The sequence below is a fragment of the Pipra filicauda genome, unplaced genomic scaffold (assembly GCF_003945595.2).
Source record: "Pipra filicauda isolate LSUMZ 115617 unplaced genomic scaffold, ASM394559v2 scaffold338_size783178_pilon, whole genome shotgun sequence".
NCBI lineage: Eukaryota > Metazoa > Chordata > Aves > Passeriformes > Pipridae > Pipra > Pipra filicauda.
Genome location: NW_024104463.1, coordinates 1093 through 145271, shown reverse-complemented (window position 1 = coordinate 145271; position 144179 = coordinate 1093). Strand labels below are relative to the sequence as shown.

At 42.7% G+C, this 144179-nt stretch overlaps 1 protein-coding gene across 1 annotated transcript; it reads right to left on the bottom strand.

Annotated features, from left to right (window-relative positions):
• Positions 1 to 45225: 45225 nt before the first annotated feature.
• Positions 45226 to 142446, bottom strand: TLN2 (talin 2). The gene is made up of 56 exons (XM_039384071.1): positions 142275 to 142446; positions 139557 to 139654; positions 138790 to 138919; positions 137235 to 137387; positions 136108 to 136250; positions 134591 to 134718; positions 130280 to 130343; positions 127951 to 128055; positions 127567 to 127722; positions 126581 to 126682; positions 124028 to 124104; positions 122126 to 122306; positions 120171 to 120284; positions 119420 to 119528; positions 118561 to 118769; positions 117648 to 117746; positions 116191 to 116358; positions 115778 to 116072; positions 113042 to 113208; positions 111884 to 112012; positions 110270 to 110383; positions 108712 to 108825; positions 107451 to 107585; positions 105643 to 105771; positions 104899 to 105001; positions 103069 to 103277; positions 102158 to 102277; positions 100913 to 101110; positions 98696 to 98835; positions 96238 to 96331; positions 93406 to 93495; positions 92170 to 92292; positions 90947 to 91090; positions 90622 to 90783; positions 89389 to 89529; positions 88093 to 88274; positions 86252 to 86384; positions 84742 to 84843; positions 82967 to 83137; positions 82202 to 82348; positions 81244 to 81345; positions 79446 to 79565; positions 77241 to 77387; positions 76349 to 76515; positions 74695 to 74878; positions 72937 to 73062; positions 71389 to 71505; positions 68969 to 69154; positions 63948 to 64055; positions 60687 to 60792; positions 58243 to 58367; positions 51428 to 51553; positions 49525 to 49587; positions 49254 to 49436; positions 47283 to 47408; positions 45226 to 46295 (listed from the first exon to the last, which is right to left on the bottom strand). The coding sequence occupies exons 1-56, from the start codon at positions 142408 to 142410 to the stop codon at positions 46167 to 46169; spliced, it is 7629 nt and encodes a 2542-aa protein (XP_039240005.1). The 5' UTR covers positions 142411 to 142446; the 3' UTR covers positions 45226 to 46166.
• Between the last annotated feature and the right edge of the window lie 1733 nt (positions 142447 to 144179).

The window sequence follows — 144179 nt, the reverse complement described above, 5'->3', positions numbered from 1 at the left end:
GTTCTTGCACTGGCAACTGTGCTTTCTTTTTATATTTCCTGTAGCTGAAAAAAGAAAGCAGACTTCTGTGGCCCAGGGCACTTCTACTCCCAATTGCCACACACTATTGTGTTAGGGCAACGTTTCTTGCAAAACGTTGATTTTATTTTGTTCAAGTTATTAAACATTTTCATGGTTCTTTTTTTAAAAAAACCAACCAACCAAAAAACCAAACCACCCCAAAACTACCCCAAACCCATCACTATGTATAATCTACTATCCCTTTAACTCCTCCCCAGCCCCTTTTACAAAGGGCTACTTCCTGGGCCATTTACTCGTAGTTCCCTTCATAAGCCAAGGAAAAAGAATCACGTTGAGCTAATGATCAACTAAGACTGATCCTTGTCCCCCAGACTGCCTAGCACTGGATTAATGATCAATACAAATTGTTGTATGGTTGCCCAGTTGGTAATAATAGTAATTAGTAATAACCCTACACTTATTTTATTAGTAATAACACTACAGTGTTTGGCTGTACATCCATCTGGTCACTGTCAGATGGTCACTGCAAAGGGCAAGGGGAATGACAGGAGTTGGTCAATTTATTTTGCATCAATACATTTTAGAATCTGTGGACACAGCAGCAGTAGAGGTGCTGATGGTGAAAGGTTTTTCCTACCACTTCCTAAGAATTCCGAGCCCTTACTGCAGATCTAAAGTCCAATGCCTACACAGAGAAAAGATCCCTTACATGGAATGACATTCTGCCTCTTCCACTCCTCTGACTGGATATAATACTATCATCTTTCCAGCCTTTGCAAAACTGTAAGCAATTACCTGCAAAGAAATCTTTTGTGTAAAAAAACCCTGCTCAATTCATCATATTGATCATTCCAGAAAGTGGATTCAATTCCTTAGGGACACGCCAGCACAGGAAGGACATGGACTTCTTGGAGCCAGTCCAGAGGAGGTCACAAAAACGACCAGAGGACTGAAACACCTCTCCTGTGAGGAAGGGCTGTGAGAGTGGAGGCTGCTCAGCCTGGAGAAGAGAAGGCTCCAGGAAGGCCTTATTGATGCTTTTCAATACTTAAAGGGGCTGATTTTTAGCAGGGTCTGTTAGGACAGGACAAGGGGGAATGGTTTTAAATTAAAAGATTTAGACAGACATAAGGAAGAAGGTTTTTACAATGAGGGTGATGAAACACTGGAACAGGTTGCCCAGAGAGGTGGTAGATGCTCCATCCCTGGGAACATTCAAGGTCAGGTTGGACAGGGCTCTGAGCAAACTGGACCTGATTGAAGATGTCCCTGCTCATTGCAGGAGGGTTGGACTAGATGACCTTTAAAGGTCCCTTCCAACTCAAGCCATTCAATGATTCTACACTGAAATATGGAGCTTAAAATGTTGATATATAATGTATTATTTTATAATATAATATAAATATAAAGAATTAAAGGAAGTGCCTGACAGGTGCTTTGCTGAGGTGGTATCCAAATTATCTTGATAAAAGCTGGAGGGAAGACACAATGGGTAAAAGACAGGTACTTAAGTCTGTTGTGTCCTTCTTTCCCTGGACACACCCACCCTTCCTTCAGAGGTAGGGGTGACCCTGGACCGGCCTTTTGTTTCTGACAGAACTGTCATATTGGCTGGCACTCTGCATATGGAACTTGGAGTCTCCCAAGCTGAGCACAGGAGCTGCCACAAACCAAACTCAGGAGCTAACACTTTCTGGCTGGGGCAACAGCTGACTGAGAACATTTTGTGGGTTGGGCACAGAGGGAGACACACCACAGTCCCACTGACAAGTTTCATTTGGGCCACTTTTGAGTTTACTGTTGGTAAATATACATGAAAAGAATGTGCTGTGGAAGATTTCTGCCAAGTTGCTGCCCACTTGGGTAAAACCAGAGGCCTTGCAATAAAACCTGGAGCTGGAGCAGGCAATGCATGTTCCAGTTTGAAAGCCCAGTGAATCTTCTCTTCCATCCTTCCAGCCCAGTCATACCACAGGCATTTACTTTAACAAGCAGTTTGAGATATGTATTTAAACCACTGATTTGCTTCAATCAAAAATTTGGGGATCGAGGCTTCTCATTTAATATTGAGAATGACTCATTGTACCTTAAATGTTTGACCTGTCGAGGCATTATTTACTATAGATTTGTAACTAGTAAAACTACATAAGTACATATAGCAATTATAAAAAGGTGTTTGCTCTGTAAATGCAGGGAGGGGTCTCAGATTTCCAGTAATTCCCCTTTACCCCGTTTTTCATGTTCGCCAGGTCTTTATTATTACAGCTCCAGGGATTCCACACATCCAGGCCCTGATAGCAAGAGGATGGGTTAGAGACAAGACCAAAGGGAAGTGGAGGCCAGTGTTCCAACATGCTTCTCTGCTTGGGGCTAATTTAATTCTAAAGACTTGGTATCAGTTCAATCATGTTTTTAAACAGCATGGCTTTCAGCTAACTAACACAGTGCACCAGCATGCTCATGATTCCTCTCCAGAAAGCTCTTCTACAATGTGCCTGCTGGTCACAAAGGCATTTTGATCTCCTCTGGTGCTCCTTTCCTATGCTACTGGAGAACTCTAGGTCTAGATGTAGGAATGGTGCACTGTGTGTGCATCAGTTGGAAGCTGCTCTCTTCTAATGGTTTGCTACATCTTCAGCTTAGTTGTAAATACCATCATTTTCAAGGGTTGAATCCACTGCTCAGGATTTGCCATGGGCTCTGTCAAAGCAGCATGGCAGGGATCCTGCTCTGGAAGCAGTCATGCCTTTTACTCTTTGGGAAGATCTCCAGCTGTCAGGGCTGTAGATAACAGCAGTGAGCTTTGAGACAAAGGCCTTCCCCTGGGTTATCAATCTGTGCTTACAGAAGGCCAGGATCAACCTGAAATAATTTGCCTTGGTAGTCTGGCTATGTTTGCACAATGCCTGTTGACATTACACCTGCCTCATACCAACACAATGAGCTACTTACTTTCATTATCACTAAACACATTACCAAGCTTGAAAGAATGTGGCTGTTAGAGATCTAGGAGGATCCCGTAGCACTCCTTTGTGGAGAGCAATAAATTTTCCTCTGCAAAGCACCTGTACTTTTCTAAACCTCAAAACCCAGAGCCAGACTGAGCAGAGATAGGCAAAGGGGGGTGTGCAACCTGAAACCACTCCACCTAGGTAAGAGCAAACACCACTCACACAGGCCTGAGGACTGGAAGGCTGACACTCATTTTACCTGCCAACTCAGCTTCTTAGCTTGCTCCCACAAAACCTAAAACTCCTCTGCCAAAACCTACTGTGAGGGTTGTGTCACCTCCATCCCAACATCATCCGTTTCCCATAATAAGCTTGCAAAATACCACGAATATCTGAAAAGGAAAGTACTTATTTAAATGCAAGCAATTGATGAAAATACAGGTGCTAGACGAGTAACTTGTGAGCTAGGCATGCAATCTGCTTTGTGGTAAGTGTCTCCCCACCAACAAGTGCCCTAGAGTCGACTTGACCTTCAGTATATTTAAAGGTTTGTCACCCAAAAATCTTGAGTGAAGACCAACATAACAATGCGTGATGTGTTTTTAACAGATAGTTGTTTGTGATGAAGTCAGAAAGCATAGTTAACTCCTGAGCCTTTCTGTACAAGAGAAAAGACAATATATGATACAGCATCTCTTGGATCTGGCACTGACCTGGGCTGCTGAAGATCTGGACTCCTTTCTTTACTTGACTGCATCACCTCAGTTCTTTGGACTATTAAATAAGTTAAGTTTACTGGTGTTTGCATAAACCCCTCAAAGCAGACCCTCTCTACTCAGTGTTTCTACAGTTCTGAAGGAAAGAAAGGGTTCTCTCCTTTGTACTGACTCCTCTGCAACCAAAGTAACAGATGACTAGAGATCTTGCAAAAACAAACCAAGGCAAGACTTGCAGGGTGTGGTTCTTTCTCTCACCTGTTTTTTGAATGAGTTCACACACCTGAGGGACAGATTCAGCGACGGACAGACATTCTAAGGCTTTCCAAAGAATGGAAGAAAGGAACTCAGTTCTGATTTTCTAGATTTTGGACTAGCTAAGCACCCCTCCCTTCTACATTAGTCTCATGACAGATTTGTCTAGCTTAAAAAAAACCCAGATAATGCAAACCATGGAACCCATTTATGTGAACCTGTGCTATGTGCATACTAAATAAGAGTTGGCTGGATAGATGGAGAAGGTATTGCATGAGATTGTAGGGATATTGCTGATCTCCTACATGCTAAGTCAAACTCTCTCACAGAGGTGAACAGTCTAATATTCTAATTTCTACAACTTCATAGAAATAATAAATTGAAGCTGTTTTTCTTTCCAGATTTTGAATTTCCATGACCCTTCCAAGTTTTTTGCCACACATAGCAATTAAAACAAGCAACCTTCCCCTGCCAAACCTGAGATTCTGACACCCTTGGGTTGCCCCGGGAGCCAGGCCTTACACTGCTCTAGAGGTTGGAGCTCACTGAAAATCCCCTGTAAGGCACGAGCCAAGCTCACACTGAGCAGGCTGGCAGAGCTGGTACAATGGGGGGAAATGGGCTGTGTTTCAGCTGCACTTTTTATTGCTCAGCAGGCACAGCAGACTATGAATCTCTCAATATTTATTTTATTACACACTGAAAAAACAGGAATGCTGCTGTTTCCATGGACTGTAGAACCTGGACACCAAACTGGCCTCCCAGAAACAAGCAGATTGTACATTCCCACGTCAGAGAGGGGACAAATTCACAGCAGGCAGTGACACCTCTGCTTATTTTCTGCACTGTAATTGTTTGGGAGTTTTCAGTCATGGGAATTCTGCTGTCTGTCATTGCAGGCATGAAAGATATTAAACCAATCAACTGAAGGAGCTCAGGAATACAGGGTGCTATACCATATCACAACCATGTCCTGCAGTTCTTCCCTTTCCCAGAAATAACAAATGTTTATCTGTGAACACTGCAGGTGAAACTAGTGGGGATTACCTTTTAGACATTCTTGGACAGTGATCTGAAACACTTATTGCTCATTTATTGTTTTCATTTGTTATTCAATCGTTTTTGGGTTTTGGTTTTTTTAAATAGAAGGTGCTATGAGGTGAGAAGGAAACTTTAAGCTCCCTAAATTCTTTCTGGATCTGGCTTCCAGCCTGAAAAGAACATCTAATATGGCTTTATTTTGCCTGTTTTCAAAGCTCTTTAAGCAGTGTTTCCATCACAATAGACCAAAGAGACAGAAATTTCACAGCCCCAGCTCATCTTCTGTCGGGAAAGAAAGTCTCAAGACTATCTCTGATATTGTAGGACCATCAAATTTACTGTAACTGGCTCCCACCTTTGACCTCACCAGCCATTCAGAAATTCCTGTCTGGACACTTTCCGTCTGGTTTCCACGTGTACAACTCCATTTCCTGTCAGGTACAACTCAGAGTGCAACCCTCCCATTTCTGATTAGTCAGAGAGCTGCACACATGTTCACAAAATAAAAACCCCAAGCACAAGTGATGCTATTTAGCCTTGAACATGGTCTGTTCATTACTCCTAACCTGCAGTTCCCTCCACTGTGAGATCTGGAAATATTTCTTTCCTTTGTCATTGTTTGTTTAAGGTTTGTCACTCTCTTCCATTCATAAATGTCATGTCAGGTGCCTCTTGCTTCTAACTTGCCCCTAGGCATTGAAATTTGCTCCTGAAACTTTTGGAGAGGGAAGTTCTCAAGAAGTCATTTAAGCCCAGGAAGGGTCTAATTTACCCCCTCCCTGTTCCCCATCTCAGAGAGCTGGTTCACGTGGCACTGCTCTGAGGGACATGATGAACCTACTCCACGTGGTAGAGGGCCCTGGGGAGGCTTCTGCTCCCACTGACTTTCACACTCTTCTGGAACAGGCACTCAGAAGAATTGATTCTCTCCCTCTGTACCTTGTTCCATCAGCCCTGGAACTGCCTCTTCTGCAGATCTTTAAAAAGCTGAGGTGTTGCTTTTGCACCACACTCCAGTGCAGGGTCACCGTGAGTCACGTTTCACCAGAGTGAAAAATTCTGTCCAAATTCAATGCACACAGCAAAATAAAGAGCCCTGCACTGACTTCTTTTGGATGAAATGTTAATAATATTGAACTATTGAAACGAATTGCTTTGATATTTCTTGTTTCAGAACTGGCATTCTGCACCAGAGGTCAGTGAAACTCACAATGTAAGAAAATCGAGACTGAACAAAGCGTATCAATATACACAGAATCATCCTCCATCCTCTTCTCTCTCTGGCCCAGACACCTAGATACAAGTGCATCTTCTTATTTCAAATGGTAAATAGAGGGTCACAAACATATGAAAAAAAATCCTTGCCACTTCAACTACCTGTCAGCAGATGCAGGAATACATTGCCTGTTTTCCATCCAGCAGTGTTTCAAGCATCCTCCAATAACATCACACTTGTTTTCTAACTCCTCCACCTGTTTGTTCTTTGCTTCATAATGCTCTGACTTCTAAATTGTGAACTATTCTGAAGCACAAATTACTCTCTGAGTTACTCCATCCTGATCAGGTTTTCTTAGCATGATTACAACAACAGTTCAGGAACCAAAACGTCAAAGCATATGGAAGATTTACTTCTAGAGAAGGAAGTGGCTACACCACAGTGATAAATGTTTCTTGTTGCATTCCTGGACATGAAGCTAATCTGCTGCTGAGCACTGGGGATACATTAAACACAACATGACTTGAAAAAATCCTGCCTTCGAAGCTGAAAAAAATGCAGGGACAAATTCTGGTAGATTGTATAAGACCATAAAATCTATCACAACATGGAACTTCCATGTTGGGAAAGACAAGAATGGAGATCACTTCAAACTTTGAGTTACCTCTGTGTTTTAAGCCTGTCTAACTGCACTGATGCAGGAGCTGTAAAAAGGCACCATTTCTTCTGGGCACACGTCATGTTGACACGAGCAGATATAAATAGCTGTGAGCTGTATCAATAGCTATTTTCAGAATGGACAGAATCAGGCACAGTGGTGAGAGCAGGAAAGGGAGGCAGCATAAAGAGCTTAAAGGAAACATGAGAAACACGTAAGAAAGACTGGCCAATGTCTTGTAAGGAAGAGCTGAAAACCCCTGCAGCTTCTCCAAGTGAGGTAAGATCAACAACTGTCTGGAATCCCAGCTCTCTGACATCACCAGCTCTTCAAGTCACAGTGAGTTGAGGGAAAGGAAATGCTGGCAATGCTTTGATGCCATCACTGATGGCCTCCTCCTGTGACTTGCCTTCCTTAGAGGATATAGAGGGTTCATTCCCTTTTAAAAGGAAGAATGGTACCTTACTACTCATGCTCTACATTTTTGTTTTGTCCCTTGAGAGCTGGCATATACAACTCCTCCTGCTTGAGGTGATACTGAAACAAACTCCCAAGCAGAGGTGCAGTAGCAGTCGGTATAAAGGCTGAAACTTAAGAGGAGGCCTTGAGCTCCTTCCTCACATTTCCCCTGCTTCCTGTTTTCCTTTGGGCTAGCAATGCCTGATTATGGCTCCGTATCTCTTGGGCAGAACTTGGGACCACACAGGAGTGAAGGGTCCTGGAAGATGGAAGTTAACTGACTGTGACCCACTTGAGATTTAGCTGAAGAGTTTTTATTTCTGAAGAGTTTTTCTTTCGTAATTATACTGCAAGGTTTGTTGCACGGTGATGCCCTACACATGCCAGTTCAGAAATCAAAATCCTGCATTATAGTTGGTACTGCCTCAGCGTACGAAAGTGAGTTCCTGCTCCAAATACTGTTTTAGCTACAAACAAGAGGATCAAGCAGAGGTTTAGTGGCAGCAGCATGCAAACAGAAGCATTCTCCTGCTGTTCTTCCTGTCTGCAGCAGCTGCAGCAAGACTGAAGGAGGTAATTAGGGAAGGTGAATCCAAAGGGAAAAGCACACCTGACATCCCGCTGCTTCTGAAGCCTGAGAAACCCAAAACTAGTTTGGCACAACTGATGTGAACCCAACAGGCTGATGTTCTACCTCCCCCTTCTTTATTGGGAAGGACAATAGGATGGAGGTGGCAGGGGGCCAAGAGCACAGTCCCACTCCTAAAACCAGATTTCCCCCAGGCTCAGCAGCCCTGCGAGCAGGCTGGTGGTGCAAACTGCCCGAGGGCTGCAGTGGCAGGGCAGTCAGGATGGAGGGACTGTCTGCAGCCCTCTCGCCTTTCTCCCCAGACAGGGCCAACTGTGCTGACCCTACATCCGCTAAACATCTCTGGCACTTGGTAAGTTTGTGCCTTCTGATGTTTCCAAACCAGCACAGCCGAAGCAGAGATGTGGTTTGTGTATCGCTGAAAGTGCTCTGTGTACCTTTTGTGCTGACAGATATTGGGCAGGAGGAATTCAAACTTGTTTACCCATCTACGTTAATAAATTTCCTACAATTTCTATAGATATATCTGATTTTATATCCACCTTTCCCGTCCTGCTTTACTCCAAGGTTGAACACTGAAAAACTGTCCTGGAGCTCCCTGTGTATTCCAGCATTTAGCACTGTACAGAGGTCCTCTCTAACCCCCTCCATGCAAATCAATAAGCTGTAGGAGAGCCAAAAAATACGTAGGAGACTGCATTCCATACAATCTCTAGGCAGAAGACAGATATAGTATTAATGAAATTTTCTGCACCTACCCAGCAAATCTACCAGAAGGTCACAACACAGTTGAAGGTTTCTACAAGGCATGACTTTTTCTGTGCATCTGTGACTATGTCCTGCTTTGGCAGTGTTACTGTCAATGAACTCCTCAGAAGATAGGTACAGACAGAGCAAAAAAGCAGTGTAACAGATGGAAAAATCAGCCCTGTAGCTCCTTTCATCATACTTTGAGGGATACTGTGAAAAATCAGCATTTCATAACATCATCTAACATCAGCCTAAAAAGGAATCCCCGAACAAGTTGGCTGAGAGCAAAATGACAAGGGGCTCTGCAATTCAGACCTTTCAAACGTCTTGGAGAACTATGTGACAGAAAACTGTAACCAATGTCATTGCCACTGAGCTTGTCCACTCCTATGGTTATCACTGCAGTAAAGTGGAACTCCCACTGAGTTCCTGAAGATTTGTGCTCTTCCTGGGATGATGTAGGCTACTTGCTGGAACTACTGAACTCAAAACCAAAAGCATCTTGTGCACTCCAGAAATGGCCAGGAAACAGGTGTGAACTGGGAATATCTGTGATGGTCCAGAGAAAATGGTGCAGTTTGTACCCCCAGTGGAGAACCAGAAAAAATCATACAAGACACCAAAAATTATTATTCTAATACCATTCACAGTCAATCTTACAGGACATTGTCTTTAGTCAAGTAACATGTCCTGTTTCCTATGTTTCCTTCCCTATTTTTGTTTACTGTCTACATATTATAGAAGTCAATGTCTTGATGCTGTTTGTGCTGATGAATAAATTCCAGGAGGCTCCTCTCTGCTGACCCATGTGTACACAGCAACAATGTTTTGCCACATTTCAGAGACACAGAGTCACTGAAAAAAACTGTTAAGAGTCAAAACTGACTGTGAGGATGGAAGTCAATCCATATTATGCCTCGGATTTCATGTTATCCTAACCTACTTAGCTGTGCCAAGGGTTCCTTTCACAGAAGTAAAGGAAAAGCAGAAGAGCACTTACCATCTGGCTGAATTTACAGCTTAGTCACAGAAATCAGAAGCTTTATTCTATTCTAATACTCAGCACAGAAGATTCTATTCTCTACCATATTTTATGGCAGTGGTCTGGTGAAGCTCAGCTCTGTTCTCTTATGGCCATACAGCTGAAGGGAACCCTCTCTCATTTGCACATTCAGCCATGACTTTGAAAGATATACCAAGGAGGCCACTCAAAATGTTCACCACCCAGGGCAGGAAGGAGAAAAATCCCAACTACAAACCACTGCCCAACCCTTTCCTCGGGTTCTGCTTCCAAACCCCATATTCAAATCTAAGACAAGCCAACTCAGAGGGCAGATCAACAAATTCCCTCGTCTGCCCTTCCTGCCTAGGGAGCAGGAAGGGAAGGGGAACACCCTTCTCCTGATAACCTCAGCCCCAGCTTCCCCTCTGGGCTCCAGCTGAGCCCACAGCAGCCAGGCCATCAGCAGGACTGGTGGCTGCTTGCTTGGAGAACACCTCTAACTGGGCTGTAACAGGACACAGACCCTGCTGACTGTTCACTGGAAAGTCACTGGCTCAGTCCTGAGCATGAAAAGCAACACATAAATACCTCCTAGGATTTTCTGCTTAATCATCCAGCTATGCAGACACAGGATCCTTACAAGCAAACCATTCTGGACAGAGAAGAAAGAGAAGACTTCATAATGTTTTCTGAAAACACAACTGGAGATGTTTCCTCTAGAAAAACGAACAGTCTTGCCTCAAACTGGAAATTAATATAGTAATTTTTATTTTTGAAATGAATCCATGTGGTCAATCTATAGCTTTGAAAGGAAACTTAATCCGTATAAAGCTAGGAAAAATGTGAAATATAATCTAAGACCTTCTCCCAAAGCAAAAGGTAGATCAAAAGAGAGATCCTCAAGGACAGAAAGGGCCTGTGAGGAATCAGTGGTAATCCATGAAGCAGCTCAATTTGCTTCATTATGCACAAACTAAACAAGAAATCCCTGGAAGGGGACTCGGGAGAGCTGCTTTGCTGGCCCCAGTGTCACATGGCTACCATGGGCCCTGCTTTGTTGACATTTCATATCAAATAATGCATTTGAGAAGAAAATGAAACTGTACCTGATGAAAAAATGGGAAGAAATGAGAGAACTGCTTAGTGAAAACAAAGGATGAAAAGAGTTCATTTTTCCTCTTACATGGCCATGAAGAAATTCCAGTATCATTGCTGGCTTATTTTACAGACAATGTCAGTATATGACCCCAAACTAACCATGAATGAGCAAACAAAATGTATTCCAATAAAAGACCTTGAAAACAACTCAAATTCTTACAGCCAAAGTACAGAAGTGTCTCTGGAATCTGAGCTTTAATTTATGAGTCTATTACTATGCTAAGAATTATTACTCATGCCTCCTGAAAAGAGGACAGACCTGTTACACCCCTAGTGACAGGATTTAGAGTTAGAGTAGATTAGTAATCATTCAAATAGAGACTTGTCATGAACTGCACAGACAGAGGCAGCTCATCCAACACTGACACACCTTAAGAAAGATCTGTTCTGTGATTCACAGATGGCCTCTGATGCAACCTCTGCTGCCCTGCTCCCAGTGAGTGTCTCAGGTGCACTACACAAACAGAAAGGCTCATATCTTGTTCCACTGTTACTTTTTTGATTCACCAGGGTTTATAATGGTACTTTTGGAACAGCCTCAGGGCCCAAGAACAGGCTCTTACAAATGATGCTCTGTCAGTGACAGGCTTTCTAAGGTTTACCAGAATTTTGTCTTGTTTATCTGAGGAAATCAATTGGAATAGATATTTGGAGAGAGTAGTATCCTACACAGACATTAAAATAACTCAATTTTCTTATCCTAGGACCTGAAAGAAGAGTATCAGTCCAAGGAAGACCCTGGGGAGGCTGAGCAGGCATAAAGAATTGGCAGCACGAGGGCTAATAATTTGTCCCTGTGTAGTTTCATCCAACACTTCATTTAAGATTCTTTTTCCCAGGAAATCTGAATACACATACCATACCTCCTCTACAAGTGTCAGCAATTCCAGTTGCCTGCATGATTTCTGAAAACCTGCCCATTTATCCTTGTCAAATTCCCCAATACAGAATTGATGTGGTTTGAACCTGACTTTCCTGATAGCATTTAAAATTCTCTTTGATGCAGAGCATGTCTTGCTGATTATACCTGAAAGACATCTTGTAATTTCTCTAAGTCAACATAATTGCATTTTTTATTCATCCATTTGTTTATTGGAGTTTTGATCTCTGCATGGAGTAATTGAACTAGTGAAGAGAGGAAACAAAAGAACATGCCTGTGAGGATTTAAAGGCATTGCCTTTCTTCACCTGTTTAACATTTTAATAAACTGTTAACGACTGGTCTTCTACCTGTAAGCTAAATCAAGGCTCTGAAAAGAAATATTTGGGAGATCTGGAACCATTTCAGGTCCATGCCTGTCCATGTCTTGCTTTTCAGATGTGTCACAGATGTTAAGGTGTGACATTCTGGATTCCCCTCTTTCCTCAGTGAGAGCCCTGTGAAGCTGCTGATGGACAAGTCCAGCAGCCAGGTCACCACCCTGAGCCAGGTCACCACCCAGTGCAGAGCTGTGTCCTCTCAACCAGCCCACCTGCTTTTAGCAGAGTGGCTCAATTCCTGGGCAGGCAACAGTGCTGTTTACCCTGGGGATTTTTCTGCCTCAGGAAGACCTGCCTCCAGCTGGTAACCTTGTGCCAACACTATCCACTCCTCTTTCCTTGGGATGTTTATCCTCTGCCATTGCTTGGAGAAGTAAATCTCACTGCCCACAGGCTGAGGAAAACAGGCCCTAAATCACTACTCCCTGCTGGCAATTTTTGAAGGTGTTGCTCACCATAAAACAATCTGTACCAGTGAGCTGTGCACAGCACCAAATCTCAACACCTGGCAATGGAGAAAAATTAATAGCTCATTATCTTATAATTTTCTTTGAATTTGAGCTATGTCAGAACTCAAAAAAAAAAAAAAAGGGGCTTCCTTCCTTGGAGAATAATCAAGTGACCTGCCTGACAGCAGATCCTGATTCTCCTCATTCCTGTCTTGCTTGGGACAATACATGGGGAAGGACGTTATGGGGCTGAGCTAACACACAGCCACCAGTGTAGTGGTATCAGGAGCACACACTTCAAGCTGTCATCCAGACCCTCACCTCCCAGGATGAGGGAAAAGTGCCTGGTCAAACTGTCGCTTACTAAGGAGAGTAATATAAAGTGTTCAACAGCAATGAGGATCCAGTTCCCTGTCACAGCTCTGGGAGTTTTTGGTGTGGTTTGGTTTTTAATAAGGGGTAAAGGAAGACCTACAACTGGGCACAGTCTCTCTGAATAGAGAGCAAATATCTGTGACAATGATACAGAGGAAGGTGATGAGTAGGATGGGTTTCTGTTCAGGTGATCAGACCTTTGATTTTTAATTAATCATTTCTTAAGAAAGCTATTTTCTGCTATGACTCCACACACCTTCCATCAAGTAATAAAATCTTTCACTTGCCCTCAGCAAACTGACTTAGAGGTTATAAGGAATTTAAACAGCTCACAAAGAATGCAGTAAATCTCTTGCCCCTTCTCTGTTTGAGGCAACTGTTCTTTAATTGCTTAGCAGAACGATGCTAAAGATCCTTTAAAAAATGCAGGAATTTCAGGCTCAAGCTACAACCTCATGTGTAACTAAGAATGGAAAATTCAGTTCCACTGTCTAGGAATTTTTCCAAAAGTGTAATTTTTACAATGGTAAATAAAACTTTGCTTTGAAATAACAAAAGGACATGACAATTTTAATCAGGGGTCCAGTAAAATGAAGTTACACAGCCTAGGTTTTGGCAGCACAGAGATAATCTTGAACATCACTGGGTTAATCTGTTTCTGGGAAATAGATTGTAGGCTCAGAGCAGCAAGATCAGGGGCTGCTCACTCCAGGGACTCTCCCAGGAAATCCCTGACCATGGGATAAATTTCTGCTAACAAATAGGGTCATCAGCAGACTAGAGTTTTTAGTGTTTACCTTTGGCAATGGTGGGGCTATCCAGGAAACAAGCAGTCAAAGTGCAGGAGCTGGCTGGAGGCTGGTGGAACCCAGCAGAGGGACTTGGCAGAGGCACTTGGTCTGTTGCCAAGAAAGGGGATCCCATTTCACAGGTCTTTGCAGCAACACCCGTGACAGCCCAGTTGTATGAGCACACTCTGAAAAAAACTCGGGGCAGTCAACTTTACCCAGACATTGAAAGAAGAGTTTTGACTGCAAAAAGCTAAAACAAACAACTTCTTTTTTTTTTTTTAAACTCCCCCCCCCCCCCCCTCTATCAGGGAGAGCTTTTGCAACAAAGTGACCTTTAGGAGCTGAATTCATCAATGTCTAAGTAATCCTATACTCACCCAGAACAACTTCTGCCCCTCCTTCACTGATAAGAAGCATGTGGGGTAAACAAGGTTGATTTAAACTAAATACCAGGTCTTTTAGAAGGGCATCTCACAGCACAGTTTGGACTGCACATTCATAAACAAGCTAAAGATATAATTACACAAACCTGAGCTACCAGATTAAAACTTCCATGTCAAAATAGGATGAAGCTGGAAGGAAAAAACCCCATGCATTTATGTTCCAGGATAAGAGATGCACTGTCTTGCATGACTGTGTTAAAGGGTATGACTGCTTGATCTGTAGATATAAAATTCCTAAAAATAACACCAGGCATAGGAGGAGTCTTTATAAACTCGTGAGAAAAACATCTGGCTAAGCCCTCCCCTTCCCAGCCCTTCCTCACAATTAGTCTTTCAAACTGAAGCTCACCTTTACACTTGGACCTGTCTATGAGACACTGCCCTGCTTTTCCCTGCCCTGCTGGGATGGGATGTAGGATAATGCAGCCTGCTTGGCAGGTCTGTGGGAGAGGGAGGTTGTTTTCCTCAGGAGGCTGGACACACTTATTTCACACACAGCAGCTCCAAGTTGTTTTGGAGAGGGGAGAAAATACTTCACCTCTTTGTGCAACTGTTTGCCCTCCAGGTAGATACCTGATAGGGAAAACTGCTCAAACAGTGGATAGAAGGAATAAAGTCCAGGTTTTCTGGCACTGCAGACCAGTTCTTTGGTTCTGCCTCTTGTTAAACAGGCACAGGATTTCAGTGCTCTGGCTTATACTTAAGGGACTACTCATGCAGGAAAGGAAAGTTGAAGCTTGACAGAATTTGATTTCAAGACTCTCCCAAAGGAAACAGTTTATAAAGAACAAGACCCAGTGTAGAAAGATACTTAGTGTTGACTCAGGAACAGTTTTTCTCTCCCCTCATCACATTCCAAGGAAGTTGAAGGCACCCTGAGCGAGAGGGGGTGATGCAAACTAGAGATCGCAATCGGTCCAAATCATTTGGAGAGAGTTCAGGAACAGAGGCTGTGCAGTGACGCTCTGCTGTGAGCTCTGTGTAACGTTAAATTTTTAACCTGCCAAAGCCCACCACTCACAGAAGCCCCAAAGCAATAACACAGCTTAAACTACCACAGCAGCAGCAGGCAGAGCTCCAGAACACCATGACACAAGAAGGAAGCAGACAAACCAGCAAAGTACACTGAACATAGGGTAGGGATGGGCCAAAAAAATGTAATTAAAAAATGGAACCTTCCAAAGATTTAAAAAGGTACTGCAATAGCACAGATTTTTAGATTTCTAGATCCTCGGGCAAAAAGATCAATGTGGTTTGGGGGGGCACTCTGTTCAGAGGTCAGCTCACATGCCTGTGTTGTCCAGCTTGCAATCCTGTCCTTCAGAACTGTGCTTGCAAAGCAGAGGACGTGGAGCTGCAGCTCCCATTTCCCCAGCTCTCTGCAGGATGGGATCTCCAGGCCCAAGAACATCTCTGGCATGGCAAAGTGCCTGAGCACAGAAAGCCTCGGCTGGCTGGGCAGAGGGGGACACAGCAAGCCTCCAGACTCCTGGATACCACAGCTCTAATGGGAGGCTGGCTGGACTCAGCTCTAATGTCACAGGCAGAACACCACCATGACAGCAGCAATGTGTTCTTCTCAGGATTCTAAAACTGTAATTTTGAATTTGCTACTACACATTCAGAATCACAGTATCGAGAGGTGTTTGCACCACCACTGTTAAGCCAAGCGGAATCATGAGGAAGATCTCCAGCCTGAAATTTGCTCCACCCAATGAAATTACCCCTCACCTCGTCCTTAAAAAAAGCCTGTTCCAAGGCCTGCTGAAATCTGCCAGTTTTTCCTGTGGCTTCGAAGGTTTCTTCAGCATTTCAAAGCCTCCCAGGAAACCCGTATTAGAAATTTCTTAGCAGAAACGGAAGCTGAGGGTAAGCTCCAAAAGTCAAATCCAATTTTCAGAAAAAACTCTGCTGGGGAACATTAAGAACTGAAGGGATTGCTTGGGGTCTATTTGCACTAGAACACATGGCAAAGTAGAAAAGAGGAGGAGAAAAAGTAGTGGTATTTAGCTGAGATTTGGGGTTGGTTTAGGTGTACACCTGGTTTTCAGCACTTTTCTATTCCCCCCTCAAAAAAGGAAATTAATGTATCAATCACAGGTCAGCACTCTGACAGAAATCACAGTTGAAGTATAGTACTGGTGGTGCTGCCACTGAACAATACATAGCAAAAATGCTATTTCCACACACAAAGGCTGCCAGTGCAAGCTGCTGCTCTGAATTCAAACCAGAGACACTGTTTATTTGGCATGACATCACTGCTGAGGTTGTGTTCATTCCTTCATATGACTTCATTTTACTTGGAGTACGACATTTGGTGAATCATATGATTTTAATGGTATGAACTCTTTAATGAGGAGATGTTAGATCCACACTGAAACTGCACTCCAAAACCAGCCCTTACTGGATGGAAGGCCACACATTTCAGTGCTATTTACTAAAATGCTTTAAGTTAAGCAATGTGTATTTTCCTCAGTTTAGACTCCTCTCTTCCCACAGGTTTGATACAATAACAAAGGAAGGTAATAAGAAAAAAAAAGATATCTTGAGTTTTTCTCTCCTAGGCTACTTTTTTTCTGTGTTCAGAATGCCACTCATTTTTAACTTACATTACTGATGTGTAATAATTAAGGAGACACCTTCCTCAGTAGGAACCTGCCAAATGAATTGAACTATTCCTTTCTTAACTAGATCAACAACTTTTAAGAGAGTGGAGAATTTTGGGGAGCCATAGCCAGCCAGTTATAGCTTGTTATATGTTGCTATGGGGACCATAGCATTCTGTGAGAATTTCTGCTATGGTACAAGTCCTGCACTGCTCACTCCTGAATAATGCTTCTACTCTGGAAGTCTGAGGACAGTGCAGGTCAGTGCCCCTCCAGCACTTGCAGTGAGTGTGCCAAGAAACTGCTGTGGCATAGAAGTCAAAGAACAAGTCAGCACAAGGGAAAAAGTCTTCCACACAGCAATTCCAAGCAGAGACCAGAAGCTGGTGCACTGGGTAAGGATTTGTGACAGACAAGAACAATAGATATCTCATTTTCTCATGATAAACTAGGCAGCAGGATACAGCTCTGCATCTGAGAGATGATCTCACATTTTCCTTTTATTCCTACCTTCTGTGTTTTGCCAGTTCAGTGTCTGCTGTGCTCCTTCCTTAGAGACCTGTGTCTGCTCTACTGTGAGATCCAGCCAGACAGGAGAGCAGCAGCTTTTCCCTCTTGCAGCAGGCTCCTGAAGTAACTTTTCTGAACACTGTGCTGCTCTTTCTTCATGCTCTTTGCTCTGTTAAACTACATAAAGAATAAAGGAAATCATGTATGAGTTACCTTCACAATAGTTCATCATGTGCCCAGCTTGTAGAATAAGGATCTGCCTACAGGTGGGCCTGGGCTTGGGAAAAACTCCAGCATGCTCTTAGTAAGTCAGCTCTGCCCCAGCAGCCCAGGACAGTGTTAACAGCACTTGCCACCGTGTACAAAAATCCCTGTCCTAGTTAGGACAACTGAGACCAGTTCATCAGGGTATGGGTGTAACCCAAAACTGTGTATTCTATAGCCTTCCATGCCATTTCCCAGAAACTGTTATCAATGAACCATTTACACCCTCTGCCCATAGAGCCTGACTCCTCAGGCTACAAACTAGGTGTTAAGAGGCCTGTGAGATAGGAGGATGCTCCTGTCCTCACACCATTTGTGGAACTCCCCGCCCTGAGGGAAGTGCTGAGCATTCCTGCCTGAACTGCAGGATATATAATCTTGGAGTCTTGGAACATTTGGAACCACTCTGTGGGATCCAGAGAAGGACTGCGGCTCATCGCTCTCAAACAGACTTGGATCACCCTATACTGGACTCCAATCACCACTTTAACCAGACTGCAACAGCTCTCCCCCCAGCATCTCACTGCAATCACCACTTTTGACTAGACTGCAACAGCTCTCCCACCAGCAGGTTCTTCCCCTCTCCCTTTACTTTGGACTCAAGCGGGGCCCAAGGAACACCACGTTGTTCATGCCCCAGGGTACTGGGTTATACATTTGGGTTTTGTGGGTTAAGACCAATTGTTTGTTTGTATGATTGTACTTACTGTATTATTTTAGTAAATTGTTATTCTGACTTATAATCTCTCCTTTGAGTTGAGTTCATTTCCCCTGCTGGTTAACTCTTAAACCAGCACAATCCCCATATAGCATTTTATAACCCTAAGCCTACCCTGATCCTGTCAGGCTGATGCATGTGAGCTGCTGGGCCAAACCCAGCCCTGTTCAGTGGCGGCCATGGCAGCTGTACAGCCTCCATGCAGCCAGCTGGTAGGACTTCCCCCATTTCTTCATGGGGACACCCCAAATACCAGGGATGGAGAAGGAGGAGACAGGTCTGCCAGCTCGAAGGGCTCCCTCATGAACCAGAAAGCACCTTCTCCTCTTACTGCTGGGCAGCCACGCTGCAGCCCTGAGGGGTCACCTACCCTTGGTGAGGGGTGACCCACATGTGGTGAGGGGTGACCCACATGTGGTGAGGGGTGACCTACCCACACTGGGCACCTGCCCACGGTGATGCTGCCCTGGGTCCCCGTGTGCTGCACTCACCTTTTTCTCTTGTGGTTTCTGCTTTGTCCCCCCCAAAAGGGAGGGAAAAGCCCCAAACCCCCTCATGCAGGGCTGCAAAGGGCAGGAGGAAATCACGGCCTAGAGAAGACTGCTTTCCACCTCAAAGAAGGGAGAAAAAGTCTGTGTGGAGAAAAGGCATTAGACTTGTCTTAATTGGAGCTTGAAAAGTGGTCAGAGGAAGGGAACACTGCTGCCAAAGCCCCTTCCTCACTCCGGCAGAAATAACCACCGTCTGCCTGAGGAGCCGGGAGGCTGAGGGTGCCCAGAGACTGAGGGTGCCCAGAGACTGAGGGTGCCCAGATATTGAGGGTGACCTGAGGCTGAGGGTGCCCGGATATTAAAGGTGCCCGGATATTAAAGGTGCCCAGATATTAAGGGTGCCCTGAGGCTGAGGGTGACCTGAGGCTGAGGGTGCCCAGAGACTGAGGGTGCCCAGAGACTGAGGGTGACCTGAGGCTGAGGGTACCCAGATATTAAGGGTGCCCCAAGGCTGAGGGTGCCCAGATATTAAGGGTGCCCAGATATTAAGGGTGCCCTGAGGCTGAGGGTACCCAGATATTAAGGGTGCCCTGAGGCTGAGGGTACCCGGATATTAAAGGTGCCCAGATATTAAGGGTGCCCTGAGGCTGAGGGTGCCCAGATATTAAGGGTGCCCTGAGGCTGAGGGTACCCAGATATTAAGGGTGCCCTGAGGCTGAGGGTGCCCAGATATTAAGGGTGCCCTGAGGCTGAGGGTACCCAGATATTAAGGGTGCCCCAAGGCTGAGGGCTCCCTGCCTGTGGGCAGCCAGTCCTCACTGCCCAGAGCCCGCCAGAGCCAACCCTGGGCACACCTCGGGCTGAGCGGGCTGCGAGCACCCACCAGGGTGTTCACACACCAGTCTGACAGTGGGGGTACAACAACAGCGACACAGAGAGATCCACATGCCGACACCCACCAAGGAAAGGGCAGTGAAAGCGCTGTTTTGCTCAGCAACACGTGGGTTGAGTCACACAGCATCAGCCACAGGACCTTTATAATGTGTGTAGATAAAGCAGACTGCTGTGCTGTTGGTAAAGATCGGAGCTCAGTGGCGCAGGGAGGTTGTGAAATGGTCCCCAAACTCTGATTGCACTCCAGTGTAATCCTCACCACAGTGGTTTGAAACATTATCAGCCTTATCCAAGGGCCCTGCCTCCATGCCAGTGCCAGCATTCCCCACAGCACAGAGACCAGGAGAGGTGTCCTTGCACTCTTCAGCAGCTCCAGGATGTAATTCAGCATGGTTTACCACAAAAAAGAAAGTTGATGGAGCAAAGATACCAACCTGTGAAAACAACAGGCTGAAGCACAGCCTGTTCCTTCCTGACATCTGTCACAAGGGCAGTAAGCTTTGGCAGATGGTCAGAGCGGACGGCAGGACAAACAGAATTATGAGGCTTTAGTGAGGTGTGTCCTCACCTTGCTTTAGTGGGATGAATCAATGCTGGCCTGTCCACGTCCCCAGTCAAGTAAAATATGCCCAGCATATTTAGGTGAGAGGTAATTATTATTCAGGCACAAATGTGCCAGAACCCTGCTCACCTGAAGTCACCTCTGAGACACCTACCCCCAGGGAAAGAGCAGCTGAGGTAGGATGTTGAATACTAGACACAGAAATCCCATTATTTGTTCTATACAAACTTGAGGCAGTGGCTATCAGCCCATCTTCATTCTCTGCTGTGGTGTAACTTGATTTTTTCTGTTTCCTGTGAGGTAGGATAAATATCACTTTAAGGGTCCCAACCTTTCAGAGAGTTTTGATCAGTTATGGCAACTCAAAAAGTTGTACTGAAATCACCTGCTCATATCAGAATGATATGACCCACAAGTTGATATTCATTTAGCTGGCTAGCTCAGGAAGAGCAGCAACAGCTCCTCAGAATTGGTAGAATAGTCACTGAAACAGTATCAGGTATTTATAAAGCCTAACGTTATCACCAACAAAACATAAATATATTATATTACGGTTACTAAAAGCAGTATTTGTGCAGAAAATCACTTTATGGTACCTGTATAATTATGTAATACAACCCCCCCTGCAAATGCAGGGTAGGCTAGAGTTTTGAAACGAAAATACAGAGATTTTTTTCATTATTAAGTACAATTTTACAGTCGAGCAGGGATGACAGACCAGGTGCCAGCAGGCAGCACTGGAATGTGTGAGGCACTGCCAAGCACTTCCATGCAGGCTCCAACAAAACCAGTATGTTTCTAGACTGAACTCATGCAAAGTGAAAAACAAGTGCTTTCAGTGTTTCACATCTTTCATCAGAGATCTAATTCCTGTCTCCAGTTTAGGAAATCTTTGTATGTGTGCTGCATGTGACAGAAGCACCACATAAAAGAGCCTCTTTCTGGATTTAGATCAGGGCTGAGGTTTTTTGCTGCATTACTGATAAGCAGAACTATGTCTTGTCTTTTTTTCTTTCCCCTTGCCTTATCCTTGGCTCCTGGCAACTGAGTTAAGGAAATGGAACTGGAATGTTTATGGGTTAAGAGCTCTTTTTAAAGGAAAGCTTTGGCCTCCAGCCCCCTATTTTTTACTAAGATCATTGCAGTAGGTTACTCCTGCTGGTCTCAGGAAATGAGTCAATCATCTTCTACAGCTTGATTTTCATTAACAAGATAGATAGCTTCTGTCCCCTAGAATATTACTACTGGAGTCTAGGAAATGCTTGGAAGGAAAAATCAAGCTCTGCCTATTTATGTGGCTGAGATTAACCTTCCTCAGCTCTACCAGCAAACCTTCTACTTGCATGAGCTAGAGACTTGGTTGATGTGAAGGATATAGTTATGTCTTAGAACAGAGACTTGAAGTAAGGAAGGGAGCCTTGTTACTCCATAATTCATGAAGTTAGCCTCTCAGCTTGCTGACAAGAACTTTCTTCTATGATTTATACCTGGATTCTGGGGAATTTATTTTTTCCCACCTTCTTTTTCACACCACAATTGAGCTGATTATATCCAACATTCCTATACTCTGGAGTTTTCAGAGTGCCTGAGTCATACTGGTCTAATATGGGCAGGTAAGAAAGAAGTCTGTCAGTGCCAGCAGCATTTTCCAGAATTCTCCCTGTAAGGCTTCAGACTGAATATTAAAGTCTGGGCTAAAGTCCAGCACACTGAATCCACAGAGGATTCATAAGCTAAATGGAAGAATTAAACATTTCTGCAGTTTCAAGTGTATCCAAAGCACTGAGTGTGGCATGTGAAGCTCTTTGAAAGGGTCATATGTATTTTCCAGTATAAATACAGTTGTAGGGTGGTTAATGACTTAGCATTTAAATTGTGTCTGCTGAAAGCTTGGTATACAAGTTAACATGAGAGTCTCTCTTCTCTTTTGGTTTCAAAAAATGGTTTAAATTGGTAAAACCATTTCAAAATATTTTTGAGGTTTATTTTGTGGGGTTTTTTTTGTTTAATAGCCCATGAGAATAGGACTCAAATAGGAAGCTGACACTTGCATACTGATCCATTCCTCTGTAAGAATGTCACAGAAGTGAGCTCTCCACACACACACAAACACAGCAGCTCTCACTTCCAGCCCACTGTGACATGAGCCTGCACAAAAAAATTTACTGCCTGTTTCCAGAGATTTCACATGCCACTCATGAATGTCTTAATTATTTGGATTTAATTACCACAGTTCTAGCTGGGATACACTTGTGGGTGGCTTTTCATCCAAACTGTGCAGCTGTCCTGACTGAAGGAACAGTTGTTCAAAAAAAGGGACTGAACTAATTAAAATAAAAACACACAGTTGACAATGGCACATCTATGGTTATAGTGGCCTGGGAACACGTGCACTGAGATTCAACTCCAAATCCAGCTTTGTGCTCACCTCCCAGCTTCCAGCAAGTCCTGGTGGTCTGAGTTTTCCCCATCTCAAGGTTCGGTGCTTCCTTCCCCTTAAGGGTGGGTCATCACAGCTGGAAATTCTAGTTAAACCAAACAGAGTCACTAAAGGTATTCAAAAAGCTTTTAAGCTCTTGGCACTAGTTTGTGCAGTCAATAAGGTTGTATTGTGTGGCTCTAAAGCCCTCACAGTCAGATTGGGAGTTAACACATCCTGTGGCCTGAGGAGCTGCCCTCTCTTGGAGACAGCTGATCCCTGTGGAGCCTCTAGGACCCCTGGAATGCTAACACCAGTTTTGACTGTGTTTAGCAGAGTCATTCAGAAGGAAGTTTGAGGACTTCGTAATGTTCAGTTCATTTTTGTCTCCAATACTTCTGAAGTCCTGACCTAATTTTTCTCTTAAAATTAAGGGCCTGGTTGAAGCAAAAGCAGTAGGTGAAACAGGAAATGGAGTGGGAAAGTAAAGAGAAAGCCAGGAAAGAGTGGAATCCCACTGGGCAGATGAAGACTGAAGAAATATTGGATAGACACTGAAACATAGATATACTCTGTAGCCATAAGAATGAAGTTCTAGGCCAGCAGTGAGCATGTACAGGACTCAAGTGGAGAATGGATCTATTCTGAAAATCAGAAGCATGTTAGGTTAGGATTGAAGGTAAGCTCTTCAGGCCTGTCATGGAGTCTGAGAAAAGACCAGACAAAAGAGGGGATGGTGTGAGATACAACCAGCACAACAAGAGATGCCAACTGGGCCAATTAAGAGGTATGGAGGATAAAGCTGCAGCAATAGAAAGCAAGCAGAGGGGACTGGATACTGCACCTGAGAGGGAGACCATCTCTCAGAATGTAGAACAACCACAGTTGTTGCTACTGAAGGAATAAAAGCACCATTCTGAGAAAGAGTATAGAAGTTCACTAAAAACTCAGTGAAAAAAAGAATAAAAGGTTTTATAAATCAGATTGGATTTTGTACAAGAGTAACTATACATAGAAATGGAATGCAAGTTCTGTGCTGCAGAAAAGGAGACCTGCAAGAAAACTGTGCATGTTTTCCCAGATGCAAATGCCTTGCATAGTCAATAATCACGTTGGGCTATAGGGTGATCTTCAAGCATTTAGCCAAAAGGTCACGTAAGGCAAATGATACTTGACTGGAACTCGTAGTGGAGAGGAGGGGTCCAACACTTGCAGCAGAAGCTGACTCTCCCTCATCTGCATTTGAAATAAGCTCATTCTTTCCTAAGGTAGAAAGAGAAATCCAAGTCTTTCAGACTGTTTGCTTGAGGCAGAGCTTTGCCCTTGTTTTTATTTCACTTCCCTTCTGATGAGAGGTAGCTCCAGTTAAAATGCCTTAATGACAGGGTGAAAGTCTTGGTTCTGATCTCAGGAGCCATTTTGTGCCAGGATGACTTATGCTGGAGACTTTAGAATTAGGCCCAGGCTGCCCATGACTCCACACTTCTCCAGGATCCTGAAGATGCACGTTTTTATAATTGACACAGGCATGTGAAGGAGTCGGAGCATTTCTGGAGATCACTCAAAACAATTGCTCTGGTGGAAAAACAGTTTACAAACAGCCACAGTTCATCGCACGGGTGGGTTCTCCCCTCTGTGAATGCTAAAAGGGTGCCTGCCCATATTAAAGCTGCTGCTGGCTGCATACATAATTCAGTGTTTACTTTAACACAAGTGAAACAGCTGCCACAAATGGCAACACACACGATCATCAAAGCCAGAGAACGGCAAACACGCACAGAAGGGAGAGAATCCTCTCATGGAATTCAGCCTTAAGGACATGGCCAAGAGTCTCACAGCCTGTAGGATACCAGAGTGAGCCATAGGTCTTGGCAGGCAGCTTCTGAAGAGAAGCAAAAGCATCAGAGTGAGCTCACAGCTGCAGCCAGCCCTGGCAGATAGGATTTCATAGCCATACTTGGGATTTCTCACTAGGTCGAGCTTCTGGCTGCTGTTCTCACGCTGAATAAGGAAGTGTGAGTGAGCACTGGCTCACGTTGGCCTTCTCGTGCTGGAAGGATCTCATCCTGGACAATGACAGGACAAGTCAAAACTAGCAAAATACTGTGATAGCAATTCTCATTTTGACCACCTTCTGTCTCTTCTTGTCTGAAATGACTTTTTTGAAGGTATGTCTCCAGAGTAGTCTGAGTGAAAAAAATGTAAGTAATTACATCTGAAATGAAACAGCTATCCTCAAAACCTGCTGTCGGGGAAAACTTCAGGGAAAGTAAGACTGTCCTCTTTTGTCATTAACCCCTTTATAAATTGACTCTCACACCTTCCCACATTTCCTTATCCAATGTTAACTTGCCTTTTAAAGGACAGTGAAAATTCTCTTGTTCATTGTCACTAATGACAAATATTACCTCATCCATTTCCAACATCCCTATTTGTAAGCTTGATTTTTAACATGTCCCTTAATATGGAAATATTTTTATTCCTTCTGAAGGTTTGTCTGGTATTCCTGTGACCAGGTTTAATCCTGACATTCACTTTTGCACTCCCACTTACTGGGAGACTGAAGAAACATTATATCGAACTACCCAACTCAGTCCACACGAAGAGGTGGACATCTACACAATCTGCTGGTCATGTCAAGCTGGAGTGCACAGAAGCAACCAGAACACACATTTCTCTGCCAACTATGTTATTTGAATTTAGGTTTCCTCGACTTTGGGCTTGTGAATCCCACAGGTCCAGCTCTCTAACCCTGGGCTTGCTGCAACTCATATTTTAAAGGACATGGGACAGTAGCTGGTAAACTCACCTGACTATAAAGATACTGTTTAATATTTAGGAAACACTATTTGCTGATATTGGCAGTTTTCAATAAAAGAGCATTGACTTGCGCTTGCTAGATATCAACCCAATAAATCTAAAAGCATGACTGAGGGAAGCTATTTATATACTTACATATTCATAAATGTGTGTGTAATGACAGTCCAGTACAATTGTATCTACAGGAGCAAGTAGAGTGCTGTAAAACCAACAGTTTTGGAGCAACTAATCTGGTACTAAGCACCAGAGCTGGCCCTATATACACTTTAGGCAGTTTTCTTTCAGACTTTCTCTGGTCTCATGTGGACTGAAAGTTTCTCTGTGGTCTGATTGCACCTTCTGGTTTCATCTAGAAGGCACCCAGTTTGTGTGCCTCAAGGCACCCAGCTATACAAACAAAAGCACAGGAAGGGAGGGGGACAGAGAGATTCACGTGGAAGCTACAGCCCTGATCTAAATCCAAATGCTCCTGAAGACAGATGTTCTGTCCCACTGGCAGTGCACAGTGCAAAAGGGTGATGCAGTGCCATTCTTCCCATAACCACCTGCAGAGGAACCCTCAGGACCATCAGGCACCAATCACAGCTTGTCTACATCAGCCTTTTCTCTTCCATACATACAGCCTGACTTTTCCCTGCCATTCCAAATTTATTTCTTGCTAGCAGAGTTTTGAATTATTAGCTTTCTTGTGGCACCTGAAGCTTGTCATGCCACACCATAAACACACTGTGCTGCCCATTGTCTGTAGAGCTGAGAAACTGTTTGCTTCCCAGTATTTTTCATGAACAGTCTCTAAGTCATTAGTGAACTTGGCCAATCTCTATTTTCCACTGGCCTATAAACTAGAAGAGAAAAAATAAAATATGCTACGTTGATGCTAAAATACCATGACATACTTCACTGATTTAGTAGGGAATAAACAAAGGGCAGATCTTGCCTTTTATAGATGCAAGCTTCTCTGTGCCAAAGTCATATAATCTGCCTTTGCCAAAGTTTAATTACACACAGTGTTTGTGGGCCTTTGGAATCCCAACCTCAGTTAACTCCCATCAAAAAAATAAATCTGTGTTCAAGTACCTCACCAGGAGAATTTTTTCATCCTGGACAGGCTGTCATAAGGGAATGAACTGTAAAATGACATATTACCTATGAATATCATTGCTCTTCCTCTTCCAGAGACAGTGTATGTATGTGGACATTTCTGATCCACCGTGGCAACTACCTTGCTCCATCAGTGCCAAGGACAGGAGGATAAATTCTGATGCCCAGGACTTGCCTGGATGTTTAGAAAAGATCAGTGAAGTCCCAGATCTCAAAACTGCCTGAATGCTGGAGCAGCCAGGATGCACAGCAGTCAGGAGTGGGAAGAGGGATCCCCTGGAGTTACCTCAAGACACTACAAATGCAATGGCTTACTCTTGTCAGTGTTACTACCAAGCATCCTAGTGCCATGTACTCAGGTAAAATTCACATTCCAGGATGGCTGGGGTATGTCAGAACGCCATAAACCCTATTTATTATTGCAGTAGTTCCTTGGAATAATTAAAAAAAAAAGGAAAAAAAAGGTGAAAAAACCAACTGATTCAATTACCTTTTGGCCAAAGTTATGCAACAAAGAACAGATTAATCCTGCTGTCCATAGCCACTCAGAATTAAGGGGTTTTTGTTCCATTTGCCAAACACTTTACTTCAGATGCAGATAAACAGAGGCTGTGTTTTAAATTCAACTATCCAAGCTTCTCAAGCACAACACAAGCATCGACAAAATCTTCAGCTGACAGAGTTTTCCAGGTCAGGCAGAGAATTTTTGGGCAATCTGAGTAGCTGTTTTTTCCAAGTGCTTCCTTCCCAGCTCCCCATATGTTCATTTGGTGGCTACCACCAGCTACTCCAGAGGACTGAGGTTTGGCTGTCCCAGAGGTAAGTGGCAACAGTAAGCAGGATCTGGCAGACAGCAAGATGATGTAAATCTTGCAGTGCTTCTTCCTGGCCCCTGGAATGAGCTAGAGAATGGAGCTTTAACCAAAATCCACTAGTCTGGAGCTATTTTAAAGCTGCCTTGGCAGGTCACCTGGCAACAGCCTTACACATGTGCCTTATTATGGCAGAACATGTTATCCCACCGTGCACTGGTTGTACCCACAAAATTATGGTGTTAACTATCACTGCTGAGACAAGAGCACAGCTGGAATGTTAGCTATGGAGGACGTGTCAATGAAAGCCAACCCATGGGTGTATGCTGTTTGAGCTATCAAAAGAGGATTATATGGTTTATAGAATTCCAAGATGCTCCTGCTTCTGGAAGAATTAGTTCTCCAAACTATAGTTTTAAGATGTATAGGCCCTGTTACTGAGCATGAAAATCCTGGCTGCATTGCTAGGAAAGCTGAACAGTAGTTTTTAACTTTCCACATCAGTCATGTGATTTCACCAACCTTGTGCTTACTGGTTGTAGGAATTATACCCACTAAGAAGTGCCTCCTGCCTTTGCTCACATTAATTCCAGTGGAGTTTAAGATATTGGATTCCCACACTTGATAGAAGCCAAATTTTACAGGAACTTGTACAGCAGGAGAGGGTGGTACATGTTGGATGATTACATAGCCCCAGACTCTGCCTGGCCCGTGGACACAGACAAGGAAAAAGATGGGTTTGCCCTTTATTTGACATTTCTTGCAAGATAACTCTGTGTTGTTGAGCTCATGGGTTATATTTACAGGCCTGTTCCTGAGATCAGACATCCCTACTTACCCAGGGCTAGCCACTGACCTCTGACACTGGAAACTCAAGTCCCTGAACTCCTGGAATCAGCCAGGAATTTGAAACAATCCCATATCTGACCCAACTGCTCGAAATGCAGCACTGTTGACTGTAACATTTAATTGTAATTGCAATGTCAAAGTTGTTGCTAACCACAAAGAAAGAGTCCCAGCCTGGAAAACGAGAGGGAGCAGGGAAACTGGAGGAAGATGGCAATAAGCATAACTGTTATTACACAGTGTCAGAGCAAACCAGCTGCTCTCTGTAGCTGTCAATGCATTTCTGAAGGCACTGGCCAAGGGAGGGGTACATTTGAGCAGTGCATGAGGGCCCAAAGTGTGAATGTTGTGCTGTACCACAAGTTTGCATGGCTGTGTTTTCTCTGTTGTTGAAACTGCTTCTGCCTGTCAAAGCAGGATTTACCAAATCTGGCCAGTGGCCCTGCACTTTTCCTCTGAACCACAGTAATGACATGGGGGCTTGAGCAGAGCTCATGTTTAGATTCTCCAAAATCTGCTTTGCATTTTCCTTTTGTCTTTCAAGAGCAGGTACAGAGGGATTGATGCAGTGGGTCAGATCTCCAGGGTTGCATAAACCAGCATGACCTGTGTTAAGGTGATTCTAATGAAGCCAGTTCAGTTTACACTGGTTGAATGTCTCACCAAAAGTCTGCCACCAAAACGGCCATTATTCCATTTTGGCACATTTGCACTCCTGTGCTCCACCAGATGACTAGTTTTGGTGTGAGGAGACAGGGAAAGGAAGAAAACCCATCTGACTATTTGCATTAAAAACTAGACATTACTGACTTATGTTCTCAAACTATCCACTCTTGCAGGGGCAGGGAAATTTCCTCGCTTCAGATTCTGACCCTTGTGGTCCAGAACATACAATCTGAAAATCAAAAAGCAGGGAGGCAGGGGATGACATGGTTTGTTGCATGTTGGTATTGGGCTACTTACACTCCCCAGTCCTGGCAGAAACACGTGTATCTCACCAGAGGAAAACATTTCCAAGCTGAAGCACTTGACACCAGTGAGTGCCAGACAAAGTGTGTTCCTGAGCTGTGTGTGATAAGTGTATCTCCAACAGCAACAACTGCTGTAACTTACCCAACACATTCCCATACCAATTAACATTTAACTGCACACGCACTGCCTAAAGGATCCAGGGAATTTGACAAGGGATTAGTTTGGATAACTTGGCATTATTTTTATCACCGTCCTACCACTGTTGTGTCTTCCCTCTACAAAGATATGCTTAATGGCATTGTCTGGTAAGGAGCAAGCTTCAGTTTGGTACTGTTGCCTTCAGGCTGAGTTTTTAAATCTTGGCAAGTAGAAATAGGGACACTCCTGAGTCCCTATTTCTAATACTAATGCAGCACTGACCTGGTAGACATCTAGTGTGCTGTAGAAATGCTTCCAGGATAGTTGCCTAGATAAGATGGCACTGGGTTGGGATGTCCTTTCTTAATCCTGTTTACCTGCAATAACCTGTAGTGATAAAAACATTAATATAAATTAGAGATTGCTTTGACTCCTTCAAAAAATACAGACAACCATTAAACAAAAAGGCAAGTCAGCTGTCCAGCACTGGAATTCCTCTTCTGCAGGAAAATTGGTTGGTGTCATTCCAAGTTCGATGCATATTCACATCCCTGCAAAGCTCTCTAGGAACTAGAGTAGTGCAAGATCAAAGCACCTCTCAGCCTGTAGTGCATTTAATCTTGCCAAATATCTCTGTGAGGTTTGTGTGCAATTATCCGATTTTGCAGGTGGGGCAGAGGCTAAAAGACACGACTGAGGTCACCCAGGAAGCCTGTGGGAGGGTGAGGTGTGGGACTGGCTAAATCACCTCCTGGGTGAGGCACCAGCTCCAGTGGCACTGGAGGTTTGCCTTTATCACTGCAGCAGACTCTGAAAGGAGACAAGGAGAGCCCCTGCCGACAGTGAATGCAGGGAAGGAATGAAGGCAATTTTGTGTGAGGGTTTACAGCTCTGATCAATTTGTTTATGGGGCTGGGATGTTAGTGCAGAAAAGCAGGTCTCCTTGGGAAACCTACAAAGAACACAGCTCCTCTCCCTGCCATGGCAGGCTCTGAAAGCCCTTGGGAGGAAAATTTTGGGTCAAGCTGCAGGATATTTATTAATTAAAAATATTATGATGCTTTTTCAACGCCTTTGGTTTTAACACACTTTGCACACTAGAACTGTTGTGCTCGACGTGGCACTTCTGCCCTGCTGCCACTGGAAGAGCTCAGTGTAGGGCAGCAGTGTCACACCACTGGAGCTGAGGGGAGGAAACGTGGCGAGAGGGAAGAATGCAATTATTCAGTCTGGAATTTCACCAGAATACAAAGAACTACACCCAGGTTCTTACAACGAAAAGAAACTCATTAGATCTTTAGCTATGAAATATGGAAAGATTAAAAAACCTTAACACCACGAGCTTTTCACATGCTTCAAGGCAAGGACTGGGAATTCTCTCAGAATGCAGTAGCTGTTATCAAGACTCATTGGAATTATCACTGTAGTTTCAGAAGTGCTACCCTATGACACCCCTAGGCCAAGATACAGCACCTCCCTCAGTCAGAGGCACCATCCCTTTTTCCTTGCAAAGGCAGAGGAATAGCCAAGTTCTACACTCTGCTTCTCTCCTGCTCCCCTCCAAAGCCTGTAGGCACATCAGAGTCTCTTGGCAGAGCTACAGGGAGCTGTAGCCCACATCCTGGAGCTTCTGTATCAGACTGGGCAGGGCCAGACCAGGCTGCTCACAGCTCTCACCACCTTCAGCCTGGGAAGTGTTTGGAATTGAGGACTTGTGCACTCGTGCACCGTGGTACTGCAAATTTCCCAGCTCTGCTGGCATTTCTATGCAAAGAAGCATAACCTGCTTTCAGATCTATCCATGTATCTAGCTAAATAATAAGGCAATCTTACAAATGGCTGTCTCACTGGAGTGGCAGGATAAAACCCACAGATGGCCACAAAACTGAACATTGCTCTGGGATGACAGGATAACGTGCACCACCTTTTCTATGGTGGAAAAACAATTCCTGTGTCTACACTCAGCCTTTCCCTATGCCTGGAGAGACCACTCTGTAGTTTTTGTTTAGTTTGAAGAAAACCAAACTAACCAAATGATAAACCTCAGCCCTTCAGTGCTTTTGTAGCCCAGTGCATGTTTTTATCTGGTCTCTGAGGGTGCAGAATCTGGCACTCAAGCATCACACTGTATCATCTGCTGCTAGAAGCAGGAGGCTTTCAGAACTGCTCTGGGGTAGAAAGGCAAAGACAGTCATTAGCCTTTCCAACTTCATGGTTCTCCTGAGGGTCAAAACTCTTCAGGTGTAACACTGAAGCACCAGTGCCACTCTGTAGTTTTAACTCAGCCAAAGGAACTCATTTTGCAGAAGATCAGCAGTGCAGATGTGAACAACGTTACATTGCTGTTCTCCTTCCTTGTGAATCACAGAAGACAGCACAGAACCCACCCCAAAAGAAGGAAGGGCTCAAGTGTGCCTGACCATGTTTCAAGTGTGCTAAACATGTTTCATCGTGTCCAGCTCATCAAATCATTCAAATCATTCCTTTGTCCTTCCTGTGGAACGTGGAATGGGCTGCTGGCTGAGGTAGGACACCAGGCCTGACTGAGGTGGGCATTCCAGAGGACTGAGGAGGGTTTGCATCCTCATGGGGGCACAGTCACACACAGGGACTCCTTTCCCACCATCTGAAGCGAGTGAGTTGAGACACAACTTCACAGGCAAAGTCTCTCCCATTCTTTCAGGGAAATACTACCCTTGAAAAGCCAACTGGGACCCCCGGGAACTACAGCAACCAGCAAATAGCAAACAGGCACTGGCAATGTGGCTGGGGTGAATATTGGCAAAGAGGCACTTATTTCTAAAGCTGAACGTGACTTTTTAAAAGAGACATCTCATAAAATTACTGAGGGGAATTACTTGGTCTGTTAAGCACAAAAAGTCTCTGAGGATTTTTTGGTCTCCACCTTTGTTTTCCATTAGATTTTAGGGGCAGATGAAAAGATTTATATACACTTGCTGCTTACTTTTCTCTGCTCTTTCTCAATCACTTACCCTTCTCAGCAAGAAAAGCTTTAAGACTGCTGTGGTTAAATTCTGAATTTTCTCCTCTCTTTACTGAGCCTTTTATGCCCAAATATGATGCTCTGTTTCCCAGCACACATCCTAATTTCCTCAGGGATGTGGTGATCCCAATGAGTTGCTAAAATGTTTCCTCAAAACCATTCCATGTGATGTGCTGCTGCTCCAGGCCTTCCTGCATGAAAAGATGCTCTTGACTGACTCCCTCTTTACCCACCAAATTTACTTGAGGAGGAAGTTTAAACACTCACATCAATGATGGAAAAATCTACAACACTTAAGACGAGTTTAGCTGCACAAACTGCAAAGTATCTCGAGGCTCAGATAACTCAGAGATTACAAGGCACTACAGTCATTGGGAGCAGCCCCTGGAAATGTTATGTGTGGAACCAAATCTGATACAATCAAGCACAAAGCTGAAAAGTGGGAGAACATATCTCTGACCTGAGTGGGAGGGAAGGGCACAGAGACTGACTTCGGTTGTTTTGAAAGCCTGATTTTCTGTTTCTTTTTCAAAATGGTCAGCATCTCTTTAAAGCTGCTTTGACAAGGCTGAAGATGGAAAGCAGAGCTTTCTAATGCACATTTAGCAGCAGTCTGGGAATGCTACCAGGATGCAAAAGCCTTCTCTACAACCAGACAGGGCCTATGAAGAGAAGTGGCCAAATATGGTCCTGCTGCAGCATTCCAGAATGCTGATACCAAAATGCCTTTGCAGATGCACGTGCCTGAGGAGCAGCAAGTGTTCATCTCCACGCACAAGAACAGGATTGCAACAGAGAACATCTGCAATGCTGCATTTTACTGCAAAAACCTACGGGTTGACACACACAACCCCCCTTATTTTTTATTTTTTTTTTTTTTTTTACTTAAGATAGTGGCTTGGAAAGTCCCAGTGTGGTGGCTGGAGGAGGCTCCTTCAGCACCAGTGCAACTGAGCCCTTGCCAGGGGCTCTGTGTGTTGGCACACAGAGCAGGAGCCACTCTACACAGCCCTGCCTTTGGAAGGGTTTCACAGCTTGTGCAGAGCTCCTGGGGACAATTGCTGGCACCCAATTTAGTGTTAAAGGCCATTTGGAGTGGTCAGTGCTCCCTGTGGGCTCAGCAGGTAACTTAGATAAGGACAGAGGAGGTGCACTGGGTGGAACTGCAGCACTGGTGACTGACAACTGAGGAAAGGGTTAACAATTCTGTTAACAATTCCATTTTTGTGTACAAAGCAGATCTGTGCCTGCCTTATCACAGCAGTGATTTGTACCTCAAAGAAGAATTACCCTGACAACAAGGAATACATAGGCTTGGTGTTAGCTTCTTCCATTTGTAGGATTGGATTTCTCACAGAAATGCAGCATAGAGGTACTCAAACCAGTCCTAAATGAGAGATTGGACACTGGAAGCAGCTATATGAACAAATATAATACTTCTGAGGAAGTCCTTCCCCTCCCTTTACAGCTAATGCTGCAGGTACCACAACTGAGAAATGTCTCCCATTTTATTTTCTTTTCCTGTTCAGAGAAGTTGATTCTGAGCCAAACATAGCAAGAATGAGAAAAACAGTAACAGTTTTGTTTGAATTTTGGGGAGGAGAAAAGGGAAGAACCTTTCTATGGCTTCACTTCCCAGGTCTCATACCTCTGTTCTGATCAGATTTGATTTGTTAAATAGGTCAAATAGAGCTGTCTACAACAATCTGAGAACTAAGTGAAGGGAAAATATTTTGTTGAAATTATTATTATTATTATGCAGTTCAGTGTTTTGTGCCAAAACGAGTGGTTTTCCTCCCAAATCCTATTTCCTTTAGAAGAATGATGCTTCTCTAATTTAAAACAACAACAAAAAAATCCCAACTGTACAAACCTTTTCCCAGGTTTTTAGTTAAAAACAGTTTAGAAGTGATGCCAAATTAACTCTTTGCCCAAGTTAACCCTAAATACCTCTCTCTACTGGGAAAAATTAATGCTATTATCTCTGTTCACTAAGAAAGGAGAGAAAACTGCCAAGAGCCATAAAACTCAATGGCAGAAGAAATTCAGCTCTCAGGCTTGAGAGTTGTAGATCATTAATGGAAGTTTTGCAGGGTGAAATAGTTAAAGTACAGTTTTTGCTTAGCAGCAGAGACAACAAGTATGGGGGAAAGCTTGGCATATTAAAGCAGACACATAAATTCCACCCAGCTCTTTGTTCTTTTGTTCCCAACATTGGTTGAATTCTTCCCACTTTCCACGGTTTATTTAGGAGCTCTTGCAGATGTTTTAGATTTCATCTAATCACAGTTAGGCACTGCTTACATTGTTTTTTTAAAAACAATATGAAATATATAATTTAGCATTAAGGTCCATTTTCCAAAGCCTCTGTTCCCCTGTGCCTTTCGTTCTCATATGGTACCCATTATAAAAACGGACTTGCTAACTAGAGATTACTCCACTAATGTACCCAAGCTTTGACCATTCTGCCTGTTTACAGACATTTCCCCCGCCCCTGCAGTACAGGAATGCTGGGTGGAACTGTGGTCCCTGGTGGAGCTGCAGTTCCACACTTGGCCTGAGGAAAACCTGTGACACAGCTCAGCACTGGTTGCTGAAGAAGAGCTTGAACTGGAGTCGTGGGGTGGCATCAGGTGATGGAGCACAAGCAGCAGCTTTTCCAGGCATGGAACCAGTTGACATTGCCAGACAGCAATGGGAGAAATCAGGGAGCTGTTCCTGGGAGATAACACCCTTCCTGCTTCCCCCTGCACAGCTGGGCAGCACCAGCAGCGCCCGCGGCTGCGTTAGCTCTGCAGGAGCATCACACGCCTCTGTGAGCCCTGGCCAGCGTGGAGCTCCCACTCTGGGCTCTGCTGCAGCCCAGACCCTGCCTTGGAGGCTCTGCCTTCATGCCACAGAGGTGCTAACAAATCAAACAGCTTTGAGAGGAGACAAGAAGCCTGGAGCAACATTAACGAAGCTAATTTTGATTGGAAGAATGAGTTTGACTGTGAGCAGCAGCTGAGGCAAAAATCCTCCAGATAGCCCACTGTAGGATAATGTTTTCCTTCCTTCTTCCCTTCAGTCTCTCAGCTACTCCCAAGCAAATCCAAGTTAGGTGGTCCCAAGCAGCTGGATACCGGGAACACCAGTTAGGACTGATAGAGCTTTTCTCTTATGTTCAGTCCCCAGGCAAGGAACAGATGGAAAAAGTGAAACTTCACCCAAAATCACTTCCTGAAACAATCACTTCCTCATCAACTCACCTCTCTCTGGTGTGCAAAGAGAGAGAGAGAACAGAGCAATGTGAGCAGGAAATGCTTTCCAGTCCCAGACTGCAGTGCAGCAGAAGTGGGTCACTCACCCAGGCACATGGGAAGTGTCGGCACCAGCAGCTGTGGCTGAGTGAGGAGGAGCTTGGGGAAAGCTCCAAGCTCTCAGTCAAATCATCACCAGAGCAAGTGGAGAGAGAGGCTGAGATTGCAGGGCACAGTGTATTTGAGTTCCCACAGGGACAACACTTCTGCTGTCAGTAAGTTGACTCTTGTCTGTCATAGCATTTGTCCAGTAGGTGGGAAGTTTCTTTAAATCCCAGGATCCCTGGGAAAATCCATCTGAAGAACAAAGCCATGGCATTGTCCTTTATGGTCTGGTACACAGTCCAGGTACTGTTCTGTCCTTTAAAAGAAAAGAGTTACAGCCAGCACATACAGAGGATACATAGCACTGCATTTGCAGTCCTGTTTTGCACAAAGCTTCAGCTGTATCTGCACTCCAGGGTGGAGCTTGCCCGACATTCTGGAGGCAAGTAGGAGCAAAAAAATCCTGGTACTGACCCTTCTCCCTTTAGCTCAGGCCTATATGTTAAGAACTGCACCAAGCTCCAAGCAAAGTCATCTGGGCTCTCTCAGCTCTTCCCCTCCTTGGCTCCTGGCAGCAGCTGTTTGATGGTTACGGAGGGGCTGTGCTGCTAACTCATCCAAACAGTAGGCCTCCTGCAAACGTCCCTAAGGCCTCTGCTTGCAGCAGGCATCATTTTCCAGATCTTATTAAATATTATTCTGGGCACCGGTCTGTACCCTTGAGGAGTTCCTTATGGAGCAGATTATAAGGGCAGGCAGTGACCCAATAACCTCCCTTTCCCTGGGATGATGCAACAGGCGATTCACGCTCAGGAAGCGCAGCGGGCTGAGCAAACGTGCAATGAGCTGCTGAAATTCCCAAGTCAGCGTTTTGTTTCCATGCCATTGAGGGTAGGATTTCAAAGTGTAGAACGGTCCTTTAAGTTCCCTCTTTTATGAGGTCAGGCTTAATGCTTCCCTTTATATATGAAGAGAGGGTGATCTTTGCCAGAGTCCGCACTGGGTTTGCTCTTGTTTTGATTTTCTGCTTTGGTTGAGAGCTCAAAATGCATCTTCAACAGCAGTTCAGGCTCTGCTGGGAAGTGCCCCCTGCAAGAAACAGGGGGCTGCAGAAGCATCAAAGCAATTCAGCAGCAGCAGAGACCCTCTCTGTCACTCAAATGCCCTTCCTTTCCACTCAGTCCCCAACTTCCAAGACTGTATTTGATCTGGGGCAGCGAATAACATGAATGAAGGAACAAAAGAATAAAGCTCTGAAGATTGGCCAGGCTGTGAGGGAAGCGTAAAGATTTCAACATAAACCTGAGTGGGGAAGGGCAGGTTATAAACAGCCAGGATTGCTGAGAGGAATGCTGTAACATTTCCATCCTCGTTTGTTTTTATCAATTACGGTTGTCTCGACAAGAAAAAAACCACTCAGCACAGGCTACAGGGATCTCCAGGAAAGCATTAGAGAGTATATTAAAGCTGGTAGAATGGGTGAAAGCACCAGAAAACCTCTACTGTAGCATTTGCAATAGCAGAGGAACTGCCTGGATGCAGTGACACACTTGCACATGGCTGGCCTGCCTGCATGCACTGCAGTACTCTGGGCAATTGTTTACTTTAAACCCTTCAGCCTGATTAACCTGTAACCTTAGCACGGGGTTCCCACCACAAATTTCAGTAATGCTTTGTAAGGGACAGAGACAGAAAGACCCTGAGGCCAAACACTTCCTGTGACTGTTTAAACCCATTTCTCATTCTTGATGTCAAAAGCAGATTGATTTCTACTCTTAAAGGCTAGTACAGAATTTCCTTCCTACTTATCATATACAACCAATACATATCAATTTTTCTTATGCCAGCAGTATTGTGAATTGAAATAGCACCCTAGCTCCCAAACCTGCACTTACCTTCTCGCTGGTTTTATGCAGAGGAGCTGCATCTGCTCAGTCTCTTATGCTTAAACATAATACTTCTCCCTGTGGCTCCCAGGACAGACTCTTGTTTCATTCTGCTTTCAGAATTTCTGGCCTTTGAAATGCTGTGCTTTGACAGCTCGAGATTTCTGAGCACGGAAGTTTCTGCAGGGGGGAAAAAAAGTCATCAGAGCATTCAAAACTGGTGCCTAGAATTGGTCCTGCAGGAACTGGCTTCTTCACAGAGCTCCTGGGGCTCCGTGGGAGCAGTTGGGCTGCAGAGCTGCCACGTGGGCTTTGTGCAAAGAGATGCATTTTTCTTCGAAAATCTGAATGAAACAACATGAACTCACTGCTGGTGGAAGGAGCTGGACACGAGACTGGACAAATACTGCTAATACAGTAGAATTTCCCAGGGGCCATGTGTGGAAATAAAGCTGCAGTGGGATGCAAGATTTCTCCTCAGGGCTGCAACATTAAGAAGAGTCTGTTCTTAGTCCAGAAAGGAACTAAATCAGATGAATTTGATCCCAAGTAGTGAACAAAAAAAATACCAGGCATTTTCTGGATGTCTGTGTTATTACAGGGACCAGCCAGGGATGAGCTATTTGTCTTTGAGCAATACAGCTGTTAAAGTTCTAAGAAATGAAGTCATGGCTTTCAACAAGCCCCAGTTATTGCATGGATTTCTGTTTGAACTCTAAGGTGGCTTGGACTCTCAGAAATGCACAGATGTCTCAAAAGCCACCACCTGCTTCTCTGCAAGATCAAAAGGGACTAAAACAACATCTGAGTTCACCTGATTTTAAACATCATTCTGTAATTCACCATCAGCAGTGTCACTGCAAGTCTGACTTACCCTTTCAACACTGATTTTTACTGGCAGGGAGCAACTACAGATGGTATAATCCTTGCTTGGAAGCAAGTACCTGAAACAAACCTCAAATGGTCTGTTTGCTGTCTCAATTTATGTGTTTTTAGAGTTTTGCTGAACCATTCTACAAATTTGAAAGTAACACCTGTTACAAGAAAATCCAAGTAAAGCCCCCTCAACCCTTATCCTGTTTCCCTTTTGCAACAGGGTAGAGATGCAGCAACACCTTCCATTATTCTATAAAAGGGTGGCTGTTACCTCATGATTTGTCCCCCTGCCTTTGCTCACAGTGATTATTTTTTGTCTCCAGCACAGGATTTAGACTTGCCTGGGCTGTGGTGTTTGGGCAGCCCCATTTCCAGTCCATATTCCCTCATCTCCATCAACTGACATTATGAATCCACCCATCATGAATCTACGTGGGGATCAAACAGCACAAACTCTGCTGCAAGCAAATACTTTTGAAAAATGCCTAATTGGAAGGTTCTTGTTTAATGGGTGTTATCCTTAAGATAGGGAAGAAGATCTGAACAGGCTCTGACCTCTTCTGAGATGGGTGCACTGGCAGCCTGTTTTGTTCTACAAAACATTTATTCTAGAGGATACTCAGCATATTTAGTTTTTCCAGTTCTAGGAGAGAAACAGGACACCCTTTGAAGAGAAATTTTTGCATCTAGCCTGTTTTCAAATAAGGACAAACCAAAATATGACTGATCTGGTCATGTAATAAAGAGCCACTCCCGTGATTTGGAAGAGATCTGGGATGAATCCTGAACAGTCAAAACTAACCAGATTTTCTCTGTGGCTTGAACTGCTGAGCTACAGGAGCTGGAAGCATCACAGGCATGTCATAGAAGTGGTTTGGCTTGAGAATTACCCTAAATAGCCTTATTATCACCACCAAATGATAGAGTATTGCGACTGGAATGCAAACCAAACAATGGAATGACCGATGGAGCTGTTTTTCTGAGGTCATCTGTTTGAACCCAATATTTTTCCCCACAGTTTTCACATGTGAAATCCCAGTAACACAAGGTCCCAGATCAGAAGAGATCAGCAATATATATGAGACATCAGCAAAACCAGCAATGTGTTCTTACTAAAGTTCTCACTCACTTTCATTTTTCTAAAGCAAAGAGAAACATCCTCGAGGTTATGCTCACACAAAAACGTTTAGCTAAAATCACTACTGATTTCATAAAGCAAAAGTTCAGTCTGAAAAACCAATTAGGTGTTAAAACACAATCATCAGACTGGATCTTCAGAAACTGCCCCAGCCTTTTAGATCTGCAGTGTCATCTCAACTCATTTATCGTTAAAAAATGCAAACAAAAGATGATTATTTAGAAGAGAGAAAAGGCTCATGCTTGTGTAGCTGAAGGCAAAGAGTAACTGCAGCCAGACTGGAATCATCAGTGTGGTGTCCCTAATGGCTGAGTCTCCTGTAACTGCAGCTGACTAAAGGCACCTCTGAGTAAACTTCCAAACAGGTTCTGTGGCTAAAAGTGTCACACTAAAGGCTCCAGAGCCCCAGGAGTTTTGTGTTTTCCAGGAAGCTTTGGTAAAGCAGGAGGCTGATTTAAATAAGCTGCAGAGCTTTTGTCCAAAGGATTAAAGCTGCCACTTTGTAGAAAAAGTCAGAGCAAAAGGCTGCAGTAAGTCCCTACTTACGGGAAGGGAACTGAGGCTGGTGCCTTAACAGAAGCAGTTACAATATAAGGCAGAGCCAAGGCACTGAGCAGAGATTCTTGCAGATTAAATTCAACTCTGGAAGACAGGATGTTTGTCTAAAACCTTGGCAGTGAAAGATGGTTGTTCTTGGCACCAAATCACAATCACTGTGTAAGTCCCTCTGCTATACAGTTACTAATAAAGAATGCATGTGATTGCTCTGGAACTGAGTGCACAAACAGTAATGCAAAAAATAATGTAGACCAGTCATGAACTAGATGGGAATATAACCATTAACTCTTTCCTGGACATGGCTACTCCTCCTCTGTCTAATTCCATCTAGATCACAGCAATGGGACTGGCCACTGCATTCAGGGCAACCTCTCTATGGGTTTGAACAAATTATCTCCCTTCCTGTAACATAATTTTGCCATCTGTAAAATAGGAGGGACTCATCTGTACTGCTTTATGAATGACAAATAAGAAATGGTCTCTAAGAGCAGATTATCCTTATTAATGCTTGAAATCCACTCTGGTGATCATGGAATGGGTCTGATGGGGAGAGTGGTTCTACCAGGGTGCAGTGAAGCACAGGGCCATGCAGTGCCTGAGCGTCTGTATAAAGGATTTGGTGTTTTTAATGCTGTAAGTAAGTACTTAAAGCATTTGGTGAACTGGGACATAAATACCTTTTCTGTTTTGGAAGCAAGGCTGATACACTGTTATCTGGCAGTACACCCTTCATACCTGGAATGTACTTACTGGCAAACTGGGAAATGTACAATACAATACAAACAGATATTTATAATATACCCACTGACCCAGGATCTTTCCAAGGCTTACTCAGGTCAACAGTTCAGTGACTTACGTTCAATTAAATATCTTAATCAATAACCTGCAGTACAATGCAATTTGAATGCAAAGATCATCAACTACAGTGCTGGAAGAAACCTCTATATTAACCTTTTCAGTTGCACCTCACCAACTAGAAACAGTCACAAAGAGCACTGATTCTGAACCACACTGAGAGAAGATGGAGCATAGTACAGGCATTTATTCTCTAACAAAAGCGTTCTACTGACACCCTCACAGTGGACATTTTAGGATGCTATGAAGTCTTCAGCCCTATTATTAATTTTTAAAATAAAGAAATATACTTCAGGAAAATAACTAGTAGGGAAATAAAATCATGGTAGATAAGCTTTGCATCATCCAAATAAGGCATTATGCGATAAACTCCACATATTAGGACTTCTCCTGCCACACTCAGCACAACTGACTTGCACAGGTGGAAAACTGATATATACTGATAAAAGATGGTCCAGGAGGAAAGAATGCAGCTCTCAGAAATGCTCAGAACAAAAGAGAAAGAGAGAGGCAAAGGCAAACAAACCTGTACAGAAAGATAAAGTCAAAAGGGACCCAAGCATGTCAAACACTGTGGTTCAGTTTTCAATTCTTCAGGCATTACTGTGCAAGCAGAAAGCATTAATTTTCCCAGTTTCTAAAGCAGTGCCTAGAATATTTTAACACCAATTAAAGTAGTGCTGCACAGAAAATAAGAACAGACAGCAAACCTGCCAAATGCTTTTTTTTCCTAGTAGTTTAAAATATCTCTTTTCACAGACATTTTAAAACATTTTAGCCTAAAACATGCCTAGGGCCTCGATAGCCCCCAGTGAATTATTCAGTTAAGCATCACTAAGAGAGGAGCTTCTTCAATCTCGTTTCTGTCAAAGAGAATAAGTGGAATAAATCTACCACATCATCAGAGACGTAATAACCCATCTGGGGAAGCACCTGATGAACACACAGGATATCCAGAAGCTCCCACTTGGACATGGATGTAGTTATGGCAGGATCAGCCCCTTCTGGTGGCAACGCCACAGTCCTTATAATGCAGTGGTCAAGGCTTCTGGCAGAGCTTTCATGTGGAGAACTGCAGTACCTGCACACACAGTTATATCTGACACGGGGAAATGTTGAATGAAATGGAAATCAACAAATAGAAAAGAAGAACTTGCCTCCCCCCAGCAAACCTCAGCAACACCGAGTGTCCAACACCCTCAAATAACTGGTGTTTGATGTCTCTGTATAGTTGTGTGTGGCTCACATGGGCTTTATTTTAAGGATATCGAATGGTCACTGACAGATATCACAGAGTAAGCATTCACAGTTTTGTCCACGCAGCAGAACTTTAAATAGAACATTTTCCTCTGTCCCCTGGGAATTCTGACTTTCCTGGGGTTAGAACTTGAACAGGAAGGGAAGACAGTGAAGTGACAGCTCAAGCCCCTGAAACTCCAGCACATAAACTTCAAAATTGTCTTGAACAGAAGGTTCTTCCACTGTAACAAAGTGCATTGATTTGAGAAAAAACAGGACCCTTCACTGCTTTCTTAATTTCTAAAATGTTGGTTTTCTTTTAAAGTGACAAAAAGGCACTTATTTGTATCTCAGTATGACCTGTAACTCACGTGACCAAACAGTTTCTGCATTTGGCATCATAAACTTTGTGCCACAGAAATGTGTTGTTCCATCAACGTGACCAACCACAATATGATAATGTAAACAATGGGAATATGGAAAAGCAGGTTTCAGGAATCATGACAATTATGGGCAGACAACTCTCTCCTTGTTGATCATGATGCAGTTACATAAGGACAAAACTTTTACAGTATAAGGCACCCCCCAAAAAAAAAAATCGAACCCCCCACCACAACCCCCAGAGAAAAATAAAACCCTAGAGGTTTAAAAATATGTAGGGAATACAAATGCCATACTGCTGGGGTGAAAATCTTATCAGTTTGGACTGAGGGAAAGCAAAAATGTGCTCATGATCTAAACATATTTAGGTTGAGGAGGTTTCTAGATTATATATTCCTCCTTTCATTAGGCATTAAGTAATGAAGATGCAGAAAATCCAAGGGAAAGGGAGAGATGAAACAAGAGTCTAGAATTCAATTTTTGTTTCAAAACTTTTCTAACTTTGAGGCTTCTAATGTATAAAAGTTCAGACAAATGATAAAATGTTCAAACCACTTTCTGAATAGCTGTGGAAATGACATTGGAATATTTGTACACAAACAGCTTTGAGGCATTTTGTTTTTAATTTGCATACAATTCTTAAAGTGAATTCCACATGAAGAAGGGTGAGATACAACAGAGCTCATTTACCATTTCACAAGTTAACAGAACAAAGTAAACATCTGTCATTCTTATTAATTAGCATCGACCCCTTACTCCAGCTTGTCACTTCCTGCTGCAAGTCCCCATGCCAAAGAAATGCATGGACCAGTCCCAAACTCCACAGACACTCACACGTGGACTTCAGTGATACTGCAAAGCATAACAGCAAGAAAAAAATTGAAATGGAAAGACTTTAGGTGACCTTATATTCTCTTTGTGGTTCACAATTGAAGACCCAAAACTCTGAGTACAAAAATACTTCAGTTGTCCAGCTCAGCTACTCATCTGACTGTGGTTCCTCCGTGGAGCCCCAGCTAAGGAGAAAATACTTTCTGTCAAATAAGAGGGGGCATTGAACCAGAAACAGAGAAGTCTCAAAAGAACTGTGCTAAAATGGACTTCCTGAACAATTTTCTCTGGAACACAATTCCAACATGCTCTTTCCTTCCACATACTGATAAAGTTTTCTAGCTATATAATTTCCATTCATAGTTGCATTCGACCAGGTTTTTGGCTTGTATCAAACTGGCAAATACCATCCTGACCAAAATATATTACAACAGTATTATAGCTACAATAAAATAGTGGCATGGTGCTAAAGCCAGCATCATCTTTCTTCATGCTTCGAGAAGATCAAAGAATAGGTTAAACACGGGTGGAAAGGGAAGCAGTAACAAATCTGTCTCGCAGACCTTTCAGAAGAAGAGATGGAAATGTGAGGCCATCCAGGTAAAAAAAGAGAAAGACATAAGCTGCAAAGAAGTTGAACCTACCAACAGCAGCAGAAAATCCCCATCACTAGAGCTGTCTTTATTTAGGTCTTACAGCAATAAATACCAGTTTAGCCTTCTGCCTAAAACTTTACAGGAAGCCTTTTTCTTGGTGTGGGAGTTGAGACCCTGTGACACTGTTCACAGTGAGATGAATGAAAACCAACCCAATTGATTGTGCTGAAGTGGCAAATCACAGAACTGGGAATTGCACGTGGTCTCTGCTAGCTCAGGGTTCCATGTGCACACAACCCACATGTCACAGCACGTCTGGCAAGGCCAGGGATTCCAGTTGGGAAATGCCAATTTGTTTCCTCTCGTGATTGTGGATTCTCCAGCAACTCTACTGACTCTGAAATACATCAGTACCAGAGAAGAGACTCTAACAATAAAAAACTTCGTACACTTGAATATTTATTAATTCTCTAGCAGTTTTTTGCTACATATTTAACACTAGTGTGACAAAATTCCTGATAATTCTATCTCATGCAGGTAACTTAAATGAGGAGTTAGCACTACCTAAACTGATAAATCTACCACTACAGGGTTACTTGGAGTCTACAGGACAAGTGTTTTCTGCAACAATGACAACTAGGCAGGTGTGTCTCTAACAAACAGGCTCAGCTGAATGTTCCTGGCAGGGATCTAAAGGACAGCACAGCCTTCAGAAGGACTGGAGTGGCAACATCCTTTGACCCAAACAGACTTGCCATTATTGTTTGAAAGGGCTCGAGTGGAGCTGGAGACATGCTGGCCATTATTGTTGGTGTTTCTGTAGTCAGTCAAATAGTTCAGCTTTTCTAGTTGAAGTTGCTGTGATTTGTGTTCTCTCTTTGACAGAATAAGATGGGTTACTCTACCCAAATTGCTATTGTTTAGGTCACAACAGCGGTGTTGAGAGCATACTGTACCTTTCTGCAGCTGAAGACAAAGATTGCTGATAGATTGCTGCTGTTCCTTCTCTGCAATTCCTTGGTGAATGCATTTTCATCAATAGCAACTATGAAAACAAACTCCCTAGAGTCCAAATTTTTAAAAAATATATTACAGGAAAAGTCTACTTGTAATTCACTTATCCTTTTCTCCTACAATTCCCACAGGTTTCAAAACATAATAATTATAAATGTAATTATTAGAAGAATAACAAGAGTTGTGATAGTCTTCTGTTGTACTGGGCATTTTCCTTTTTTAACTGACATACATTCTAACAGAAATACCACAGTACGAACCAGATAATTTCAATTAAAAAACAAAATGCAAACTATTCAGTCCAATGTTTAGAGCATGTGTATGTGTGTATAATACTGTAAAAGTAGTCACACATCAGAGGTATATAATTGAAACAGCATTTTCTTTCATGAACCTGCTATTATTGAGGCAGTGACAAGGTTTCCATTTCTTTGTTTTCTGAGCTCTTTAAAGAATGGCTATTGCCACGTTTTGTAAACCTAAATACTGTACAAGCAGAAGCTTGTTGGTATCAGGTGAGGAGCAATACTACTAGTGCAAACAGGTGCAGAGACAATCCCTCCAGTTTTGGGGTGAACCAGCTGTGTAACACTGACAGAGGACAGGCATCTTCTTCAAAGCCCCCCCCGAGCGTGCTGCTCCACTCAGCCACACACCCTTCTCCATCCTGGGCTTCTTTGCACAGGGGGAGGTGGGGGACAACCACCAGCTCACGTGAGATTTGTCATATGAAAGGTTTCTTGACTGGTTTCCCACTACTAGTGTGGATGTTTGACAAGTCAAGGAGCGAAAAATACCTCAAGCATCAGGCAAGTGACAATAATACTGACTTAGTATCTTTAGTAAAAAGCGAAACATTCTCTCCTGAGATATAAGTCAAGGAAGGAACAGGAATGATGAACCTAACACTGTACCATTATTTGATCATCATGCACCTCAGCTGAGCAGATGGGAAAGAACAAGTGTTTATTGCCCTCTGCTCCTCCAAAGCTATGACAGGCAGTTGTTTAGCTAAGTGCTTGGCATACCAGTATGCTGTCAGAGCAGTTCTCAATGTGCTGTCCCCCCTTTAGCTTATTTCTTTAAAAGAAAAAAAAAGAAAAAAAAAAAGAAAAAAAAATAAAAAGACAAAAAAAAGGAAGAAAATCTCAGCAGGTTAACCCTCATCTTCCCTCAGCTCTGTGGGCAGGAATTTGTATTGCTGTTGGCGGATCTGGGCCAGCTTTTTCCTCGCTTCTTCCAGTTCTCTCTCCTTCTTCAGCATTTCTTCTTGGGCTGCAATGATCTAGAAAATAGAGGCAGGAATTATGACAGCAAGGAATACTGTCTGTAAAATCAGATTTCTTCCTCCATGGCACCAGTCACAGGAAGCCCATGAGCATCTGCCAGAGAAGCACCAAATTTCAGTGACTTCATCAGGAATCGCTCAAGTTTTTCCAGGTCCCAGGACTGTGCCATCAAGAACAGTTTTGTATTCCCATGTGTTTCTTAGAGAGAACTTAAAAAAAAAAAAAAAAGAGAAAGAGAATCTACCACCACAGTTTTCCCATGGATCCATAATGGATTTTATAGCTCTGTGCTCTCCCAGCATTCATCAGGGGGAGGGTTTAGCACATGTAGAATAAGCACCATGACTTAATGTTTGAGTGGCAGTAAAACTGAACACTCACCACTGTGGGTATCCACAGTATTTTCCTGCATCTCAGAATGCCAAAGAAAAAATGACAGTAGTACAGATATGCAGAAATAATAAAAGTCCAATATCTTTCAAGCAACAACTACAGGATATGGTGTACCCCATTCATTACAGGAAATCTAGAAGTTGGCACAATCTCCAAGCCTTGCAATCTATTTTTTAAATATTGTTATTATTTCCCAATAATGATTATGCTTACAGTAAGCAAAGTCATTGTTTTTTATCTCTCACTCTCTCTTTCTTTGCTTATATACATGCATAACTATTGTTCCATTAAGATCTGGGAACATTTAAAGTACCTAAGAGAAGTCTGAAACAAGCCATTTACTTAATCAGGAAAAAAAGTACAATGCACTGGACAATGGTAACTGCTATTACAGTAAATGCTCTGTGGAGAAGTGCAGGCACCACCCAGCAAATCACTGCTGTTATGTCAGTGGTGACCCCACACTGAGGCATCAAGTGATTTATCAGAGGTTTCTAAACAGCTCTGAGCAGCCTGCAGGGCAGCAGACGGACACTGGAACACTGCTCACTTCTGGGCTGCTTTTTCTCTGCTTTATTTTTTGTACCAACCTGAGCAATGCCACCCACAAACTTGGTTTTGACCACGACGTCGTCATCCTCTGTTTTCCCAAAGGCTGCTTTCTGGGCTGCCCTCACGAGATTGTCTGATGCACGTTTGACAGCATTGCCTGCAGCCTTGGAGCAAGACAGACCAAATTCAGTAACAGGGAAAATGCAGAACTAACATGGATTCATCTGAGCATCAGAATTAAAACATCTCTGCTTGACTGCACTGGAAAGATGTGCTTTGTTTTTCCCAGCGAAAAGCAAATTAATCTTTGAAAATTAATGGTACAGAAAGGAACACAATTCTTTTATTTAAGAAGCTGGAAGTTGGAGAAGTCACAAATGGGATTTTTTTTTTTTTCCCCTTACAGCTTGAAATAAAACAGTGGATGAAATCACAAGTGACGTTATGCATAACACTGATCAGATTTTAATTTTTTTTTTTTTTGAGAAAGAACAGAAACTGAAAACTAGTGTATAAACACATTTTATAAGACAATTAAGTTTTTAAATTAATGGACTCTCATCAGGGCAAGTTAGCAACTTACACAGCCGTGGTTATCTTACATTTAAACCTATAAATTATGACTTAAAAATGTTCAGATTTCTAAAGAGAGACAGGCAAACATTTGTAATACATCTCTTGCAGTCTGAAGTGGGTGCTGCCAGCAGGCCAGGCCAGCCTGCTCCACATGCTGGAGACACAGCACTGGGAGGGGAAACACATGGCCCAGCTCTGAACCTTCCCCAGCCCTATCCCACATTTCCAGCTTCAGCTCCCCTTCAACTCCTCCCCGCTGCAGTGACCCAAGGACAAATCATTGGAAATTTCCCCTGGAGCTCATCCAAACCGAATGGAAACATTTCCAATTGTCTCATTAGGTTTTGGAGGGCTCTGGAACAGTGCATTCCACATTTGCATTCATGGGAAAGGCAGTTCCAGCCGGGGCAGGAAGGAGAAAACCGACACACTCAGAGTCCTGAACCCCACTGTCCATCAGAGGTGTGAGAACATCTGTGCTGGGGGCAAGGCCAGCTCCAAAGGCTCAGTGGCTTTGGCAAGTCCACCAGTAAAAATACTTAAGAGACATCAACTCAAGGGTTTTGCTATGATGAAGTACATGATTTCCAAAGTGCAAACTGCTTTTGCCTTCATTATTCATTTTGGGACTAAGATGCAGCTCGGTAAAACAGCAAAGTTCAATTGCAGTCCATGCTTGGCCTTGTTTCCTTTTCACATTCCCTTCCAAGTTCTCACATTCAATGTCTATTTAATAATATAAATTTATCAATAAAATGAATGAGAACCCTGAATTTCCTGTCAGAGCAGAGGAAACAACCCAGTCTCTAGTACTTAATTTTATTGGTGTTTCTATTGTTTGTTCTGCTTTTAAAACTCCTTCAGACCCATCCTGACATTTGGATATTAAAGTGCAGGTTGCTTTGCAGACAGAACTGTCCTCTAGTTACTGACACCTCCCCTACAGACCTTGACAATGGCAATCTATATAAATCCTGACAACATTAACATGCCACTGTTTTCTATAGAAACAAGTGGATTTTTCACACATTTGTACATTTATTTTGTCCTCCTAAATATTTAAGCCATTTTTCTACTTTAAAAAAAATGATGACATCAGTTCCTCTTGCTTGGACAGATACTTAATCTAACAATATTGCACCTAAACCAGGGCTTGGCACAGGGCAGCCAACATTTACATCTGTCAACATCTTTTAAAATGAAGAATAAAGCAGGCAGTGAAATGAGCTGTAGCTACTGCTGAATAACAACAAATGCACAGTCACTTCATCCAGGATTAATAAAACATCCCGGAATTCTACAAGGAGGGAAAACAGAACCAAAATCCGAAAGTCCAAGAAACTATTCCTAAAATTAGGGGTTTGCTCATGCAGTACTAAACCCGTGTTTACACAGCACCACTCTGGGTCTTCAGTAACTAAGAACACAAGTACCTGCAGCCTCCTCATGGCTTCAGAGTCATGATCAGCCTTCACTTTGCAAGCCACAAGCAGCTGTGCTGTAGAAGCTGCCACTTGTTTGGCAGAGGAGATGAGCTTCTCCTCGCTGGCGTGGCCCTGCACCGAGGCGTTGGCTGCCTCACAGAGGTTGCTGGTTGCAGCTGCCACCATCCGGGCCTGGGAGACAGCAGAGAACAAGTCACTGTGTATCCCCACCATTTCCCCAGGGAAGGTGCCAGTTTTGTCAAGAGAAGCAGGTACTCACAGCGGAAATAAGTCCCTGAGACCACTGTCCATCATCAGCTGCGTTGGCAGGGATTGCTCCAACCTGAAAAAACAGTTCAGAGGTGGCTTACAAGGAGACAGAAAATACAATTGCTTTGTCTCAGATTTAGGCAAGCAGTGGCCCATGGAAAAAGGAAACACCTGTACCTGTGACTATGCCCAGCACGTTGAGGAGCACAAGATCCAACTGGAAGTTACTTGGCAGAGTAAGTGTGTTTTAGCAGAGTAAGTGTGTTTTGGCAGAGTAAGTGTATTTTGGCAGAGTGTGTTTCCAGCACACATCTGGCTGCTCATGTAGTGTCCAACTTGCTGCACTGCTTCAACTGACCCATTCTTGGAACATGCAGAAGTAATTACCAGAGTAACCAGTAATTACCACAGTAACCAGTAATTCCCAGAGTACTGAAGGCTGAAGCCACAGCTTTGGCCCAAGAAACAGCTGAAGCAGTAGTTCCTAATGTCCTGGGCTTTGAAATAACTTATTTCTGCCTCCGTAACACATTTGAATTTGCATCATTCTTGAATCTCTTCTGACTGTGGGGAGGTACAAATTTGTACCTCCACTATGGGGAGGTACAAATCAGAAAGCTTCCCATGGAAGATCCCTAATTGCCTTTGTGCTTAATAACAGCACTTGGGGACAGCAGCCCACTTTTCTGCATGGCTTACCCACTGAAGTGCTCATGGATCAGCAGTGCCAGCAACAATCAGGAGACAGTTTTCTTCCCACGTTAGAGGAATTAATGAAACTAAATTCTACAGCTGGTTATCAGCCCTCACCCCCAGCTGCCTGGGTCTGGGTGTTTTTGGGAGAGAAACTGAAAGATGTGAAATGGAAACATGGTCCAGAAACTTGTTTTTTGAAAGAAATGGAAGCAGGGATTCTTGCATAATGAGAATCCCAGGGAATGAAATTGAATCCTTATGTGTAGCATCAACATAAACAGAAGATGTGTTCTCTTATGACGACACCTTTGCATAACTAAAAAATCAGTTATACAAAAGAAAACACTAAGTCCCAAATTATTTAGGTTTCAGGGGTTTCCTGCCTCATGATCCAGTGAAAACTTCGACCATGGATGAAGTGCTCTGTGCTCCTGCTAGAACTAAAAGCACAAGCTTCCCAGAATCCCTGCTGTAGTAGAGAGCACAGCACTGGGGGGGGATTCATGACACAGTCTGCTCCGACTTTGGAATCAGATGAAAATGGAAACCATGACTATACAAACCCAGTGATCCTACAACAAATCGTTCTCAACGTATCTGGTTGATGTTCACACTTTAATTTTCAAAGTACACCGACTGTGAAAAAAAGTGATGGCTGTGGAATGGTTTAACAGACCTCAGTTCTGACCACACCAAAAGGGTGACCCGTGTTCCAAGCACCGTTCCATCAGTCCTAATAATAATTACAAGCACAGCCACTTAAATACACTGAATTTGCAAGCAGGCCTGCGTCCCATTGAATCAGACAAAACACTGAGGGCACAATTAGTGAGGCCTTTTACTCTTCTCATCCAGAGAGGACTTGTACACTGTGACATTTGTTTTTGGATGCCCGAGCTGTCTTGTGGGACTGTTCATTACCAGCTTGATCACAGACCTTCAGGAAATGAAAAACCCTCCACAAACAGTAAAACCTCCCACAAATGAAACATTTAAAGAGCTAAACACTTGATTACACTTGTGAGGTTTAAATAAACAGAACTGTGGGATTTTTTTAAACAGAAGCAGGTCCTAGCCATGTATTGTGATGAGCAGTGAAAAGATTTACATTTTCATCAGTCGTTCCCAAGCTTCTTTCCTACTGTTTTAATGGAGAACAGTTAGGAGACCAGATTCCATTTCCCCCACCACTGTTGCTACTTGTCCTGTTTACCCACCTTTCCCTGTGCCACCAGTTCCCTCTGGGCTGCTGAAGCTGACTTCACCAGGGCACTGGTAGCAGCTGCAATGGATTTAGCTGCTTCCAGGATCTGTTCTTCAAAATCCAGAGTCTCATCTGCTTGCTATAACCAAGAGAAAACACTGTTACACATTCACCCAATTATATTCTCAAGACTGAGGACATATACAAAGTAAGACAAGATGACTTTGGAACACATCAGTGAAATCTGTGAAGGAGCTTCATGTCGACTAAAGCTGTAAGTGAATTTAAATATTAGGTTGGCCTCGTGGCTGCTCACACTGAAATAAAGTATCACATGAGATAGTTAAAAGAATTGCCACCCACATTCTAATACTTTTTTTTCACTAAAGCTGCTCTAAACTATATCCAGGAAAGTGCAGGTCTGAAAAGAAATTCTCGCTTTTCCTATCAAGGTTACCTCTGTAGTGCCACAATTCTGGCTTCCAGCACTGCTAAACAGGCAAAGCATTTTCTAAATACTTAAAGACTTACAGCACTGAAGGAGAACAGTGCTACATGTGCATTGTCTCATTCACCTGCACTCAGAAATGTAAAGTAGATGCCAAGCAAGAGCACAGATTTAACAGCTTCTGGTAAGAGCTGTCATTTCCCAGAAAGCAGCTTTGTGAAGCAGTCCAGCTTAGTGATCCTGGAGATAGGAAGTTCCAATGGTCTGCCCGGAACACTTCAGTCATCCAAACATGTCTTTCAACAAGCAAACAGAGAAATCAGCTGTTCCTAGTGAGGTTTCTTACTATTTAAAATGCAAACCTGTTGTTCCATAAAAACAACTTCCCTCACTTCCTAATCATTTAAGCAAACACTGAAAACATTGATCCGTTTAAGCACATTTTTCTGGCTTCTGAACAGTTAACAAAATAGATAGAGATAAATGGTTATTGCTATTTAAAACAGAACCAGGCCTGGGCCATGTATTCTGATTGATTTTTATCCAAAATAATCCAACAGAGTGTATTTTGTTTGTGATCCAATCACCAGCCTGCCAGAACCCAATGCAGGATCACAAGTAGGGCTGGTGGCTACAATATCAGAACAAGCCACCTTGTGAGATGAGCCTTTGGAAACACTGCTTTATTCTAACTTAGGCAACCACAGCGTCCTTGTGTCAAATAACCAACTTCAGAAACACCAGCCAAGGGTGCTGAGACAGAAAATTGGGCACTTCATTTGCAAGTCTAAGGGCACCCATCTACATTTAAGTGAGGTTTAGTTCCCCTCTTACTGCAGTCTGAAGAAATAGTGGTCAATCATAAAATAATAAAAGATAACGAGTAATTACAGATCATTTCAAAATGGCCCATCCAGCAGCACTTCACAAACTGCCCTGGGACTAAAAGTCCAGGAGATGAACCACAGGATCCACAGACACCAGAAAAAGAGTGATCCCAAAATAAAATCTGATGTATAGATAAAGTTGTTGGCACTTTAAAGTTTTTCTTGTCCTTTAGGAAAAACCACTTAATCCATGGAAAAGTATTTATCTTGCCTTGCTATTGGGCTATTCCCATCAACTGAAGCACAGCTTTGTAATAAAGGAAATTGCTCTGCAAAGTGAGCAAGTCATGTTCCACAGGAAGCTTTGGCAATGTAACATCATGACCCTTATTAATCCTAAGGGGTTCATCACATTGGTCCTGGCTTGATGCAAAGGCCTCAAGTCTTATTTATAAAACTCTTATTTCAATCACGACATAACCAAAGTGACTCAGTGGAACCCAGGAGAGCCACTATCAGAGTTATACTCCTTATTAAAATAGATGCATTATTGATTTTGATTTGACTAAAGAGTCAAACTAAAATATCAGCAGAAGTACCACTGAATGACAGTAAATGTAACAGACTGTCACTGCACTTTTAACAGACTGTTATTTCACTTTTCCTTTTGTCCAAGGCTCTCTGTTATCACAAGGTTTTACATTTTCATTTCCAACATAAAATATATTATGTGTATTATTCTTTATATGTCAGCATTGTCAGGAATTCAAACTGAAGTGAGAGAGCATTTCAGTATCAGCTTATTTATTACAAAGGAGGTGTCAATCCTTGTGGAAGTTTAATAAAACACTCATGGCCATGCTCTGATCTATTGGACAGCTGCGTGTGCCCAGATGGAATTCAATTTGTGAAAAACATGCCACCAAAAAGAGGCTGAAGGAAAAGCAGTTGTTTGAACTCAGTTCAGGGTAGTGAGATGACTAAATATTGCACACAAGTGCTAAGGAAAAACTACTACTTTTCAAAGAGAATGCTGAGAAATCCAAGCTTGCATTACTGAGAGTGCCACTGGACAATGGCTGGATTAACTTCCACCCTGGAGCAGCAGGTGAAGCTCAGCAGGAAAACAGGCACCTAAACCTTAGTATCTCATCAGGAAACAGATTTTTCCCCTGTGTACCAAATTAATTTCTTTCCAACTATATTGAAATTTGGGGGTTTGGAAGAACAAACCATAGGCCAAGTTTCTCAGGCTTCCAAATCTTGCATTCCCTGACATCTCCCAATTTCTTTTATTTTTGAAAAAAAAAAAGAAAAAAAAAAAAAGGAAAACCAGTTGATCTCTCCTGTGGAGAAGTTATTTTAGAAGCAGCCTTACACAGCACTCAAACTGTTGAACTTCTGTTGGCTTTTCATCTTTTCTAACAAATCCTTCTTGCCTGGTCCTTCCCCGCAGTTTTCCCTGCAGCATTCCCAGGTGTGACATCCAAGGGCTGGATACTCATGTTTGAAATGGGGAGAAGGCTCAGTCAGCACCTTCCCCTGCCTGGACTCTCCCAAGGCATTCCTTAGCAACAAGGACAGGGAGCAGCCCCAGAGTGAACACAGCAAAACACCCTAAATGAGAAGTAATTATTCCCATTCCCATTATTAAAGAGTGTGTCCTGAGCTGTCTTAAGCTCACACTCATAAACAGCCCCCTCACAACATGTGTCAGTTCACAGCCCTCATGAAGAAAGAGCAGTGATGTGATACATGGCAGAAAATACCACCTTGTGAGATTTTAGAGAGGGCTTCTTGGGTTTCTTTGGAAAACCAGATGTCTGACACAAGTGATCAGCCTCTCCTTCCTCAAGTAGCCCCCTGAAGTTCAGCATCTCATCTTCCTCAAGCTTAAACTAATGTGCTGTTATTGACTATGTCCAGGAATAAATGGATTGGGAAATAAAGTCACCAGAACAGACAAACCAAAACTATTAGGCTAGCTACAGAGTCTGTAACATGAGATATCCTGAAAATGTTGATTATGCCATTAAAAACAAAACAAACAAAAAAAGGAGATTTTTTTTTTTTTTGTGGTGTGTTTTAACCATTTTTCTATAGCATCTCCATTATTAGGGGTAGCATAAATAAAGTCAGGGTTGACAGGAAAACAAATGAGCCCCCAGTCTCATTGCTAAACAGTAGCAAAAATTACAAAAGACAAACCATTTCATTTTCAAGCAGCTCTCATCTTCTATTTCATGGAGAGAAGACCAATGAGTAAGTCACTGCACTGAGCCATGGAAAACACAATAACCAGTGAAAGTCAGTTCTTGGCACAGCTGCTGCTCACTACCACTGAAAACCCTACACAACTTCCAAGTCCTTCCAAGAGAAGCTCTACTGCTAAAGGAGCCTTCCATGTATGGATTTTAAATCAGATTAGATTAGGAGTCTGCAGGAAGTCTTCTAAACCTGCTTGTGAGTGAATGTACTCCTCCTTATGGCCTTCTACTCTGTTACAACCCCCGGAGACAGGGCAGGACACTGTAGGAATATGTTTGATATATAGTTGGATTAAATAACAACCTAATATATCAAACATATCACACAGAGTCCTGCAGGAAAAGGCATCCAGGTTTGATTCATCTTGGGGGAAAAAAAAAAAAAAAAAAAAGGACAAAATGCTGAAAGCTACCAGCAGGAAACTCCTGTGGACTTCTAAAGACACCTGTGCCTGAGGGCACAGGCCTGCACAGCAGCATGAAGAGCACCAACAGAACAGGGTAGGACAGCAATGCTCTCTGCTGTTGGACCTCACCTACCCTACCTTTGGCTTTTGAAGTATTTTTTCCCAGCATTAGCACGTAGTTTTTATTAGATAAAATATTTTCCTTCTTCCGAAAATTACTAGTTTGGGGAGTTACTAATTTACACCAGTAGCATGTTTGCACAGCAGGAGGAATATGGGTCTGCACTGCAGGACACCCAACCCTCCAAAATGAAAACAGAAAAACAGAGTCCGTACTCAGGAAAAATGTATTTAAAGGAAACCTGACAGCCAAATCCTGCTTGATAAATGATAAAGATCTCCTTGTTTCATTTCCCACCTTGAACACTGCAAGAACTGAACAGGTTTGGTGTCACAGGGAGTAGTAACAACACCTGCTTGGGAGAGTCCTCCAAGTTCTTCCAAGATTTAAGCCCAGAAGAAAGACAGGTACTAACAGGGACCAGTGGGGCAGTGGACTAGTGGACTGAACATTTTGGGAGCACATTCACCTGCGGCCAATTTAAAGCAAACAGAATAAGCACCACACAATAAAACATGGGCAGCACTTGGCAGGGCTGGGTGGGTCTTACTAGAAATTGTTCTCTGGGGTAAGATCACTCCCAGTAGTGGAAAATGTCTCGTGCTACTGGTGTCAGTCTAAGACATAAAGGGGGGTAGGACAGGTTCAAAAATATGAAGAAGAAACAAGGAAAGAAGAAATTAAAAAAATTAAATAGTGGAACAAATGAGAAAAAACTCTACCTTCAACCACTGATTTGGGGTTTTTTTAGAGGTAAAAGACAAACTGGAACACACAAAGATGAAAATTTCAAGCCTAAATCAAATGACTCCAGTTCCATGCCCCAATAAAAAAATAACCTTTCCCAAAAATATAGGATCATCCACCAGCTAGTAATGATGATGATGATGGATTTCCTGCAGGCAGATATTCTAAAATTACCAACTAAGGACTTTTCTGCAAGTTCATTGATGATAATTACTGACAACCAAAGCAGGATATTGATCTGGCTAGACCAGAGGTCTGTTCCATTGTAGAAGTTAACTATTATTCCTGCATTTCATAGACTGAGCATAAGAGAAAGAAGTTGTATCAACCCCTTCCCTACTCTAAGTGTTTCTGCTACAACCCTGTGTATGTTGTCAAAGATGAGCATCAGAAAGACAGAGCCTGTTCAACACAGAAAATCCTACTCTGGGAGGATACAAGATACAAGTCCTCCTCAGAAAAAGTGGTGTTTGAGCCACTCTGTGATATTCCCAAGACCTTTTGATGTGTATTGCAATGTGAAAGAGCTCAAACGTCTGCAAAGGATGCAAAGGCGGCTGAAATCCCAAATCAAACAAACAGTTGGACACGAATTTTAGTTTCAGAACATGACAAATAAACAGAGCAATAAATCACAGGCAGACTGGATACTCCAATTAACATGTTAAATGAGGAGCAGGTGTGAGCTCTGTACTCACTGGGAAATTACAATGCCCCTGGAGTGGCTGGGATGTTGGAAGGGAGCTGCTCCACAGTTACCAGGCAACACACAGATGCCATTGTGCAGTGATTGTATAGAAAAGGTGGTGGAGGACTCTCCCATCCTCAGGCTCAGCCTGTGTCCTCTGCTCTGCAGAATCTCATCATAAAGGATCATTTTTCTTTGTAAACAAAATGGATGTACTTGTTAAAAAATGCAGGACAAAGAGCATTTCTTTTTCATGAGCTAATTTATTCCCATCATTAGATGGGGGGTGGGAAGTCCTCAAAGGCTGAAGCTTCCAAGAACTATTTCCTCTGATGCTCCTGAATAACAAAATACCACCCTGCACCAAAACATCCAACACTGAATGTTCTTGAGGCCCTGCTTTTCAGGAAGACTTCTCATTAGCTTTACCCTGAAAACAGTTTTGCACCTACAAAGCAGCATGAACAGGAAAATAGAAGCACAGTCCTCTCCTGAAGTCAATTCCACAGCCAAGGCACGATTTTTCATTTTAAAGAGATGCAATGTGGCAATTTCTTCTAAAACCTGCCTGTTATTCAACACCAGGCAAAAGGCAGCAACTCTCCTGGATCCAGCCCTGTGAGCTCTGCATACAGCCATTAGGAACAGCAGTTCCATACAGTCCCTCTGTACTGCACATGAAAATAGTTGGCTTAATTTTATAATATGTTCAGAGAGACATTTGAAATGACCTGGTAACATGCAACACTACTTGCTGTCATGACAAGCTGTAATTTCATTTCCCTCAGGAAAATTAAATAGAAATGGCCATACCACAGATCTGATTTGACACTGTAGCAGCTACTCCTAGCATGGCATAAAATCCTATGTCTTTAGTCTTAGAAAATCCAGCAGGTCTTTTGCATTCTGTTGAATCCCTTCTGTGTTGCTGCTGCTTTCTCCTGCTATACTACACAAATTCAGATGAGAACAAAGGGCCTTCAAAGGAAAGCAAGTGAGAACAACTTTCCACATCAGTAAAATGCGTTTGGAAACAGAAACGTGAATAATCAACAGTAATTTCTGCCATAACTCTTACAAGCATTTCTAACATTTGGCTTTTCTTCCTTTGCTTGCTCGTGACTGGTGCTTGACTCACTCTCTGAAAAGCATCTCTTTTACCCTGTGCCTTCAGGGTAAGAGCCCTCCAGGGCAGTGCCACTGAGGCTCAGGCAAGGTTGGATTGTTTACACCCTTGCTGTGGACAGAGCACAGCCCAACACATGGGCTCTGTGCACCCTCTGCTTTATTCACCTCAAAGGAACAAGGGGGAGGGACACTCACCTTGGGCTTGGCTCTTGGTTTCAGCTGCTCCAACTTCTTTGCTGCAGCCTCAATGGATGCTGCAGCCCCCAGGAGCTCTGTCTCTGCAATGACTGTGGGGTCTTCTGGATCCACCCACTCTGTCCCTGAAATTAAGGGAGAGGAGACAATAACTGCAGTGGCACTGGGAGCTGCCATTCAAACAGGGCACTAACAATCACTTGTCAGGTGTCAAACACAGAATGTACATCACAGAAAGCTGATTTTAATACCACAGTGGCCTAAAAACACTGCAGTTTATGCCACTGAGCATGTAAAGCGGGGGGGGAAAGTATTTAGCAGGATTATTCGGTCATGAAAGCAACTTTTTGAAGAATTGTTTAAGCAGAAAAGCTTCAGAAAGATAGCCTGTCCATACTGGAAACAAAACTTGTGTGTATCAGGGCTCCTCCTAAGATGGTTCCTAACTTGAGCAAGTCCTTGGGTACTCAGAGGTCTGACAGGATGGTGGAGAGAACAGGACACAGAGAACACGACCCCAGCCCATCTGCACAGTCTCTGTTTGGGAGTGGGGAGAGATGAATCAGGTCCTGACTGAGGGAAGCACACTTGGGGCAGTGAGTGCCTGAAGAAGCCAAAGCACTTTCTGCAACATCTCCAAAGGGCAATTTTTGGGTTTTGTTGTTGTTTGTTGTTGTTGAATTTTTGGCATTTCCCTTGGCTCAACGAAATTTTATAGGTCCACAAAAGAAATGTTTGGCTGGAGGTGATCTCAGATTTTTGGAAGTTGTCAGTGCATTGTAGTTTTTGATTTCCTAACACCACTCTGTGAATTACAAGATTCAGAAAGCACCCACATTCTGAATGGAGGGAAACAATGAAACAGCCAAAAGAAGTTCATAACCTCTAAGGGCATGGTCTAGAGACCATTTCTCAGCTCAAATGGGGCACAGGATGAAGACATTGTATATTAAGCCCTAATATTGGCAGATATAAAGGGGGAAAAAAAAGAAAAAAAAAAGCTTCCAGAGTGAATTAAAAAAATGCTTTACAGGCAATAAATGAAAAAAAAAAGAGAAATAAAACCTGATCTTTTTATTTTAATGAAATGAATTAAAATGCAAAAATTGTTGGAAATTAATGAATGTCTCCAAAGCTGAGGAGACAATATAAAGAATTTTAAAAAGCACTTAGGGAATAGAAAAATTCTGATATTGGCTTGGCTTGTTAAAGGAAGGAAGGCAGGAAGGTAATAACACATTGCCATATAGGAGAAGCACTTAGTTAAGGTTTATTTCCAAGGAACATGTACTGATAATAGCAGGAAATAACTGAGGAAAACCTGCACTGTATATTCCACAGAATACCAGAAAAATGAGTGTAGTGTTCTCTGGACTATCTTAGGAAAGGATGATTGAACAAATATGGATTTCCTAGAAGCCTTTATTGAGGGGGGAAGAATTTAAAAGAAAAAAAAGTTTTAAAATAAAAATTTCTCATATAAAATGTATAATATTTTTAAAATAAAAAACCAATGCTTTATTTAAAATATTCTATTACCTATGAGATTAGAATGCTCATACAGCATTCTGATGGCTGTGAGATTTCTTTAGACTACAGTTCCCAGGAAATCTGTAGTGGATGTGCTTCACAGCAGTGGTCTAATACTTAACACCACACTCTTAAACGTATTTATCTCATTTCAAATGCATAATGTTAGAACTGTTATTATAAGAGTTCACACGCATTACTGGATAAAAATTTTACCAAGACAGTAACTTAGAAAAATATCATATATTATAAGAACAGTGAACTTGGAACAGTGTTATAAGAACAGTGGAATTCATTGCTTATTTGAGTGCTGGATTTATCTTTGTCCACAAGTTGTTCAATTGTAAGAGTTCAGGAAATCATCTAGACCACACTTTTCTGAACTCTCCTTGTTTCATTAACATACTCTGCCAGGGCAGGACCCAGACAGAGCACCTAAAACTGACAGCATTGCTAAAGGCTGAGGGGATCAAAAATCACAGTGTGTAAGGTGAGGGTATCCCCTGCTCCCTGAAGTTGGAAAGCAATTATCACTGCAAAGCAAAGGACTTATTTTGACTCAGCAAACGGGACCGTAAGGAAAAGAAGCAGACATCCAACAGTTCAGCCACCAGCTCAAGAGGAGTGATAATATATTTTGTTTCCTGCAACTGTGCTCTGCTCCATGGCTCCACCTTGCAAGGCCCCATGACTGAGCCATGACCTCTGACGTGGCACGTGAGGGGGTCAAACAGACCCGTTTGCCAACGCTGAGCAAGTGAACGCCAGCAGAGAGATTCAAAGAATGGAAGGAGGTTGGTACCAGGACTCCTAGAGCATACTGGAAGGGGTTTTGTTGGGTTTGGGGTTTGTTTCAAATACAAAAATGACAGATCATCCTCTCACTGCAGTGGGAGCCAGGCCTCCCAACTCACCCTTCATTGCCTCTGCTGACTGGATGAGCTCTGTCACGGCCCCGGCAACGCGCTTGGAGAAAGAGGCCAACTGGTGCTTCAGTTCTGGGGTTGGCTTCTGAAGGATCTGCAGGGACAGATAAAATGTAATACTGCACATTAGTGAGGATTCCAGAGAATGCTGGAGGATTCCCAAGGCACACTAATGAAGGATTTATTTTATACAGAAATCATCGGAGAGAAAACACGAGCCCAAGTGAGAGAACTACAACTGTCAGTGGAGCTCCAGGAGCAAAGGCTGCAATGTGGATGCACACCAGGCAAGTGGCACTGCCTGGCACTGCTGCAGGGACTGACAGTATTGCCTGGAAGTTCTCAATCCCAAACCTAGGGCAGAAGTATCCCGAACAGAGGCACACATGTGAGTATGTGGGAGGAATATGCAGCTTTAGCACTCCATGCTCAGGTATTACAGTCACTACACTTATGGATCAGCCTTTCTAGACTGCTGGAGAGGAGCTGATTTTCTACTATTAACATACTGGTTGGTCACTATTTCTACAAGACAGAATTACAGAGTTCTGGAAGCCTGTTCTGGAAACAATCAGAGACTGTGAACACAATGGAAATGCCAATTCTGGGCAAGACCCTCAAATAGAAGGGAAAGACAGACGTTTCTGAACTTAATTTGAATCAAATATTAAACTGGGCTTCTTCAAATGAAAAACAGTCAGACACTCAGTGAAGCTGAATTCTTCCCCTGAACAGGAACATTTTCATCTTTAATTAACTTATTTTTTTTGTAAGAAAAAAAATTCAGTTCTGGAAATTCATGTATATTCAGAAGCTCCTTCTGAGAGAAGAGTGACAGATACACAGAGAGCTTCAAGAGCAAAACAAGAGGCTGAGTCTTGAAAAGTCACATTCAGGTGTGCATTTTCTTACTGATTTCAAAAACTCCCCCACAAAGCCACTCCAGATGCACATGAAAACAGATTGTATCCTTCTGCCAGCTTTCCCATTCTGCACTTAAATGCCTAACTCCTTTACTTTGACAGAATAAACTCAACTAAATTGTTTTCCTAGCTCTGCCTGCTGAAAACTCTGCCACGTGAGGAATCTCTCTGGAAGGGCCGTGTCAATGTATGTGTGCACTGGTCTCCTGCTCCCTAAGGATGATCCTCAGCCAGATCATTTCCACGGGAATCAGAAGGACACGAATCCTCAGTGGATAAACAATCTGCAGTGCTGACAAAACATAACACAGTTATAACCAAAGTTTATACGCTGCATAAACCCTTATTATGGCAGAAACCGAGCACTGAGCACTGCAAGGGTTATCTTCCCACAAATGCTCAAAAATTACACAATTGTGGTCAGGACTATAAGAAAAAATGACATTGTGCCATAGTACTACCTATGGGAGTGTTGACAATGTTGGAATCAAAAAAACTGAGCAAATTTTAAGACTAGGTGAGGTGGTTTATGAACTGCAATTTTAAAGCCAATTTAGAACTCTCAGCAGATTCTCGTCCCCTGCAGAGTCTTGTACAACAACAAAGGTTCCAGTCTTCCCCTCCACTCAGCATGATCAATGCTGACCAACATGGAGCATATGAATATGCAGAAGGACAGGTCAGTCTTCAGCCTTGCTAATACAACTCACAAGATGTTTTACAAAGATGTACCAGCGCTACAGCTTGAATTAGTGTGTTCCTGCACCCAGGCCCTAGCCAGGGGGAATATTCTGTGGAGCAAACGAGTCAGTTTTGTGCCATTTTCCTGATGCAACCTCTGCACAAGTGAAGACAGTGGCTTAAAAAATTTTAGACATTGCATCTGACAACTCTTGCACCTAAAAATTATCATTTCCAAAGAAAGATGGCTGCTGGATTGTTCTTCTTGGCACCCCTGTGTTGAGACACACAAGCTACTGAGGGAATAACTGAACTTACCAACAACTGCATCACAAGGTGCAGAGGGACTAATTTGAGATTTCTAATCTCCCATGGTCTGTTATGGAGGTTATAAATTAAATGAGATTGCAGATTTAGGGGTTTCTAAAGTACTAGTGTTTTCTAAGGCAGCAAACACTGGTGGGGGGAAAGCAAGGAGACAGAACTTTCTCAATGCTTTAGGGCCCTGAAAGGAAAGAAGCATTTTACTGGAGGAACAGGCCCTTCTTACCTTAAGCCTCTTCACTTAAGCAGAGAGAGAAAGAAATAGAACAAGCAAAAGTTGACTCCAGTCTTTGGTCTGTTCTGGTACAGAGTCTGAAACAGGTACTGTGACAGAGTTCTACAGATCAAATCTGATAAATTCCTCTAAGTACTGCTAAACTAAAAACAGATCAGAAATCTAATGCTGAATTACTTACTGCCATAGAGCTCTAGGAATTACATAACAAGTTCCAACTTTATTGAACTGTTTTCCCATGATAGAGGCAAGCATAACTGTGGCTGTACTGCTATGTTATACATACTTCAACCAGCTGATGTAAATAATTAGACATGCCATGTTCTTGAATTTGCTAATCTGCAGTTAGTGGCTGCAAATTTCAGTTTCACAGACGTTCATATGTCAGCTGAAAGCCACCTAAAAGAAATCACTAATTTAAGTCTTCTCCAGAAACTTCAGTATCTCACAACTGTCGGTTCAAACACGTTATTGCTTCCTACAAATGTAATAGCAACAGAAGAGCAAAATGCTATGGGATAATTAATATACTATGTGATAATTCTGTAGGGTCAAGAAAAGCCAACTGACGGCAGGATTCATGAGCTTGGATTTGAGTGCAGGGGTTTTATGCAGAGCTTTGGGGGTGTCATGTCTGATGTGCTGGAGAGCTCTTTGTGAGGCAGTGCTGGCTGGGGATTTTGGGATGGCACTGAGCAAGTGTGACTGCAAAAGGCCTGGAACAGTGTCTTCATATATATTACATAACCCCTTTGGTCTGGGGGACAGGCCTGGGGCTAATATGTCCAGTGTTTATTGTGGCCTTAAAAGAATACTGAAATGTCTTAATTTATTTGTCAGGGACCTTACTTAGGTCCAGATCTGATCCAAAATGCAGTTCCATTCAAGCACTCCAGTCTTCCCTCTGTCCCTCAGTTTGAGCTGCAGTACTGGCTTTCCTTGAGCTTGCTTTTCCTGAACAGCAAAACTGATCCTAATCTTACAACAAACTGACAAATATGTGTCATGAGCATCACTGTAGAAAGAGGGCAGGGAGATTGCTCTCCTTGGGATTGCTGCAGTACATGCATGCAGAGGACTCCTTACCAGGAGCACGTGTTCCAGGAGTTCCAGGTATCCCAGGGTACATTCCGTTCCGAAGCGCAGGGCTCTCTCCCGAACTTCTTCGCTCACATCTGGGTGATATGATGCTTGCTGAGGAGGCAAAACAACATTAGTACCCAAAACTGCTCCCACAAGAGGAGAGACAGGGGAAAGAGAAGGGAAGAGATTTTTTTTTATAGCCATTTGAGCTTGAGGGCCACCCGTTCCCATTGTAAATTTGTAAGCAAACTGTGCTCGAGGAGCAGCAGAGTCCAGTTCTGATACAGCACTGGGAACACTTTTCCTTTTATCAGCACATTCTCCTGTCTGGGTGAGCATCTGCAATCCTTCTTAGTGTCCTTCCTTAGGCCTTGTCAGCAGTAGTCCTGCTTCTTGCTGCCAGTTCAGAACAAAGAGAGAAACTCTTGAAGAACCATCTGAAAATAGAGTTTTCTCCTCTATTATGATTTCTTCTCATGCAAATACTGAAAAGCATCTTGGGGCTCATTGGGCTCTTGGATTGTGTATATACACACTGTTTGTTCTACACTGCAATGGTTTTATTATTGTGACTCTTCTTTTTTACTACTATCAACAAAAATAAAAATTGTAAGCACAGTTTTGCCACACATAAAAGGCCATTTACATCTCACTGGTTAGAAATACGCCAAACCCAGTTTTTTATTGTAAGCCTGGACAGCCCACCATCAAGGCATGGATGAAGAAATGGCCACCTCTGACAGCAAAGCTCTGGACTGGTCCCAGAAGACTTTGGGCCAGTCACAGGTCAACCACCAGCCCCGTGCCCAAGTCAAACGTGGGTGTCCCACTTTCCCTTCTCCATCTCACAAGATAAAGAGTTTGTTCCTTATAGAAACATTTGCAAATGGCAGATGAAAAGTGCTGTGGAAGTTCCAGGATATTGTTACTCTAGGTGAGGGGGACAAAAACCAAACCAACCCACCCACTCGCCCACCAAAAGAATCATTAGCTGCTTCTCATTGCCTGGTACCACTCTGTAAATAAAAGCTTATTAATGGCTTTAGCTTGACACAGTGATTTAACAAAGCAATAGCAGTGCTGGAGCATCTGTTTAAATATAGAGAGAAGCAGAGTCAGATCTCTGACTTTGTAAGGACTTCCACTAATTATAATGTCTGACATCTGACAGAAGACTGACTAACTCACCCAATTTATTTTTAATAAAAAGTGAAAACTGTGGCCTCTTTGAGCCTTGTATTTTCTACAGTAAACTTCTAGGGAATTCTTTTATTGAACAGAAGGACCAACTGTTGACAGGTGAAACTTCCTAAAAATTAAAAAATTTAGCGTTTCCTCCCACAGAGCAGCTCCTTCCACTCCTGCAGCCTCTTATCTTCCCTTAGCCCGGGGATTATCTCATTGCTTGCTTATTTTAGGCCCTTTCCTGCAACCCCCAACATCCCAACCAGCGCTGGCAGCAGCTGGGCCTGGTGCTGGTCTCTGGGCTCCCTCTGCAGGGAAACTCAGGATCAGCAGAGCAGGAAAAGGGCTTTGAGAGCCTCCTTCATCTCCTCATCCTGCCAGCAAATAACATAAAGGGTGAGAAGATGGGAGGAGACAGCACAGGACTCTCCTCGCCTTCAGCCCACTTCAAATGAGCTCCAGAAGCCCAAAAAATTCAGAACATTTTTTTAAATTTCTCAAATAGGGCAAAGGATCTCCCAGTGTTTCTTATGAATATATTGTAAAGCATCCTATAATGTCCCTTCACTTAATATTACTGTAATACAGGCAATTAGAGCAAGCACCTGTAGGAGAGAAATATCAAGTTCCTTCCATCTTTTGCATACATAACCAAGAGTGACACCTGACTATTTTGGCAGTATTTTTAAGACTTAATGAATCTTAAAAAAAACCCATATATTTCACAGCAGCCTAAAGAGGTGACAGAAGTCATTTCAGGAAGTCATTTTGCAACCCAGAAACATCCTGACAGACATCTCACTACTGCAGCTGGGACTTGGAACAGAAGTGCTTTCTCTTCCAGATTCAGGCAGAAAGTCCGAAGAAACATCTCAAGATGAACCAGAACACAGATTTGTTTCCTCATTCTGAGGCTTCTCTCCACTCCCAGCCCTCATTTTCTCTTCACGCGCTCTCAGAACACGAGGGCAGCAAACACTGCTTGGCTCTGGCAGCAGCTCTCGTAGCCCTGAGGGATGACTGCTGCAGGAAGGTGTCTGAGGGCTGCTGAGCTCCCTCCAAAGCCATTTCTTCTCCAGCTCATCGGTGTCTCCTCACAGGCCCTGTGCTCCAGCCCCACTGAGCTCACTCCAGTGCCGTCAGTGCCTTTACCCTTGCAGGGAGCCCAAGTCCAGACTCAGCCTAACTAGTGCTGAGAAAAGGTGAATAACTGCTTCCCTCAATCTCCTGGCTATGGAATGATCTAAAGGAGTACTCACTGCAATTGTTTGCTATGGTTTTGATGGACCTTCTGTATCTGTTTCCTTTCCAACAGCAATCATTACAAGTACTGATATTATGCACAGGTTACTTACTGCATAGTCATTATTTTATACAAATAGGTAATAAAGAAAGTAATTGTTGTTATCTTAGGGCCTGCTCTACTCTTCAATAAATGTAATTACAGTGTTTCCACTGACTTTAATGAGAGTTGTCTCGGTTCATTACATCCCCCAGTAAGCAACCTCATTGTCTTTTGAAATAACATCTACTTATAAATACAGAATTAGTAATGAGCACTGTAAATTCATGTATAGCAGAAAAAGCACAAGCATTTATATAGCTGCTAATAATTCAAATCCCTAATACTACTTGCCTGAGGCAACTGGCAGTGAAAGAGAACTTACATTTAAATTCCTGACACCAGGGAAGTCAGAGCTACGTTCTGTACAATTCTACCACAGATCATACAAACACTCTTTTGTCTTAGCCTAAAGGACATAAAAATCTGATGATTTATCAAGTGCTTATTCTACAGATTAGCTTAATAACACTAGAAATCCCTCCAGTATTTGTCAAACCTCACGAGACCCCAGTGGCACTGCATCACACAGCTCTGACAGCACGGTGGGGTGACTGCTGGTTCCTACCCCTAAAAGTCAAGCAGTGTGGCTTACCATGGAAATGCCACGTACAGTAATCCATTTGTAGAATTAATGGCATAAGATTTCTAAGTCTCTGAGAAGAATTTTCTAAATCAAGACCTAAACCAAGATTTTCTAAATCGTGTGGTTCAGACTGTGTATTTAAAAGCTTTTTTAAGTGACATGACTATTTTTCCTACATTTTAGATAATGCATAAAATTAGTATTCCTGAAGACTTTTATTCCTGTTTGCCCAATGAATGCTCTTGACCTTAAGAAAGCTAGACAAGACAAAACTAGATCTGATGCCTTGGCACTGTATCATTACAGGTAATAAAATGATTCCCAGCCATTTTCCTTTCTTTGCCGAAGCAACTCCCTGGGAGATCAGAAATGCTCTTCCAGCATCCCAGACCTCCACTGTTCACTCTGCAGGAAGTTCCATCCTGTTGGACGCTTGCAAAGCATGAACCACTCAGAAGCCATTCACATTAACTGGGAGCAAACACAAATATAAAATATGAATGTTCATAAATCGACGTTCAAAAGCGAGCGTTGGGCTGTGTGTGCCTGCGAGTGTGTTTGTAATGTTATTAGAAAGAGAGGATTCTCTTCCTGAGAATTTGCTGCCTGTTTGGAGAGATGGAAAACTAAAATGTGCCTGCACTGGTCACTTCAAAATGCCAGAGGATCTGTATTGATGTGCATCTGGATTGATGCCTGAATTGATCTGTCAGAATGCTGCACAACTGTTCTGAGCTTCCCTTACTAGTTTCAATTAACTGGATTGTCCCTAACACTAATTAGGCTATGGTAGTTCTCATGTCAGTAGTACAGTTTAATTTTCCCATGCAAACTGGAGCTGCTTTGTTTTGCTGACCTTCTGAGGTTATGGAGAGGACAGAATCAAAATTCGGGGAATGAAAAGTGGTCAAGAACTGTGAGGTGCTAAAAAACCTGTTAGAAAACTAAGTCAAGATAAAAAGCTTTATTCGATGGTTTTGTAAAAATCCAGTTCTAAGTTATACTAGAACTTGCACTTTTGCACGAGGATCATTTAAAAGCAAAATTAACCCTTCTGTTTGGGCAGTATTGGGCTAAAAATTAACCTGGGACTGACGTAGGCAGTTAGGATTTGACCAAATGCTGAAAACAGACAGCACACAGAGAGCACCATTATTTCACTGTCACCTTCCACACATGGAAATGCAGAAGTAAATAACTATGATTTACAGGTAAAGGCACTTTACTACTACAGCTACTAGTGAAGACCAAAAGGAATGAGATCTTTAGAATCCCATTTTTTAATTCTTTATGCCTAGGTCTTTTTTGTCATCAGAACAAAGCCAAATGGCTTCATACCCTTTATACAGCATACAGTTCTCCCCAGGTTTTGCAGGGCAGTTTTTCAAAGTTGTCTAGCTCAAGCAAGTGCAGAAAACAGGGCACCACTATTTTTAGTGCAAATGCAAAACATTTTGAAAAAGCGCAGAAGAAATGGAGCAAACAGACAGGTTTGGTTAGGGGGGAAAGGAATATTAAAAATAGACCAGAGTGACTCCTTTCACCATTCCTTTCACTGTTCCTAGGAATACTGAAATGATATTTGTGACCACAGGATTACTTGTATATTCTACCACTTGCACAGATTATTTGTCTTCTGACTGGCAACGAGGAAATTTCAGCTCCAATAAAATTTCTCATTTTCACAAAAAGAAAACAGTCAATATTAATGCTGCTTTTTGTGTGTGCACAGCACACAAAATCCTTCTGAGGGACACGTTCCCTTAAAATTCTCTTAACCGTCAACTTCCTCACGTGAAAGGCAGAGTATTAACACAAAGAAACCGAACAACAAAAATACAATGTTCCACGGATTTAGAGGCACAGACACACACAAAAAGCTCAGTGTTAGGCAAGGAAGTGCATCTTTACCTTACAAGCTGTCAGCATGTCAGCGACTGCTTTGCGGCTCAGGTTCGCTGTAGCGATCACATCCTCCTGCCTGCATGAGTTCCCAGCTGCAACAGCTTTGGCAGTTGCCATGGTGATTCCCTTCGTCATCCGGATGGACTCTTCAGGTGATGAGGTCTTTTCTGGAACCTCGCTCGACTGGAACACCTAAAAGTGAAAACAGAAGGAAAAGTCTGAGACCACTCACGTCGCGGCAGAACGACCGCGAGAAGGAGGCGGCAAAGGGAAGCAGCCCTTGAACAGCAGGAAATTAGAAACATATTTGGAGTACTTGGATATCATTCTTGCTTGTCATTAGCCTGGATCAGATAAGCCTGCTCACCTCCAGAGGGAAACAATAAGCTGAGGGAAGGATAGCAATAAAAAGGGTTAACCCCTTCATCTCATCTGCCATGTAACTACCTGGATCACAGTTGTTCCAGACAGCTGTTCAGAGCATTACAGGATGATAAGAATTACAATTCCTTTAATTATACTCCTTTTTCATCCTGTCTGCTGTTTAGGCTGGTCTGCTCACCTGAGGAGATCCTTCCTCTGCAAAGGCTGGGCCCTCCCAAGCCCTCGTTGACAGCACAGAGCAGTGCAGATCGAGAGCATCACTAAAACATTCAAATGTGTCTTAAAACAGCAGAGGTGGAACGTTGTCTCTTCGACTATATTTAGTTCCCCCTCAGAAACCTAAAGATATAATTTTGCAGGGTGAATTGTGTGAAAATAGTTCCAATTATCTGGCAGTGCACAGCACTCATGAATATTGGAACACAGGAACTGCGGTAACACGAACGTAAGAAGAGCTGGGTAACCTCACTTTGATCTTGTATTTTCTGTTCCCAAGCTTTAGTCTCTATTTACTTGCCATTCTTATGAAGTGCAGGGACAATCTGGAGTGCACAATTAATCAAGAAAGGTTTCTTGACTCCACACAGTGCAACCTAAGCAGGTTAGTGCCTTCAGAACACAAATGTCTGGACAGAAGTGAGCCAGGTCTATCCTGTGCTCTCAGTTCATCAGTTTTTCAGTTTCTCTTTCCAGAAATGGAAGTAATGTTCAAAAAATGAATTCTGGCTAAATATGTGAAGGATATTTGACGTTGTTCAGATTCAGTCCCTGGAATTCCAAATCAAACCTGATGTGTTTTCTTGAGCACACACTTGAGCCATCCCCTGTTCCTCCTGACCCTCCCCTAGTACTCCACCTTTCCTCCCATGGAAGAGGTGGTAACACCACCACAGACCCATTCCTTAGCAATGCTGGCCAAAGCAAAAGGAGGAACACTTCAAACAGATACCAACCTAACTAAGAAAGCAGAAGTAACAATGCACAATCCTCCAGTGACAGATCTGGAGAGGCTTTAGCTCAGTTACAGGAAGGGATGTAAAGCCAGGCCTTCACGAGGATACATGACAATAACATGCACTAGACATTGTACAGATCATTCCTGCTCAGGTACCAAGTCAGGAGGTTTTAGCACTGCCATGGGAATTCCCAATTACTATATACAGGTTTTTGAAAGAAAATAATTTAAAATAAATTTCTCCATTACAACAGCATTGCTCACACAATGAAAACTGGTTGTTCTATGGAGAGCACTTGACAAGACAAAGCTGTGCCAGTGCTGCTAAAGTCAAGAATTGCTAATCCACAGACCACACATCAAAGAATTTTCTGCTGAAGATTGTATCTATAGGGGTTTTTTAATAAAAATGACTGTAAGTAAAAGAAGGAAAAAAAAAATCAGGCTCCTTCGCAAATATGCAGGTATTATTTATGGCACTGACTACTGTGCTAGTTAAAAAAAATAACTGAAAGCTGCAGCTGGAGGCTGTATTTTTATATCTTAAAGAGGAAGGAAAACAATTGTCATGGTCTAACACCTTATTTGAGAGAGAATTCCATGCTATCATTAATTCCTGCTCACCCAGAATATCAGATAGCAGGCTCTGTATCCCTAGTAGTATCCACTTCATAATAAAGGAAAAATAGAAACAAGATTAAACTGCAGATGCAGTAGGGCAGTGATGCTGAGGAGACTCTCCCAAAGCCAGGATCAAAAAATAAGAGGAACAGCATCAGACTCAGAAAATAATATCTGTAGGGAAAGCCTAAGGTCTAGAGAAGAAGGAAGCAGCTGCTTCCAGTTTTGTACTTGACAGGAGCATCTTCAGTCTCAAAGTGGGGACTGGAAATGTGTGAAAGTAGAGAGGTTGAAGTGGACTGTAATTGTACTTTCAGAGATGATTTGCAGCAGGCAGAGAGACCCAAATTGCAGCCAGTGCAGTGCAAGGCAGTAAAGCACAGCTTGAGGAGGAGCTGTGGGCAGGCCTGGTTTAGTGCAAGGACACACTCCCAAAAACCACTTCAAAGGGCTGTTCTGTTCTCACCGTGAGCTCCTGCTTGATGTACTCAATTGTGGCCTCGAGAGCTCTCGTCCCTCGAGTGGCTTCATCTTCCACTGCTTTAACAGTCTTCAAAAGGGATGTGACATTTGTTACCATCACCTGCAGAAGAGAAAAGGGAGGACAAAAATCCATGAATCCTCCCTCCCATTTTTTCAGAAACAGCAGGGTGTGAAGCAAGGCAAATTAAAGTAGGCAGCATTGTTACTTCAAATAGGACCTAAGAGACTTCTTGAACTGCACTTGTTTTACAGGACTAGATACCAACTCTTGTGCTGGCCACATTCTGAAAACTCCTCATAAGCTGCAGAAACGTTGCACAATTAACTGCACAGAGATACTATCTTAAGTGTGAGTGTTCTGGCAAAAAAACTACCAAAAAATGGAAAAATCACAGCTTATCTAGAGCATGTTACTGTCTTTTCCTCCTGCACATCTTACACTGCCAGTTGAAGGGGACATGAATTGAGGGATGGTATTGCTTTTTGAAATGTGTCCAGTACATTCTCTGCAATCAGATAAAACCCCAGATGAGCAAGGAGTCAAACACCAGCCTCAAGCCCAAATGGAGATACAGGATCAGTGTTACTGTTCCTGTTAGAAACTCAATAGTTCTGATGCAGAATAACCTAATTGTCACTGCAATAGTTACATCCTTCCTCCACCCCAGTATATGGAGATACAAACAACAGCTGCAATGAAAAAAGGAGAGACAGAAAAGCCAACTTCTTGACAGTGACGACTTGTCAAAGACACCTCTTCACAGTGGGAAGAGCCAAAAAGCCATTTTTCTTGACTAGTTGAGTTATTTTTCAAGTACTGCCTCAACAGTACACTGTAAGCATGTGCTCTGAAAGGCAGAGAGGCACAGAGAAATAACACCACCGAGATCTCCACCCCTGGAAATATTTTGTAGACACAAATCCACATGATCTCTGTAAGGCAAATGCAATAACACAGTTCAGGTGCAGGGAAAATAAAGCTAAAGGTATCACAGGTATGGCATAATCTCTGCAAGTTTTGAGCTTTGATACCTATGTGCTTTGTGGAGAGACCCAGGAGAGAGGAGTTGGAAATGCACAATATCCTGACACAGAGTTATAGGAGGTTGTTTTTCCTCCCCCCTTCCCTCACCAGGCTGCAAGGTGTAAATAAGGAGAGCCCCTGCTTGTCCTGAACATTCATTATTTAGAATGTAGTATCTAGATACCATTTTATACTGGATAAATTTTAGTCTATATCATTATGAAAGGAAAACCTGCCCTCAGATATCGGCCTATAAAAGAGAGACATTTCTCTTCAGGAGGATTACAGTTCTGTCACCAAAACCACAAAAGTCATCTGACAGCCTAGAAAAACTGGAGCTTCATCAAAACTCAACAGCATCTTGTTTTTCTTTATCATCCCAGGATGATGATGAAACAAAGGGAGATGAGTCTTCAGGCACTCAGAAACTGCCTGGTCCAAGCTTCACATGTCTATCCAATGTGGTTGCACAGGCACTTCAAACACAAGGCAAGGGTAAGGTGTTACCTTGGCAGCACCTTTCAGCTGGTACATGGAGGGATCATCTGCTGGTTTGCTGGCAGCTCCTTTGGTAGCACCAATGAGATCAGAGAGGGCCTTTGCAACATCCTTGATAGCATTGATGAGGACAACCTGCAGGAACGAGAAAGAGCTGCAAGGCTCAGGCACAAAAGGGGTGAGTCTGCATGGGGGTGTGATTTTTAGAACACAGCAAAAAAAAATCTACTAAATAGTACCACCCTCCCACCACCCCAGTCAAACACTGAATATTCTGGAAGAGGAAAAGCTGTGCTGAGAGCTGCAGTGTTTCATACACCAGTCAGAGTCTATAATTGACTATTTCCTGTCACAGGAAGAAGTGGAAATGCTGATTCCAGGTGGGATTTCCTTCTGCTCTGCACTGGTGCAGCCTCACCTCGAGGACTGTGTGCAGTTCTGGGTGCCACAACACCACAAAGGCATGAAGCTGTCAGAGAAGCTCTTAGGTGAAGGGCCTGGAGGGGAAGTTGAACTCTTTAAGAGCTTATATGGAATTAAATGTTGAAAAGTGAGGAAAAGTCAAATCTGGAATCACTTCTCAATAACTGCATTTCTGCAGCATTATAAATAACCCTAAATCAGCCTCACCCCTTCGTGTTTGCAACTCACTGCAAGAACAAGAGAAGTCTTTGCTTTTTGTGAGAAGTTTAATTAACTTTTGGTAGCTCAGAAGCTCTTTGACCACACAAATAAGACAAAAACCTGAGAAATAGGACAGAGTGATGAGATTCTCTGTTGTCCAGCTGCCAATGTCATGGGGTAACTTACAGCATGAGCCATTTGAAACTATCATACCAGGTAAAATAAATGTTACTGCTATGAAAAAAATTGTGAGAGTATCATGTGCTGCATTTAGGACACACGATGCACCTACAACTTCAAACTGGCAATAGAAAACTGCTGCAAATAAATAACTACTTGTGCACAACAGCTTTTAAGTACTGTATTCTCAGCTTTTACAAATAGAGGAAAGCAAGGTGTGATAAATGTTCTGCAGATGTTGCTGAATTATGGAAAATCTCCTGTTTAAAAAAAGAAAGAAAAAGTGCTTCCAGCAGGATATTCCTAGAGAGGAACATGTCAGAAGTTTAGTTCATCACACAGGTCAAGCTAAACAGAGCACACATCTGTTTCAGAGCATTATCCAAATGAGCAGGGGGTTTCAGACTATTTTGGTCCCACCACAGGCACATCTAAAATATGTTGGCAACCTCCATTTCACTGAGATCTAAACAAACAGCTGAAGAAATATTAGAGATGATCCCCATTGAAAAGTGACCAAGTCAATTGAAAAAGCAGTCAGATATAGGGGCAGAATGGCAGGAGCCTGTCAGCCCACACCAGTAACACAGTGCACAGTCCAGCTGTAAGCTTTAGAGCAGCTTTAAGGATATGCAGGCTCTTTAGAACAAAAATGAGATGAGCCAGGGGTCCAATCACAAATTAGTAAAACTAAGCCAAATCCTTTGCCAAAAGCATCCCAGCTGGAACACAGTAGTGAAATAAAAGCAGAAGTGTTATACAAAGGCACAACTAGTTCCACTCAATGCTTTAACATCTTGATTGTATTGTAAAAAACCAGTGACATCTGAGCAAACCCAGAAAAGTCCCACAGGAGATGAACCCTATTATGCTGTTTAAAAGCAGAAGTCCCATACAGTTCTCCCAATTGAAAATTGTCTCTGTTCTCCTTCAGAGTAGCAGAAATATCTTAAAACATCTCACCTGTGTTTCAGGATCATCGGATCCCAAGCTTGCTGCTCCCAATTTTACTACCTCAGCAAGCTGAGTGATGGTGTTGGCTGATGACTGAGCTGCTTGGGCCAGTTTGTCCTGACTTGAGGCAGCACCAGAAACCAACAATTTTGTGTCTTCAACTAAAGCTTTTGCTGTTTTCAGGATATTTTCCCTGTAGTAAAAAAAAAAAAAAAAAAAAAAAAAAAAAAAAAAAAAAAGAGGAAGCAGGGAAGGAAGTGGAAAAAGAGAAGAGGAAAAAAATGTGTTTTCCAGTGTTATGGTGACTAACAGCTACATAAAGGAGCTGATCTAAGCCATCATGCCAGTGTCTGCTCATAATATACCACAGGCTGGGGGGGAAAGTTGGAAAAAAAAAAAAAAAGACAACTATTAAAACAGTAGCAGAACATTTTGGGCAGATGCAGGGCAGTTTATTAAAATGACCCCATCTTGAAAGGAAATTAGATAGGGCAGTAGCAGCAGAGAGCATTGGATTTGAACACCAAAAGAAAATCTGGCCATGCTGTGATAAAAGTACCAGATGTTGAATGTCTATATTAATCAGCATATTGTAAGGAAACTAAAATAATAATCATTTGCAAGGAAGGTAATAGCAAAAATGGCAACAGGAACAGGGAACGTGTCCTAGTCAGGATTCCATCCCCACTTCCCCCTATATAGATGTTTTGACCTGTCAGCACAACAAATCCAAAGCAATATCTGGATAAAAGAAGAAATCATTTTGATTATGCAGTTCACAAACAAGTCAAATGAACTGAAACTAGGACCCTATTCATGTAAAATGTCAGCCTGGAAATTAATGACACCTGTATGAAAAGCCCTGACTTTCAGTCTGCAGACCAGCAGCAGCTCAGACACCTCTGCATCTTTCCTCTTCCTTCAGCAACTGGGGAGGAGGGAAATAAATGCTGGCCATGCAATAGTTCTGTCGGCCAACTAGGCTGTGGAGCAGTAAGGCAGTGCCTTGGCTGTGAAGCCTGGGCTTTACTGTAAAAGAAGCAACAGTCAGATGCTGTAAATCTGTTACTGTGATGGCAAATGCTGGGGGATTATTTTGCTGCAGGTGCCACTTGAAAGGAACGCTGGGCTTATCTCTGCCAAAGTGGAAAATGCGTGGCATGGCTGTGCTGTTCCCACCACTGCTGTCCACAGCAGCATTAACCATAAGCATGATTTAGCAAGACAAACACAGCCAGACAGTCAAGAACAGCTGCTGGAAAAAGTATATAAAAGATTCCTCTTCAACGTCACGGACAGCTCATTTTCACTACTGGAATAACAATGCATGGTAGTCCATGCAATCAGACAGCTTGAATGAAAAAAAAACAAACAAAAAACCCCCAAAAAAGCCAAAATAGTGCTACAGTTGCAGTCTTCTGTTGAAAGCTCTGTCACCAGATGTTCCTCAGCTTTTTAAAATTCTTTCATCACAGAAAGCAGCAAACTCAAGTTTGCTGTACTCTATTGACATCCCCATTGTCCTATTTCTCCTCTCACTCCACTGCCTCATCCAATTTCATTCACATGAATCTAGACAGGTAAAAATGTACCCCCGTGTGCCAGTCTCTGCTGCCAGTTCCACTGTCCCCTGTGCCCCTCCATCCCCTTCAGTCCCACTGACCTGTGATCTGCGAAGGACTCGTTGTTCTCAGCATTGAGGGTCCCAGCAGTAGCAAACATGATGGTGGTGTCCAGGTCTGCAATGATCCCTGACACGGCACTGGCAGCAGTGATACAGGCTTGGGTGCCTTTGTTCCCTGCCTGGAGGGCAGACAGAACCAAGGAGACCTGGAAACCACATAAAGCAACAAAGAAATCAAAAGAAAGTCGGTGCTGAGAATCATTATGACTCTCTTTATCAGCTTTACCTTTACTCACAAGACACTGTCTACCCCTGCCTAAATTTGGGGTCGTCGCTACTCCTGGGGCACAACACGGTGACAAACTGGCACAGCTGAGAGCACACCAACACAGGCTGGGCCAAAGTGTTTGGTGAGATCCAGAAGCAACTGGCACTCACTCTCAATGTTCATGTCCAAAAAAAGGTTCAGCCCATCCAAGCTCCCCAGGCCATCTGTTTGAAGGGGATGTTTCCAAGGGACAAGAAGCCTCAACAGTTTGAAGATGGAGTTCTAGGCAGCGACCTTGGCCCGGTCTTAAAAGGGGAGGATGTTGCTACACGAAACCAGGTGTCATGGACCAACCTCATCTCAGTGACTGCGGCCAGGGGGAGCCTCAGAAGGCTTAAGTGCCACCTCATGTCTCAGGATTTAGTTTCGGACCAATCTCCCTCTCATATGAGGCAAGGCACGAGCAAAGGCTATTCATGTGCTAACCTAGCATGTGAACTGCACTGAGCACTGGAGAGAAAAGTAAGAACTTTGGGTAATTCAGACACTGTTGGACTAGAACGTGAAGTTAAAAGAAGCAATTTCCCAAATCCCACTTGCCTGGTTTACTCCATGGAAGCTCAGTACACAAACACAGTGGGGCAGCACAGAAGGCTGTCCTACCTTTTCTGTGACAGCACGAGCACATTCTATCAGCTCCCTCTTGGTGTAACTGTCTGTAGGGCAAATCTGCAGAGCTCCAGCTTTCTGCACAAGGAAGATACATCCATGGCCAAGCTCCTGCACCCGAGTCCTGATCTGGAACCCGATCTGGATGGTAAAGGAGGTACAGGGAGAAAGGAATCAAGGGCAAAGCAAATAAACAGATGTCATGCTGGTACACTGTGTCAATAGAAACGGAAACACGGTCGCTCTGGTGAATCTTTGTTACCAATATCTGCCCACTGTTACACACTCTGCAGAGATCAGAAAGAGAGGACAGATGTAATTCCAGCTGTGCACGAAGCACAACCCCACAGAAGGCTCACTGATGAAACAGGAGCACTAGAGAACCAGAGCCCGGGAAAGAGGAGGGATAAGGTGTGTATGTGAGTCAGTGTGAGCTCTATTCAAGGGACCTGTGACGGGTAAAAACTATATATTTTACTACAGTCTACACTGATTAAACTGGATCAAAAAGTGTGTGACTCTGTTTGGTTTTGAACCTCACACAGTCTCCAGAACCAACCACATACATGCAGAGCACTGAAACATGGACAATCCTGCTGTTGCTGCTTCTGATTTATTAATAATCCTACATCATAAGATGCATGGTCCCTGTTTAGAAATGTGATAGTTTCAGTACCTGCATGTACTTAGGCATACAGGTGTGACTGGGGATTAATAAATGAGCAGGGATTGCAGCCATTAGTATCACAAACGGAATTATTTCAACCTCAGGCAGAAAGTAACGTGCAGAAGGGGCAATTCAATGTAATATCAAGCCAAGTGCAAGCCATTGCTTCTCACATAGCACGAAACACTCAGGTAGAGTATCAGCAGGATATGTAAGTACAAAGCCGAAAACTCTTTGAAGGTCTTTTATCTAAATAATCTGATACATCTGGAGAAAGTGAGATATCATCTTATCCCATCTCGACAAAGTCTGTCTGTGCGCCATAACCAAGGGCACAGAGAAAAGAGGGGTAAAAGGGTTCCTGTAGTTGGGCTCAGAGAAAATGCAGCAACTGCCATAACAGGTGAATGAACGGAGGTGAACAGTGTGTTTTCCTCATTCAGCACGAGGCACATGAGACGCTTCTCACACATCACATTCTGACTCTGAGGTACAGAACATGTCCTGTCAGCAAAAGAAACTTGTGCTCCTACCACTTGCCTGACTCTCGCTTTCAGGACAGGAAGTTATGCTTGAAATCACTTAAGAGTCAAGACGAAAAAGCATATGTAAATTTGTAACTTGTCAAAACATGTGAGATCGAAGGAAAGCCATATAGTAACAAATCAAGAGCTTTCTCTGTATTTGCAAGTTGCCTGTAAGCAAAAGCCTCAAAGTAATTCAGGAGGTTCTGTCACAACCTATGGAACTGCCCACTGTTATCCCAAGCTGTTCCTTTCTGAAGCCGGACAGAGGTTTTGCCAGAGGGTTTCTGCTCTTTGGGTGGGTAATTCTTACAACAAGGCTTGTTGCCTTTGCTGTATTCTCCATGGTAAAAGAACACTGTGGTAATTTTAGTCTGGGCCTTCCTTGGTGACCAGTTGGTAACCAAGGAAGTGGCCAGATTACCCGGTATTCCCTACGACTTTTACGTAAGCCAGGAGTCTAAGAAGAAAGGAGGAGAGGCCTTTGCTCTCTTCCCTTCCCTTGGCTCTGAGGGTGTGGGTTTCCCTGCTGCTGGTGTTGGGGAGCGAGGCCTGGTAAGGCTTGGCCGACCTTGGCAGACGGAGGTTGCCGGCGGTCGTTCCAGCGTGACTTCCTGTTGTCCCAAGGAGAGTAGTAAGATATTCTTTTGCTAATTCTTTAGTTTGCTAGATCCTGAGTTTCTGATCGTGTGTATATCTATTTTGGGTTTTTTATTTGGTTTTTTTCCTTCCCCCCTTCCCTTTCCCTTCTCCTTTTGGAATCGTACATGTATTTCAAGTGTATATAAATGTAATACAAGTGTAAATATATTTATATATATTGCTTTAGCTGCCTCTCTCTCGTTTCGGTTCTCTTGGTTTTTTTTTCTTTTCCCTTGTTTTTTTTTTGGGGGGGGAGCTCTTGCGGTGAGGTTTGGAGACTCGGCGGGGAGCCAGCTCCAAACCACCTCAAACACCCATGTGAACACCACCACGTGCAGGGGATAAAGAGGCCCAAGAAGTGCAGACCTCCTCTGGTTCTGCCGTAGCCGCGGCCATCCGGCCCTGCAGAGCCAGATGCCCATAGTCATTGGTCATTTGCGATGCCAGTCCTCCCAACTCCTCCGGGTTAGTAACCGACTTAGTCATCTGGGGAGAGAACACAGGCGAGAGAGAAACGACAGGCGTGAGAACAACCGGTTAATACGCTCCGGATTAGAGGCACGCTCATCGTTTGGCCGCGCGGGTGACACGGGTGAAACCCTTGCCATGGAAGGGACCTGTCCTCCAGCAGGAGCTCCAAGAAAACCCAAGCAAACATGCTTTATTAGAGTCACGGTAACCAGGCACTCGCTGAACACACGGGTCACCAAAGAGCAGCAGTTAGAGCCGATAACTCACTCTGACACAAGGGGCCGGGTACTCAGTTATTTGGACCGGGAAGAGAAGTGGGTTTTGTGTGTCACAGTCACCTTATTTTGTCAAAGGTGAGCTAACCTCCATCAGTCTCAGCTGTCATGGCACAGGAGCACAGAAATGGAAAAAATCTGAGGACTGATGCAAAGCACCTCTCAGATGTGGGAACAGGATGGAGAAGCAACAGGCAGGACTACGCAGAACATCTCAGTAGAACTTCAGGATATAAATCAGTGTAAATACTATAGATCATTATAAATACTATATATCAGTATAAATACTTTATATCAGTATAAATACCCTCCCAGGTGGAGGTCAGTCTCTGCTCCCTGACAACCAGCAGTAGGGCAAGAGGACAACAGCCTTAAGCTGTGCCAGGGAAGGTTTAGGTTGGACATTAGGAAGAATTTCTTGACAGAAAGGGTGACTGCACATTGGAATGGGCTGCCCCAGAGGTGGTGGAGTCACCATCCCTGGAGGTGTTTAAGAAAAGGCTGGATGTGGCACTGAGTGCCATGGTCTGGGTGACAAGTTGGTGTTCAGTCATAGGTTGGACTCGATGATCTCAGAGGTCTTTTCCAACCTTGCTGATTCTGTGAAATAACTGAATCTCTCTTTAGAAAAAGCCTACCATTTAACAGAGATATTTTTTCTGTCTCAATTAATCTTAGTAAAAGCCATGGAGTTCCACCCCTGGGACAAAACTAGTTTTAGACAAAAATAGATTGTCATAGATAGAGGAATCATCAACCTGTCTTGACTGCAGGAGCAATGGACTGTAGCATAAATAAACATTCCTGTCAACTCTCTCAAAAACAAATGAGCAACCACAGCACTGTGCAAAAGGCAAACACATTAAGCATTACTGTGAAACATGAGTCAAGAGCAATCTCCATTCAACAGGTGCCACTTTTTTCTTTTGTTCAAACCAGTGAATCACAGAAAGGCAAGGACAATGTGAGATGTTGATCTGCATTCACTCACTGAGTATCACAGGGCCCTGAAAACACTGATGTTATTGCACAGGCTAAATGAAACAGTGAGTGTGAAAGGGTAACCTGAAGTCATAAATCAACAAAAGGTGGTATTTCAGCTCAATTAAACAGGCTGATGAAAAAGCATGTTGGTGAAAAGTTTTCCTTTCACTTCTCCTCAAAAATGAGCCAAATAAGAAGGTTTTGAGCAGAAGAGCCACAATACAATCCAGCATTCCTCCCACAGAGGACCCCCTACAATCACACCACTAAGATGCAAGAGTTAAATGGACAAGATCATCTCTTCTTTTGCTCTGTTACCCCTAAAGAGATAAGTTTATTGAAAATTTGATGATCAAGAGTGTCACAACACTGCAAATAATTCCATATTCCTTATTCACACAGAGTTTACACCCTGTTGTAAGCTAATTTCTTACCATTTCCTGTGCTGTTACAGCAATGGCTTTAGAATATTTCACCACAGTTGTCTGATAATCAACAAAGGTTCCCTTGGGATCTGGAGGTGTACCTTCATCCAGCTGCAAGAAAGAGGGAAAACCACAGTATTAAAAAAATCACAACCGGCAGCTTTACACTCAACAGTGAAATTGTATTATACATCCAATTTTATAATCCCCTCTCTCTCAAGATACACAAGTGACAACAGTGCACCAGGATGCACAGAGAAGCTCAGCAAATACTTTAGCCCAGGTTATGAGCATGGAAGACATGGAGAATACACAGTGCAGAGTTTTTTGAGCATGAGGTCCACTTCTCCCCCAAAGTCAAACCACCTGCACTTCTCAGATAATATAGAAGGGAAGGTGCAACAGTTACAAACCAAAATGTTTGCGCCAGAAGATAATGTAAGATTTCTTTATGTGCTAAAGTCTTCATTTCTTAAGTCAGGATAGGAAAAGCCAATTATTTGGATTGAACTTATGTACATTTTGCAACTATACATCTTCAGTAGAACGCATTACAAAGCACAGCAAGGCATTTAAAGCTTTGACATCATCTTCTCTGAAAGTAACTTGCTTCAAGGTCGGCCTGCTGTTCATTTAAGAGACTGACATGAAAGCTGAGGAAAAAAAGGAAGCAAAAATAAGAGGTTGCTTGACCTCAGATGGCAGTTAAGTGGCAGCATATTGCTGAACAAAAGTATTTTGTAGCAATTCTACTGACAGGTACTGTGTAGGTTGTAAACACAAGCCCCATGGCCCACATCGGTTTTATTTCACAATCTGCAAAATCAAATAACCTTTAGGTTTCCTGTGACAGCATGTCATGACTGACCACTGCCAAAAGGAATCAGCACCGGCTCCTCCAGAGCCCTGCAGTGTGGATCAGCTGCCAAGCACAAAGTGAAAAAGGGCTCAGAATTTCTATGCTCACCTTGCTCATTGCCTCTGCAATCGAGTCCACCATACCCCCAACCATGCCAACCTCACTTGCAGCTTCATTTAGGGTGACCATGATGTCATCCACAGCCTCCTTCATCAGCTGGGCAGCCTCAGTGATGGCATCGTGAGTGTGAGAGGCCTGAAGGGACAGTGACAAAACAGACAGTCAGAAACTGCTCTCTGTGCCAAACAACAGAAATGTAAGAAATGAAAACAGCAGCACTGAAAACAACACTTCAGGGCAAAGATGACAAGTAAAACAATGCAGCAAAGTAGCCAGAACGACATTTGTTAACTCCTGCAAGAAGCCATGGCACACAACACTTTAAGCCTCTTATATAAGGCCCTGCTGTCTTTTCAAATATTCTTTAAGGACTGTGGTTCTTCATCAGAGCCAATCACACCTGAGTTATTAACTGTCATGTGCTGCTGCTCCTTCCATCTCTGGCGTGGTTGGGGAGGGTCCCATCCCATCAGGACACGGACCAGGTAGGCCCTGGTTTTTAACCATCTGCTTTCTGTATTAGAGCCTACAGAGCTGCTGAAATACCCTGACTTAGTGTCCCCTGAGAGGATGTGTGAGGCAAACTGGAACCCTGGCTTGGAGAAATGTTCCCAGTCTGACAGGAGACACCAGGAGAGCCGTCAGTGGCGTTTCCACTGCAAACACATCCCTTGGCTGTACAGTGGGAAGGTGCTGGTTTTTCTGCCACACCTGCCTTTCTCTCTCGTCCTTAATTCCACACAACCACCTTACCTTGGGGTTTCCTCCCCCTTCTTTGGCAGCATACAGCATCTGTAAGGCAGATTCTGCTAGTGTCTTGCTCTGGTCCAACACAGTCATCTGCTGCTGATGATTTAGTGTCTTGGATGCCACACCAACCGCAGCCAAAACCAGGGGTTCAAAGTAACTTGCCAGCTGTGTTACCTAAGAAAGCCAGAACAACCACAGAAAGACATTAACCACATTTCTCAGGTGTAACTGAGGGGAAACCCCATTCCCTGGTTACCACGGGGACATGGGTTGGCTCAAGGAGCACACCCTGTCTGCACTGTACAGTGCTGGGTTTGTATCTGTGCCCAGTGATTCTGTCTCCCCCCATCTTCCAGCTCCTTTGTAAAGCCATGTGCCTCCTCCCTTGGAAGCACATAGTCCCTTCAGGTCGTATAGAACTGTGTTCAAGACTGTCACAGGAGCCACGTGACACTCAGAAGCATCCCTGAAAAGTGCCTCCTCCAAGCAAGGGAGGAATCCCTCAATCTTTGTTGTGGATGACAGATGGGACTGTACTGGACTTGGATTGCTCTGTTCACCTCTGAGACTGCTCATATTCACAACCTCCACTCCCTCAGCTCCCAAACCATTACACTCATTCTAAGGAAACACCTGCTTTGGGTTGCACACATATTATAGGGAAATAAGCACATTTTACATGAGAATGAATATTTTTACAGTCTACCTGTCACCTGACACATCATCTACAAAGCCACAACAGAAATCCATGAGACTTTCCTCCTACAGTTTTTACTGGATACAAAATCCCTGTAATGTGTTGGGATAAATTATTCCACTGTACATGCACAAATAGCCCACTGTGGCATCATCTGGTAGACCCAAGGCCTCAAAAATTCAAGAGTGCATATGTCTGTAGGGGCTATAAGCAACTTTCTAGGAAAGGGGAAGGCTGGCATAGGGAAGAAAAATGGCAGTACTTCATGTCTTCATGTGTTGGAAAACATATTGAAAGGTTTACTCCATCTAAAAGACTATGTGGACAGCCAAGAGTCATAAAATTTTGAGACTTCTATCTTGCTTCTCAGATAATTAAAAAAAAAATAAAAAAAAATAAAAAACTGAATCATAGGAATCATTTCACAAACATAAGGCCTTTTACACTGTGTCAAAGCAAACAGCATGCAGCAGGAAAACCTGGCTCTAAGAGAGTGCTGCCAACTCAGGTCAACATTCACCTCAGAAGCAGGAAGAGGAATGTGACTCCCTAACTACCTACATCTTAGCAATCCCAATTTGTTGCACACCTCAAAGGTGTGCAAACCAAGAATCAAAACTGCCAGTAGTTGAGACACTATGAAATATTTGATGGTTTTCCAAAGTTAAACAGTCAGGTACAACTCTGGAAGAGCTCTCACGCTAACAGAGTGATTCCTTTCCAGTATTAAATACACTGACACAGAAAACTTGTCATTTATTTTTCTCTCAGGAATATATAGTGATATTTTGGACAGACATCTGATAAGCATGAGTTTGACCATACTTACACTCTGTACAGCAGAGGGGCACATTTACACAAAGCCCCTCATCAAAAACCTCAGCAAAAATATCTTCCCTCTGGCCCCAAATGTAAACAGGTTTATTTGGTCTCAGCTCCAAGTGTTTGAAAATTCCAGATCTTTCCTCCTTACACATGCTTTCTTCTGCTCTCCCACAGGAAGAGAAGCTGCTATGACATGAGGGTATCCCCTAACATGCAGCTCTCAGGGATCTCCAGTGCCCCTGTCACAGGACAGTACCTTGTGGCCCAGTTGAGCCGCCTCTCCGCGGGCTGCGGTGGCTATGGGGTCAATGAGGTGGCCAATCTCCTGCACCACTGAGGTCAGCTGCTCCTGGAGGGCCTAACAGAGAGAGAAAGGGTCAGTGACCACCACAGCTGTTCCCTTCTCCAGCTGCACACACTGTGACAGCCACCCTCGATCAGCCAACACTGTCCCACTGCCCCGCAGAAATCCACTGCCAGCTTGTTTTATGGACTTGCTCCTTTCTTCTTTTCCCTCTTTCAACCCTCTTCTCCTTTACTCTCTTTCAGATAGATCTGCCCCTCTTTAGGTTTATATGACAAGTGTGGGGAAGGTGGCTCCTTCCCACTCCAGCACATTTGGGGGTAGGTGTCCCTTCTCACTGTAATGTGACCAACGTCCTCCCAGTCTCCCAGACTATTCTTGCCCTGACAAAGATCTAGCATTGCTGTTCCAACCAGAAAATCAGTAAAGCTCTGCTGTAGACTTTGAGGCTCATAGGAGAAATCCACTGACTAAGGAAAGCCAAAGGAAAAATGTGCCATCTCTGAGGGACAGATGAGCACTGACCTCCTGAGCACTGTCTGTGGGACAGGAGTAAATAAAAAGCATATTAATGGCCTGAGCAAGACATAAATACTGGCTTTTAATTCAGAGGCACTTGATGTCTTGGCAGCCACCAAGATTTAGCTCACTCTCAAAAGGCAAGAGAAAATAAATACTACTTCTGCTCTTTGTAATACTCCTGTACTGCTTTATAAATAAATGCCATTTTTGGTAACACTTATTTCAGTTCCACGTGGTGTCCAAGATAACTTCATCATTCCAATAAAACAGAATTACAACGTATTTTCTGCAATAGCCTCTTTTGCTCAGCTTAATTTGGTCTCATGTGTTTCTAGTGCCCAGCATTACAGCCCCAAGAAACCACTGGAATAAACATGTAATTTCAAGAAGCAACAGTATGAAAAGACCAAGCTGAGAATCTCAACACGAGCTGCTGGGGGAGGAGGGGGGGAAGAGGGCAGAGAAGGGGGCTGGGGGAGAAAAAGAAGCTTTCTTTATGTGAACATATCAATATCAACTTCAAATTTTGCTTTTTTGAGGAGAAAATGGGCATTAAGAAAGAGGACATCAACAGTTACATCACTGGACTTCTAGTAACAGATTAGTTTCAGGAACATCCTGGCTTCCAAATGGCACAGCAGCACAGGAACCCTCAGTCTGTCAAGTTAGCACAGGAAATCAGAGTAACATGTGGGTGGCAGTAAAAAATAACTACTTTCACCTCTGCTTTTGCCTGGTGATACCAATACCTTTCCATAATCTCTACACTTGGGGCAGTGCGTGCTTTTGCCTACAAAGGTTCCAGTAAGGACACTTCTCCCCTCAGTGGCAGTAGATCGTGGCGAGGGCTGAGCTCCATATCTTCCAACGCCCAGAAAAGCAGCAGGGTGAGGGAGGCTGCCCAGCACTGCTGTGTCTGTGCCTGTGCTCTGCCCCTCACCTCCACGGAGATGTCATCCCTGGTGGCCAGGCTCTGGCTGACGGCGGCCAGGGACGCCTGCTCGATGTCCCTGATGCATCTGTTGATCCCATCGATGGAGAAATCACACTCTCGCTGCCCCGGGGCCTTGTCCCTGCCAGACAGAGACACAGAACTGAGCCTGGGGGGAAGCAGGTGTCAGAGACTGAAATGGTTAATGATTTATGCATTCTAGGATTGCCAAGGGACTTTTGCAGGCTTCTGCAGGACTCTTGCATTACACCTCTGATGGTCCATCAAAGCCCATCCCTCCCCCTCTGCCCATCTGGAAAGGCAGGAAAAACCCTTTTGCCAGACCCCCCACGGGAACTCAGCACAGACCCAGGAGATGTTGGGGGCTCGTGGCATGGCCTGGGACACTAACCATGGATATAATAACTCATAACTTCTTGGAGTGTGGGGGCTTCCCTCCTTCACCCCCAATGGACCAAGGCCACACCTCAACTCACGGACATGGAAGCTGCAACTGCCAAGTCCCATCGCTGGACCCCGTGGGTGGTGACTATAGACAGCCTTCCACTCTCAGCTTTGCTTTCCCTTACTCTCCTTACCCTTATCCTGGCTTTCCTTTCTCTCCCTTATGCATTTTCCCCCCAGGGGTTATCCCTGTGATAGATGATATAGATGACAACACCCAAAATGCTGACATACCTGTTCAAACAAAAGTGTTAAAATGAACCCTACCTAGATATGTTTTCAGACACTGATTATTCAGTGTCGTTTCACTCTAATCCACCCCAAGAGAATTATTGATAAGAACCTGGGTTACCCCCCTCCCCTTTTTCTGGAGCGGGTCGTAACAGGAGGCAGCTCCTTCCTGGATCACACAGGGGTGCTGGGTGACCTGACAGTACATGAAACACGTGGGAGGAGAGCAACGAGGACCAAGGTCAGCTTTGTTCTACCTACAGCATTTTGGTATCTGTGCACAGACTTTCACACACACACACACACAGACCCCCACTCCTGTCTTAATGGTTACACAGACAAAAATGGTTGCCTCAGAAGAAAAGTTGAAATTCAATCTCCTCAGGGAGGCCAGACTGGCCCAATAATAAAGGTTTCGATGAAAATTGCAACAGACACCAGGAAAAAATCATTTCACATTCTGAGACAACTGTCTCAGAAAACAATTCCTCAGGAGTTACATTCAGTCCAGGTATTTTTGACCAAAGATTAGTTTCTGAGTACTTTGCCCTGACACGCAGTTTGCTATTTCAGTACAATCATTATCAAAGATCAATAAAACCGTGAACACTGCTTGGCTCGCTGTTTTCATGCCATTTTGAGTTAATCTATACAAAGAGGTTAAATATAGATCTATGCTTTAAAATTTTCCTTGAGAAATGGACAGAGAGGTTCAGTCCAAAAATAAAGAATATTCACTTCTTGCTACAGGATTCTTGCAACTACACAGAGAACGCTATAGCAAAGAACAGACAGCAAAGGTAATTTATACACTGTCTGACCTTAAAAAAAAAGAAAAAGCTGTTTCCCATGTATTACACGTTGGTACAGGATCTGCACATGGAGGTAACATTAGCTACAATTTCCATTTTGTACAGCATTCTCTGTTACATTTACCTCAGGAGAGCAGAACACAAACCCAGACCAGCCCTGTGCTGCAGGGTGCTGCAGTCATCAATTCTGATTAAACACCCAGGGTAACTGGGGAGATATTGTGCATCACAGAGTCATTTCCATCCGTGGAAAAATAACACAGTGCTAATGGCCATATGGTATTTTTCTTGAAGAGCAGCTGCTCAGTTATTGCCACCACGCTGCTCCTCCAAAAGTCATACCTGATGGAGGTGATGAGGCTCTTGATGGAGTCTGAGACCGTGTGGGAATGCCCAGCCAGCACAGACCACGTAGGAGGGTCTTTTGGATTGATGGCCAGAGAACGGGCAGTTTTGATCAACAAAGAGGAGCTCTCCAACATTGTCTTAGCAGAAACCAGAATGGGCTCCTGTGCTCGTGACCCCTGTGGTCAGAAAGGCACGTGAAGAGAGAGAGAACATTTAAATGATTGAGTTTGTCCACACTTCCTGCCCCTAGAAGTCTGTTTAATTAACATCATGAAAATGGCATTATAATTTCCTCTATTGTACTACTCACAGAGAGTCAACTCAGAAATAGAAATAAAGAAATCACAGACCAACAGTTTTCTCTAAAACATACTAAGCAACACGTCTGAGGTTTACAAAGGCACCTTCCAGCTGAGAAACAGGAGAAAACAATTACACTTGTCTAATCACAGACTACAGAAATATCATTGAAAATATTCTTTATTTGTCACAAAGCTTGTAATCTTTAACAGGTGTGTTCTTTTCCCAGGAATTAGTTGGTTGGACTACTAACTGAGTGATGGCTGATGACTAACTGGGTCATCATCTCTGTATCCATTTTATTGCTGGTACTCGTGGTAAACTCAGGTCCTGGAGGACACACCTACATTTCAATTATAGCCCCAAAGCTTTAAGACTGCAACAGTTACTGCATCATCTGATATTGCCATTGGGAACAGAGCCTGACAAAAGCAGGGAGCAGCACTTGGAGAGTCAGTAACAATACATGACCTCTAGCTTTTATGAAGCTTGAAGGATTTATTTTTTTATCTCTTTTCCTCACAGAAAAAGAACCTCAAAACCAACAAATTCTTTATTAGCCTCTTCAAATTCTACTATGCTGTAGTTACAGGGTTTGAGGATGGAGAACTTGTGGGTGAAAGAGGAAAAAACCCCAGCGATGTCCCTTCAATCTTTTTCAGAACCAATTAGGTTTCATTTGTTAAAGCTGCTACTGAGGGAAAAAGGATAATTTATTACTTCAATTTATTACTTTATCACATGGAAGAATCCAGCTACCAAGGCATGCAAGTCACCTGTGCTGTATTGCTTTGCTAACAGGAGACTTGCTCATCCTATTGGTGGAAAATTCAAGGTCAGACATTAAAAAAAGACAGCAGAATGCCCTGAGAACACCCAGGAGCACAAGGAAACATTTTGGGGTCGGTCTTTACACTCACTCTCTCCCAGCATGGGATTAATTGAACATTTTCAGCTTTTGGAGGGTGGAGGTGCAGCATCCTGCCTTACCTCAGTGCTGATCTGTGCTGGTATGCTGACAAATTCTGGATTGGAGGCAAATGCTGTCAGGTTTTCCACAGCCTCTATCAGAGGGGCAGTGGCAATTCTGCACTTGTTACGGTTCTCTTCAGAGAAATCTCCATCCAGTGCCTGCAAAGGAAACCACGACTGAGCTCTGTCTGAAAGGGCTTCTCAGCAAAACTGAAGAAAGTTGGTCTAATTCTTCCCAGTTTTAAACTGCTGTGTGTTTATGACATTTGAAAGCTCCTCCACAAGCAGGGCTGATGCAAAGAATGTGATCTTTTAGGTGTGTGTTTCTTTTCTTAGCTGGTTATCGACCCTAAACTTTAAAATGTTGCTTTGCTTCATGAGACTGAATAAAGGTCTTTCTATCATTGCACTCCCACGACTCTCTCAAGTGGTGTCTCAGCACCTCATGCTCCAAAGGGGGGAAGGGCTAAATTTCTACCTTTTTGTGGCTTGTGAAGGTGGTTGTTTCCTACAGACCTATTTTTAAATTTTTCAGTGGTTTCTTTCTTTAAGCAAACCAGTAATTTATTGCTCTCATTTCCACACAAGTCACCCAATCTCTTTCACAATCTCATAGCAAACATTTCAGCTAATGAAATCAGATTAGATCTGCTAATGGCTTCCAGAAGGGTTTAGAATCTCAAGTCCTCTATGGCTTCACAAGTGTTATTTCTGCTTCCATGAAGAAAAACTACCTCTTGCCAAATTGCTGGCAGGTATCTGGAAAATAAAAGATTACTATTAACAGGAGACTATTACCAACATAAATGGCTTCTGTTTGGTTCTCAGTATTAATTATTTCTTTTTTTTTTCTCTTATATTTATGCTAATCTCCAGATATTAAGCAACTTAACACCATTAAAATCCTTCACATTCAGTTGTTTGTAGACTATTCTTATGGTGCAAGCTTATTAAACACATCAGTGCTGAAGGGTTTCATACTGCATAGGCCAGCTGCCTCTCCTAATATTAATATTAGTATTAATATTAATATTGCCCAATTTTTCCATCTGGACTTCAGCAGTTTAGCACTGAACGTGCTTTCCAGTCTTCAGAACCATAATTAGTGATTTTTTAAACCACACATATCCAAGAAAGCGAGAAGATATTTCTCTCTGTTCTCATTCTGCCTCAACAGGAATTAAAAACCAAAAATCCCCAAAACCAAAGACCACAAAGGAAGAAGGAAGCACAATTAAGCAGGATTTGTACCTTGATGGTTTTGACCAGGTTAGCAGTGCTGTTGGCAACCTCCTTGGCAGACTGCACGAAGTGTCTCTTGGCAACAGGGTTGGCAGTTTTGGAGGAGGCAATGCGGCAGGCGTTGCACAGGGCAGAGGTGTGCTTGGCCACGATGGTGGCAGCTGATAACACCTGCAAAAACAGATGGCACAAAACAGGCAGAACGTCAAAGGGGTGTCACAGTTGCCACGCTCCAGCTCTGCAGCGGTTCCAAACCAAAACCCCTTTGCCTGGACAAATACAGCAAAGTCAGGTGTCCTAACGGTGATGGTCTCGTGCCATCCTCTGGAATCACCTGGGATGGGCTGCTTGCTGGATCTACCAAATTCTGGCAAGCCATCTGGATCGCTTGATTGGCTCTGGCAAATTGGATTGGGTCAACAAGACCCTGCTGACCAGCCTGGCTGTTTGGATCCGAGATACCAACCAGGTAAGCAGCCTAGAAATGGAGAAAAGAAGAAAACAATCCTAAGAAATTATGCTAAATCCATCTTGGATCTTTGATAAGCTTGCTATGTGTCATAGCACATGGTGGTCAGAGGTTATTCAGAAATCATACTGTGAAGTACAATTACCATTTCTTTTTAGCAATAAATCCACTGAAACCAAGCAAACTTAATCTTACCCTTGAAAAATTCATTTAGGCAAAACAAAACTGCCCACTGTTTAGACAGCTGGTAACCCTGGAAACATTCTTTTTCACTGGCATAGCCCATGGAGAGAGCCTTAAGGGTCACAAGTGTGGGCAAATGATTTCCTGTATTAGCCAGAATTAGAGGTGATGAGGGTTTTTGTCAGACCATACCTGCAGATTTCTTGTATCCCTTACAGATACAATTACCTGTCACCTCAACATGGCAGTTAGGCAGTGCAGGGGCAGATGTGGAGGAGATTAAGTCCACACTGAGACATTCCATATTTGGGAAAATTAAGAAGAGGTTTTCAGCTGCAGAACATGATCCCCCCAGCCAAATCCTTCCCTGAGGAGGCTGTACCAGCTCTCTACAGTTCAGTTATCATATCACTGAAATCACAGCAACCAGACCCTAGTTTGTTGCAGCAGCTGAAGAATTTTGGTTATTCCAGAAGTATTTAAACAGTTGAAACAGGTTCCCTCTTAGTCCTAATGTCTGAAATCAGTAGTGCTCCTTAAGAAGTTTTACAAACTTGATTCATTAATTGTACCTGCAGCTGCTTTTTGTGCACTTCTCTATGATGCAACAGCTCTGAGCTTGAGCTGCAAACATGAATTCCATATGCTGCAGCTTGGCTTTATCCACAGCAGTTTCCTTCTTGATGTCATTTCCCTTCCTTATTGAATATGCATGTTATTGCACCTGCTCCTTCTGCAGAGTGCAGCAGTGTGTGCACAGTGTCTGTGGATCCACACAAGCACACCAGGTAGTACAAGGTCATCATTTATTGACCACAAGGAAGTGAATCTCAGATTTACAAACCCAAAACATGAGCTTGCTAAAAAATGAAAACATATTTGCTTCACTCAGCTCAGTAGCTTACCTGAGCTGCTGCCTCTGTGAGGCCACAAAGAGCCTTGGATGCAACTCCAACACATTCTCCGAAGACTAAAAGATCCCCAGTTTTTGCATTCTGGGAAATGCCCGCCATTGATTCTCCAAGGACCTCGGAAATGAAGAAACAAAGATGATTCTCCAAGGACTTCAGAAATTAAAAAACAAAGTTATCTTCCAGACCTACCACTCAACAGCAAGTGAGCCAGTTCTGGCCCACAAACCTCTTGGACTTGGCTTCTGAATTTTGAGCTAGCTAATGACCTCCCTGAACTGAGCACATTCCTCTGTGTGCTGTAAGGGATCAGACATGCAGACACGAGCACTGTTACAGCTCCAATGACTAGGAGGACACAGAATTGAGCCTCATTATTTTTGCTGTCATCCTCCAGTCACCCCAGCCCCCCTGGCAGTCGAGTGCACTTCACAGACTGCAGCCAGTCCTGCAGATGCTGTCAACACATCCAGCATCATCTTTGTCCCTAAATTCAGAAACTCTGTGTAAATGAAACTGCACCTGGACTGCTGGCACCATCTGACTGTCAGAATACACATTAATTCCCACAGTGTGTCCCACTGAATTCAGTTCACTTTGTTTTAAAATTCCAAGTCTGGTTTTCTGACTGCAGAGCATTAGACAGAAGATGACATGCACACCCGTCAGGCACTTCTTTTTTTCTTTCAGAGAAGGAAGGATCGAGACAACTCCAGCACATCAAATTAAAAGGACACCAAAAGCAGGCTTCAAAGGAAGATGCAAAGCATGGTAAAATTAAAAATAACTTCAGAGACTTCACACAGATTTTCGGATGTGCTGGAGTGTCTGGGCTGCTCAGACATTTCTCTGAGCTGTTGTGCACAGAATGATACAATGGTATTTCATTGCCAAGCCTCCCATTCATGCTTTGGGCCATTCTCACATAGCTGCAGTCAAAATATGTCACCAAAGTATGATGTGCTGTCTAATGCACAGGAGAGGAAGGGAGAGAGGAGAAACTTGAACAGCACTGCACAACAGTCACTTAATTAAAAATGTCTTACCGAGGTGACATGCCTTCTAAGTGACCAAAAACTGAAATCACCTCTCAGAGACCTACCTCAGGCTGAGGTTATCAAGGAATGCAGCACTGACTGCATCTCCAACATATTTGATATGCATGTGGAAACTTCTGAAAATTCAAACAGGCTTTACAATTGGCACAGAAGTGGGGAAGAAAGAACTTACCTTTGAGTTTTCCATGACGCCCTCAATACAATCAAAATAGGAGAGATCACTCACAGGCTCATTGGGGTTGTCCAGCATCCCCTTAACTGTCTGAAGTTAACAAAAAAACCTCTGATTATTGACAGGGCCTGAAATACTGAGCTGGAAAGAACACAGACCACCACACCTGTCCTGCTTATAGCAGTGGAGTCTCACACATCTGTACAATCCTACCCTTCCACAGTGTCACCACACACTGGTGCACCAGTGGATCTGCTGGTAACACAGGCTACTGTGGTTTGTGATGAGTGACCTATGGTCAGCCAGAGATGCTCAGCTGACACAAGGCAATCTGGTTTTCTGTCAGTTGGCACCAGTCTAATGCATGTTTTCAGCACTATTTTAAATTTCATAAATGGAATTAAAATAGTGGTAGGAAAAATAGCTACCATTTGTTGAGCACTGTCTAGAAACACAAAGGGCTACCAAACTAAGTGCACATCCCCCAGAATGGCTCCTCCCTCTGTCAGAAAACTACATTGACTAGTTGGGTTTAATTCCTTTTTCTGAGGTGACTCTGAGTCCTGGAAATAACAATGTGACCCGAGTCACATATTCACTGAATGAAAGCAGTTAGGTAACAAAGCTTGTAAAAAGCTGAAAAAATGCAGGAGACTAATTCTTTTATTCATAAAAATACCTGCAGTAGGCCTTTTTTCAAGTTTGGAGGAACACTGTTTTTCTGCAAAATATCAGGCAGAGAAGACTTAATCTTGCCAGTAAAAGTAAAATCAGTTAAGTATAGAAAGATCCTAACAGCTGTAGCTGACATTTGCTTTCCACCTAAAGGAAATCAAGGCATGATTTCAAACACTTGGGCTCTTCTTGTAACACATTAAGATACACCTGCAGTGTTTTTAACAGCTCAACTATTGCTTTATAAAAGTCTTACAGCAATTAAAATAGAGAAAAACGTGATGTGAAGAAGTGGTATCCAGAAAACCATTTCCAGGGGCCTCTCCTGTCTCTCAGGTCTCACAGACATTGCAGCAACTCTTCACTGTTGTGGTCTATTAAATAACAATTTGCAAAGCAAACAAGGTCTCTGAGACAGAGGCCCTGAGAACACAAGGAAACAGAGCAGCAAAATACAAGCCAGCACAAACTTCCCACTGACACACATTTGTGTTACTCTTTCAGCTGAAATTTGGGGCAAGTTTAATCACCTCACTGGAGGTCAGACAGTAAGGTCCTCTCTAAACACAGTTTTCCAGAGTCTCCAGAGAAGACTACAGAGCATTCCAACAGTATCAAATCCAAGCTGAGGCACACTCTTTCTACAGAAACAATGATCTGCAGTACTTAAGAAGCCTTGGGAACCCTAGGAATAGTAGGCAATGAAGTGGGGAAATGAAGGGAAGAGGTAAGAGTCTAATCATTGCAAAGAGAAAATGAAAGTTAAGACTCCTCCTAAAATTTGTTAGGTTCCTCAGGTCACTTTGATGTGAGTCTCCAGTCAGATTTCAGGACTGTGTGATTTTGCCTGCGTTTCTCCTTTTCCAGAAATTAATCTAATTCCATACAAACAGGATTTTTCACTAACTGTCCCTCTCTGGCTACTGTTTCCTGAAGTTCAAGATGCTACAGATCTTCCTTCTGCCCTTTGCAGGCTCTGCTCCCAATCCATGCCAGCACATGCAATTGTGTCCTATTGGCACAGAACCCTCTGCAAGGGCTTTTTGAGCCTGTTCTGCCCTGCATTTCTCCTCTAAGCTCTCAGTTTTCTGTGGCTCATTAGCTGGAAATCCTCACCTGTCACATCCCTGCTGTTTTGCAGATCTCTCCCCATCAGTCTTTCAGGAAGTCCTGAGAAACTTCATTCCCTCTGCTTGCTCCTTTACATTATGGCCCAATTTCCTGTTTCCTATTTCTATATTTTGGACTCTCCTTCTGACCAAGGAGAGAACACTTCCAAACATAAGAAGCTGAGAATTCAGAAGTACAAAGCAGCTCCTAGGGGAACTCTACCAACATTTTGGGATGATAACCATGGACTCAGATATTAAGAAAATTCACAATATCCTGGAATGCATTGCAATGACCTTTGCATCCTTTTGACACTAAGGGCTAGAAGTAAAAAGCTTAATGGTGTTTTATGCTCTCTACACAGGACAGTCATCCCTTGATGTTCTGACCTTGACAGCACACATCAAACATTTCATTTAAATAAAAAGATCTTATTTTCTACCACTGTAAACAGCTGTGTCTGGGATCAGTGCAAAACCTTGGAATTAGGTCTTTCAGCTGACCCACTATTTAGCCAGTGAAACCTTTCACTCATGAACAAGAACATCCCTTGTGAGAGCCTGTATTGACACACACGTGGCATCAGTTTGGCTGTGACAAGGCAGAAACGAGGCATCAAAAATCTACACTAAGAAATGTCAAGGTAAAAGAGGGTAAGAAAACATCAGCCTCAAGTGGGATGTCAGTACCAACATCCTGTAAGTGGAAAAATCGAGCCACTGCAGCTCCCTCCAGCGCTCTGCTGGTGCTGGAAACGTCCATCTCATCATGATCCTTCCTTCAGTCACAGCAGGTGTGAATAATAAGGACTAAATTGTGCCTTTGGAGGGCAGGAAAGAGGAGATGGGGACAGAGCAGCAAATTCCATTCTGGCCAAAACTACAAGATGCTCACACAGGTTCTGCTCTTACCTCGTATGCAATTAAACCCCTGCCACAGACAGCAAGGGAAAGGACAGTGACAGCAGTGGATCAGACAAAGAACACAAGGGAAACAAACCCTTGGGGTCCACTTTTATTCACAAGAACTTTTGAAATATAGTAATACCTCCAGTTCTCTGAGTGCATTGTCACATTCCTTCTGGCCGGGAGCCTGCTGGGTGCACAGTGTGATGAGCTGGTTTATACTCTCAGTCACAGCTCTGGGGAGATGAGAAGGGAAAAAAGGTGTATTTTAAAGTTAAACTATTCCTCTTAGTAAAACTTTTGTATCATTAACTGCATACTGCATAAAGACATAAAACTGGGGTCTTTTACTACATCTTTTCAGTGTTTGGGGCTTAACAGTATGTTATAGAGCTCAGCTAGACAACTCGTCTTTAACAAGCTTCACAGGAACAAAAACGTTATTTTTCTCTCACCACACCTTTTTACCAGACCATTAAATTAGCTGGTAACTAACAGCTTAAAAGAACTACTTCATCAAAAGTAGGATTTTCCTAGTGCATAACTTCTCCTTCCTGAAGATCCCAAAGGCTGCAATACAGTGTTGTGGTTTTTCTCAGGTCTCCACATGGATCTGCTGGATGTTTTTAGCCTGTTGTGCAGCTACACAGAGCTTCAAGAACGAGCTATTTTTCATTTCAGTTCTATTTCAGAAACTGCAGCAAATTTGACAGCATTTTGCTACAGAAATGGGAAGCTACAGATGCTTTTTGTATTGTTTCCTTTTGTAGATAGTCTGGGTTTTGTCTCAAGTGTCTTGTGTCTTGTCTGGCACACTGTATTACACACACATAGTCCTGTTATATATTTCTATGCTCTGTTACCAAATTGGGTTTTTTTTCTCTTTAACTAATAATTGACATTCTCCCTTAGGTTTATATTCACAGAGAACAAGGTGTGCAGAAGAATTATGTTTCCATGGGAGTTCACACCTCTTGAACACAGGTTGACACACAAAACAGTCACTACTGGTCTTCCTGATGAATGCTCTGATAATAAGCAAAATTCATTATGACTGCATTCATTTTGGACTCACAACCAACAACCCAGGAAAGCAGCTCCCTGAAGAAGAGAAAATGAGTGAAATTGGAGTGCATGGAGAATATGTTTTCCTCTGGCCTTGAAAACTGAATGGCATTTGCATTATTTTCCCTTTCAGAAACAGGCACTTGATAACATATTGATAACATGATTACCTAGATGGATGGCTACAGAAGGAAACAGGATGTGCTTATTAGATATATTATATTTATGTTAAATTCCAGGACAGTGAGACTGTCAGAGGAAGCCAAGAAAAACTCCTTCACTAGGAAGACAAAGCTACAGAAAAAGTTTGAGTGTCTATTACAGCTGGAGCAAAGGGGGGAGAGAAAAAAAACCAAACCCCCAAAAACCACAAGAAGATTAATCACAGTACCACAGATGATAAGAGAAAAATGAGAGGCCATCTTATAATAAGGAAGCTGAGCCTTTTTTTTTCATTTTTCATGAGGAAAGAGAAAGCAAAAGTATTTGACCCTGACCATATCATAGCAGGGAAAGAAAAAAGAGCCCTGGCAAGCTTGTCACAAGCTGCCCCAGAGGATCTGAGAGGGAAATACAGTGTCTCCTTAGCATCCTAAACTGAGAATTGGTGCAATATTTACTCCACAGGGTTACCTGATGTATGAAAAGCCTTATGCACACAGGCACACGTGGACACACAGAGCATCTACAGGCTCTGCATGGCTCATCTGCCTTGTTCTAGCACGTGCTTCCACAGGGAATTCCAGCCTGGCAGGAACCAACAACCACCTGGGTTTCCCTTAACTTCCTCTACACTCCAAGCAGGAATGTTCCAGCCTAAGGCAGAAATCTGTGGCAGTAACAAGAGCTCATGCAGCTCCTTCCCTTTGAAGCAGCCTGTCTTTGATAATCTACAATTTTCCTAGATGCTATTTATTTCCAGGGAGACAAGGTGGATGTCAGAATTTTTACTTAAAAAAAACCCCAACAACCAACCAACCAACCAAAAAACTGACAAACAAATATGACAAACTAAAGTAGCATAAATTCTTTAGGAGATCCTTTACCAAAAGAGTGGATTCATAATCCTTAAAGTAAGGGTATCCTGCACCAAATAAATAAATGTAGCATCTAACCCTTTCAAGCATTCCTGTTCATGCACACGTGCACACTGTTAGTGATAGTAGCTTCAACATGATTTTTAGCATGTTCTATAAAAGAATATTATTCAATTTCTTTTGTTTCAGGGATTGAGAGGCTTTCTGTTAGCTACTGCCTTATCAGAACAGAGATGGGGAAAAAACAGTAGGGAAAATACACTGGTTGCTTTCAAAAATCAGGCCAAATCTTCAACTGCTGGTTCTTATTTCCACTGAGGGTAACAAGTTATGCCACTGAAGGAACTACTCCAACATAAGCAACTTTCATTTAAATAGGACTGCAGGTCCAGCCACTCAGTTAACTGTCAACAGCAGAAGAATATTTAAGCACAATATAAATATCACAGAGAAAAGCAAATATCTCAGGAAAACCTAAAGAAAGCAACACATCCTTACCTTGCTGCTGCCGCCAAGAGGTTCTTGGCATTAGGAGCTCCAGGATCAACAGAGAGAGACTTGGCAGCCAGTAACAGCTTGCTGGAAGCCATAGAGATGCTCTTGAGGTTACCTATGACTTGAATCTGGTCCTCTTTAGTCTGGAAAGCCACAGCAGCATAACATTAAGTGCAGAAATGGCAACAATGTGCTAAAACCGTATTTGGAAACCCAGTTTGTTCATCCACCTGAAACCGCTGGCACACATGAGTCCAGAGAAGGGGATGATGGACCAAAGCCTCTGTTCACCCCAACAGGTGCCTCCAGCTTCACTCACATCACAGAGAAACAAACTCATACAACAAATAGCCTGGTTTCTAACAATGGCTGTATTCAAAATGAGCAATGGAGAAACTTTACTACTTGTTGGACAATGCTTTTGTTGTCGAGACTCTCGTGTGTCTCTGCCTGGCACAACTGCTGCACATTATTCAGGCAGCGTACACTCTGTGTTCCAGCATCCTCTGTGTCCCTCACAGGCTCTCCAGCAACTAACTGGGATTACTCTCACAAAAATATCTCTCCAGAAAGTCCTCTATCCCAAGAAAACAAGTTTCTACAAGCCTACTTCGGTCAACATGCTGACTAGGACGTCCTATTACTTATTTTAAGCTGTTGCTTGAAAAGGGAAACCTGCATATAAATATGCAGAGAAGTACTGCACTTTCACAGCAAACAGCTGTGATTAGACTCTTCTGTCAGTAATCACTAGAAGTGAATCCATTCTTTCTAACATTCTCTTCAAGATTTTATGTAAAGATGTTGCATATTACTCAGCTGATGTGAATAGCTTTTACTTTATATTTACTACATTCTGCTTCCTCCCTAACCCTACATTTTGCTAGGCATCCAAAATACTGCTATGGCATCTCTTCAGGCCAAATAACTAGACACAGGCACAAGGCATTCTCTTTTGAGAGATCACCCATCAGTAACTAAGATGGTTATCATCCTCTATGGCAGCAGGATAAGCAAATTCCCAAGGGCCACAGGGTCACCAACAGTTGGAATTCTCATTTCAAGCAGCCATTTAGAGCATCATTTCTACCTTTGCCATCACTGAATTGCCTCAGACAAAACATTCTAACAGTCAATGAGGTCCACAGCTAAAGGGACAGGCAGGTACCCGACTCCTGCTCAGTCTCAGAGCAGCAGCTGGATTTGGATCCTAACTCACTTCACAGATCTGGAACCCAAATGATTAAGTTCTGATGGAGAATAACCAGCAGTCAGTGTCTGACCTCTCTACTGAGCTCTATCTACAAAGCATCTGCTCTCGAGACACTTCATAAATGACCTCAAAGGACTGACACACCCCAGACCTTCTGGCAGTTTTCCTTTGGCAATCATTTCCTACGTTTGCAAGGTCCTTCCACTAACTCGGGCAAAACTGTCTGCACATCCTTTTTTCTGCAAGTCCTCCTATCTCTCCTGATACGGGATCCTTTTTTATTTGCTGACATTTGTTGTGCTAAACCATTGTCAAATGACCAGTTAGTGTAATCCAGCCCAACTATACCCAGTAAGATAAAATGAAGCACCCAGACTACCAGGAACAATCTGGGCAACATGGGACGACATTCCTGACTGTCACCGAGTTCATCAGAATAGAATCTGCCAGATTTTAAATCACTGAACACAAGACCAAGTGCTTTCTGTCAGAGCCATGGCCCTCTTCAAGTGTTTGCTCCACTCTGTAGCAGGCCCACAGCACCCCAGAGGGATATCAATGTGTCTTTTCCTCCCTCTACTTAAAGCATTTCAAAAGTAGCAAAGATTTTGAACAAATTTTGAACAGTGTTCACATAAATTATGTTCCAGAAGAGAAGCAACCCCTTCCATAAGCTTGGAGAGGTTCAGCACACCTTTGTACCTTCAGATAGTACAGCTCAAATTAGTTACCTGCCCAAACTGGACAGGAGTACAGAGTCATATTTCTGACTGAACACAGGAACAAACACCAATATCCTGGGGAAAATGCAAATGCTGAGTTCACTTCCCTCCAGATGACCAGTCAGGGATGACTGCTTCCTAACAAACATCTCCTGTCGTATCAGGACAGGCTCACACCAGCAGGCTGTGCTGCTACATGACCAATAAATACACGGCACTGCAAGTTGCTGTGCCCAAGATAACCCTTGGTCAACAGTAGCACAAGTAGCATGGTCAAGAACTTACTTGTGCTTGGCCAGCCATTTCAATACCAGCATCAAGAAACTCATCGAAATCATCACTGAATTTTCCAGAGGCTGCAGCCAGTTCCCCACTTTGGCCCCGTGTGGCATGGACAACTTCTCCTGCTGACTGATTGAGGTCTGCTGCTGCCTGGTTCAGCTCACTCTGAGCTTCCTGAAATGACTTGGAACTTGGAGGGAGCTGTAAGAGACCGAGGTGTGTGGTTTAGTGTCTGTCACGTCTTCATGGCTGTAAAGTTCAACACAGATTAAGAACACAAAATGCAACGGAGAAGGGAGCTTTATATACAAGCTGCAACTGAACCCTGACACTGAATTGCTGCTGATTCAGTTCTGGATGCAGAGATGGGACTCTGGGACAGCTGTCAACCAGAAATCTGTCCAACAACTTTAGTCCTGGTGCTTCTCTCAAGGGACAGACAAGTCTGCAAGATTTTCAAGGGACAGAGACAACAATGGCTATGTTATAGTTCAACTACGAAATTCAAAGTGATGAACTCAGTGGCTAAAATTGGAGAATTTTGGTCTCCAAGTCATCATTCACTTCCATCAACAAGATTTTCACAATACCACACAAGTATTGGCAGCTCTTCAGAATGACTCTGAACCCTCTTTAATAAACCAGGTTTGGTAAAAAAACCCTGGTTTTACCAAAAGGCATTGTACAAATATATCAAAATACAATTCCTCCTTCTTTCACAGGATTGCAAGGTCACTGTTAGGAGTAAAAAAAAAAAAAAGGCTGTTCAAATCATATAACCTTCTGGCAAATTACCAGTGCAAAAGGGGTTTTTTTTGACACAGATGCAGTTAAACACAAATATAACAATTCTAGTCTTGCACAAAATGACCAAACACTTCTTGATAGATCACAATGCTCCTTCAACTGAACTGATCACTTCTAGGCAGGAGAGGGACTATAATTTTCTACTTTTCATATTCTTCGAAATGTTAAGTCACAGTTGGCATTTTCAAAAAAAACCCTAGTACCGATCTCTGGCAACAATTTCAGTATTGCCTTCACAAGTCACAGACACATTTCACCTTTCCCATAAAACCAGAACAGCATTTCAGTCAAAGGAGCAGCTGCTTAAAGGTGCATAAACTTAAACAGAGCTTACATGAAGCACACTTAAGGCACATTTACTAAATAGTGATTTGACACATGAGGAACCCAGATCTGCTCTTCAGTTCTCTGAAATTCATTTCCATGTTAAAAGCATCTCACCGAATCCACAAGGAGCTTCTTGCTGGACTCCCCAATACTCTTTAAGGCCACATCCACATCCTTTTGTCCAGGCAGGCAGTTCACACAGTTATTCAAGGAGTGAGACACTGCTTTTGCCACCTACAACACACAAGTAAACACATTCACAATTAAGAGGTGACTGATAGGAGGCACAGCCTCTATTCCACAGCCAGCAATTCCTACGTGTTCGGACTCTCACAAGACCATTTTTGGGGCTTGTGACTTCCTTGGTTTGCTGACCTGTAGTCCTGCAGCAATTGTTATTTATGCTCACCCATTTGATAGGATAATGTTGGCAGGGCAGCTCCTCAACTGCTCCTGGCATCTGGGATAAAGGCAGGTAAGGGAATGCCCCTGAAGTTCCCTATAGGGAACTGCTAATCACAGAAATTCTCAGCATGCTTCTTTTTACAAAGTCCCAATTAAAACAGAAGTCTCTTAATGAGAAATTATTTACAATGCAGGCCAACTATAGAACTTTTCAAATCAATAAAAAAAGAACCTGGCACTCCCTAATGCCTTCAAAAGGAGTGGTGCCACATCTGTAGGAAACATGCACTCACTTTTTGAATGTAACATGAATATAGATCCTTTATTTGATAATGATCTGTTTAATGGCTGTTAATTTTTGCAGTCAAGCAGTCTGCTCACATATGTTGTGAGTAAAAGCATTTAGCTGCATCTTTGCTTATTTTTCTAAAAGATGACTAAAATAGCACACTTCAGACCATCTCCATTGTTAAACACACACACCATCTGAGAGCTGAAAGGAACAGAAAGCTGACATTCCTTGCAGCCTGATTTTCTGTTGTTCTCTCCCTTATTTAATGCTGCATTCACAGCAAATTCGCTGGGTGACAATTCATGGAGCTGCTCCAGTTGGAACTCACCTGGGCTAATCTCTGCTGACTGTCTGCATCCCCGGGGGCAGCCAGGGCCTGCTTGGCCTCCTGGATCAGCATAGCAGAGCCTTCCATGACATCCCTTGCTGAATCCAGCATTGCATGTGCTGCCACAGGGTCGGTAGTTGAAGCTGCAACCCCTCGTGCTGCCTGAGCCAAAGTCTTCAAAGCCTGAGCAGTTTCTCTGGCAGCAACTCCTGTGTTGAGATTTCACCAAGGATTCCATTAGTACCCTTAAAGACAATTCTTGTATTTTATGGCATGAATTTGCAGGCAGTGATCCCATTGCAAAATAACATTGCAAATGCAATTTGAAAGAAAATCTTCAAACATGAACACATTTGAAATACATAGCAGCATCTGCTTAGAGAAATGCCTGCAGCAAAGCCCTAAAATAAATATCAAAGACCAAAGACCATGTTGTGGGCACAGCTCCATACCAGTGATTAAACCTTAGCGAAGCACTGAAAAAGAAGAAAATCTATAACATGTAGGTGAGGAAAAACTCCCACTCTAAGCTGTGGGGGAGAGTGATTGTCTGCAAGAATGGTGCACACAAGTTCAGAGCCACGGCATCTCTGCCCCTTTTGAAAATCCAGCTTTGGATTTTTTAGAGAATAAACACGACAATAGTTTAAGTTCGAGCAATTAAAAAAGAGATTATTTGCAATGGTACAACTTGATATAATTTTACATCACCGTGAATACAAGCATATAAAAATAACTGCATGAAGTCACAGAAAGGATGTCACGAAATTAGTATCTGTGGTGTGTTAGGCCAACATTGAAGGATATCCATCAACTCCAGCACTAATAATGGTCTCATTCTTCTATTTTTGAAATTTTTGAAAAGGAACTCATTGCTTTGTAGTGTTTCCTACAACTTGATGATAAGAGATCTACTAGATTCAACTATTCATTATCAGCTGTACTGATACATCTGAACTCCTCTGCCAGATACCCTGTGCTAACTTCTACAGAACTGTGTGACAGAATCATGAGCCATCTTAATGCAATTACATCTGCTTCAGATGGAAGTAACTAGAAGTTATGGAGCCCTGATGTAATTATATCCAGTGAAGTGGTAATTGCCACAATGCATTTAATCAGTAATATTAGCAAAAAAAACCCAAAAAACCTTACAGTAGCATTTGTATCAACAGCTTTCATTTCTTACAGATATAAGGACACAGAACATTTTAACATCTAAGAACAAACTTTTGTCCCTCCTGCAGGAGTGTTTTTCTTTTTAAATGCTTTTGGTTTCTAAAAAGGAGAGGTGAAAACCAAACTGCAGAATCCATGTGCCCACATTCCCTGTTGGCTTTACCTCAAACTATGCAAAAGTGATCCATGAATCAGAGACCAGCTACATTGTACATGGAAACTGGGAACACCCAGTAAGAGGGGCAGTTCTGAACATCACCAAGCTATCCCAACTGTGTTTGCCTCCTGTTGCTTCAAAACATATCCAAAGGACCCTTTAAACCTCCTGAAAGGACAGAGCAACATCTCCAGTGGCACTGACCTTTACACTGTGAGTTCTGCCCTTCACAGAGTTTCAGTGGCACATATTTACCAAAACAACAGATGTCCCAATCTGTGCTGATTAGAGACAGAGCAGATTGCATCACTATTCTTTTACAAAGCACATGAATCACACCAGCAATTCTTAGTAACTTGCCACAATTCACTACCAGCATTAAAAAAAAAAATTGAGTAATTCCTAGATTTAAGCAGCCCATGATAAGAAAACCTATTATCAAATATTTAATGGAAAGCAGAGGCATCACAGAGATATTATGAATAAAACACTACCTGTGTAGTGCTCATTGCCCTGAGCAGCACAGGTTAACAACTGGGCCATTGAGGATCCAACTGCCTTGGATGTGCTTCCCAAGTCCTGAGTGCATTTCTCAAGCTGTGAAAAATTGCAAAGGACAAAATTCTTTGAGTTTTAAGCTCAACACACTTGTTTTTTAAATAGTACTAAAAAATTCCTCATTCCCCAAACCCCTCAACTTCTACCTCAGCTACTGAACACATACATAGTTTCTCTGAAACCCAATTAGCATGTTTTCCCTGTCCAGGATATAATAAATTAATATATTAGGTAATATGAACAACAAAACTAGTTTTTAATTAGCAATGGAAGTAAATACCTTCATCCTTGGAGCAGGTTTGTTTGGTTTTTTTCCCCAAATAAACTATTTCACTTTCTAAGCCTACCAGAACCAGCTGTCCCAGAACTACTGAGTTCCCATCATTGTCACTATTGAAACGAATTCTTTTTGACAAGACTGAAACATTACTGCTACTAAACTGTGATTTGTACAACACAGAAGGAGGCTCTACAGTCCTATGAGTAATTCTACTACAGAACATGCATCTGGTGTAATAGTAGAAGTAAAATGTCCTCTTTTTAAAGAGAATTGGTGCAAAATCCTATCAGCATCATCATTATCCAAAGCCTCACGACTTGTTTTGACTCTAATATTTAAATTTTTTAACAGCTAACTTTGTTTGTTTGTTTTTAAATGAAGAACATCCTTCCTCAATTACAGTTTCTCCTGGGAGGGGTTTTAACTGTCCTTCCACAGCTGCCATCTTCGCATCCTGCAGCTCATTTTTGAGGGTCTGGACTGTGTTCAAGGCAGAATCGATCTCCATTGGGCCACAAGCTTCATGAGCCTGTTCACAGATCACATCAAGGGCACTGTTAGCAGCTGGAAGCAATGATCAGAAATAGTAAATGCCTCAGATACAACCTCCCCCTCCCACATTATTTCTCTCATTCCTTTATAGCCTCTGTGGGCGCTCTAAGTGTTACACACCATGGATTGCAAACTCCTGCACAGTGTCCTTAGTCTGTGAAGAGAAGGACACGCTGGAAAGAGGCACCAGGGGAATGAGATGCCCTCGGGTTGTGTACATGTACCTTCACCCTGAGAAAACAACTGCTGCAGTCTGGCCTTCACCTCTGACCAAGAGTCTAACTATAGATCATGCCTCAAGTCACCCTGAAGCCCCTGATGTGGCAGCCCACAGCCATCTGTATGAGCTGGACATTTTAACATGAGCTCAGGTGTAGTCACCTACGTGCTACAATCCTGCTTTTGGGCCTCAGGGTGCACACACACAGACACACAGACACACACAGACATACAGACACAGACACACAGACACAGACACACACAGACACAGACACACACAGACACACACAGACACAGACACACACAGACACACACAGACACAGACACACACAGACACACAGACACACAGACACACACACACAGACACACACACACAGACACACAGACACACACACACACAGACACAGACACACACACACACACACACAGACACAGACACACACAGACACAGACACACACAGACACACACACACAGACACACACACACACACAGACAGACACACACACACAGACACAGACACACAGACACACACACAGACACACACACACACACACAGACACACACACAGACACACAGACACAGACACACACACAGACACCACAGACACAGCCACACACACAGACACACAGACACACACACACAGACAGACACAGCAGACACACACACAGACACACAGACAGACACAGACACGACACACACACACACACAGACAGACACACAAAGACACACACCAACACAGACACACAGACACAGACACACCACAGACACACACACACACACATACACACACACACACATACACACACACACACACATACAACACACATACACACAGACAGACACACACACAGACACACACACAGACACCACACACACACACAGACCACAGACACAGACACACACACAGACACACACACACAGACACAGACACACAGACACACACACACAAACACACACACACACACACACACAAACCACAGATCATACTTCCCACCGATTTTAACTTTTTAAGCCCCTACATAGTTTAGCAATCTGTGTGTGACACACAGAGAGCATCTGCTCCCCTGAGTTTTAGAGATGATGGCTGCAGTTCACAATTACAGCAGTGCCACAGCAGTGCCACAGCTGGGCTCTCTCTGGTTTGGCTGCTGCACGAGATCTGCTCCCTGTCCCTGCTCTCCCTCAAACGTAAGAGCAGCTCAGAGCCTTGATGTGCTGCTCTGTCCTCCCTCCTCCTGTTTTTCTGGTATGGAAATGCTAGCACAAGCTTTTCAGTTTTCTTGTCACTTCTCCCTCCCCTTTTTTATGACTCAGGAGCCACCTGGGAGTCTGAGCAAACTGCACAAAAGTGAGAACAGTGCCTGAGCATGAGCTATTCCCTTGGGGGAGACACAAAGCCACCCTGCTTTAGCTGACTAAACCCAGTATTTACCTACCTTCTGGGAGGCTGTTCGTAGCTCAGCTAAGCTGGTGGCAAGGTTCTTGGCACACTGGCTGAGCTGCATTGCTGCTGCCTGATCAGTCACTGTGGGGACTGCAGCTTTAGCAGAGGCCACCATCTTACTTCCAGGCTGTTCAAAGAGCAACAGTGAACACAATTGGTTTGACCAGCTCATTTTCCTTAAAAAAGGTTTAAGGTTCAATAAACAAACTGCTTCCTTCATCCACACACTCACGAGGTTTCTCAATTTTTCTTTAATGACCATGCACATCCCTCAAGCTGCAGCACCCTGTGGTAATTCCACATTGCTGAGTGCCCTGCAGCTTTACTGCTGCAGTGACTGCTCCATTGGTACCAACGTCTGCCTGAGGCCTTTGGGTGCTCATGTAGACTGCTTAAAAACGCTTAAATGTGCTCTTTTGCCATCCAGCATCCATGTGGCACAAGCAGGTCCAGGTGGCACAGATGGCAAATATGTCTCTGTTTCTAAACATTAAACTCTGCCAAAATTCCATCAATAGAGAACTGTAATTCAAGCAATGACTTTTCACAGGGATTACTGCTAATGCAATTAAAATACTTTGCTGATTCTTATCATCACCACTGTACACACATACAGCCAGAGGGGAGATGGACTGATCATTTGAATGGCCCAGAGGGAATCATACAGCAAAATATTTAAAACAGAGCAAGGGCATGGTTTGTGATACCTCTGCCTACATTAGACCATAAAAAACCTGCTAACAGCAACCACATTTCAGGCAAGACTAACTGGTGCCAAGTAATGACCATCTCCCACCGAGAATTGTTTTTTTCTGTTTGTTTCTTGTAATGTCAACAATAAACTCAATAGTTTTGCTATCGATGCTCAATATTCTGTCTTTCTATTCTATTTTTTACATGTTTTGGAAAAAAAAGCAGAGAGTCAAATTTTGTGTTTTGTCCAAAACTTGAATCTAGATCCATTATGCAGGTTAATATCTAAAAAAACATGGTAATAGTCCCTTTTATTTCTGAAGAATTCTGGAGCTTGTTGGTGCAACACTAAATTTACCTTGCCTAAGCAGCATCTCACATATTCAGACCTCTTAGAAAGGTGCTGAATTCTCTCCATCTTGATCTTTAAACTCTTTCCCAGAAGGCAAGTACTACAGCAACGAATGTTCCTCGTCCACAAACATTAGTTTTCTTGTTAAAAGTTAACAATTTACTGTTTATTTATCACTGCATCTACTGCAGTGACTGATTCACTTCACCTGGAGGAAATTCTGGCTGGAGTTTATCAAAGCAAGCTGGGCACTGAGGTCTTCTGCCTGAGCTTGACTTCCTCTCACACCCTGCACCAACTGAGGAATGTGGTCTGCAACATTCTAAAATAAACAAAGGGAAAAGATTTTAGTAAATAAATGAGAACTCAAAATGCTTTGACACTAAAAAAAGCACTGTCCCCACTCCCCTTAAAGACAACTGTAGCATTCACAGGTAAAATATTCTTGTGCCTTCACAGAATTCATTTAGGACTCCATCAAACCAAATTAGTATACAATAGGATTTTCTTAGAGATGGTCTACTTAAGAAATCTTTATTCAAGCTACTTTTTAGTTTAAGGATCCTACAAGACAATCCAAGGTTTTTATGCAGAATTACATACACCAAGAATTTCTAACTCCTTCCTTTGCATGTTCAAATACCAGTAGTGGAGGCGACAGATTTTTCTAAAGACAATGCCCTGCTTTCAGAAAAAACATTGTGTTTTATCCATAAGCACCTCAGCCTACTTTCCCATGACTTTCAACAACACAAACTTATAGTATGGCAAGTGTGTATTGCTAAAATTTTACTCCTGGATTGTCCACATTCATGGTCCTTGTCCATCCATTCCACAATAACACTTATTTCAGCAGTGCAGTACTGCATTATCACCACCACAAAAAGTAAAGGAGTAGACACTGAATCTTCTCTGCTAATAAATGAGCATCAGGACAAAATTAGAATGAACTGCAAACAATAGAGTGAATCAGCTTGCTTTCTTTTTTTTCTGATTCATACTGAAATAGCAGCTCTCTCCAACACAATTTTGAGATGTACTTGAGCTACCTTATTTAACTCCAACATTTCTTAGAAGTGCCACCATGACAATTGCTGAATGTTAATGTGGCTTTTAACAGTATCTTTTGTTTTTGTTCCCCACATAACTGCTCTTTGATGCAGAAGAAAATCCTTCTGCATTCTATTGTCTTTTTAATTTTTTTTATTTAAATGTAATTTCTTTATTAATCAAAGCTAGAAGCTGATCTGCCAAATATAGCTTAAACACAAAAGAGAACAGCTTCTCACCAGACTCTGAATTCTAGCATTGAAACTACAGACATGTGCTTGACTTCAGGCCTACCTTGAAAACTGTGGTCCTGACAGCTTTAGCTTCAAGCCAGGAATCATGGTAACCCCACAGTAAAGTCTAAAACTTATTTTTTATGGTGACATTTAAGGTGCCAGTTTCTTGGAGGTGGAATATCAGAATAGCAGGATCAGTTGTTAGTTATATAACCAATTATATAACCAATATGTTAAATAAGAACTTCACTCTATGATAATACAAATCACTATTGCTCTTCTATCCCTCACTATGGAAAATTCAGGGGTTACTTTCTCCACACACGGAAAACACAACAAATACAGATGCACACGGGTAGTGCTGGGGGGTTTTTAAAATCTCTTTTGGAGGTTGCAATAGTATTAGGGAGGGTGATTTTCAGCTCCCCACAAGGCAGAGTTCAAGGGTTATTATTTGTCAGTGGGTTGTGCTGTGTTTACCTTGCAGCTCTGCACAAGTTGCTGGTGGGCTGCCGTGTTCTTATTTGAAACAGCTGCATTCTGAGAGGCTGCAATAGTCTGGGTAGCAGCAGCTGCAGCTTGTTTAGCTGCAATCTTTGGAGAAAAAGAAACAGTTAAATCAGTGGTAAAAGCCTGAGTAATTCAGAGGATGAAATACACATTACAGGTAGCTCTGAGAGAAACAACTTTGACAGATTAATACACTATATCCCTTGATTTGATTTGCCCTAAGGAAACTCAGGATTGCTCTTCTCTCAAGGTGAAAATGATCTGAACACTTATCCATCTCTAACTTGCCAACAAAGAAGAAGGTAGAATTAGAAGGATTCTACAGTCTCACTCTTCCACAGCTTAGGTGGCAGTCTGGGCAAAAGAAGTCAAATACAAACAGCAGAGATGGGCCAGACAATTGGCTCCTTACAAAGGCCAGAGGAAACAGGCAAAGTAGATGCAGTGCTTCACCTGCTACATGAATACCTCTGAGCAAGGGCTCAAGGGAGCCAATTCTTACTGAGATTGCTCTGTGGCAAAAGCAAAGTTACTAAAATGACACAGAGATCCAAAATACTGGTATTCCTGGGTCTAAAAGCACTGAAAAGACCTTCTTCAAATATCTAGGAGTGTTACTATCAACATCTCCCTACTACAAAATGAAAAATTCAACAATTTATCTGAAGTATTTCAACAACACCAACTGGCCCACTAAATACAACCAAGCACAAAGTTCACTACACACTTCACTCCTTTGTGAGGCCATATATATTATAACAGCAAAGCAAATAAAATGTTAGTTCTATAGAACTTTCTTGCATGCAGTTAGAAAATGGTAGCCTTTATTTCCTGAAATACTCTTGATTTTTAGTTCTAGGCAGACACAGCAACTTGGTTACCTCCTTAGATCAGCTTGTTTGTCTCATCTCACTGAATTTAATCAGACTATTGTAAAGTCACAGTTGCAAACAAGGAATTTAAAAATGCTTCTTTTTTTAATCTATCTTTTCTTCATTTTGTCTGAGAACAGGAAGATTGCCTGTTCAAGAACAAGACAAGCCTCCAAGATATTTTATCCTCAGTGCACAGTAAATGGCCCTTCTCCCCCTCGGCTGTGCTACCAGATAGGATCTTTTTACTTTCATTCCTGCTTCTTTGATTCTGAGTAATTTACCAGATTAATTGGATATGCTGAGACTGAATATAACTTTGTACAGAAATTTGTATGACACTCTGGCAAATGTACTAGTAAAGCCACCCAAAGGTGTTGTGTGTAAACGACAGATCACACGGATAAATTAAAGCAGTAATGGAGCAGTTTTAGCTCAGCTGTTTTAATTTTCTGCCTAATGCCTTCTGAGTCAAATCCTTACACCACTTTACTACATCAGTGAAACAAAGTGCTCCATTTTCTGAGCGCTGTGGTATCACACCCTACCATGTCTAACCCCCAGCCTTGTACTCTGAACTGAGTTTACGGTGCTATCATTCCGTGCTTAGCACTTTTACTGAAACAGCCATTTCCACTTTCTCAAAATTATCTACAGATATTAGTCATCAAAAGGGAGCAAACTGAAAATTCAACAATATCTAGTTTCCAACCTCTAATCTGTTGACAATCTTCTTCTTGATGGCGTTCTGTGCAGCAGCATTGGTGGCCACCCGCAGTCCCTCTGCTGCTTCTCTCAGACGCTGTTGCTGATCCTCATTTTCAGGGTTGGCTGCAGCTCCCTGCACAAGATTTCAGAGCAAAACCCACCACAGCCTCAGTAAAAGTTACTGGAGAAAACACAGATGAATATCAAGGCTTTAGTTCCAGACAGTGTCTGCTACATCAGCCTTCATTTTCCTTGTATTGTCTTAACCAAAGTTAAAGGAACACTAAAATATTGCAAGCCTTCAACATGGAAAATCTATTGCCAGTGGAAGGTTGTTACTGTGTGTGTTTGATACTTGGAGAAAGGGAGCTGAACATTTGCTTCATGCACCACTTTGGGTGCTTGAGAAAAAAGCCTTTGTAAACTGCTTCCGCTGTGATCTGTAATAATGGAGAAAAGTAGGGTTTGGAAAAAAAACGTACAGTTTTAAAAATTCCCAATTCAATATGCCTTGCAGTACCTGCAGTCCGAAAATTAAGATTTAACACAGCAGGTTTTCCCCATTTGAAGTCTGAGAAGTTACTGGGAAGTCAAGGAAATGCTCTGCAGCCAGGCATATGGACTGGAGTCCCAGCAGAGCACTGGCCCTGCTGCTGTAAAAATCATTCCAGTGCAGGATCTGGGAAACAATTCAAAGGGAGATTTATTTCTCCCTAGTGGATTTAAATAGGTTTCCAGCACAGAAAGGAAAGAAAAAGTTAAATCAGCTGGAGGAAACTGTTCCTAAGACAGAGGAGAGTTGCTCTGTGAATGGTTTCTGTAGGAGACTGCTGTGGTTCTGCTGTTCCATCTGGAACTGGTACAAGACTTTGCATCCCAGTGGTTATGGCTGGTGGCACTGCCCTGGATGGCCCGAGTCACGACCACCCTGCACACAGGAAAGCAAAGCAGTGCAAGAATGGGTTTTTAAAACCAAAAAACTCCAGGTAACTAACAACTTGGTTTTTTGGAACGTACCTAGGATAAGTCATTAAATGCTGAACACTTACAGGATAAGAGAAACCATCTCTCCCACAGCCAGATCCCACCTAGAACATCCCACATCCCGCTCCTCTTTGGGCACAACCCCACAAGCTGAAGTGACAGTGCCTCTCCCTGGTACCTTTGCAGCTTCCACCATGCGGGCTGTAGAGTCTGCCAGGAGCTTTGCAGCAGCCAGAAGCTTCTTGGAGTTCTCCATATCTATTTCTGCCTCCGCGTCCGACCTCATGGCGTTGACGAGGTCGGAGGTGGCCTGTGCCAGCACCCGGGCCTGCCGCACCATCTCACCTGGGGACACAACTGCACTTGCACCTCCTGCTCTCCACAGGGCAGCCTGGCTTGCAAAATTCACCATCATTTCACCAGACAAAACCGAAGTCACGTTTGTTGAAGTGTTTTTTTTTTAACTTGAAAGCGATACGCGCGCAGTTCATAACTTGGGGGTTTTATAAACGAAACCTTTGATCACAGTATAAAGGGTGGAAACCACTGCAGTGGAGATTAAGAAAAAAACTGTAGTATTTGCATTCTAGATAGCAAGATAAAACCCCCAAATCAATATTTTCATGTAATTTTGAATATACAGTTCAAGGACACTCCTGTCCCAGGGAAGACTAAAAATTTTGCTTTCAAATCACAGCCAAGATTTCACTCCTTCAATAAAAATTACCCATCTTGCACCTCTTCTTTTGGGGAATTATCTTCTGTTTAATATAAACTAAATTAAGAAGCTTGTCAGAAGAGACTTAGCAGCATTAAGAGAGGGTTTTGGCCAAAAATAAGATATATTTATGATACTGGAGTCATGTTCTGGTCATGGTGAAGCACAGAGATGAAACAACAGTGCTTCTGAAGTGGATTCATACCCTTTCTAGAACAACTTCATTTGGTCACTAAAACATACACTTGGACTCCTTCATAAATAGACTGGAATCAATAAAGCCTTTGCCTTTCCATAGGTTATCAAATCAAGTTAGATGTATTTGGGTTTAAGGCCTCATTCGTTTCCAATGCTCTTGCAAAATCATGGGAACAAAGACAATAACAGCTATTTTCTCATGTGTAAAGGTGCACTGTGGGCATCAGAATTAAAAGACCAGACTCCTCTGGTCAGGCATAGGCCCAAAAAATTACATTTTTCTAACTGTTATCATTCCCAGTATGAAATTTTGCAATTAAAACTTTCACCAGTATTTGCTAACTCAGCTCTCAGTCCAAATATCCCACTTGAAAAAAAAATCCCTTTAAATGCTCTTTCCTACAGTATTAAGTCAGTAAATCAAACAGATTACAAACAATATTTCAGCAGTCACAGGCTGGAGTCTCTTTGCTGTTAGAATTGCAACCACAGTAGTGCAATGATAAATTGGAAACACGGACTGGAATCTGAATGACTTCTACTAAAAATTAGGTATTGCAAAACAAGATATTTGACTGGTTTTGACTTGACAGACAAGAAATGTTATTCAAGATCACTCTTTCACTGCATCTTTCGGTACAGGAGCTGAATCACGAATGACAGCAAAACACAAAACCTGACATGGTTTCCTGTGCACATCTACATTAATTAAAATTCCTTAGGATACCTACAGAGCATTAGAAAACCTTTTCCACAGCCTTCATTTTGAAGATTAAGAGTCGTTTAGCAACCATTCCTGTGCATTTTTTAAAAATCTTAATTGCTCATGTTTCTCATAAAGATTCTAGGGTCAAAATACACTGAGATTTCACTAATTACTTCCTTGCATAATCCTCTAGAAGTGTCTGTATGGCTGTAATCACATTTCCTGAAGAAACAAACATCTGAAAGTTTTGCCTCTTAAATGTAACAACCAAGACAACTCTACAACAAAAGATTCATTTGTTCACATTGACTGTAACATGAACACAGTTGTGACTGAAATGTTTTCTTTCCTGGCCTTGAATTGATACAACATGAAAGAAAATACCAAAACTATACTATTCACCATAACTGGTGAGTAAACTGATCCCATTTTAAACTTTCTATGAATTGTTTTGATTTCCAGTTGATACTGCCCCTCCATACTGCTGCTACTTCACAACACTTAGAACTGTTGAAATTTCACTGTTCTAAGTAATTTACTGGTTCTTTACTAAAAATTCACACTGGCTTGGTTAAACATTAGGGATCTCAAGTTTGTGTTGGTTCTAGAAGCTACACCCATTTTAGAGGAATCACAGAAAAAAAAAAAAAGCAGAAATAAGTTTCAAAACCTCAAAAAAAATCTATGCATAGTAAAATGCACCACTGTGAAGTATTTGCCCAGGTGCCTGTCTTCATATCTGGAGCTGAGACATTGCTACACAGCCCTGTGAAGTGGCAGAGAACAGACAAAATACTACAGCAATCCTTTAGCACGATAGGGATTGTTTTCCCAGAATGTTCGCTCCACCCAGCACACAGCTATGGGCATTTTGCTGATTTAATATTATGGGTTGGATGAGCACCCCCCAGACAATCAGCAGTAGGACAAGAGGGCTCGGCCTTAAGCTGTGCCAGGGGAGGTTTAGGTGGGATATTAGGAAGAAATTTTTTATGGAGAGAGTAATCAGCCATTGGAATGGGCTGCCCAGGGAGGGGGTGCCCAGGGAGGGGGTGGAGTCACCATCCCTGGAGGTGTTTAAGGTGAGACTGGATGTGGCATCAGTGCCATGGTCTGGGAAGCACGGTGGGGTTGGATCAAGGGTTGGACTCGATGATCTCAGAGGTCTTTTCCAACCCAGCTGATTCTGTGACAGCACTAGTACACGTCAGAGAAGGATTTTTACCTCCTTCCTTTGTGCAAGGTGCACATCCCTGAGCAATGGGAAGCTGCTGTTCCTTAGGGACACTTACCAGCATCCCCCATGGAGCTGAAGATGCTCTCTGTGACACACATGATGGTGTCTGTGGCCTGGTCGTAGCGCCCGATGGGCTCCCCCCTGCTCGCAAACTGCCGCACGTGCTGCAGGAGGTCGTTCAGGGCCTGGCTCACGATGCTGGCAGCTGCACTGACCTGCTTCAGCAGCTCGGTGTCGTCTGTGGCAGCCTGGCAGGCCCTCACACAGTTCTCCACCGAGCGGTCCACCAGCTTCCCAGCCTCAATCAGCTGCTCCTGGCACACCGGAGAGCTGATGGTGGGACTCACAACCTGCACGGGGAGAGGGCACGGAGCATTCAGAACAGGCTGGCTTGATCCTAACGCAGTTTTTGGGAAGCCATGGCAGCACCCAGATGCCTTGGCACCCTGGGAACACCAGCAGCCTCACCTTGGCACAAGCCACGAGCTGGGAAGTAGAGAGTGCACACTGTGTGGCAGCAGCAATGACCCTGTTCTGCAGGACTGTGTCCTCAGCCACCTGTGCCACGTTCTTGGCCTTCAGCACCAGCATGGCAGCAGCATTGGCAACAGCTTTGGCCAAACTCATCAGGACATCCTGGTAAAACAAAGGGAAAACTCAGTCTTAATCTAAAAAAGTATATACTTTGTTGTTCATAAGATCACATCTCCTGAAGGTAAGAAGTTCTTTTATATGAAAACTTCAACATGTTGTTCTGTGTAAAGCAGCAGCCATAGCTATTGCTCAGAAACCCAATGGTTTTCTGTCCTCAGTACAACCATTTCTGCATCTACATTATGAAGGTACTCCACTGAAGGAATATGGACTATCAAGTCTTCAATTGGCTCAGTGTCCATAAGAAGAAACCTATGTCCCAATTTGAAATGTGCTTATCTTCACTTCCTGAGAACACACTTTTAATACAAAACCATCTGGAGTTCACCACTAAACATGTGATAAATATCTGCAATAAGAGTGACAACCTCAAGGACAAAACTGCTGAGGAGAGACAGGACTTGAGTTGACAACAAAATTCAAGGACTTAATTGTGCTTAACAGCAGAAACAACTGCAATTGCATTTTTGAAAATGCCCTTTCCAACCACAATTTTTCCTTGTCCATGATGTAAATATAGCCCTACAAATTACTGCTCCTAATCAAAACAGGTCTTAATTCCAGCACATTTTTCCCTTGTACCAAAGTAATTTAGTTCACTCCGAAGCTGCAACATTAAAACATGCTCAGGTGTTAATTCCTGCAATGAATAAGTTCAAATAATTTCTTCCCATTTCCCCACTTAAAATCCCACATTCCATGTACTTGAGAGTTTTTTAGTGAGATGGAGTCCTCCTAATGTCTGTACTGTTAAAATAACCATTGAGTGAAAAAACCCAGACATGTTTTTAACAGAGCATTTAAGAACAATGGTCTTAAACTGCTAATAGCAAACACTGTTAAGTCATGAGGCATTATGATTTTATAATTGCTAATACTACTAATCTTAAAGAGATTTTATTTGTAATAAAGTAATTTTCTTCTACTCAGTTCACCAGAAGGTTTTATTAACTTTTGGGTTGCACTCCTACATACAGACACAGCAAACACGTACAGGAAAACTCCATGTAATGAGCAGAAATCCAGTGCAAACAGCTCTCCATGAAGCATGAAAGCATCTGGATGATTCACAGAACCAAGTAGGGGTTCTTATGAAATCAGCACTCTGTGACTGTGCAATTAAAAACACCTTCAAAATGGATTAACCTCAATTAGTGCAGAGAAACTCCAGCATTTTCTAAGCACACTTTGGGAAGCCTGGCTTTATGCAGAGACCTCCTCGTTAGAAAGCTGCCCAGCTCTGGCAGTGACAAACAATTCCCCCTCATTACCTGGAACCTTTCATCTGTTTCATTCTCTCCAATCTGCCTCAGGAGCTCCCCACTTGCTTGTCCAATGCTTCCAGCTGCAGTCAAAACTGTCTGTCGAGGCTGCCAAAAGGTGACAGTGAAACACATTAATTCAGAGAAAATGAGCTTTACCTGAAGTTTAGATTTCCTCCAAGAAATCCTGCACAGCTGTGCAATCAATACAGCCCCCCAAAAATTCACAACAGGAATACTTTGGAGAAATCTTTACTTTTCCACATGCACAACTGCACATCCATATTTCAGGGGTTTCATCTGATGTGTTCCCAGACAACATGCAAAGAATTTTGGAGAACTTGAATAAACTTTGCTGTCATAACTGCAAAGATAATTAAGGATGGAGAGTCAATGTGATCTGAAACATCAGGAGATTTCATGTCCTTCAAAACATGAATACCTGAAGAGATCTAAGGCAAACTGTCTACAGACTCCAAATCATAAGAAACTAATCAAGAGATTTTATCCTGGTCAGTTCTACTCTCATTTCTGGAAAACTACAATATATGAATTAACTTCACATTTATATATCAAAGCAGACAAAAAGAGTAAGGAAAAGAGCCATGAATGAGTGTCTCTCCACTTCCTATTGAGTCACAGTACTATTTGAAATTTGTTTCTAAAAGAGAACACAGTACCCAGATTAATCAACTATTTATTGCATAAATCAACCTCTGTACACAACACAGACCATTCTAATATCGAGGTGCAAGACTTAAAGGCACAGAGACAGACGAAGGATTAAGAAGTAGTCACAAGAGCTGCTTGCACAGGGAACAGTAAGTGGCACTGAACAGGTGAGTGTAGAACCTAACCAGTCTCAAAAAAACCAAAGCCATGCACTTCAGAGAAGGAACCTGAGGAGTTTCCATCTACTCACCTCTCCTGAAGTAGGTTGCACAGCCTTCAGCAGGTCTGAGACAGCGCTGGCCAGTGTTCGAGCAGCTTTCAGGAGGTCTTCTCCACTTCCAACCTCATCATCCATGAGAGCAGCAAGCAGCTTCACACCTTTGGACATCTCAGTGAGGTTGGAAGAGATGGTTGTGATGGCACATCCCACAGCAGTGTAATCAGTGTCAACTGGGTCCCCTGTAGAGCAAATGTTTTCCATGATCAGAATGCTTTAGTGGTTAAAGGGGAAACAGGGGCAGCTGCCACCAGCTACACTCTTGAGAGACGTTTCAAGGTAGCCAAGCAGTGCCCACTAAGTAATTTGTCACTTTAAAAGAATTAGACTGCTCTAAATTGTCTGATTTTTACATTTCTTCTTCTATCTTCTAACAGAATTTCTCCTCATTCAATGCCATTGCTGAGAAGCCCACAGTGTCAGCTATCTTTCCATACTGAAAGAACCTAGAGCAATACAGTCTTGTGCTGTTTAAGCCACTTGCAGCTTCTTCAACTTACAATTTGCTGAAGAAAAACTGTCACCATAAACATATAATAATCCAACAACTGCCAATAACGCTTTCTTGTGGTAAGCTTGCAAACACTCTCTACTTTATTGAATAAGCAAGTCGCATTTTATTTTCACTGACGGCCGTACCTTCAGTGCGAGAGAGAAACCGAAGATACAAAAACCGTGTTGGGAGGGACACAAAGTTTGTTCCACACATCAGTGTCCTGGGTGTTTTATTGACACTTTTTCTGCAGCTACCTCGTCCTCAGTTCCTGTGTTACTTGATTTAGACTGACAAATGTCAGGAGACTGCAAGGAAACCCCTCCCAGTGAAGTTTACCTGCCGTGAGGTTCACGACAGACGCAGTTCCTGCAGTGATTGCATCAACCTGAGAGTGTATTTCATGTTTGGATTCATCAACCTTGTTCTGAACCCATACTCTGGATGCCTGAAGAGCAATAAGAAAAAAGAAGAATTAAGGATTGCAGTGAGGCTCTACAAGAGGCGATACCATGTAAATCTCCCATTCCTTCATGGACTTTTAGAAGTGGAACAGAGGACAGCCAGCAAGCCCTTAAAGTGAAATGTTAAGGCAAGCATTTTCTTCTGCTGATTCCTTCACTACAGATTTGCTACCACACTTCAATGGCTGCCCTTTTAAGGTAAATGCCATAAAGTGCATGCATGAAGGTTAAACACTCTTGACTGACAGTCCCCCACAAGCAACAACCCTTTTTCTCTGTCCTCGTGCCCTAACCTGGATCAGGAGCAACAGAATCAGATTTTGTTCTTATTTTTCACGTGTGTGGGAGGCAGTTACTCCCACCATAAATAATGCCCATAGATTGTGTTTAACTGTACACGTGCCCACAAAACAATAGCATTCCAGACACGTTTGTGCAAGTAACTCTGCTGCATCTGATCTCAGGAGACTGATAAGAGTGAGGTGGAACACTGAACACAATTCCTTGAAGAGAGAACAGCATTTTATCCCATTTTAAAAGTGATATCACTTTAGATCTGGGGACAATGATCTGTAAACACCCCAGAGCGTCAAGACTCATTTCTCTGAGGCACGAGGAGAACTCACCATGTCCTGCCCCAGAGGAGGCAGGTTGTCCACCTCGCTGAGGTCGGCCTGCGCCTGCTGCACTGCGTGCATGCTGGTGTTGATGGTGCCCATCAGGGCCTGCTGGGCTGAGGTCTGCAAGGCAAAACAGGGCTGGTGCTGTGTCCCAAAGGGCACTCCAGGCACACGTGACACGTGCACCGAGAGACAGCGAGTGCCAACAGTCCAACACTCACACCAGGCCGTTTCAGATCTGGCCTTCCCCTGGTGCAGTGGAGAGAGCAAATCTCTCTCACAGTCTTTCACCTGTGTCATTTTACACTGCTCTGTGCCTCCACACCTTTCAGCTTTCTCAGATCAAACAATGACCAACAGACACATACAGAACACCACTGAGCTGTCTTACTGACCTGCATTCAAGGAACATGAAAACTCAATTTGCCTCTAGGATATCCTTATTGATTTCCTGGCACAGCTTTCAGCGTCATCAAGGACGACTCTAAAACTAAACTGTCAGCACTGTGCACAGGTTAACAGAGAACTGCAGGGTTTCAGGCAGAGCAGGATGGAGATCTGTGTTGGGTGTCTGTGGCACAGTTTTGGCTGCAGGGGTGAGAAGGGGCCAGGGGCTGCCCCACGCTGGGCACACCAACAGAGCCAGGGCAGGACACAGCTGAGCCCAGCAGCTGTGGCACCTCTGGGAAAGCATCTGTCAGAAAGGGCAAACCATCACATGGCAGAGAGGGGAAAAAAGAGTTCATGAAACACCCTTGCAAATGCAGTGCCTGAGGGGGATGTGGAGGAGGTGCTGGGGCAGCAGAGCACAGGGGTGACCAGCGTGGAGCAGGTATTTCCCTGCAGCCCGTGGGGAGAGCCCTGTTGGAGCAGATATCCTCATATCCACCCTGCAGAGCACAGAGGGCCCCACGCTGCAGCATGTGGGGATTTCCTGGGAAGAAACTGTGCTGGAGCAGGGTCTGACAGGAACTGCAGCCTGTGGAGGACCAGCACTGGAGTGGGATCTCCAAAGGGAACTGCAGCTCATAGGGAGCCACGCCGAAGGCAGTTTATCCTGAATGACTGCAGGGATAAAATGCAGGACACACTGGATCTGGGGAAAAGCATGAGGAGGAAGGAGCAGCAGAGAGGGGCTGTAACAAGTTGACCACTTGTGAGCAGGGAGTAGAACAGTCAGAAGTGAAGTTTGAGTCTGTGTGGAAAAAAAAGAGGGGGGTGGGTGGGAAGGTGTTTTATTTTTCATATTTCTCATCATCCAACCGTATTTTAATTGACAATAAATTAAATTTCTTTTCCCCAAGTTGATTCTGGTTTGCCCATGAAGGTAATTGGTGATCTCCATGTCTTTATTTTGACCTACGCCAGATAAAGCTTTTTTATCTTATATATCCCACACACACACTTCTCATTGAGGAGGAGGAGTGAAAAAGCAGCTGGGCAGGCATTTGGCAAACAGCCAAGGGCAATCCACTACACATGTTACACTTCTAGTAGTATATCATGATCTTAAGCATTGATTATATTCTCAAAGACTTTTTAGGGCTTTTAAAGCCTTTTAATTTAACTGAGAAAATGCACTATCTGCCTTAAGCCTACTAAAAAATTTCTAAATTGGTGGGCTAGTGATAAGCTAAAAGTAAGCCTTTTCTTTAAAATTGCTTACTTTTGCCAGTCTTTAAACCATCTTTTTTTACCCTTAAATACTGGTTTAACTACTTAGAAGCAAAGAGAAGGCTGGAAGAGCCTGCTTTAAAGAAAACAAAGAAATAAATCAAAATGTGATACCCTAAATACACCAGGGACACTCCAAACTTATGTTTGGTAGGACAGCCAGGAAGTTCCAGCCAGGCCCCCTGCTCTTAGAAATAGGTCTAAAACTCTGTCTCTGACTCCTCGCAGCGCAGACAAGTTTCAAAGACAGAAAAGAGTTCCAAACACAAAACCAGGAGGCTGCTCACAAGAGGGGGCATGTGTCCTCTGTGCATCTGCCCGATGGTGACCTGCTGCTGGGGGGAGGGCATGATGCCCACGTTGAAGGTCTCGGGGCCGCTGGAGCCCGAGCGCATGACAGCGGGCAGTGCCACGGAGCCGTGCTCCACCTTCCCCGTCCGGTTGAACTGCTGCTGCAGGATGGTAGATCTGCAAAAAAAACCCCAGCCAACAGAGAATCAGTGAGCTCCTGCAAAGCAGGTGATCTTCTGCCAGGTGATCTTCCTTTAGCATTTTAAAGTGCATTTTGCGACAGTTTGGAGAAGACGGAAACTTTACGTTTTTCCTTTCTAAGCATCTTCTAACATACTGGAAAAACAATCTGGGGCTTTGGGCAGATTTATTCATCTGCCTATTATTATTATTATTTATCTATTTATAATAAAATATTAATCTTATAATGACAACAAAACTATTATTAATAAAATATCACTATTTATAGCACTAATGAGAAGGCACCAAGGAAAAGGTAATGTGCAGTTTTGGTACACATGGTACAAAAGCTTTTTACCCCTTTTAGATGCATGACAGACAGAACCAGAACAGGGTTTATGGCATAACAACTGCTTTGTTTCAGTTGCATCATTGACTGATGACTAGAAAATAAAAGCATGAACCTTGTGGAGATGTCTTTTGCAAGCACTTCCTAGAACTGGGATAAAAACTAACATTCTTTCCTTCACCTTTATACACATAAGCACAACAGTACCTGTCAATGATCTGGTAGCCTATCAGATAACGGGCTGGGAGGCAGGATACTTTCAAGAATAATAAATAAAGTTACTGCCATCCATGGTCATGAGCTGCTTTGCCAGATGTACTGCTCATATTTAAATATGATTCAAGCTTTAATAGATAGAAACGTTGACAGGAATTCAGGCTTTAACAATAACACTCTTCTGGGGGGAAAAAAGTGATTTCAACTGTGAAAAAATCTTTTATTTATCTATTACAAGTTTTGGGCTACTCTGCACAGCACTTAGCTGTATATTCTGGAAGTGCTTTGGAAAGGGCCATGTCAAAATAAAGCACATCTGAACACGTGTGACCCATCAAAAGTTGAAATTACACATAAGGCCACATTAACTATCTAACAAGTCTATCTCATATAAACCCTATGCTCAACAATAAATCAAATGGACTTTTCACATACACACTGCTGACACTGCCATCCTCAGAGTTCCAAGAGCAGACTTGAGTGGCTTATTACAGCTCATAATGTCAAAAATCTGTTTCTATTCTTTCACTGCATGGAAAGTGCAGTGATTTAACATTCCTTTTCATGAGCATGGCCAGCTCACAGTTCTGCTTGTTGCTGTATTCAGTTACTTTCCCATCAAAACCATTGCCTGACCTACCAAATATTCTCCTATCGAAACCAAACCCTGACCCTTCCCCACACCAAATATCTGCTAGGTTTGCCTGGTGAATAAGCCAGCTCTGTTATAACACAGTGTACAACTCAACTGACAGGAGGCACATTTACTGGAAACCATGGGACCAGCAGACACAAGCAACTAAACCCTCGTAAATCCTACATTTTTGCACAAAGATCAAAAAACTAATACAGCAATTTCAGCTCTGCTTCATTATCCCTCTCTCCACCCCAGCATTTTACTGAATTACAGCCTGAGTTCCTTTGTTCAAGGGTCAAGTTAGCACAAACTGCTGGTTTCCTTAACCACCAATTTTGTGACAAATACCTGCTCTTCAATCCTTGAAGGAATCTAGGAGCCTGATTGCCTGGGGGTAGTACTTCCTTCTATTGAAATATTGTGTAGAAAACCGTTCTTTAACAGCAATAACTGTCCTACTTCATTTGAAATGTGGCACTCAAAGAAAGAGCATTTCCTCCTGCTGTTTACACTCACTTCTTAGGCGAAACAGATTCTTCCAACATGGTCGATTCTTCATCACCTTCAAGCCCAAATCTATCTTTACTTTGTTTCTGGAGGAAGGGGAAAAAAAAAAAATTCAGTTAAACAGTGTGCTGATTTTTGCTTTGTCTCCACCACTCCCCTGCCATTTATCACAAACCTAATCAAAGAATGTGCAGAGCCTTGGCTGGTGCTGAACACCAGGCTTTGGGCAGTGAGGGACAACAGAACCTCCACTTCAGAACAACAGTCCAGGTTCCAAACCCTGGCAGATGAAGCACATAAAGCCAAAAAGCCTGCTGGTGCTTTTGGAACAAAGGGATAAAGAAAGTGCTGAGATATTGTCTTTTCTCACAGGGGAAAAAATGTTCTGAGGACCAATTGATGTGCAACAGCAGCAAACGCCAGCACAGACAGGACATGTACCTTCTCCTTTTCCCATTCTCTTCTAACTCAGCAACCTCAGGCTGACTCAGGTGCTCCAAGTCATATTTAGCATCTGAAATGTTACTACAGGGTGCAAGCTACCAGCAGGAAATGCATATCCATAGGAAAGGCAATACACCTAATACTGTCTCCAAGTTGTTTTATCACAGGTACTTTGAAGTTCTGGACAGTCTGCACATCTCAGTGTTTGAGGCAGGTTTTTTTTAGTGGTATAAGGGAGGTAAATATACACAAGGGCAGTAAATCTAAACCTCCAGAAACAACAGGAAACGACCATAAATCATAGAGGGAGTGTCTTATAAACACAGTCCATTTCTACTTGTGACCTGGTGAAAGGAAACTGCTTTCCACCTTCTTTTGTGATTTGTAGTCTGAATACATATATTGTATGTAATATATAGATGGGTATAAATAGAGGAGCACCCACTATGACCTTGGGTACATTTAATGGGAACTCCTTGTGCACAACTATACACACACACACAACTTTGGAGAGAGAAGCTCTTACTATTATAGTTTGATCACATGCATGAACTGAAACTCCCTCTCTCTAGTCAAAATTGTGCCTTACTTCCATATTAACGTGAAGTCAATAATTATATCTAAATTAAAAATTGTAGAAGTTACTCAAGTTCAGGGTTCCTGTCAACTGATCAATGACCTGTCACTAATCAGGACATGAGGGGTTGGAGAACACTGCACCAGCAACACTTCAGCAGGAAAAAATGTACCTACCAACCCACACCAGAGAAAATGAGTTGGAACAGTCCAAAACACAGCAAGAATTAACATTATGCCACTGAGAGCAATAAACCATCCTTTGAGGCATTGCATCACTGAGATAACGTGGGCTTAACAATTGTGAACTGCAGCTTCTCACGTTCACCACAGGTGTTTATTGGTTAACCTGCTCCTAATTCATTCATTTTAAACTGGATGTGTCAGCAGATGGGAAAGAAAAAAAAATCAAAGCCCTGGGAATGGCAATTCACACCTCTGTATTCTATTCTAGGAAGGCAGAAGGCTGCTTTCATTGGCATTAGAGAGCAAAGCTACTTTTGAATCAAGATTTAAACCATCTATAGAAACCTGCAATTTATTTGACATTTATTAAACCTGAGACTGACAGCCCAGAGGAAAAGGCATGTACTGGGATGAGTTCTGGCAATCCTGCTCAACCTCTTCTTGCACAACACTTGATGTTGCATCCTCCACTGTGAACAAAGGCAATAAATTCTCCTGGGCTATTTGACTTCCTCATTTCTTCACTATTAAAATCTACTACGGTAAATAATGATGTAGATTGGTTGAATCTGAATAAAGTAAAAATCTGACAAGAGGCAATCAGTGCTATTTGAACCACCTCAATTTTCCATACAACATGTTTAGAACATGACCATTCAGCTCCATGTTTGTTGGCAAACTTGTTCCTTTTTGCTGTTGCACTTCTTTACTTGTGAATATTTTGAATGCTGGGGATGTGTATCAGCCTTTCCTCCCTCCTCCCAGGCACAATCCATAAAACCAAATTTCCAGGCAGTCTGGCCTCTTCACCAACACTGATTTTATCCCTCTGCACAAATGAGGTATAATCTTTGCTTTACTAATCACAGTATTTTTAAAGCAATATAATGTTGAGGTTTTTCTGTTTGTTTCTCTGGCAAAAAAATCTTTCTCAGCTTTGCTGCCTTCAACAGCTGTACAATTATTGTGCAGTCCTTGCTGGAGCTTTAAACACTGCTTCTAGGGGATGATTTCTTCCCACCTGATCCATCAGCTTGGACCATAGTTTAGAATCCATGGTGGAAGCTTTGGACTCTTCTCTGGATACACAGTGTCCCCAGTTCACCTTCCAGACAGGAAAGCAAAGCCCAGGAGTGCTGTACTGAGCCCAACCCATGCTACTGAAACAGTTAATAACCTTGACTTTTCCAGAAGCAGTGACTGACTTACAGGTAAAAACAAATAACATCAAAACATAAGATAAAACACCAACTTTATGAGAGAAAGAACTGCAGCTTGCACATAATTGAGTTTTTGCATTGCTGTACAGTGATTTTTACAGCTTTTTTGCTACATATCAAGATGTTAATACTGTACCTTCTTTAGGATGATATCAATGTAACCTGCAATTAATTGAGAGATCTGTTCTCCTTCAGTGGTCTGTACTGAATAATAGCTTTCCTGATATTCACCAAAATCCTGAAGAAAAAGAGGAAAAAAAACCCAAAACCTCTTTGAAAATGTTAAGTAAAGTGAGAAACAGTACTAAATAAGAGAGCATTCAAATTTTAAAATTGTTTGTAGAGTCATTTTATTATATCCAACAGTAAATGAAACTGCTCCAAGGTTCTAAACCAGGGGGGGAGGGAGGAGACAAGAATGCTTTTTTTTCAGCTTCATCACACATGTTTCATTGACTGAAATGCCCAAGAGACACTTTGTCTAATTTTATCAGACTTGGTCACTTAAGAATGGAGGAAAGTCCTTAGAATTTAATCCTAGAGCATAATCATCCATGCAAGCAGAAATCAGATGCACGTGAATCAAGCAAATGTAATTTTCCAGCCTCTGCCTCTTGCTCTCCCACTTGAAACAACCTTTTCATATCCAAAATGAACGTTGCAGCAGTCTCCTCTGGACCCAATAATGAACAGAATATCACATTCATGAAACTTCTTTCATAACTATTAAATGTCTGAATGAACCATCTGACCTTGTTTATGTTCACATAAGCCACAAAGCACATCACGAACGACAAGCACCATAACAAGTTTACACAGGTGAGAATAAAAGTGATTTCTTAAATGTTTCAGTAATTAGGCACAAACCAGATGTAAACTGTGTTTTCTGAAAAGATTTAAACAGTACTTCTGAGGAACTGGTCTGTCCAGAAGCATCAAACTACAGCTTGACCCTAGATGCAAATATGGGCCAACTTATTACTTGAGGACTCAGTGACTCTATATAACGCTAGAAAATTAGAGAGAGAACAAGTTACATGACAGAAACCGTTTTAAGTCCACCTTTTCCTTTCTCCTTGCCACACAAATCCCTCTTCCTCTGAATATACACAGAAGGATTACCAGAGTGAAGCTCTTAGGGGAGGCAGCCCAGCGTTTCACCGTGGTCAGTGGCCACTCCTGCAGCACCTCCTTGGTCTTCTCATCCACCCGCATCACAGAGTCCTTGGTGACACCCAGCAAACGAGGAACCAGCTTGTTTTTGCCTTTCATTTTTTCCTGTAACGAGGTGGGAAAGGTTTGTTTTCCATTCAAATGGAAAAAGCAACCTGGAACATGCTGACAAAGGGAAGCAACGGGCACGCAGAGGATGACAGTTTAAAACTCTTCTCGCTCCCCCAGGCAACTGAAATATTTTGGAGATTGAAGCAACAAACCTTTGCTTAGGGTGGAATCAGAGGTAATCCCTAACCAAGGGTACAATGGTCACAGGAAGAGCCACATTACCTTAACCAGGAAAAATGACACCCCGTAGGTGCGCAGGGAGCGGGCGAGCTTCACGTACTTCACTTTGGCCTCTATCTCAGTCATCTCACCACAGTTCTTGTGCTCCTGCAATGAGAGGGCAGCATCAATTAGGCAGAATCAAGGCTTTCTGGAAACGACGACAACGACAAAAAATGGCACAGCTTTTATCTGTTTCAGGAAGGTTAGTTGATAATCATTACAATTAGAATGGGTAGAAATGTTAGCAAGACTCTAATTCCTCACATCAGAGACCATAAACAACCTGTGCAAACAGAACACTCCTCTTTGACCATCATCCACTCAATGTGTGCCTCACATCAAGTGCATTTAAACCACTTCTGACAGAGTTTTAAATTCTGGCTATTCCTGCTATTTGACACTATTAGGTCTCATATCATTCATGCCTCTTCACTCAGTTCTTAAAAATAATTTAAATGTCCCAGCACCCACATTTTTTTCCAAAAAGAGACTATTTACTCCTGCTTTGTGCCCAAAAATTCTGACTCATGAAAGCCTCACACTTTGTGCTCGACCATTTCTCATCTCTTGGAGGTCCTTCCAACAGACTCTTTTTTGGGCCGGTTACAACATTATCCACAATCTTTTTCCAGCACATGAAAAGAATTCTACAGTTGAGGAAGAAACAAGGATTTTTCTAAATAGTTCATCTAGGTGTGTGTTGTAACTCGGTCTCTATTTATTATTTAAATATTTATTCATTAGTAAACTCGAATACTTGTATGTAATGGCAGCTACCCATCTTATGATTTCAAACTTCACCTCAGCACCTGCTCTCCTACCCCAGACCATTCTGCTGCAAATCATATCCCAATGTCTTGCTTAAATACGGTTTGTGGGGTCCCCTATCCCACCCCATCTTCCCCTCCCACGTTTCTGAACTGCTGTGGCCACCTCTTCCCTGGTGACTGACGGCAGCAGGGGGAGCACCAGGAACGTGGGAAATGCCTTCCTGCTCCACTTGTTACCACCCCAACAGCCTTCCAAGGAGGAGCAGCGGCAGCTCCCAAACCCCTGTGCATCCCAGGGACACAGGCTCATCATACCTGCCAAGTTCAGCACAGAGAACACAACCAGGAACCCAAGGAGCACCAATACAGTCATTGCACATGGAATATTTGGTGAAAACCACCTGCCCAACTCCAGAGTTTTGTAATTTGGGAAACAGCTTGGTTTGGGTTTTTTTTTTTTCAAAAAGGCAGCTCACTTATTCTACCTTCCTGTTGTATCTTTGCCCACCATCAGTGCCCTCACTTGTCCATGCACTGGAGCAGGGAGTGATGGAAACTCCTCACGGGTCATATCTGACATGGGCAAAGATCCCATGCTCTGAATAGCAGGACAGTGACACTCAGAAGTGAAAGAATCTGGTTTTTGCTTAAACTGCCACTAGCCAAAGGTGTTCAGAACAGCATCAGCCACACTCACCTACAAGGAAGTATTGAAGCTGCAGGCAGAACAGCCTGAGAGAGTGACACCATTCTCTGACTGGGAGTGTGACAGACACAGCAAAGCACAGGACCTGCTCCTGCTCCTCAGTCTGTCTCCCAGGTGAGGTCACAGATCACTGGTGGATCCTTCTAGAAACCATGACTTGATTTCACCTGTTGACCTCAGAATTTTCCAACTTACTTTTGGGAAGTTATTGCCAAAAAGTTATTGTTACAAGTTATTGCCAAACTTGTATTTCAGTGGGCAGCTCCTTGGTGCACTTCCAGCACTCAGACTCTGAGATCACTTCCAGCAGTATCAGCTCCTTGTACCATTTATACTCAATTTATATTGCATGTACCATTTATATAAATGTACCATTTATACTCAATACCATTTATACTTTGGACCTTTTATACCCAACTACTCCAGCCTTTAACAACTGTGTGATTCCCAGACACACCATGGAATTCAAGCATTAAGTAGCACAACTTGAGGCTCAGGTCTGAAGGAGGCATGAAATTAAAACTGGCTTTCCTAAACGTGAGCCTATTTTAGCACAAATACACATCTTTACATTTCAATACAACTGACAAAAAGATCTTTAAAAACTGAATATTGACTCGTATCTTTTTAACAACGGATATTGGATAATCATCAGTGCAGAAAAAAGGTTCAGGATCAGGTATTTTATTTCTTCAGGATCTGCTAAAGAAATAAAATAGAAGCTGTCAGATCCTTTGCACTTGATTTTCTGATAGCTATATAATCCAAGTATACAGACTATACACCTGGGAAAGTTCATGTTTTTCTTATAAAGGCTGTAAAACTGAAGTAGGCTTTTCAGCCTCACAATTACCTGAAATATTCGCTTTTCAGCCCCTCTTTGTTTGGTATATTCTTTAGGCAGGAATTCTTTTAGGCTAGGGGGAAAAAAAAAAAAGAAAGAAATTCCATAGTTAATGGTTCCTTCTTGAGGAGGGATGCTTTCCATGCTTCTTTACTGGCAATAAGTCCCCCAAGCTTCCTAAAATGGGTGCAAAAATACGTATACAGTGAAACAAAACTGTAAAGCAGAGTGAGAGCAAGAGGTTACCTCATATAATGAAGAAAACCACTTTAGTTACATCCCCATGTAATACCCTTTCACGTTTTTAAAAGTTATCAGAAGTAAACAATAGCTGGGACACTTTCCATTTTTGAACTGAGGTGTCTCAGCAGCTCAGAGGGGTTCACATCTCAATCCAAATACACTTCTTGTGATCTGGGAGAAGGAGACATGGGAGCTGGAGCCAGCTCTGCAATTCAGACACTGCTTTTGCTTTCCAGGAGCACCTGGATTTGCTGATGTGTGGGAGGGACCAAGCTCTGCCTCTGCATCTTCCAAGAAACGTTAGAAAACCAATATTGTACAAAAAAAATGAAAAGCCATTTAGGTGGACACTTAAAACCAGTGTGCTATCTCAAAGTCAAAAAGAACCAGTTTTATTTCCTGTAGCACTCAGACAATAAAGGTGCTCAGAACACAAATTAAACTAAACAAGTTTGTCCTCCACGACAGAGTTCAGTCAGAGAGAATCTTTAAACACTTCACCTGTGCCTCCTTGCTGTGTAATAAAATAAACCCTTTCTCTCAGCCAAATGTCACCCTAACTTGAGGACACACCAACATCATGCTTTAACAAACTGCAGTTCTTTCCTGGATTGCACCTTCCCACCTGGAATAGTCTGCTCTGGTGAAGCTGTGTCTTATACTCAGCAGGTCATTTTCCACCTAAAGAAACTTCCACAGTTAAAATAATTAGTTTCTAAGGATTCCCCCTGCTTTGGACCATTAAGAATCAAAATAAAGTCTGACTGGAGAATCCCCTCCTCACTTTGATTTATTCAGTAAGCAAGCACACTATTAATGATGAAAGACAGAACTACCTCCTATGATACAAAGTTTGAAGTTTTGAGAAAGGTGGATTGTTTTAAACAAGACTGGCAAAAAGTTTGCTCAACTGTTCTGTGGGAGTTGCTTTGCTTTTATATTTTGAGGGGGTGAACACCGGATTATTTGTTTTGTTTAGTGTGCTTTTATCATTTGTGTTTTTAAACACAAAACCCTGCCACTGCAGACAACCAACAAAAAGACTAAATGAGGATTCTGTGCTTTCTTCAAAAATACTGGTCAGTACTGAGATCACTCATTTTGTTCCTTCCATAAAGCTCTAGCATTATAAAACAAAGTAAGAACAACTGTCCTTGCTACTCTTTCTTCTGATGCTCTAACAGTTACATCTCACTAATACATGATAATGACATCTCATTTCCACAGACACATCACAGGGCAGGGAAGGCTGAAGAGCTCTGGGTTTTACTTGCCCATGTGCCTGCAGACAAAAAGCCAAGGTGTGCAGCTGCAGGTGCCCCTTTCCCACCTGCACACGAACAGGACGGGCTCTTGATTAGATATTCCCAGCACATTTAATCCCTGTACCCCTGCAGGTGCCATGCAAAACTTCCTCTGCAGGAGGAAGGGCACGAGGAAGGACTGTTTGCAATCTGATAGTTTGAAAGCTTTCACAATTTACTTTGGCAGGAGCTTCAAGGAAATTCCAACCACCGATACCGAAGTCTTAGCAAGGTGCAGGCAATTCTTCCTCTGTGCCAAGAATAATTCATCAGGGACAAAAAAGGACACAAAAGGACTCTCTGCATAAATGTATTGCAGACATGGCAAACTAAGCTAAGCTGTTTCAAACCAATTTTATGAAATACTGGTGCCATTCTGTTACGTGCTGTTTTCAGCAGGAGCTGACAGGTTCTCCTCAAGGGAATCTGCAGCATCTTGAGGTTTCAGCAGTGAGTGACTGATACCTCTCCAAGGTATTTCACATACTGAGCTGCAGCAGAGAGTTTTATAAAATGTAACTACTTCCATACTTGGAAAAAATCAATGTTTATGCACCAAAGAGTAGAAAATAGTCAGATGAAACTCTGTTTTTCAAGGGGAAAAAAAACCCAAAATCAACAAATTTAGAAGTTTTTTTCTGAAAGGATGAGATGCATTTTCAGAAAAAAATAATCAGTATTTATCTACACTATTTATATACATTGTTCATAATGAGCCAGGATCACTTGGCTTGCTTAGAGTCACAAAATGAAAATGTGAGAGCTCACAAAAAAGCTGCCATGAAGGCTACTAAAGCCAAATGCACAAATACTAAATCATAAACACTAAATCATAAACATGGACACTTCAAATTAGAAGACAATGAATGGAGACTTACAGTTCTGCAACAGTTTCCTCTAGAGGACAAAATCTGAATTACTCCTAAATCAGAAATCCTTAATTTTATGAAGCTGATTATACAGCAGGACAGTGAGCAGTTACACCTGGTGACCTGCAAAGTTTGATTCTAATACAGTCAAGGCCCTTAATGAAAATAAAACAATAGCAGAGAACATAACAAGGTTCTAAATTTTGGAATTCTAGTTCAAAATTATTTCCATAGGAGAAACATTCTCTTTCTAGAATACAGTTCAGCTATTAACACCTTTAATTTCTATTGGGATAAAAAAAAGATAATGAACACTATATGTGTGATGACTTCACCCTGTGATGGACTTCAAACTCTCCAGCACTGCCTACAGAGCAGAAATATCATCCAGCAGCAGTTCCAGTCCACCATAAAACACCATTACTACGTGGGAACTTAGAGAGAAAAAAAGAATCTTCACACTGAAAGGACCAAGGAGAACACTAGAAAATCCTAGAAAAATGGAAGCAACTGAATGCTGTGCAGCAGTTTGCAATTGCTGTTTTCAAAATTAAAAGCAGCTATTGCTGGGAACACCCAACTCTTGAAATAATTCCCATGCCACAACATCAGCTCATCCTGAGATAATATCCTAGTGGTTTGCTGCAGGAACACTCAAGTGAGTGGAGGGACAGTGGATAAATCCCAGAGAAAGACTGTTGTGTAACTGCTTCCAGTTCTAGGAAATAAACCCCAGGAGCACAGGGAAGCTTTTCCACTGGCTCCCCATAATTCTTGAGAGACATCAGTAGTTCCAGCAGGAAAGGTTCATGGGCCAGCCAGCAGCAGACAAACAGTACAAAGAAGAGCTGATTATTAATTGGAACTGGAAGATGCCTGTTCACAGAACTGAGTGGCTACTTCAAGAATATTTCCTAAAAGTGAAGAGTCTCAAGCAACCAGTGTCACAGCTCTGCACGTTCCAAAGCATTCACCATTTTAAAGTGATTCCCTGAGGGGCAGCAAACCCCAGCCCAGCTCCCAAAGGCAGCCTGAGTCAGCAGTGAGCACTGCCAGTGGAACAGGACAGGAACCAAACACACACCCACCGCTTTGTGCTTCCAATTAAGGCATTTATGAGCCTCCTATGTGGGCAAGGCTGGATGGACTGTGCAGTAAATGGCTTTCTTTGACCTTCCCACATTCCTTTGCTCAGACTTTGGCCCTCAGTTAATTCTACTGCAGGTAAATCAGTCAGAAAATCAAAATCAGTAGAAAAATGGGACATCTAAATGTCAAACTAAACTTGCCCTGCTGAGAGCAGTGAAGTATCACAAAGATTAAAGGATGGGCCACCTATAAGCAGGACTTCAGTCTGTGTCTGAAACAAAGGAGCACAGTTCCAGATTTCCATTCATGCAACACCAGGAGAGGGTGATTCTGAATCACTGATTAATGCCACTAAACAGTTGGGAAAATTTAACCTCTAAACACAGCAATATTCACTTTATTCAAATGACAAGGCATCTTTCCATTCTTGTATTTTTCCAGCAGATCAAACAGTGATACACACTGATGGACACTGAATTCACACGTGGCATTGCTAAAGGCAGGCAGAAGCAAACTTCTAAGGAAGATCAAACCCTCAGTTCTCCCAGATCACCAGGCAGCTGGAGAATCCAGCTGTGTGCTTCACTGGCACCCTGGCAGGAGCTGGTGCCCTGTGCTGCCTAATAAAGCCACTGCCAAAGGTGCCCTCAGCAGCTGATCTGTGCAATGGGGGCTCCTTTCACAGGGAGGTTTGCTACAGAAAACACACTGAATCTGATTACCTCTGCTTGGAGCAATAAAACGTGTTTAATCTGTGACAACTCAACATTAGTTACACTTGAGGTCACCCAAATTTAGAAGTTAGAAGTGTTTACTCTAAAAATCCAGGTTTGTGTTTGTGTTCTACATGAGGTCCAAACTGGATCTGTGCTTGAAAGCCTCCAAACTCACAGGCCTTCTCAAAGGAGACAGGGTGGGAACCATTCAGAATGTCGTCACGAGCCTGAGGAGACAAGCAAAGACATGTCAGGGACACCCAAAGTGACCATTCCACCCCTGAAATTCCTGGAAAGCTTCAACACAGCCAGCGACACAAACACACTTTGCTGTCTGAATGTGTTTATTATTCTACTCTGGATGTGTTTATGACTAATAAAACGCACAAAGGGCTAAGTTATTTCAGGGTGAATATCTCTGGAAACTTCTTGAAACTGTGATTGGAATACCTTTGATGAAAAAGAGAACTTGGCAACCATTCCCTGACTTGCAAATAAAATAGAACAGATGCACAGACACCTCTGTGTGTGCCCACACGTGTACAGATACATGTGTGTGTATGTACATGCACTGGGAAGCTCTGATCTTACTGCCTCATAACAGCTGGGAAAATGATCTCCATAACTGGGACATAAAAACTAAATTACTGTTAGAGATATGGCAACAGCAGAAGGCACACAGCTTTTTTCTTCCTTTTATGGGAATTTGGTGGTCATAGAAGATGACAGATTTTATAGTTCTGGCTATAGAAGGCTCACCTACCCATAGACAGAACAAGGACAAGGCAGTATCAACACAGTGTGTCATAACAGTAGCCTGAAAGAAATATAAATATCTAAGTGGCAGGAGAACAGCTCAGTGTGACAGTCTTCTAAAATAATTGGAAAATGTACTGTTCTTTCACAAGCCATGGCAGCTTCATCTTTTGCCTCAGAGTTTTAAAATGTAATTTAGAGCAACTCCAAGTACAACATCAGAGCGTTCCATTCAACTTTCAATTATATTTTTTTACTTACAAAAAAACCCAAACAAACCAAAACCTTTATAAAGAGTTTTAAAGTCTGCTTTTTGTTCAGACTGCATTACAGGCAACCACAATGGCACCTTCAGTTAAATAATATCTTCTGCATGAAGCTCTTGCCTTTGCTAAGGTATATATAGGTGTACATATATATATATATTTGTGTGTGTGTGTGCTGTCTGGGTGGAAGGTGGGAAAGGATAATAAGTCTCTCTCTGATCAAGGAAAAGAAAAAAGAGGTGAGAAACAAAGTTGTTTGCAAGACTGACCTGGGATTCCACATCACACAGAAAGCATAGAAGAGAATGGGGAGAAGAACTAAAAAGAGCAACTTGAGACTAAAGACATGCACGAATTTTAAGGAAACAGGAAAGCCAGTGGATTTTTGGCTGAGTGTCCATTATTGGGTTGAAAGTACTTGATTGAAAAGAATCAGTAAAGCCTCTGTGCTATCATGTTTTTGGAGGGACAGACAAAAAAGTAAAATCCAAGCACATCCAGATTTGGAATTCTAGAAGATGGGAGTATTTCAGCAACAAAATTTTCCTAATTAACCTCCCCAGGTTTCCTCAGAGAAGGCAGCAGGCACCATACCTGAACATAAAGCAGATTAAGCTGAACTGGGTCTCTTGAATCCACATTCTGGTCTGAATAAAAGAACTTCCTTCTCAACAGCAGCGTCTCGTTTTCATCGACCCCCTGCTCTCTGAAGGTCCTGCTGTGATCCAGCCAGTTCACTGCAAGGGAGCACACACACCCTCTGCTAAATACACATATTGGGCACTTCCACTGGGGGGGCAAACTCCACAAAACACCCTGCTTTTGTTTCTGTTCCTAAATCAGCACTGCTGAATTTTTGCTAGAAATGTGGATTGACAACAGCATTGCTGGGAAACAAGAATCTACTCCAGCACAAAACACCACTAATATTGCTGGGAAACAAGAATACATTCCAGCATAAAACATCATTAATACTGCTGGGAAACAAGAATATACTCCAGCATAAAACACTGTTAATACTGTTGAAGAAACAAGAATCTACTCCAGCATAAAACACTGTTAATACTGTTGAAGAAACAAGAATCTACTCCAGCATAAAACACCATTAATATTGCTGAAAGAACAAGTAGAGTAATGTTTTAATGGTAAATTTAGACCTTTAAAGTTTCACTGCCAAATAAGTTTACCACTTTTTACCTCTAAAACGATTTTTTCTGTTTATTTCCTGAACACAATTTTAACCCATCTTCCTGCAGGTACAGTTAATGTTAGTGTCTTAAGGTAGAACTAAAAAAAAAATATAGTTCTCATGACTTAAAAACAAATCTGTCTTAGTTCTTTGGCAAACTCTGTTTACAGTTAAAATTTATACCTTCAAAGACAAAACTACCTTTTGATGGTTTTCAGTAGGCATCAATATTTAAATATCCAAATTTAATGAAGGGACAAAAATGACCCTTTCAGACTTAAATTGGAATACCCCTACCAAAAAAGTAACAAAAAAACACTTCCAAACACCCACTAACTCTCACAGAGGCAATAACTTGCCCATTGACCCAATTCTAAAAATACTCAGTCACAGACAACATTTTATATAAAAGGATGCAAAACACAGCTTGGAATCAACTGAGACACACTGAATAATCTGAAATGTCTAGTTTTCTTGCCTTATGCTGTGGAAAGATATTAATCAAAGAATGATCCTGGAATGCATTACTCACAGTCATCATCTGTGTGAAGCTTTGCCTTCAGTTTTTCCATTTTCCTTTCATCCCGTAGCAGTGTCCTGTCTTTCTTAAGTGTCCCTGTACTCTCCTCTTTCTTCTCTTCGATGCTTTCCTGGATTAAGGAATATTCCTCATAATTTGTTATTCCTGGAATTATAAATAAATCCAGTGCTTGTAACAATAAAAATTTAATATATTTTAGGATGGATGAAACACTCTTTTTTGAGATTAAAACACCAATGGTTAATTCCAAATACACTAAAGGGGCCATGAAATGCTAAAACAGTGAATGGGCAATGAGAGGAATACTCTAAAACCTCTGCCAATATCTGGCCTTGTCCTTTCAACACATCATTCCTTTGCCATGTACTGCATTTGCCACTTTCACAAAGGTATTTAGGGCTTTTATTGTTGTCTACCAGGAGAAGCTGCCAGTTTAAAAACATGCTGGAATTTCAAATAGCAGTAAATTGCAAAATGGAGACACACACTAATAAATTCCCATTCCTGGGTGCCTCCCATTGCTCCCTGAGGACTGAGCAATCCCAGCTTGCTCACTGGCTTCCTTGCAGAGGAACAGAAACCACGTGAAATATGTGATTTTGGTTTTTAAACTGTTAAAACTCAACTCTTCCCGTGAATTTTTCGTGAAAGTGAATCAAAAATCAGTCCACGACATTCAGCACACGTGCCAAAGTTGTTCTCATTTCTTTGTTCTGCTTGGGCTTTTCTGCTGCTTGGTAAAGCCTGTTTGTGTTACACCAGACAGCAAAGTAAATGCTCACCTGCATGACCACATGCACGAAAATAAGGCAGACTAATTTTTGAGGTAAATCAGTTACAGCACATTAGAATCCAACATAGAAACACTCAAAATTGAAATAGATGACTCACTGTCCAAATAAAGTAATCTAAATCAAATTAAGGCCACTTGAATTCTAAATGCAATTTAAGCCAGGGTTTAAGATTTAAATTAATCCATGTTGGATGCATGCTTAGAGTTAAATATGAATTGGTTTTCAAACATGTCTCCAGTTGGCTAAATACTGAGACAGACTATAAGTGATATGAATTTTGACCAGCTGCTCAAGATGGCTTTTATATGTTTTTTCACAAATTATATGGTTCTGTGATCAACTCCTAAAACAACACAGAGCCCTAAGTTTAGGTGTATTTCAAGATCAGCAGTATTTACCTTTTATCCAATTAAAACTAAGCATAAATTTAGTTCTAATTGTTTACTACGTAGCAGGAGAGCATATGTAAATGTAACATATGATAAAAAATTGGTAACTGCACTGTCAGTTTGTGTCAACTTTGTGCCTTCAGCTGCTCAGTACTGAAGTTTCAGGATGCATCTAACTCTCTGTGTGGGCTTTGATAAACCCTGGGCAACAGATTTAAAAAATGTGTTTGTTAAATAGTAACTTACAACGAATTTAAATTTATAACATGTGTGCCAATTTCTAGCCAGTAATACACATAACATCCTAACAATCAAAATATGGAAGAAAACAAATTCTTAAGCACGTGGGTCCCAAAATCTTACCTATCCTGCTGCAAATGGTAACCAGCAGTTCACCAACTGTTTTAGAATCATCCACCATGACTGTTTTCACTGAACCATCCAACATACGTATTTTCTGAGGTCTCTGTTTCTTTTTGTACTCTAATATATCCTAGGAAGTAAACACAACTGTTTCTAAATGCTTTTGGAGGCCACCACAAGCCAACCCACTACCCCAGATGCCTAACCCAGGATTCCCTTCCCACCCTCCGAGCTGGATTTTCCCTTTGTTACAGCACAGGCAAACTCGCTCGTGGAACAGACTGGACAAGTGACTGCTTTTAGTTCTGCCAATGTCACCTGTCAGGAACTCGTCCGAACTGGCAAGACCAAAACTCAAAGTGCCTTTGTGCTGCAGAACCTGGTTCAGCATTAAACCAGGACTGCAGTGCTTTGGGCTGGAATCCAGCTGGCCACAGCTGAGCGAGTGTGACCTCAGCCCCTCAGTGCACAAAAACCAGCTCTGTGGCACAAGGTCACCTCGAATGTAAAGCTTATTACACAGGTTATTTTTCAGCTTTCTGTTAATCATTCTCTGAAGGCACCACTGGCCACAGGAGCTCACAGTCACAACCCATTGCAGGAAAAGCCCCAACATCACAGGCACAGCAAGGAAGAGGAGTGGGCCAGTCTCAGGAACAGACTCAAGACCCTCCTACCCCTCCAAACGCTAAATATTCTTGTTGCTACTTAGGAAACAAGTTTTCTAAGAACATGGTGATGAAAGAGGCCACAGCCTTGCACCATACCCCATTCCTCAGCATGTAATAATCCAGTGTTCTTCCAGCCTCCAGCCATATACCTTTTCGAGGATCGTCGTCTGACAAGAACAATCCATAGTCAGAGGCTGTGGAACAGAAGAGACAGAGACCCACTGAAAAATATCACACCTAATAAAGCCAACGTGCTTTTATTCAAGGCTATTCAGCTTCAGGGTTAAGCCTCCATTACACTTACCTTCCATTCTTAATGAACTTGGACAGAAATCTGTTTCTGTGCTTCATGAAACATTTAGTTCAGCAGCAGATGGGAGGGGAGACCAGGCTTTACACGAGACTTGAGCAAGAGCTTCACTGAGCAAGAACGTGTCACATCTACTGTGTGTTACATCTGTAAAGACTTCCCTTTGAGACAGCCTTTTCTAAATGCTCACAGGTCCCACCTTAGGACTGACTGCCCAAAAATACCCCAGCAGTTTGGCCTTGATCATAGGGTACTATTTCAAGCAGCTTTTCTATTTTCAAAACACAGTTTGCTTTCAACCTTCCACATAAAGAGTTTGTTATAAACTTGGGAATCTTTTTGGTAGATGACTCGGGTTTAGGTTTAAAAAAAAACCCAAAAAACAACAAGGCTTCTAGAATTATATCCATAACAAACTCAGGAACAAATTGCATCTATTGCAGGCTAAACACTTGTCAATTGGCTCATTCAGAATCACGAGTAGATGATAAAACTTTTACTGCCACAGAAAAACAAAGCCAGGCTTAGGCTTCAAAGACTAAACTTCAGGTACATACAATAAAGGATCATGACTGTCAACTGAAAGCCTATCCATATGCATGAAGAATTGATACAGATTATACTTCACAATCACAAACAACAAATTACTGTTCATTTTTCTATTCCTTTTTTCTATTTGCAGTTCTGCAGTTTAAGCCAATGACCAGCAGCTCTGCACCCAACCCCACCTCGTTTACCTTCAGCCACGAGTTCAGACCCTCTGATCATAAAGTCAGGTAAAAATACTTACAGTTTTTGGAGAGTATTTCATCCTTAAATGCCTGGCATACTAACAGTTTACATTTAACAGGAATTACCTCAAACACATTACTTATGCAACTGCATGAAAGACCTTACTTAATAAAAGTGTAACCGACTTACAGATACACAATTTCAAAGAAAGAATCCTTCTGAAAACAACTGAATAAGAAGAAAAACTTTCCCTGCTGACCTTGACTAAAAATTCCCCTGAAAAGTCAGGTGATCTGTACAGGCAGAGATGATGCTTATGATACAAATTCAATACAGAATCACTCATGTAACATTTCAGAACTTGTGCCCAGAAATAGGCTGTGAGCTTTAGAAGGGCACACAGGGCCTTGCACAGAGCACAGACTGCTCTGATAATCGTGGCTGGGGGTGCACCCAAGGGCTGGAACAGCAGGAGCTGGGCAACTTGGACTTTAATATCACTGGCAGGCAGGTGTGCTGGAGAAGGGAAGTGAGCACAGGTGAAGCCACAATGCAGGACAAAGCCATTTTCTGTTGTGCAGGACCCGGTTTGATCAGCTGCACTGCACCACTGGGAGTCTTCTGAACTAACAGGCAGACACCCACATTTTAACAGCCCCCAAGAAGGGGAAAGGATGTGTTAGAAACACTTCTGTTCATCACTCAGCTTCATAAAGCTGTTTGAAGCTTGCAACTGCACTGTAATCACACATAAAGGGAAAGCCCTACTGTAAAATCTGAGGAGAGCTCCCAGGCTTTTCTTTGAGGTTCATGATGTTCAGGGATATTTGTTACTCAGCTTCTCTGAATTCCACAGCTGTTCACCATCACTGCCTTGAGGGATCAGCAAGGTGAAAATGGACAGCTTTTATCTGAAAGCTGGAGCTCTGTAACTACACTCCTGCAAAGGAGAAGCAATTCCAAGCAATGGTAATATTGTCCACTAATGGCAAGTTTTTCTAGCAATGCAGACAAGATTTTTGGAACAGCTGTGAAGCTTGAGAGCTGTGCATAAAACTCAATAAACAACCTCCTTTAAGAATTACATTCCAGTAGCATTAAGTACAGTGCAGCACCAAAGGGTTCTGAAGAATTTGAATTTTTTGACAACTTTGACTACATTTAAACCAGACCTTTTGTCCACAGTACTTCAGTCTGTATTTATCTAATTTGCTCTAGAGGTAGAGACAGTTCCACTAGATTAACATGTGGCAGCATGGTGACTGTGGCATGCACAACATGGTGAGGCTTTTAGTTATTAACCAGTTTCAAACGTTTCTCTTTGCACAATTTGGAGATATCCAGCCATTCTTTTGCAATTCTCACTGTCACTTCCTTTGCTGAGGCACAAAATAAGTCTGCCCAGGTTTTCTTAGGAAGCATTGCCACGAACATTGCTTTAAAAAGATGGGACTGAAAAAACTGTTCTCCGAGCAGGGGAAAAATCATCTTCCAGGCAAACAAGATATTTATTTAAGAAGACAAAATTACACACACACACAAAAAAAATATCTTTTGTGGGAAAGCCATTGTCGGGGCAGAAGGGGGAACCCAGCTACCTTCTGTCACTTAAAAATCTGTTTCTGCCAAACCCACCAACCTGAGAGACAAATGGAGGAACAGGAAAGTGTAAAAACCCCTGGGGGTCTACGTTTATTTTAAATTTAAAATAATTTAAATTTATTTTAAATTTATTTTAAATGAGGTGACTGAGGCCAAAGCCAGGAACTCACCTTGCCCAGTCTGAGCCTCTGGCACTCGCTCCCTGATGACCCTGCAGGCATCATACACTGCAGTGGAGGGTTCAAACTGCATCGTCTTCACCACGTTGCACTGACGGACACAGATCTTCAGGGAAAGGGCCACCATGGTGCCAAAGCACCCACAGGTTCCTACTAAAGCACCTGAAAAAGCAGCAAAGGCATCGTTGCTTGGAGTTTTCCATTTAGTGCTTTAATATACTCAACGTTCCATTAAGCAAATTAAATTAGTTCAGAAGAATTGTATTTATTCAAATGCAGTTCTATGCAAAGTCTCATTAGTGCCATGGAGGTAGAAAGTCTCCAAAGCATGTGTTTTTCTGGGTGTACTGGAAATTCATCTTCCAATAACTTGTGTGCACCTACTTAAATGTCGATACTTTGTCTGAGGTAGGTCAAAATGGTGCATAGGAGAATAATGTACTTATTTGGTATATTGCCAACATATTTACTGCTGACAGAAAATTCTTTTTCTCTCACCACAACTTTTTACCAGACCATTAAATTAGCTGGTAACTAACAGCTTAAAAGAACTACTTCATCAAAAGTAGGATTTTCCTAGTGCATAACTTCTCCTTCCTGAAGATCCCAAAGGCTGCAATACAGTGTTGTGGTTTTTCTCAGGTCTCCACATGGATCTGCTGGATGTTTTTAGCCTGTTGTGCAGCTACACAGAGCTTCAAGAACGAGCTATTTTTCATTTCAGTTCTATTTCAGAAACTGCACCAAATTTGACAGCATTTTTCTACAGAAACGGGAAGCTACAGATGCTTTCTGTATTGTTTCATTTTGTAGATAGTCTGGGTTTTGTCTCAAGTGTCTTCCCTTGCTGTCCTAACAGTCCAAACCACTCTTCCATAATTAGACTTTCCACAATGATCTCCAAGAACTCTTCAGAACATAAGTCGTGTCTCCATAATCAATTAGAATCCCCCAATAATTTCTGCATAAATTTACGTATGTGTTTTTAAAAAGGAGTTTCCCAGGGGATCCTATTGACTGTCTCAAAGAGCTGGAATCTCACTTCCCTCAAGTCCAGGGCCCTGACTTTCCTGTTCACCTGCCCCACGTCCCTCCCAGCTGCACATTCCAGCAGTGCATGATCACTGCAGTCCACACTGGTCCAGTTTTGGCATTCCCAGTTAGCTCAGGTTGGTAACCCTCAGGTCCAGCTCTGCACCCCTCGGGTAGGGCTGTCACCTGGCTTAGGAGGTTATCCTGCACACACTCTAGAGTCTCCTGGACTGCCTGCAGCTCTCTGTGTCACTCTCCCAGCTGGTGGGGGGGCTGAAGTCCCCCAGCAGGATGACAGTCTGTCATGTCTCCTGGAGCTGGAGCAAGAACTTCAACAGGCTCCCCCTGGTGAACACCAACCACGAGGTTCCCTTGGTTGCCTTGGACTCTGATCCTTATCCACAGGCTTTGGACCCGCTCATTCTTCAGAGACAGCTCTTTGCAATGAATCATCTCTTGAAGTAGAGGGAAATGCCTCCAGCTCTCCTCCCCTGCCCCTCCTGAACAGCCACTGCTCACCCCACTCCAGTCATGGGATTCCTCCCACCCTGATTCAGGAATGACAACTGGGCCACAGCTTTCCAGCAGCACAGATACTCCTGTCAGGTGTGTGACACCATTCTGTACTGGCCCATTTAAAAATAAGCAGAGGCCCCATTTCTTAAAATTTGGAGTAAGTCCTTTTAAAAGCACATTGAGAAGTTTCTTTTCGCTTTCTGTTTGTGCACCACATAAACCATAAAAAATGTGTGTCAGAAGGAACCTCAAAAGGAAGCCTGGCCTGGTCCCTTGCATTGCAAAATGATGCATCCCTAGGCTGTCCCTGCCAGATGCTCATTTAATCTATTGTGAAAAGCTCCATCA

Excerpts from the sequence above, each read along its gene's own strand:
- TLN2 (XM_039384071.1), bottom strand. The coding sequence starts at position 142,410 with ATGGTGGCCCTTTCCCTGAAGATCTGTGTCCGTCAGTGCAACGTGGTG. Across the intron at positions 108,826-110,269 it reads AACTTGTGCAGAGCTGCAAG|AATGTTGCAGACCACATTCC; the intron begins GTAAACACAGCA and ends TGTTTATTTTAG. Across the intron at positions 69,155-71,388 it reads ACATCAAGCAGGAGCTCACG|GTGTTCCAGTCGAGCGAGGT; the intron begins GTGAGAACAGAA and ends TTTCACTTTTAG.